The sequence below is a fragment of the Aotus nancymaae genome, unplaced genomic scaffold, assembly GCF_030222135.1.
Source record: "Aotus nancymaae isolate 86718 unplaced genomic scaffold, 86718_ANA_hifiasm-v0.15.2.pri h1tg000010l, whole genome shotgun sequence".
Taxonomy (NCBI): domain Eukaryota; kingdom Metazoa; phylum Chordata; class Mammalia; order Primates; family Aotidae; genus Aotus; species Aotus nancymaae.
This window is the reverse complement of record NW_026988421.1, coordinates 5,417,648-5,561,826: the sequence shown is the minus strand read 5'-3', so window position 1 is coordinate 5,561,826 and position 144,179 is coordinate 5,417,648. Positions and strand designations below refer to the sequence as shown.

General features: G+C 43.5%; 1 protein-coding gene across 2 annotated transcripts; it reads right to left on the bottom strand.

The window, feature by feature from the left end:
* Positions 1-35,156: 35,156 nt before the first annotated feature.
* On the bottom strand, positions 35,157-128,098 carry TEX36 (testis expressed 36). 2 transcript variants are annotated; one of them, XM_012453482.3, is made up of 4 exons: positions 127,905-128,098; positions 109,394-109,525; positions 108,579-108,659; positions 35,157-35,509 (listed from the first exon to the last, which is right to left on the bottom strand). In XM_012453482.3, the coding sequence occupies exons 1-4, from the start codon at positions 127,953-127,955 to the stop codon at positions 35,384-35,386; spliced, it is 390 nt and encodes a 129-aa protein (XP_012308905.1). In that variant the 5' UTR covers positions 127,956-128,098; the 3' UTR covers positions 35,157-35,383. The 2 variants fall into 2 exon arrangements, with proteins under 2 accessions (XP_012308905.1, XP_012308904.1); XM_012453481.2 differs by lacking the exon at positions 35,157-35,509 and adding an exon at positions 102,803-103,297.
* Positions 128,099-144,179: the final 16,081 nt, after the last annotated feature.

Below are 144,179 nucleotides of genomic sequence, written 5' to 3'. Positions count from 1 at the left end.
GAGACCATTATTTGAAGTGAAGTAACTCAGGAATGGAAAACAAAACATCGTATATTCTCACTTACAAGTGGGAGCTAAGCTATGAGGACATAAAGACATAAGAATGATACTGGACCTTGGGGACTTAGGGGAAGGGTGGGAAGGAGGTGAGGGATAGAGGACTAAATACACATTGGGTACAGTGTACACTGCTCAGGTGATGGATGCTCCGAAATCTCACAAATCACCGTGAAAGAACTTGTCCATGTAATCAAACACCACCTAGTCCCCCAAAACTATTGAAATAATAAATCAATAAATGCTTTTGCCTTCGTTTTTTTTTTCTCTCCAATTTTTACACAATCCCTACAGGAGTTCTCAAATTCTAAACACTTCACTCTCAACATTCTGCCCCCGAGAGTCCCAGAAGCCCTAGTCCGTGCGCCTTTTGAGTCTCTCCCCTGCTTCCCTCCTCTCCCTCGCCTCCCCAACCCTGTCTCTGTCCACTCAGTCTTCCAGTTTTGTGTCTCAAAATTCTGGAAAGCGTGTAGGAAAAGACAGAACTCTCTCTCAGGGGACAGCAGAAGAAGAGATGGGCCAAGGAGAGACGGGGCCTGGGGGTGGCAGGTGACAGCACGGGAATATCACACTGGAGTGTCCCATTCCCATCCCCTGCCTGCGGACCAGCAAAGCTCCCAGCATGTGCTGCTCAGGAAAGCCAAGATGATGGAGCAGAAACAGGACTTGGCGTTCTCCTGGTATTTCCCTAATGGTATTTCTCTAGGGAATCGCAGGCAAGGGTCCTGTGTGCATAGCAGGGTTTCAGGGAGATCACTGGGACTGCAGAGATAGACACAAATTCTTTTAAATCCCTTCCTTTTGGATAAAAGTACTAGGTGATTTTAAAAAGATCTGTGTTACCAGGAATACATTTTGTAAATTTCTCTAAGATTTAGATACTAGGTTTCCATCCCAAAGACATTTTTGTATATCCCTGAATAGAATAAAGTTAAATCGAGGCTTATGCTATTCCAGGCCATAAGGAAGCCTCTCATCTCCTGGATGACTCGTCATCTCACCTGGTTCTATGCCATGTACTTGACAACATCAGTGCCTTTCCAAACCGTTGCCTTCAGCTTGATTTTACCGCCTTGCATTGTTGCACTTGGTGTCACTGAACTCGGCTGCAAGAACAGAAAGAACAGTGGCTTGTAACGTCCCTGCGCTTCCATTCAGCTTAATGGTCAATGAGCCTAGAGATGAGGGATTCCTTCTGAAGGGCAGGAGGATACTATGGGCACTACTGAATATTTTTAGAATTTCTTTTTTTTTTGGAATGCGGACTTTTTGATACAGGCTGAGCATCCCAAATCTGAAATCTGCAATGCTCCAAAATCTGAAACTTTTTGAGCACCGACATCACACTCAAAGGAAATGCTCATTGGAGCATTTTGGGTTTCAGGTCTCAGGATTTGGTATGTTCAACCAATAAGTATAATGCAAATATCCCAAAATTGGGAAACATTCAAATTCCAAAACACTTCTGGTTCCAAGCATTTCAGAAAAGGAATATTCTGCCTGTACTAACTATGCTACGTAAGTAACATTGTATATTAAGTGTGTGCGCATGAATGTGAGTGCATGTGCACGCACGTGTGTGTGTGCGTGTTTCAATTGGCTGGAAGAACGAGGTTGGGAAGCCAGGCTTCTAAGCTCCCCAGGTTGCTGTTTCATCAGCAACACAGTTATTACTAGCAGTGACATCTTCCATTGTTAGGGCACTTTGTTTTAAACAGCTTGACCTGCATTACCCTATTTGCTTTCCACAAAAGCCCTGAGGTCTTTCTGCTGATGTTTTCCTTTACAGAAGTTGCTGTGTTTAACGTCATGAGCTGTACCTCACGGTCCAGGCACATGTGCCCTCAAAAGTTCCAAGCAAGCTACCAACTTTTCCTGCCAGAAGGGGTGTGTTACACTGTGGCACTGCCATATCCCGGCCAGGCAGCTGCTTCCACCCTGAACTGTCCCTAGTCCCTCTGCCCTGTCTCTTCCCTGAGAATTGTTGGTTTTGAACTAGATCCTTGAGTGTCACAGCCACAAGTGACTTTAAGGCTGACTCAATCCAAAGCCCAAGAGATCACGTGACTTGCCCAAAGTCACGCTGAGGGTCGGTGACAAGGCTGGGACTGGACCCCGGGCATCCTGGTTCCTACTGCCCTGGGTGTCTTCATGACCTCAACACAGAAGGCACCTTTTCTTTTTTTTTTTTTTGGAGATGGCGTTTCACTCTTGCCGCCCAGGCTGGAGTGCAATGGCATGATCTCTGCTCACTGCAACCTCCACCTCCCAGGTTCAAATGATTCTCCTGCCTCAGCCTCCCAAATAGCTGGAATTACAGGCATGTGCCACCATGCCCAGCTAATTTTGTATTTTTAGTAGAGACGGGGTTTCACCTTCTAGGCCAGGCTGGTCTCGAACTCCTGACCTCAGGTGATCCACCGCCTCGGCCTCCCAAAGTGCTGGGATTACAGGCATGAGCCACCGTGCTCAGCTGAAGGCACCTTTTCAAAGGCACAAATTCGCACACCTCTGGAAATGCAAACATTGCCCTTTCCCAGGGGTCCCCACCTCGGCACTGGAGACATTGTGCTTTCTAAAAATGATGCAGTTTTAAGTACTGACTCTGGAGAGTGTGTGTTGCAGGGAGGGTGTTTCCTCTTTGTAACTGTTCCCCCCAAAATCGGCCTGGCCAAGCTAACAGAAAACCTCAGCTTATAACACCCTGTGCCCCTCCTGCCCCTCGGAGCTCCAGGACAGTTCACACCAGAGAGATGCCAGCTGTCTTCAGCTCCCAGGGCCTCGCTGTGCCCCTCCTGACGTGGATGGCCTCATCCCCAGCAGGGCTGCATCCAGGAGGTAGAGAGGGAGCTGTGTGCCAGGGTTCTCTCATCCTGAACAGCCCTGTTCTGATGGCAGAAGAGCCATCGTGAGAGCACCACGATCTCTTCTGGCTGCTATTTCCTAAACATCTTCACATCTGTCCAGTTCCCCGCCCCCAGCCTGGAAACCTGGAATTCTGCAGAGCGGTGTCTGGTCCCCACTTCTCCCCATGGCAATCCGCAGCCACAGGGCTCTTGCTAGTCACATTCCTCCCCTGCTAACGGCCCATTCATAGAATCAGCTGCAAACCTGAGGGCTCCCTACACTCGGTGGGGTCTTGGCTCCTCCTCGCACCTTGCCCCCAGCTGCTCCCTCTCACAGGTATGAGGGTTTCCTTCTGAAAGGCAGTAGTAGGATATTACTGGTATGAATACAGGAGTACCGTGCCACCTGCATTGCTCAAGCCAGACTGGGCCTTCCTAGGACATTCCATGACATGCTGTCCCCTATGGCTAGGACACTGTTCCCTCACCTTTCTTCACCCGGCCACAGCCGATGCAGCTCAGGTACGAGCTCCTCCGGGAAGCCTGCCTGACCGCTCTCATCCCATCCCTGCCCCACGTTGTCCACCCAGGGAACCCCTCCTTTGTGCTTTTCTTCATTTGGCAAACACCCGTTGGCTGTCTCCCATGTGCTGGGCCTGTGTCGGGTCCCAGGGATGCAAAGGCACAGAAGACATAGTCCCTGCCTTCAGGGAGCATACAGTCTACTGCCCAGGAGCCAGAGATGGGAGAAAACAGAGCAGTCCTGCTTCCAGAACCTTCTGTGCCTGTGCTGTTCCTGTGTTGTTTTTTTTATCTCCCCCACTGTGCACGTGTGGCACCCTGGGGAGGGTCTGAGCTCGGTTTGTATCCTTACACCAAGCCCCGTTTCTAGCATAAATCACCCCATGCCCTCGATGAACGCACAAGGGCTGAATCAACAAACGGGCTTAGCTGTGGGTTCCCTGCAGGTTAGTGTCACCACCGTCCTCTTGAAGAGGTTGCTGATGTACCTGTCATGCATGTGTGTTAAAAGGAAAAATCCCTTATTTGGAGTTCCCTGAGGAAACCCTCCAGGGAAAAACCAAGGGGGTCTCTCTTCTGAACAGATGCTGTTGAAATACGCGCTTTCTTCTAGCCAGCACTTTTCACGCAAACTTGAGTCTTAGGTTCGGCTCCTCCAAGGCAAGAATTCCCGTGCAAGAGATTTGTGAAGGAAGTGCTCCTGGGACACGGGTGGGAGTGGGGGCAGGGAAAGGGAGGAAGCCACGCCAGGGTGCAATTTCAGGAAAGCTCCTGGCCTCAGCCTGCTCCTGTGGAAGCCTGAATTGTTAGTTACACCTCAGCCTTGAGGCTAGCAGTGGTGTCACTGCCCTGCGCTGTCGTTGGCTCTGAGCCCTGGGGGAACACAATCTCTCAGGCCTTTCGGGCTCTTGGACACGTGGGCAAAAAGATTTTAGTAGCCCTTGGACAGGCCTCCGAAGGGGCGGCAGGTGCAGGAGTGGGCAGGAGAGACACAGCTGGGGGCCTGAGAGGGTACAACAGTGTCCTCTACAGCTTATGGGGACAAAGCTGAAGGGTCCTGGGGGTGAGGGAGCCCCCTTTTCTATTTTTACTTCAGGATCTGTGTTTAACTGACAAATGCACTCTGCAGGAGCCTGGTCTGTGACCCGTCCTCCTGCTTGGACATGCGAAGCAATGCCCCGGGCACGGCCTAAGCCAAAGATGGGGCTCTTTTGTCCAGCGCTAAGAGAGACTCAGCTCTTGGCTTCAGGTTCTCTGCTGAGGTGAACGTTATTTGTTACGCTGTATTGAGTGGGAATAGATGGTAACCCTGTACCTCATTCAGAAGAACAGAGACAGATCTTTCTCAAGATGAAAGCATGTCCCTCAGATGTCTGGCAAATGAGTGGAGATTATAAATGAGAAGGTAGCCAGCTGGGCGCGGTGGCTCACGCCTGTAATCCCAGCACTTTGGAAGGCTGAGGCAGGTGGACCACAGAGATCAGGAGTTCGAGACCAGCCTGACAAACATGGTGAAACCCCATCTCTACTAAAAACAGCAAAAATACAAATAATACTAAAAATTTTAAAAAGGTGGCGTGCACCTGCACTCCCAGCTACTCAAGAGGCTGAGGCAGGAGAATCCCTTGAACCCAGGAGCTGGAGGTTGCAGTGAGCGGAGATTGCACCATTGCACTCCAGCCTGGGCAACAGAGCAAGACTTGTCTCAAAAAAAAAAAAAAAAAAAAAGCCAAGAATGCCTCAGGGGCTGAGCACAGAGCGATCAGAACGTGTATTCCATCTTTGTCATGAGTTTATTTCTAGAAAAGATTATTTTTTAAAACAATCATTAAAAGCTTTCATAGATGCCATGACCAAAATATTTTAGTAAGACTTACTGTTACCACCTCACTGCCTACTGCCTCCAACTCTTAGGAATATAAATATATATATATATATATATATTTTTTTTTTCAGAGAAATGAAGACTAATGTTAGAAAGAAGCACTTGGGAAATTATACCACTTAACTGATTTCATAAGTGTTTACAGCAGACACAGCCTTGGTGGAAACTTTGGCAGGGAAAAGGCAGCCTCCCAAAGTCTCTATGAAAGGTAGCAGTGCCCCGTGACACGGAGCGGAAGGGGAACCACAATTAAGAGCGTCAAACTCGAGAGGAAGAAAGGGTGGCTGGAGAGGGTGAGGGGAGGCAGAGAATGCATGAAAAGATATTATTCCCTCTACTGCTGATTACAGAGATCAACCAAATCCTCCCACGCTGGAAAGAACAAAGCACTCATTTTTAACAACCCAAGAACAGAAGAAGGGGATATTGGTGGAACCTCTTCATATTAAAGACCAATTAAATTATTAGGAAATTTCAGAGAAGTTCGAACAGAACAGAGGCTTTCTCTTACACTGCAAAATACCTCTGAGCCCTGTATGAAATCAGAAGACACAACACAGTTGTGTTACTCGTTATTTCTTTGGTCGTCACATTCACTCATTCCTCCCACAAATATTTAGCAAGTGACCTCTATGTGCCAGTCGTGGAAAACTATCTGATGGACACAAAATCCTACAGAAGAAAGACTCTAAGATCTGGTGTTAGAAAACCTCGATTTGAGTCACCACTTTGCTGCACATGGGATTTTTAACACGCCACTTAAACGCCAGTTTCTGGGTCTTAGTTTTGTCGTCTGTAAAACGATGATCAGATACTGCTTCACACAGTATGGGAAACATCTCTGTAAATGCTACAGTCCTTTACAAAGGTCAATTGCTGTTATTTTTGTGAGTTTCCTAGCAGGATGGGGTGACCCCACTCCTGGTTTACCTACAACAGTCTCGGTTGCACCTACTCTCCCAGCCCCTTTTTATTCTTACAGGAGTCCAAGTTCGGCAAATAATTGGTGTGATCCCCTACTGATAGGGTCATCTGTGTAGGAGAAAAGCACATGAGAAGGACCGAGTTCCAATGCTATTGTTCAGTTGCAGTCAATTTCCATCTCTTACTCTCTGTTCACGGAAGTTTCTCGCTGCCTAACAATACTTTGTTTGCTCTTTTTGAAGGTGCAGCCAACTCGGCTGTGAAAATTCAGCGTGTGCACAGAAGTGGGTACTCTGCTGCGCATTTGCACAGAGGTTCCACATAAAAAGAAACAATTTGTGGAGCACCTGTCGTGAATGCAGAATTGGGGCATAAAGAAATGTTCTCCTGCATAGTGGTATTCTTCAATTCAGAAACGCAAATGCTATATTTCAAGGCAACAGTGTTGTGGGCCTTAATAATAAGCACAAAGCACTATCCCAGTCTGGCAATAACTGAAAACCGGGGGAGATTTTGGTCTTACCAAGCAGAATTGGGCTGCTAAATTGTGGCTGAGTGGGTGACACCGGCCGTGGGTTGGATTTTGAACTTCAAGAGCCCTGTTCCCAGAGCCCTGGGCTGTGTTTCTCGATCTCAGCTGGCTCTGTTTCCTGATGGGGGGGGCAGGTATGACTCTTGTACCTGCCTCCTGGTGCTGCTTTGAGGGTTACAAGCTGATGCATAGAGTATTTAGCACCAGATTGTCTGTAAGTTGTAGAAAGGCTTATCATTCTCTGCTGTGCTGCTCCCAACAGGGCACTCTGCAATAGTTAACTTGAGGGGCCCAGCCCCTGCTACGCCCTTGTTTCCAAATACTTGTAGGAGGTGTCCAGACCAAAGACTTTCAAATGTGGGCAGTGAGTTGCAGCCCTGTCTGTATCAGTTAGCCATTGCCACAGTGATGCTGGGTAACAAACTACCCCCGAAACTTGGTGGTTTAAAACAACAATGATCCATTCTCACCAATGTGTGGGGCAACTGGTATCCATTAATCCAGGCTGAGCTCTACTCCAAAGTGCTCTGGTTGGCGAAATTTTGGCAGCAGCTCTACCAGTACCTGGCTGTCATCTTGCTCCTGCAACCAGGGGCCTCTCCAGGGCATGTGCTTCCGATGACGATAGCGGGAAGCATTGGAGGGCCCGTGGAAACCCTCCAGGTCGCCTAAGGTATAGGCTCAAATCCAGCCACTGCCACTTCTGCCCAGATATATCATTAACCAGAGCAGGACATGTGGCCAACCCCAAGGCCAAAGACGCCAGCCCTCCCTTAAAAGGGTCACGGCAAGGGTGTGCTGGTAGAGAGGTGGGAAGAACTAGGACCAATAATTCAGCCAACTGCACACTCTATCTCATCTTTCACAGAAAAAGGATGGAGTAAATTTGGGGCACCTACTGTGGGCCAGGACTCATTTAAGCTTTAAGAATCCTATGAGGCAGGCAATTTCTCTCCATCTTACAGGTGAAAAGACTGAGGGTGAATGCTGAATTGGTTCACTTTTGCTACATAACAAAGTCCTCCCAGAGTGTCGTAAGGTCAGCATTTCTTTCACTCGCAGTGCTATAGGTAAGCAGTTTGGGCTGGACTCAGGTGGACGTCCTTCTGATGATCTCAGCGAGACGCTACCCACTCCTGGTCAGCTAGGAATGGAGTGGAGGCTGACTGGTCTCACCCACCTGTCTGGTAGTTGTTGGCTGTGGGCAACACGAATGGCTGGGCCATGTGCTCTCATTAGCCCGGGTTTCCAGGGCAGCAAGAGAGCCAGCTCCAATGTGTGAACGCTTTTTCAAGCCTTTGGTGGCTTGTTTGCTAATGTCCCAGTAGCCATGTAATACATAAGGCCAGTTCGGGGCCCTGTGGGAGGGGACTATCGAAGGGGGCAGATAGAGGAAGTTAAACAAATTATGGCCGTTTTTGTAATCTGCAACAAGAACCCTGCTCAAGGCGCACACTAAATGCATGGCGGGGCCTCCTCTTTGATCCTCTGAGCTGACAGGCATGTGGTGGGCGCAGCCTCATGTGTCCCTAATGTGTTCCAGACACACTTAGCACTGCCCACAATGGCCATGTAAACCGCCCAGTCCTCGTTGAACTTTCCGCTCCTACTGATCTCAAGAGGCTTATGTCTCCGGAGTTAACTAAAAATGAACAGATAAATGTATTTACACCACCTTTGGAAAAACAATGCGAATGTCTTAGAAGCAAGATTTATTTTCAGAGGAAGAAATCTTGTTTATGTGATTCTAGATGAATTCTCAGAAAGCGTTTTTATAATGGAAGCAGGGAATTCTATAGGTCTCTGGCCTCACGCCCATGGCAGTGCTTCAAGCTCTCAGGGCATTGCTGGGCTTGGGTTCCAGAGAAGTGCCAAGGAGCCACTGAGGGTGACCAGGTCTTAGTAAGTGAGCTTTGACTCTGTAGCTGTGTTTAAACAAATTCGCCCATTTTGTAGCATATATCTGGAAAAGGGCAAAATCATTTTCCAAATTGGAGAGGATGGAGAAGAGGGGAAATGTGTTCGGTGTTATTGCAATTAGTCACGCTTTGGAATATCCTGGGGAAAGTCGACCCTCGAGTTATTATTGACATAGTGAAGTGGAGGAGGTTAAAAAGAAGTCTGCAGGCACCATTAATTAACCTCACCATTATTTTTATTTCCCTGTGCATTTTTCTGATGGACAGAAGATCAAGGGGTCAAACCCTGTTAGAGCTTCAGGCATCCCGGCATTCACAAAGCCCAAGCCTCTTGCTTTCCAGAGATGAGAGGAATTGTTGGCATTCTTCACAATCACAGCAGGCTTTCAGGTGGGCACAGATCCTGGGCCCACAGGATTTGCGAGGCGGGTCCCCTCCTCCACATTCTACCATTTCTCCAAAGCCTGCTCATACATTGCTAATCCTCCTTCAGGAAGCCTTCCTGGATGGATTTCTACTCCCTCTGTAAACCTCAGCCTTTCTTGATGCCTCCTTGTAGTGGATTCTGGGATACTCTGCCAAGTTCCCCTCTTTAGGCCAAAGCATACATCCCCCAGCTGTTCCCAGCTGTAGCCCTCACTGGCAATTGCATTTAGCCACAGGGAATAACCCAGCCCAAGGCTATGGCTCTTACAGGAGCAGCCTACTGCCGGTGACTGACTGAAGCAGCGAGACCGAGCCCAGGCCATGTCCCTCAATCTGGGGACAATGCTGAAGGGCCACCCTGGCTTGGGAGCTCCCATCGGAGCAGCTGAGCCTCTGCTGTGTCTGTGTTGGAGATGCACTTCTCCTTCTGCCCAATCCTTACTGCCGTATGGGTCCATCACTCAAAAAACCTGCATGTGGCCATCCACCTCAGAATCCGTTCCAGGGATCTCAGCCTGGGACACTCCCTCATGGCATTCCACGTCTCATTTTATGTTTGCTAACTGGATGCTCTGACACTGGGCTCACCCCGATATATATATTTAAAACCGTTGATGACTCTAAAGGAGGGAAACTGCAATTGTAACGTTGCCCACAATTTGCTCCTTCGCTTTAGGTGGAGGCCAATTTTGTCTCTGGGGAACGACAGCACCCCTGTCTGTTGGAGGGTAGGAAGGACACTTCAATGTCCTTGTGCTCATGCAGAGAAGACCCCAAGCCTGCACTGGCATAGAGAGGATGAGGCCACAGTGCAATCCGTCGAGCACTGTGTATTGATGCCCAAGGTTGTCTGCACCAGGCAAGCGGTTCCTTCTCAGCCGAGATCACCATGATGCTAATGGGAAATCAGTCATGGGGGAAATGTGGGTTTCTTTATGCCTCTGAGCTGAATCCACTGGGAGTTAGAAGAATATGATGAAAGCTGTCCCCTCATTCCTGTGGGAACCTGGCCAGCCCTGTTGAGAGTGGTGTCTGGGATGGACACCTAAGGAGAGCCAAAAGGGGAGCCCATGAAGGCCACGACCAGTACCCTCTAGATGTTGGTTCAAGAGGTAAAGAGGTGATTTAAAAATTGCCTTCAACTGCACTGTAAACACCGATGCTACCCCAAGACCCCCATGGCCATCAGCATGGTTTGGTCTTTGCTAAACTTTGCGGAATTAAGTTTAAGTGCCTATGTTCACACTTGGGATGTATAAGGAGAGTTCTGGCAGCCTAGATCACAACTGTGGCCTGAAGGAGTGGACACACATAGCCGACGTGCTCAGCTTCAGTTCAGCTGGGCTCAGCGAGCCAGTGTATTTCTCAGAGACTTTCAGAAACTCTTGGAGTGGGATGAGGGTTCTGACAAAAACAGACATCCTGAGTTGCAAGACGGCCTGGGACTTGCTGGCTGGGTACTGAAGGGAAACCGCATCCTGGAAACAGAGGGTCTTTTGGACTCTGGTTAGTAGGGCTGTTTCCTTGCTTGAGCGTGTAAGCTCCCTGCAAGCAGGAACCACGCCTCATTCCTTTCTTGGGTTGTCTACAGTGCCTAGATGGTCTGGTACTTGCTGGCTGGGTACTGAAGGGAAACTGCATCCTGGAAACGGTGGGTCTTTTGGACTCTGGTTAGTTGGGCTGTTTCCTTGCTTGAGTGTGTAAGCTCCCTGCAAGCAGGAACAACGCCTCATTCCTTTCTTGTGTTGTCTATAGTGCCTAGTACAGTGTTTGCACGTTGTGGGACCTGAAGCAATCTTCAATTTTGGACCCCAAACCTGTTAATGGAGAGCACAGTGATGCCTCAGAGAGAATGTGGCCTGTCAGGGTCCCAGAGCAAGTGAGTGGCTGGATCCTCAGCCTCCAAGGGCCATGCTGTCTCCAGCCACCTCTTACTCCTCAGGAAGGATGGATGCCCTGAGTAGAACTAGAGTCAGCTTCAACTTCCTGGGAGGAAGGATTTAGTGTGTTCCTTCCAACCAAGGATCCCCTGCTGAGCGCCTAAGAGCCAGCAATTCCAAGCCCATGATCTCTGTAGTGGGCAGAGTTCTAAGATGGCCCTCAGTCTTGTGTAAGTCCCTCTCATGTGTGTATGATAGCACACCTCTGATTATGTTACATGATGTGGCAAAGGGATTTTGCAGCTGTAATTAAGGTTGCTAATCAGTTAACCCTAAGATGGAGATATTATCTGCATGGGTGTAACACAACCAGAGAGTTTTCTCCACTGGTGGTAGAAAGGGAAATCTGTGAGGGTTAAGAACACACACACACACACACACACAATCAACACACTGTTGCTGACTTTGAAGATGCAGGGAGCCACATGTAAAAGCTGGAGAGCAGACTGCAGGAGTTGAGAACACACTTCATCCAACAGTCAGTAAAGTCGGGGGGACCTCGGTCTTACCACCCCAAGGAACTGATTTCTGCAACGACCTGGATAAGCTCGGAAGCTGATTCTCCCCCGTGGCTTCCAGATAAAAGCCCAGCAGCTGGTACTTTGATTTCAGTCTTGTGAGATCCTAAGCAGAGCCCAGTGGATTTCTGACCTATAGAATTGTGAGGTGACACATGGGTGTTGTTTTAAGTCACCGCAATTGTGAAAATGTGTTGCCTAGCAATAGAATGCTGACGCAGTCCTTGAAAGGTCTTCACAGAATGGAGCATGGACTAGGTTTGAATTCCTACTACACTGCTCATTAGTTGCACAACCCCCGAATCTCAGTGTTCTCATCTATCAAGTGACAGAACACCCACATCTCATGGTTGTCCCAGCGACTGCAGTCTGAGGACTTGAAGTTCAAGGACTTCCTTCTTCCCAAGGTGGCTGCACTTGGGATAGTCACTTCTGCACCTTAGACATCTCCTCTGTGAAATGGGTCACATGAACCGTCATCTTCTTGTTGTTCTAAAGATTGCATCAAATGAGATAACAGATGTATAAGGCATGACACCAACGTTTATTATTTACACCCCCAGTCTGAGCACAAGCCGCAGACGTCCTACACCCAAGAACAGGCCATAAACGACCATTTTCTGCAAGCCTGCCATCAAGCACCACCATTTTTATATAGTTCAGAGCCCTCTCATTATTTATTTAATGTTTAAGGAAAATTGCCTAAATACCGTGTTAACCCTTTGAAGAGTGTTGTTGCATCTTATGCAATATTTTATTTGCTCAAAAAATAAGACATCATGGCGCTCAGAGGACGTCCTGAGCTTTGAGCTCACTCTCAGGAGTGAGCATGACTGACTTGGTTATTTTGACAGGAAAGAAGCTTCTCCAAAGAACTGTGTGCGCCAAAAAACTTTTTGCTGTAAGAAGTTGTCAAACCATAAACTATGTTGTCATTCATCCTTTCATGCAGATCCCCTCCCGCATTGCCCCACAAGGAAAGCTCCCGATTAAGATGCACGGGCTGTAAATCGCCGGTGCGTTCTGCATGAGGGAGCCAGATGGCCGGCTGCGTGGACTGCTGGGGATGTGACCATCGCCCACTCACTGCGCCATATCTGAGTGCCCGCATCCTCTACGGTGATTCGTGGACACCCCTAGCACAGGCCCCATGTTATCTAATAGATTTCTGAAGTTTTCCACCAAGCATTTTATTTTAAATGACAGTTATTTCTATTAATGGGTGGGCTCTGTCAGTCTCCTGGCCCCGGTCGGGAAGGATGTCTTTCTGTTCAAATGGCAGTCATCATTTCTGTGAAGCCATGCATGTAAAGGAGGCAGCCAGAGCAAGGCACCTCGCACGGGGCTGTCACTCAAGTTGACATCTCCATGTTGGAGCATTTTCGCAAAGTTTTCTCCATGTGACCTGCAAGTTAAAGATCAGGGGGCTCCCTTCATCCAAGCCATCCATGTGCCAATCATCCTTACCTAAAAATGAAAGTTACAAATAAGCCAGCACTGCTATTTATACCCTCCTGCCTGGCCCATCTTCCTCCTGTCAATCTCGGTCTTTCATTATGGATACATACGCAGCACCTCTTCTCCATCGAGATCACAGATTAGCTGCTCCCACTTCTCCACTGTTTGTCTGCTCTTACCTTTTGTGATGTTTTATAAAATAACCATGTTCTCCTGCCATTCAGGGTTTTTTTCTATTAATAGAAGCGGAATTTTTCCCTCTCCTCTGTCCTTCCTTCCTTCCCTTTCTTTTCTTCCTCCCTTCATTATTTCCTACCTTCCATCTTCTTTTGACTGTCTTTCCTCTCTTGCCCATCCTACATTTCTTCCTTCCTTCCTTCCCTCCCTCCCTCCTTCCTTCCTTCCCTCCTTCCTTCCTTCCCTCCTTCCCCCCTCCCTCCTTCCTTCCTTCCCTCCTTCCTTCCTTCCCCCCTCCCTCCTTCCTTCCTTCCCTCCCTCCCTCCTTCCATCCTTCCTTCCTTCCTTCTTCTGTGTCCTCCTCGTCCTCTTTCCCTTTCACTCCTTCTCGGTCCTCTTCCTTTTTCTGTGTTCCTCCTCTATTCCTCCCTTTCTCCGATGTCTTCAAGCAGGAAGTTGGGAGATGGCCTGCCCTTCCCCAGCCCCTTCCTGTAGACCTGCTTGCTGCCAGCCCTACGTGGAAGGCCCTGTCTCCCAACATGTGCCATCCCGAGCCTCTCGCCCAGCTGCCAGTCCGAATCCTGGGCCCAACTGACACCGTTCCACTCACCCTTGACTGAGCCACCCACTTCTGATGGATTCATTTCCCTGACTGGGCTTTCTCTGCTTCTCCCCTCGGGTCCCCGTCCCCTCTCTACCTTGGAGCCTTTGCTTCAGCACCACAGGGGATCTTTCCTAGCTCATCCAATAGAAACCACCCTGCATAAATACCTTGTTTATTCACTCAACCAGTATTCACTGAGCACCTTCTACATGCCAGGCTCTGCAGAGGCACTGTGGAGAGTCAGGCAGTCACAGATCCTACTCACAAGAAGCGTGATGTTTCCTAGGGAAGATAGGCAGTAAGCAAATATCTACCCAGACTTATTTAATTACAACTGCAATGCATGTCACAGAGGGAGAGTCTATCGTCAATCATACATGTCCTTGTGTGCCCCGTTCCCCACATGGTCATTAGAGCTGCCTGTCCTTGAAAAATGTACTCTGTGGGGTACATGGAGGGAAGGTTTAAGACCTCTTTTATGGGACCCCTCCACTGTGCCCAGACGTCTTCCGAGTGCTGATCAGGATGCCAGGAGACAGAATGGAAAAGATCCGCTGTACCCGTGTGGTCCTTCCCGGGGAGCTCAGGCCTGTTTACTGGCCACGTCTGAAGTGTTTTGTACAGTCTCAAGTGTATTCTCAAGTGTGTTGTTCTGAAGTGAAGCGTGAGTGCATTTTCTCAAACTCCCCCTCCACGCGGGGACCGCTGCTTGCCGCACACGCTCACCAGCCATTTGCACTCACATGGGGCAAAGCTTAACTATGGGTTTTTATACAAGAATGTGAGTGCTGAGCTGTGAGAGCCCAGAGGTGCCTGTACAACTACAGAAAGGAGAAGAAGAAAAAAACGAGAGTTTTAAAAAGCACAAACGCAGCGGGAAATAAATTCATGTATTAACTTCATCAACCTCAGTGCTTCCATGTGCAAAATGGGGGTGATGATTGCACAAGAGATACTTTTAAAGCATTGCACATATCGTGTGCCCCACCAAATGTCAGTCTTGTTTCCCTGATATTTGCAGTTAAAAATCCCGATGGGGAATGTGGCTGTAACTGTAGGAACTGTACAGAAAGTCTCAGCATTCGTTGGGAAGGGCTCTGGAGGTCACCACTGCTAAGGAAATCTGTAAAAAGATCCTCAACATTCAAGCAGGACAGAGAGAAGGTCAAGGGAGCATGTATACATTCCTTTTTCTATTTCATCCTCTACTCGGTGGCTGTCACGGTGAAAGGAGGTGCATGGGGGTAAACTGAGGAAGTCGGGCACTGTGGGAAGCTGGGTTTGCACTTTGTGAGCCAGTCTTGATGTCTTCCACACAGGTAACGGCAAACCGAGATGCACAACAACCTTCTGGACTTTTCTGTGAGGGGTTTCTCCTCATAACGACAGAAATTTACTGTCTGTGCAAAACTGAGCGGAGGCAGGGGTTGCTAACCTAATTGATGCGAGGTCATGAGGAAATCACAACACTTTACCTGGAGGACTGGTTCCAAAAACTGAAGAGTTAAAAAGCAGAAAGAAAAAGGGAAGCTACGATTATCTTTTAAACTCAAACAGCAACCAAAAGTCAGACAATTAAATGGGGAAGCCATGCACAAACGTCACACACAGAGGAGGAGATCAAAGGAAACGGCCATCCCCGATAAAGATCAAGAAGGACAACTTGGGCTTTTACAGCATCTGCCGACAAATGGCTCAAGTGGAAAAAACACCCGGTAGCTTGATTTCTCAATCTACTGCAGAACGGCCTGTGATTCCACAGAGATCAAAGGCTAGCCTCGGAAACAAAATGCCACAAGAAATGGCACACTCTTTGTTTTTTATTATTATTTTGAGGGGGCACTTTGTATTTCTGACCCATGACTCAAGGAGTTGGAAATTTATGAGCCAGTGTGGAGAGAGGTCAGTGAGCTGACTGAATGGCAAGGAATAAAAATTATGCACTTAGAAATTCGTTCCATTCCTTCTCAGCTTACCCCTCTGGAATAAAGAAGGTGATAAAAGACCTTTGTAAATTACATGGCATCTCCATTAAACCTTCACAGGTCTGAGGCAACACTGTGTTTTCAGAGTGTGATACCGTGTAACCGTGTGTGCACGTGCCAGCTGGTCCATCATTGCTATTCCTGGCATTTGATTCTCTCCTAATGTCCCTATCCCCTGGATTTTCTCCCTCCAAGTTTATCTTCAATATCATCTTTTTCATCATCTGAATCTGGTCTTCTTTGAATTGCTCATAATGACATCTGTGTCCACAGCACTGAAATCCATCCATCTCCCTGATCTGTCCAAACGTGTAGACATTTGGCAGCAGGTAAATAAAAGACCCAGATGTGCAACTCCTTTGGTTTTCATCTGGAATTCTGGCATAATGTAAGATACCCTGAATGAAAGCTAGCCTGTACTCTTTTGATTTTCCACATGTGGTTATTGTTATATTATTATTTATTGTGATTTTTGTATAATTTACCAATCATCCAGGTAGCCATCAACAGGCATAATAATATGGTTAGTATTTGTACAAACAATTATTCTTCAAATGTAAGTTAGTAAATGGATTACAAATGAATCCAAGAATATTTTGGCAAATATCCCTGGGAAGCTGTTTTGGGATTTAAGCCATGTAAAGCACAGGCTTCTGGCTGGGGGATTGATGATGTGTTTGAAGAGCTTAATAAAACATTAAGATGGCTGATGTTGTGGATTCCGGGAAGGCAGGTAGAGAAGTTTGATCAGCTATCAGGTGACATAGAGAATATAAATGAAATCTATCAGAAATGTATTTAGTAAATTTGCATCTCAACAATGGAAAATTACGACACAGAATAATGCTCTGATTTTTGTAGCATGTCAGAGGAATCTGAGAAAAAGAAACGGTGCTATCTACTATTGCAGACGATGTTCCCAACAGTTGTGGTCTGGAGTCTGGCAGGCAGCACAGAGCTGTCCTCTTCCTCTGCAATGCCAGAAGTGGCCCCTGTGCAAATGTGCATTTCAGTCCAAGTTCAACTTGAGTTTTTGGGTGCTTCAGAAATCTAGACCCTTGCTGGCTGAATCTTTCTCAATGTGGATTCAGTTAAAAAGAATTGCGTTCTCTTAGTTACTTTTACTTTTTTGAGATAGAGTCTCACTTTGTTACTCAGTCTGGAGTGCAGTGGCATGATCTCAGCTCACTGCAACCTCTGCCTCCTTGGCTCAAGCAATCCTCCCACCTTAGCGCCCCGAGTGGCTGGGACTATAGGCTGCACCATCATGCCAGGCTAATTTTTGTATTTTTTGTAGAGACAGGGTTTCACCATGTTGCCCAGGCTGGTCTCGATCTTGGACTCAAGTGATCCACCTGCCTTGGCCTCCCAAAGTGCTGGGATTACTGTCGTGAGCCACCATGCCTGGCTCTTAATTGCTTTTTATTACAGAAATTTTCAAGCATACATTTTACTGAGTTTGGTAAATTCTAAATTTATTTACAGGCACACCTTGTTTTATTGCACTATTTTATCACCCTTCTCAGATTTTGCATATTTTTACCAATTGAAGGTCTGTGGCAACCCTGTGTTGAGTGACTCTATCAGCACCATTTTTCCAATAGCATGTGCTCACTTTGTCACATTTTGGTAATTCTTGAAACTTTTTATTTATTATTATACAGCAATCTATGATTAGTGATCTTTGCTGTTATTATTGTAATTTTTAGGGGGCCCTGTGAACCACACCTATATAAGACAGTAAACTTAACAGAAAAATGTTGTGTGTGTTCTGACTACTCCATCCACCAGCCATTCCTTTGTCTCTCTCCCTCTTCTTCGGCCTCCCCATTGCCTGAGACACAACAGTATTGAAATTAGGCCAATTAATAATCATACAGTAGCCTCTTGAGTGTTCAGACGAAAGGAAAAGCCAAATGTCTCTCACTTCAAATCAAAAGCTAGAAATGAATTAGCTTGGTCAGGGAATGCATGAGAAAAGCAGAGCCAGGCTGAAAGCTAGGCCTCTTACCCCAAACAGGCAGCCAAGTTGTGAATGCAAAGGAGACATTCTTGAGGGAACTAAAGTGCTTCTCCAGTGACCACATGAATGATACAAACACGAAACAGCTTTATTGCTGAGATGGAGATGTTAGTGATCTGGATAAAAGAGCCAACCAGCCATAACATTCCCTTAATCCAAAGCCTAATCCAGAGCAAGGCCCTAACTCTCTTCCGTTCTTTGAAGGCTGAGAGAGGTGAGGAAACTGCGAAAGAAAAGTTTCAAGCTGGCAGATGTTGCTTCATGAGGTCCAAGGAAAGTTGCCTTCATAACATAAAAGTCCAAGATGAAGCAGTGAGTGCTGATGGAGAAGTTGCAGTAAGTTATCCAGAAGATCTTGCTGAGACCATTGATGAAGGTGGTGATGCTAAACAATAGATTTTCAATGTAGATTAATTAGCCTTCTACTGGAAGAAGATACCATCTATGACTCCCATAGCTAGACAGAAGAAGTCAATGTCTGACTTCAAAGCTTCAAAGAACAGGCTGCCTTTCTTGTTAGGGACTAATATAGCTGTTGACTTTAAGTTGAAGCCAATGCTCATTCACCGCTCTGAAAATCCTAGGGCTCTAAAGAATTAGAGCAAATTGGCTCTGCCTGTGCTCTGTAAATGGAACAACAAAGCCTGGATGGCAGCACATCTGTTTATAGCATGGTTTACTGAATATTTTAAGCCCACTGTTGAGACCTACCTCTTAGAAAAAAATATTCCTTTCAAAATCTTACTGCTCACTGGCAATGAATCTGGCCACGCTAAAGCTGTATGGAGATGCACAAGGAGATAAATGTTGTTTTCATTCCTACTAACACAACATGCATTCTGTAGCCCATGGATCAAGGAGTAATTTCAACTGTCAAGTCTTACGATTTAAGAAATACATTTCAAAAGGCCATAGCTGCCATAGATAGTGATTCTTCTGATGGAGCTGGGCAAAATAAATTGAAAACCTTCTGGAAAGGATTTACTATTGTAGATGCCATTAAAAACATTTGCAATTCATTGGAGGAAATAAAAATATCATCATCAACAGGAGTTTGGAAGAAGTTGATTCCAATTTTCATGAATGACTTTGAGGGGTTCAAGACTTCAGTGTTGGAGATAGCTGCAGATGTAGGGGAAATAGCAATCAAACTAGATTAGAAGTGGAGCATAAATACATGACTGAATTGCTGCAATTTCGTGATAAACCTTGAATGGCTGAGAAGTTATTTTGTATGGGTGAGCAAAGAAAGTGGTTTCTTGAAGTGGAATCTACTCCTGGTAAAGATGCCATGAACATTGTAGAAATGAAAACAAAGGACTTAGAACACCCATAAACTTAGTTGATAATACAATGGCAGGGCTTGAGGGATTGACCTCAATGCTGAAAAAGGTTCTAACGTTGATAAAATGCTACAAAACAGCATGCTACAGAGAAATCGTTTGTGAGAATAAGAGTCAGTGGAGTGGCAAACTTTGTTGTTGCTCTATTTTAAGAAAGTGTTGGCTGGATGCGGGGGCTCAAGCCTGTAATCCCAGCACTTTGGAAGGCAGAGGTGGGCAGATTGCCTGAGCTCAAGAGTTTGAAACCAGCGTAGGCAACATGGTGATACCCCATCTCTACTAAAAATACAAAAAATTAGCCAAGCGTGGTGGTGGATGCCTGTAATCCCAGTTACTTGGGAGGCTGAGGCAGGAGAATCACTTGAACCCAGGAGGCAGAGGTTGCAGTGAACCAAGACCCCATCTCCACTAAAAATACAAAAAATTAGCCAGGCGTGGTGGTGGATGCCTGTAATTCCAGTTATTCGGGGGGCTGAAGCAGGAGAATCACTTGAACCCAGGAGGCGGAGGTTGCCCTGAGCCGAGATCATGCCACTGCACTCCAAGCTGGGTGACAGAGCAAGACTCTGCAAAAGAAAGAGAAAGAAAAGAAAAGAAAAGAAAAGAAAAGAAAGGAAGGAAGGAAGGAAGGAAGGAAAGGAGAAGGAGAGAGAGAGAAAGAGAGAAATAAAGAAAGAAAAGAGAAATTGCCAAGAAAGAAAGAAATTGCCACAGCCACCCCAACCTTCAGCAAGCATCACCCTAAACAGTCAGCAGCTATCCACACTGAGGCAAGACCCTCCACCAGCAAAAAGATCATGAATCATTAAAGGCTCAGATGATTGTTAGCATTTATTAGTATTTTAAATTAACATATGTACTTTTTTTAGAGATAATACTATTGCACATTTAACAGACTACAGTATAGTGTAAATGTAACTTTTATACTCACTGGGAAACCAAGAAATTTGTGTGATTCACTTTATTGTGATATTTGTTTATTGCAGTGATTGGAACCAAATCCACAATATCTCTGAAGTGTTCCTATACCAAATTTATTCTAAATAAATTTTAGAGAATTCTATGCTATAAAAATAGAGAGAGCAGAATAACGAACTTCAGTGTACTCATCACTCAGCTTCAACATTTCACATTATACCAATCATAGAGCTGATTTCTTCTCTTTTGTATGTTAAAAAATATGACATAAAATTTACTGTCTTCACCATTTTTAAGTGCTACACTTTGGTAGTGTTAAGCATATTCACACAGTGTAGAAGAGATCTTCAGAAGTTTTTCATCTTGCAAATCTGAAACTCTGTACCCATTAAACACTAACTCCTCATTCCCTTCTCCCACCTGCCCCTAGCAAACACCATTTGATTTTCTGTTAATTTGACTCCTATCTAAATGAGTCAAATTCTTGTGCCAGTAGAATCTTACATATTTATCTTTCTGTGACTGCTTGTTTCACTTAGCATAGTGTCCTCAAGGTCCATTCATGTCGTAGCATGAGGTAGGATTTCCTTCCTTTTCAGGGCCGAATAACATTCCATTATATGGTTAGGCCACCTTTTGTTAATTTATTCATCCCTGGGTGGATAGGTCACTTCCACCTCTTGACTATTGTGAACAGCCAAGAACATGGGTGTACAAATATCTCTTTGAGACCCTGATATCAATTCTTTTGCATACATACCCAGAGCTGGGATTGCTGGATTATATGCGAGTTCTACTTTTAATTCTTTGAGGTATGTCCACACTGTTTTCCACAGTGTTTGCATCATTTTACACTGTTACATCCTACCAACAGTGCAAAGGGGTTCTAATTCTCATTCTTTTCTAGGTTGTTTTTATAGTAGCCATCCAGCAGGTATGAGGTTTGGATTTGCATTTATCTCCTGCTTAGGGATTAAGCGTCTTTTCCTATGCTTGTTGGCCATTTGGCATATCTTTGAAGAAGTGTCTATTTAAGTCTTTTACTCACTTTTAAATTGTTATTTGATTTTTTCTTATTAAATTGTGATTTTTTTCTTCTGTAGAGATGTAAAGATTTTCTGTATCGTTTTGCATTTAACCCCAAAAATTGAAAAAGAAAAAGAATGACTAGATGGCTGTAATGGAGATCCAGATACTTACACAGATGTGATTTCCAATATAAGCCAGATAGAATTAATGGGTGAATTTGAACTATCAACACAGCCACTGTGAATCATCATTCAGACAACGAACATTTCCTGGCAACTTTCTCAGGCAGCCCTCCTGAAGGCCCTGGGATATGAATGTGGAAAAGGCGAGGCCTCTACCTTCAAGGAGCTCACAACAATTCAGAAGAAAGGCAGGGGTTTTTGTCTGATTTTTAAAAACCACCTTTATTGAGACATACTTCACATACCATACAATCCATCCATTTAAAATATACAATTCAATAGGTTTTGTATATTACATTTTTAATTTTTAAATTTATGGTAAAACATAAATAGCATAACATTTACCATTTTAACCATTTTAAAGTGTTGTTTGTTTAATCTTTTAATCAAAGGATTGTTTTGCTGCGTCAGGGTGCCTGCTGCCTACTAAGCCTATGGAGTCTTCTAAGAGAAGCTTCCCTCTGCCGATGGGATGATGGCTGGATGTAGTCAGATGGCCACGTGATGACCACACAACCCAATCTTGTCCTGTCCACTTCATTCAAAGCCATACACAGGTGCCGCAGCTAGGGAGAGCTGTGGAGCACAAGACTTTTGGGTGTGCTCATTGACAGTTGGCCAGCAGTCTTCAAGGTGGTTGAGTTCTTCCTGCCGCACCAGCTGGACAGTCAAGTGCTACTCTTGGGTGGCTCCTGAGAAAAGGTAAATGCATTAGCCCTTATTCCCGCCTCACCTGTTCCCTTCAGTTAAAGGATAAATACTAGAAGGAAGCTGGTAGGGTATCTGAACATGCCCCTCCATCATTTAGTCACTAATCACCAATTACTTTTTTAAATTAAATAATTATTTGGGTTATTGGTCAAATTACTCATTCACATGAATGAGTTTATTTGTTCAAGCATCAAAAAATCCCAAAAAGCACCCAGTGGAAAGCCTTCTTCCCATTCCTAACTCCTATCTGCCAACTCCCCATCCCTCTCAGCTGGGCACCAGGGTTATTAGATTTCTCTTTTGCTTTTATTACTTTTTCCTTTCAGACATTTTAAAGCCTTTACAAGCCAATACAAATGTATATTCTTCTCCTCTCTTCTTTTATCATAAATGGTACCATAATATATACATTCTTCCGCATCTTGCATTTTTCACTTAATATATTTGGAGTGCTTTCATCCTACTGTTTTATTATCACAAGTAACAAGAAATCAAGACTATGGGAAGAATTTCTGCAAAGTATTTAATTAGTACCTTATATCTAATATGTGAGTTTTTTAAAATCAGTGTCTACAGAGTACACCAAAATTTATACCTTGGTAATTTACAGCCTAAATTACCTAGGTCATTTAAATGGAAAAAGACCGCATTTCTACCTGAATTATCTAGGCAATTGTGGTTGATTAGAGTGGATTAAAAAATACATGAATCTTCCCCATTTCCCATCAACAACAAACTCTGGGTCTTGATTCAAACTTCTCTTCAAAGTCAGCATAGCTGGATTGTGGCTTGAATTGATTTGCCAATGTTCCAAATGTAAGGCAATGCTCAGAAAGATGAGAAATGGCTCAGTGGGAACCATTTTGTATCCTAGAGCACCAGCAGAACACTGAAGAGTAAATAAAGAGCCCCTGAAATTGAAAAACATTCACTGGAATTCAAGGTTGTGGCAGATTCTGAATTAGTAGATCAGCTCCCCAAGAAAAACCACATCATTAATCAAAAATGAAAAAAAAATTCTCCTTTCAAGAGTAATATATATTGCAAGAAACTGGACTCAACTTGAAAATTCATCTAGTCACTGCATCTGGGCTATTCTGAGCAAAGCTCTTGATGACCACCCAGCTAGTGCCCAAGACACACCATGAAGATGAATGGAATTAATTGCATCTGAGGAAACAATGGGGATACAGAGATGAGTTATTGAGAATTAAAATGGACTAAATTTAATACACCTCAACTGATAATTCTTTCCTTTTGACCTTATGTGGGAAAATAAAATGAGGTGAGAAAATGGGAAAATTGCATTTTGGTGAAAATATCTCATGTATAGCAGCAGTCCCCAACCTTTTTGGCACTAGAGACCAGTTTCATGGAAGACAACTTTTCTACAGACTGGGGAGGGGGATGGTTTTTGGATAATTATACAACTCACCATCATGTAGAATCAGTGGGAGCCTGAGCTTGTTTGCCTGCAACTAAATGGTCCCATCTGGGGGTGATGGGAGACAGTGAGAGATCATCAGGCATTAGATTCTCTTAAGGAGTGTGCCACCAGATCCCTCCCATGCACAGTTCACAATAGGGTTCATGCTTCCATGAGAATCTAATGTCACCGCTGATCTGACAGGAAGTGGAGCTCAGTGGGTAATGTGAGCAATGGGAGTTCATTGGGTAATGTGAGCTCAGTGGGTAATGTGAGTAAATACAGATGAAGCTTCACTGGCTCACCTGCTGCTCAACTCCTGCTGTGCACCCAGTTCCTACCGGGCTAAGGATCTATACTGGTCCATGGCCTGGGGGTTGGGGACTCCTGATGTACAGGTCTCTGTGATGACATTCATCATCACTCTGTTAAATCTTCCCCTCCTTATTAAATTATCACCCATGGCAGTCCACCAGCTGTTTCATCCCACCCTCCCTCACTTGGTCATTGCATCTCAACCCTCAATCCTTTGAAAATGGATACTCACTTTAGTGCTAGTGAAACAAACAGGCTGTGCACAGGCGAGTACCTCCTAGTCCAGCCCAGATTCCACCCCCGACGATGATGAATGGAGCCTGCTACCTTGGACTTCAGGCTCTGGCATGCTCGAGAATTCACAGAACTTTAATATTTTTCCCAGATGTCTCATAATTATGCCAATTTAGTGTTTTAAAAATAATCTATATTTTATTTCCTTAATCCCTTTAACAGATTTATGACTTAACATTTCGTCAATAGCACGAACTCGTGGGGTTTTTGCCAGAAAAAGCAACTTTAATCACTGGAAGTTGTCTGTTGCAACATTTATTCTTAAACCTCAAGTAAGCGGGACTGGTTGAGAGATTTCATGTGTGCCTGGGGAGGAATTCATTTGTGCCACCTGCCCCAAAGCCATGTCACAGCCCAGCAAGGAGAACACTAGGGTTTGTGAGCACATTGTTTTTGGAGAAGGATAACGTGGCAGGAGTTTGTTATCTAATAACCAGTTGCCTTCTGAGCTGGAGAGTTAATCACTACCATTAAGTACTGATCACTCCAGGTGAGAAGATGAGAACAGCTTTACATTTGCAAAAGTTTGGAAGTCAAAAGGCTAATAGGCTAATGCCATCGAAACTTGACAAGAATGCTGTTTTCTCTTCGATTGCATTTGAGCTCCATTACCCTGCTTTTGCATTATGTTCTTTTTCTCTAAATGGAAATGAAAATAAAACAACTAGATCCTGGGGGACTGCCCCTTTCCAGATTTTATCTGTGTATCATGTTTGAAAATTTTCACAATAAGCCCATATAATTTTTGTAATTAGAAAAAGCAATTGATATTCCTTATAACAAAAGAAAACTGTTTTTTTCATTCTTGTTTTTGTCTGGCTCAGCCTTCTGTGGCTCACAGGAATAGCTCGGGGTTTAAGGGTGTTTATTCAATTGTGGTAAACAACAGCAGATTCTGGTTTGTGCTTTCTGACTCTGTGAAAGACGAGATACATGAAGGCTGTGTCCAAGTAAGACAGCAAAACTAAAAGCAACGAAGAAGGTGGAGAGGAAGCGGTCATTTCTATCCTACTAGGTGTTTGTCTTCAGTTTTTGGCTTTCAGTTCCTCAAAGCCATTCTGCACACTCTGCCAGGAATCAGCTTTGGCATTAAAAGCCAGAGAATGTAATGTACAGGGGTAGGAGTGGTGTGGCTTACAGAGGGATAAATTCAGCTGACACTGATTCTGTGACACTGCCACTCAACCTTGCAGGCAATTTTAGTCGCCTGGGGAGCTTTACAAAACACTGATGTCTGTGTCCACCCCCAGAGATTTGGATGCCATTGCCCTGGATGTGGGCCAGGTGATTCTATTGTGTAGTCAAAGTCAAGAATCTGCACCAGTGTCCTCCCCTTTCTATCCTCTGCTGTTGCCAAAGCCCTCCTTTTTAACATGTGATCTGTCCAGGGACTCACAGCACCAGCAACACCCGGGAGCTTGATAGAAATGTAGAATTTCAGACTTTGACCCAGAACTTCTAAATCAGAATCTACATTTTAACAAGATCCCCAAGTTTACTGTGCACACATTAAACTTTAAGAAGCACTAATCCAGGACTTCATAGCTCTTGCCCAGACTCATCCAGTCTCCAGAGGGATCTTCTGTTCTCTATTCTCTCCCATTTCAAAACAATCTCCATATTGAAGTGATCCAGAATAAGCTATTGTGGCATAAAAGTTATTTTGAGCTGAAGGCATTTGAGTTTCCAAAATTCCCTTATCTACCTAAAAGAAGAGCTTCCACAAAACCCAAAACACTAAATTGTCATAAATTTCCTCCTCAGGAGCAACTCAAATCCCTACTCCCTGTGAACCAAAAAGTACCTGAGACATGTCTCAATCAATTTAGTAACTTTATTTTGCCAAGAGTAGGACACCCGAGACAGCCTCAGGAGGTCCTGCCGACACGTGCCTAAGATGGTCGGGGTACAGCTTGCCTTTATGCCTGTCAGGGAGACATGAGACATCAATCAGTACATGTATGGTTTACATTGGTTTGATATGGAAGGGCAGGACAACTCAAAGGGCAGCCAGGCACTTCCGGGTCATATGGAGATTTCAATATATTCTGATTGGCGATTGGTTGAAAGAGTTACTGTCAGTAGAAGGGAATGTCTGGGTTAAGATAAAGAATTGTGGAGATGAAGGTTTTATTGTGCTGATGAAGCCTCCAGGTTTCAGAGAGAATAGATTGTAAATGTTTCTTATCAGCCTTAAGGTCTGCATTGATGGTAATGCTGGAGGGGTACAGTTAAGCATGTTCAGCCCCCAGTTCCCATCAAGGCCTGAACTGGGGGGTAGGGAGGCCCCAGTTTTATTTTTGGTTTACATCCCAAACAAACATCCAAACCCATCATATCTCTCATCTGTTCTCCTAAGGGCACATTTATTTTTCCAAAAAGACATTTGTTTTTCCATAAGTGACCTTTCTCCCCTTCCTCTAAGAAGTCATAAGTGCCCTTTCCCTGTTAAGATGATACCTAAGCCCCAAATTCTAACTGCCTCCTCGAGTCACATTTCTCTGTGAACTCCCACACATACATATGTAATTAAATCGGAGAGATTTTTTTCTCTCACTATTTTGTCTTTTTTCAGTTTAATTTTCAGGCCCTCAGTACAAAACCTAAGACAGCAGAGGAAAAAAAAATTCTCCCTGAAACTGTGCACATGATTATATCACACGCATGCTGATAGAAACAGGAGGTAGAAGGGCAGTTCCCCGGCAAAGTCCCCACCCTCAAGCCTGGAAACCCACGACCCTAAATGGGAACAGGCATTCCTGTTTTCATGCTCAAATGTTGCCCTTTCCAAGACCACTCTGGTCCATCACACCCCTATCGAGTGCCCATATAAACCCCAAGTTCCATGAGCAGAAAAAAAGAAGAGCAGAAGAATGGCAGAGCGGTGTGGCAGAGGAGAGAAGAGAATGAGTGTCTGAATATTGAGAGGAGTTTGGCTGGGGATGTTTAGAGAGGAGATTGACTAAGGGAAGGCCTGATTCCAGGGAAAGATAATCTTCCCATCCATCCCCTTTCCAGCTCCCCATCCATCCTGCTGAGAGCCACCTCCATTACTCAATAAAAGCCCCACATTCACCATCCTTCAAATCCAAGTCACTTGATTCTTCCTGGATGCCGGACAAGGACCCGGGTACCAAGAGGGCAGGGTATAAAAGGCTGTCACCCTGACTCTCCACTGAGCTGGTTTAACACTTAGCCATTTGTGGACTGCAACTGCTGAAAGAGCATTAACTGTAACACATCCCTAGATGCTGCTGTGGGGCCAGAGCTTAAAAGTGCTCACCCTGGCTCCTGCACCTGCCTGTCCATCTGCTCCCTCTCCCAAAAAGGGTTTGCGCACACAGCGGGCCAAGCAAATGAGCCACAGCCCTGTTGCAAGTCTTGCAAGGGGGTCAGGGAACTCTCTCATTTCAATGCCTATAGGATAGATTATAAACTCCTTAACATGGCAACAAGGCCACTCAAAACTAGGCTCCAACACACCTCTCTAGACATATGGTGTGTTCTTGGCTCCTTGAAACTTTGTCCATCAAACACGTCCAAATCTAGACATTAAAGCCCTTCCATGAATCTGCGCCTTTGCACAGACTGTTCCCTCTAGTCTGTTTTTCTCTGTCTTCTACTGTGGTGATCGTTGACTCTTCAAGACCAGCTTTAATGTTTTCCCATCCAGTATAGCTTTATCTATTTTCTTCTACAAAAGGGTTCTCAATGCCCCTAGTCTGTGACCTAGCACCTAGCATAGTACCTAGTACATAGGAGATACTAAAAAAAAAAAAATGTATTTGAATAAATGGATGGATGGATAGATGGACCAAAACCCTAGTTTCCCAAATCTCTTCATCCACAATATTCAAAAATATTTAAACGTTGGTTCTACCCTTAGTTCTAAACAAGAGGAGCCTCTGTCCTGGGTTCTGAAATTCCGAGGGCTCTGCATATCGCAAATACACACAATGAATGCTTTAAAAAAATATGCAGGTGGGCTGTGCATGGTGGCTCACGCCTGTAATCCCAGCACTTTGGGAGGCCGAGGTGGGCAGATCACGAGGTCAGGAGTTTGAGACCAGCCTGGCCAATATGGTGAAACCCTGTCTCTACTAAAAATGCAAAAATTAGCCAGGCATGATGGCACACCCCAGTGTGTCCTAGGCCCTAGGTCCTCAGCCCTAGGGAGGCTGAGGCAGAATAGTTTGAACCCTGTTGCAGTGAGCCGAGATTGCACCACTGCACTCCAGCCTGGGTGACAGAGCAAGATCCCGTCTCAAAAAAAAAAAAGAAGAACAAAAAAACCAAAAAACAAAAAATACACAGGTGCCTCTGTCCCTTGGGATTTGACAGGTAGTGCTGGCATAGTGCTGTGTGCCACCTGCCACCTTAAACGTTTACTCAGGCAACTAACATAGCTCAGGTCCCAGGGAAACATTTCTCTACATCTTTTGCCCTATTCCTTGAAGCAAAAAGTAACTGAGCTTGGTGCAGGTTGTACCTGCACATATCAGAAACAGACACTGCTTCAGAATCAGGGAGGACTTCAGCAGAGGAAGTGCTTAGGTAAGATAAATGACGAATTAATTACCTTGTCAACTCCATCTTCTGAAATAAGGCAAACATAATGAAGCATTCTTTCTCTTTAGTGCTGAGAGTCCATTTTCTTCTGTCTCTTCATATTCTAATTTGCGGCCCAGAAGTCCTAAAGAATTAGTGCATAATTTGCAACCGTTGTATCTAATGTCTGAAGAATATTTTTCAAAAGTTAAATAATTCATATTACTCTTAAATTTGCATGTATGTGAATCTAGCTATGACATACATGAAGCCTGGTACCAACTCCTACGTGCATAACTAGACGACCATTGAACACTAGAATTGAAAGTAGTCCTATTGTTGTAAACTATTTAATAAGATATGGCTAAGTTTTCAAAATTAAATTAAAAATTTTATTTTTAAAAAATGATTCTTTTCTATATTTCTTAATGATGCTATTTTTCCTTTAATTTTAATATTTAACATCTCTTAAAAGTAGCATTTAAACGTATAAAACCATTTTTGCCACATTTGCTTTCATTAGCTTTTTAATACAAATATATTTAAATTGTTTTTTCTTAAAAGACAATTACATTCTATCTTTAGTCGTTAAATGGCTGAGAATAAATGTAAGGCAAGATCATGACAGGAACAAAAGTTGACAATAGAACTCAAAAAGAAAAAAACTAAAAGAAAAGAAAAGCCTGGAATACCTTGAAAGAAATGGTTTGCTTAAATTTTGTAAAGTGGAAATAATAAAAGTGAAGAGTCTTCTACAAAAGCGTGAGACACATAAAATTTGCTAGTAAGACATTACAACTGCTACACTTAATAAAGTTTTAATTATGGATCAAAACAAGATAAATGAGCAAGAAAATGATTCTCATCAAATCCACAACTTCAAGAGGTCGATGAAATCCCTGGAACCTCACATTCTCCAGTACTTGAAGATTTAATCAGTGCTCAAAGCAATGAGAATGGAAAAGAAGATTGTTCATAACAAATTCACAACTCAGGAGTGCAACTCCGGCCTGTCCATTAGAAGGTGAAGTAATATCCACCCGTGAAGGCAGCAACCTGGATGAGAAAGATAAAGTCTCCCAAGCAACACTCATTTAGGTCGATCCTAAAAATGACGCTCATCCCCCTGACAGCATGAGAATATTTCTAGCAAAACACAATCTGATTCAAATTAGCAAACACAATTTTTCACTGGGTGAGCATGGCAGGAAACTCAGTATTTCATTTTATACCAACATTCTTTCAAATGGAAAAAGAACCTCTAGAGACAGGTTTTCATATTTCAAAGTGAAACACAAACCTTTTGGTTATATGGGTTACATGATTCACACCAATTTTCAAGATGAGTTTTGGCCAAAGAAGTTATTTTTGACCAGAAACATTTGAATTTGTAATTAAAATAACATGAAATGTCATTCACACACATTAAAAAAAAATACACGTGCAAATATTAGAAATTTTAAAATAGGCCAAACCACCAATAATATTCAACAATGATAAATGCTCACCAGTTTAGAACATTGTTGTGATGGTCTGAAAAAATACATTAGGGGTCCAATATGTAGTCAAAGGTAATAATGCTTTTCACAGTGTTAGCAAGCCCCGTATTCACAGAAACAATACAAGAATTCGAGATTTAATAGAAATGACTCCAATTTTTATGCTAGAATAGCCAAAAATGTAAGACAAAAGTAATAAAATAATCACTATCTAGGATGAATAATTCAAAATGAGATTACTAATTTAGCAGGTAATAGAGAAAATAAATCATACATAACACACAAACATAGTAAAAATTACTCAATGCAACTAGCTAGATGGTAGCAGGGACAAAGGTCATGTTGAACAACAAACATTTATGATATGTATTGTTGAAGAATAAAACAAGAACATATTACATTGTCTTCACACCTCAAAGTACAGGTTTTGATTTAAATGAGGAACTGGAAAGATAACTTGCAATTTTAGGAATGAAGTTAAAAGATTGTTGAGGCTAAGTCTCTGAAAATTGCATGAACATACTTGGTAAAGCAAAAGGTGTATGAGCCAGAATATTGGTCGACAATTCAGCAGCATCCGCTGTAAAGTCCATAATATAAATTTGTTGCATAGTATAAATCTCAGTATAAACAACGTGGTCTCAACTTGACCTATGGTGATGCCACCTTCAGAACAATCAACCAAGTCTGAAGGATAGTTTCTGGACCCAACCAAAGAGGGAACATCTTCATGAAACATATATCCGATTTGACCTTACAAGCTCTCTCAGCATATGATGGGAAGGCCAACTAAATGTTGTTCAAGCAATTAGATTTCATTTAAACAAGACAGGAGAAGAGTTAGGCAAAGCAACAGAAGAGCTTCGAAAAAGGGACGTGAGTAAAAATCAAACTTATTTCGGATTTGAGCTGTCCATAATCTTTTGGTGTATATTGTTGCTCGCTCTCAATTATCAGAAGCTTTCAAAAGAAAAAAGAATTCAAGTGTGGCTATCTCACTTTTTAAATATTAAAATGTATTTTTTGAAATTTTAAAGTTTTCTAAATCAAAAGAGAATACATGTAAAATGTGTGACGTTCCAATAAAAGGTAAAGAAATTAGAACAAGGAAACAAAAAACAATTGAGTAACTGTGAAGAAGAGCTACATAAAAATAATTCCCAAAGGAATTTTCCTTAGATAATATTTTGGGGGTACTGTGGATCAAGGAAGAGTCTTAGTTGAGACATGAAAAAATTGAACAATTTATTGACATTTTCAGCTTTCTTCATAATATCCCAGCATCGAAAATTTTGAAAGAAGAAACTGAGAAATGTTAAATCAATCTAGACACTACTTTAAGAGATGGCTAAAATTGCTAAATACATGATTGTTGTGTATATGATAAATTATAATATTTTATAACATTTTCTGCAATAATTTATCATATGTTATTCTACTATCATATGCGAATGTGATATGTAAAATTCATGGTCTCTTTTGGCGTCTAAGTATTACTGGGAGAAGTTTATTGATGACTCCGTCAGCTACCGCTTCAATTTGAAGTTAATAAACAGCTAAGAACTATGATAAAAATGTTGTCTAATTTGGCATTATTCCATGTGACATGTAAATTATATGGAAATCTTTATTATAACAAGATAATTAGTGATTTCACTGAAATAAAAACAAGAAATACAAATTTTATGGAATAAGTATATAATTTATGAGTCACACATCTCGATTTTATTACCAATCCATCACCGACCCATCGGTAAAATGCTTAAACATACACAATAATAATTAAATTTAGTCGTCTTTGAAATTTTGCCAACCTTCTGTCATGTACAAACTACAAACACATTTTCAACACATTTAACACATTTGTTGTTAGTACGCACTCACGTGCTGGGTCCCGCCAACGTCAGGAGTTGGCCTTCTTGTGCCCAGTGACAGACATGTCACCCCAGGCTCAAGCACTGTCACTCCTGGAACTTCAGCAACACTTTGCTTTCTCTTCATCTTCTGGTTTTAACTCAGCAGCCGGAAAGAGGAAGTGGGGGTCAGGGGGGCACCCAGCATTGAACTTCCCTGCAGAGCCCCGGAGACTGGGGCTGCTGAGGGGCTTCTCAGCACCTGCTCTGGCCCCTCTGCTACCCTCCTGTCTGTTGATGACTCCGTCAGATGCTTTGTTGGAGCAGGATGTGGTTGGGAGTATGGCCACCACCACCACCTACCTCCCACGTGGCCTGCTTGTGCCACCCGAGAGGGCCTGCCTCCCTCTGCAGCCTCAGTTCAGCAATCCCAGGGGCCCCAGGTGTACCTCCAGAAGTGTGGCCGCATGCTCCAAGCCTGGTGACTGACAGCTCCCCCAAATGCCATGGCTGCGTGGGGTAGGAGCAGTTCCCCATAGCTTCCCCGAGGTAGCCCCTGCAGCCAGCGTTCAGCCGTGGTGTCTTACCCTGGCTTTCCACATCTAAGGATTTGGGACCTTCTCTTCTTATTGATTTTCTGTCGCTGCTGTAACAGATGCCCCCATCTTGGTGACTTAAAACAACACAAATGTATCATCTCACAGTTCCAGCGGGTGGAAGTCCCCCTGAGCGCGGGTCAAGGTATTGGCAGGACTCAGGATGCATCCATGTTCTTGGCGTTTCAGGCTTCCTAGAAACTGCTTCATTCCTTGGCAATGACCCCTCCCTGGATCTTCAAAGCCAGGAATAGCGGGTTGAATCGCTCCCACGTTGCCTGACTGTAGCTCTTTCCTGCCTTCCTCTTCTACTCATGGGGACCCCTGTGATGACTCTGGGAGCACCTAGATGATTCAGGAAACTCTCCCCATCTCAGGGAATGGTTGGCAACTGTAATTCCATCTGCAGCCTTCACTGTCCTGTGTCATGCATAGCATATTCACAGGATCTAGGGATTAGGTTGTGACATCTTCAAGGGGCCAGATTCCACCTCCCACACCTTCCTTCACCCAACCCTGTCTGTGCTGGCCCTGAACAAGAGGAGGAGCTTCCACTTCCTTCACCTGGCAAAGGAACCTCCATAGCCCAAGAATAGTAACATTTACTGGGGGCCAGGCATGGGCTTTACGTGTTTTATGTAACTCATTCCTCCCAACAAACGTATGAGGTAAGTACAATAATTCCCACCGTCGTACAGGTGAGGAAAGGGAGACACGGAAGGTCTGGGTAGCGAGACTAAAGCCCCAGAGCTAGGAATGGACAGTGCTGAGATTTAAGGCAGACTGTGTATTCCTACAGGTTGATTCACAAGGCCATTCATTGGGGAATGGATGTTGATTGCCCACCTCCTAGTGCCAGGTATAGTGCCCAGCTGGGGACACAGAACAGGGAGCGGCACTGATATGGCCTTTGCTTCTCTGTAGGGAGGATTTCTCCTGCACGAAGAACTCGGTTCTAGAATTGGACAGGGTCGAGGGCGATGGTGGGCAGAAAGGGAGGAACAGGGTAGGCAAACTTCCGCCCTGCAGTCTCCCCTCCACCATTTTGTTTTGTATGTAGCAGCCAGCGTTGTTCTTAAACCCAGAACTGACAATCTCTGCTGAAAAACCTTTCACGTCACTCCACTGCTCCCACAGCAGAGACCACACTCAGGCCAGGCACAGTGGCTCCCGCCTGAAATCCCAGCACTTTGGAAGGTGGAGGCGGGAGGATTGCCTGAACCCAGAAGTTCAAGACCACCCTGGGCAACGCAATGAGATCTCATCTCAATTAAAAAAAAAAAATTAGCCAGGCATGTGGTGCATGCTTGCAGTCCTAACTATGTGGGAGGATTGGTTGAGCCCAGGAGTTTGAGGCTGCAGCAAGCTCTGATTGTGCCACTGCACTCTAGCCTGGACAACTGAGCGAGATCTTGTCCCAAAAAAAAAAACAAAAAAAAAGCACCCTCTTAAACTCTTAAACCTAGCTTACAAGCCTTTGAACATGGGGCCTGCCCACTTCCCCCAACCCATTCTCTCATCTTTCAAGACTTCTTCGCCCACACCCTATGCCCCAGCAATCCCGAAACCCCTTTCTTCCACGTCTTGTCTCTAGTCCTTTGAACACCCTCAACCAGGGATGCCTTCCCTGCTTCCCCCACCTCTCACTGCATTCACCGTCTCCTCCCCTACTTCTTGCTTCCCAGGACTTGGCTCAGAGCCATTCCCACCTAACTCCCTCAATGGGCGGCAACCCTCTAGAGACTTGTCTTCCTACTGCACACTTGCTGCTTGCTCATCTTCGGTTGTGACTGGACTGCAAGTTCCTTGAGGTCAGGAGCTACCTGTCTAATTCAGTGTTGGACTGTCAGCGCCTGACATGGTGCCTGGCTTATGATGCTCAGAATATTTTTGTGGGTGGATAGATGGATAAATGGATGGGTGAATGAATGGACAGACTGGTGCCTCCAATTTTCCTGCTTTTACCCATTAGCCCACTGCTACATCAGAGCCAGTCCTGCACCCCAGCCTTCAACATGAGAAGATCCTGTTCTCTGTAGCTCCAGCACCAGCCTGGACCCATTTCTCAGAGCCACAATGCTAACACAGTCCCTGAGTCTTGAATGACTACGTGAGTACCTCCACCATCTCCATGGCTCACCCATCTTTCATGCAACCGGTGCCTGCCCACCTCCTCCTTGGGCCAGCCATCATACTACACCAGTGTCCCCAGTTCCTGAGTCCCTCTGGGTCCTTCCTGCTCTCTTGACTCCTGGATGGCTCTTCCTGAAGGACGGTCAGGACAATGCAAAGTTCAGACATGCTCTCTCTGCATGGGATGGGCCCTGCATGTGTAAAGAGCTGTGCTTTTTTCAGAAGAGGACTCACAGTGTCCACACGGGGCAGTTTCTGTTTGCACGACATTGAGTAAGCTTCGCATCCATCAGGGGCAGTTACCCTTTGGGATTTCTGATGAAGGTATACCTTTTGAGATGCTCTCAAACAACTCCAAAAGATGCACTGTCAGGGGCAGAGTGGTCTTATCTGACTTTCAGGGTTTATCCATTTACTCTGAGAGTGAAACAACAGGACAGACGTCATCTCACTGGCTTAAGAGAGCAAACAAAAAAGACCATTAGACAGATCGTTCTTCCAGCCAGGGAGACAGTCCTATTAACACCTGCGCCCACACAGGCAAGCGGAATAAGAGGATTTCTCCATAGCTGGGAATTTATTTTCCCAGGAATACTGAATAAATGCTGGTGGTTACTAACCAGCCAGGCCAAGACAAAAGGACCTTTTCTTCCCAACTAATACACGTTCTATTAGTCAGGACTCTGGGGAATGGGTGACAGAAACCTGACCCCAAAGAGCTCACACTACAAGGAGGGGTGCATTAGTTCTCAGGCCGGGACGAGGAACTGACTGGGTCTTCACCGGCTCATAGGACTCCTGTCTCTTGTCTGATTCTCCCTGTGGGTCTGTTGTTATCATTCTTTCCTGTGAGGAAGAGGGAGGAAGAATAACCATGAGTAGTGTGTGCTTAAATCCTCATAGTTCAGCAATCAGAGAGGAAAGGCGTCCTTATTCTCCCTGCCTAAGCTTTAAAAACACCCCAGAGAAGGATTTAGTGAGGCTTAGCCTGAGCCCAAGGCCCATTGCTGAACTGGGGCAAGGGAATAGGGTGCCATTACTGGCTCAGTTGAGTTCCCTCTGGTTGGAAGAATGGAGTGCAATGAGGAGCAGCTCTCAGCAGAAGCACAGGGTTGAAACCAGAAAGGAAGGTTTCCAGAAGGTCTCAGATGCTCTTCTGCATGGACAAAACAGTAACTATCAGACCGGGTGCAGTGGCTCACGCCTGTAATCCCAGCACTTTGGGAGGCCGAGGCAGGAGGATTGCTTGAGCCCAGGAGTTGGAGACCAGCCTGAGCAACACGGCAAAACCCTGTCTTTCCTAAAAATACAAAAAATTAGCCAGGCGTGGTGGCATGCACCTGTAATCCTAGCTGCTCAGGAGGCTTGAGGTGGGAGCTTCAGTTTAGCCCAGGAGGCAGAGGTTGAAGTGAGCTGAGATTGTGCCACTGCACTCCAGCCTGGGGTACAGAGTGAGACTCTGTCTCAAAAAAAAATACCAAAAATAAAAATTGAATATAAGTATTCATTATTTTAAATCATAAAAAAAAATTTTAAATGTGGAGTGAAAACATCACCCATAATCCTGTCATCTCCAAACAACTGTAATTAACACGATGGAGTATTTCCTCCAAGTCTTTTTTCTCCAGGCACAAGTACGTGTTTAATATAGTCCTGCCATATTGTATAGACAATTTTGCATCCTGCTCTTTTTACTTAAAATTATAACAGAAGGATTTTCTCATGTTATTTCCTTTGACTCTGTTCCCTGCACAATCTACTTCCTTTCCTACTCAGCTCTTTGGCAGAAAAAGTTTGTAGACTGCACAAATAACTGGAAGGAGCACTGACTTTCTTTGGTTTCCAGGGGAATGTGAGCAAAGAGAGGAAAAAGAAAGATTAAAAAGGGCAGGTCTTGGTGACCCTCACAGGGCTGCTGAAATAAACAAACGTCATAGTCTATGTGAGCGTGCCTTGAAATGGCTATATTTATTAGTGTTATGGTCATTAATCACTAAATTTATTTTTCCTCATTTTTAAAATAACTGAGTCCACTCTACAGTCTTGAACACCAGTGGAGGGTGGTGCTCTCCTGCCATAGCCCACTGCAGTGAAAGGAGTAATTTCCCTGAGAATCTATGGATTTACTGTGGGTCATGGGCGATAACAGGGTTTTCCAAAAGCACTTTCTGCTTCAGGTGAGGAGAGGATGCTGTTCTGAGAGCTGCTGATAATACGTGGAGCCAAACCCACAGGCTTGAGCTATTTAATTGAAATTCACATCAAAATGGAATTCTGGTTTAGCTCAACTTGACTACTATGGATGATGAAAATAAATCCCTGGGTCACACAAGGATAGTGATTGAGTAGGGCTTGTTTGCTAGAACAGAAATGACATTTCAACTGGAATTAAATTGTCGTCAGTTAACAGAACCGAATTTTCTGTCATTCTTTGACTTGAATTTTCCTTTTTCCCAAGATAACATGGACAGGACCCAGGTATTTTCAAAGACTCAGAAAATAGTTCATTTGGCTACAGGCTTACCCAGCTTCAAGCAGGCTCTGCTGTCCCTGAAGAACAGAGCCAAGGGAAGGTGGGGTGCCTTGTTGTCCCTCCTCCTCTCATTTCCCATCCTGTCTATCCAGTCCATAAACATTCTGTGGCTCTACCTCTAGAATCTCCTCTGCTACACCCATGGCCAGACCACCCCATCTCATGCCTAGACTACTGTGGTCCCCTCAGCCATTATCCCCACAGGAGTGAGAGCAACCTTTCGAAAAACAAACCCACCTGTGCCAATCCCCTGCTCGCAACCCTCAATGGCTTCTTGTTGCCCTGAGACCAAAACCCCCATTCATAGCCCTACTCATGGACTCCCTTTCTGACCCACTTCTACCTTTCCCCACATGCTGTGCCCTGGTCACCCATGCCTCCTTCCTAGTTCCTGAACCTCCCAAACTGGTTTCTGCTTTAGGACCTTGGCAAATGCTCATGCCTCTATCTATCTCCTCCCCAAGTCATTACACAAAGGACTCCTGATTATTCAGATCTTGACTCAAAAGTGCCTTCCTTGGTGAGGTTTCCCTGAATAGCTTCTGCTTTACTTCATTTCTGGCACACTCATTCTTGGAAAGAAGCTTGCTGTATTAGTCCATTCTCATGCTGCTATAAATAACTGCCCGAGACTGGGTAATTTATAAAGAAAAGAAGTTTAATTGACTCACAGTTCATGACTGCGGAGGCGTCAGGAAACTTACAATCATGGTGGAAGAAGAAGCAGCAAACACATCCTTCTGCACAAGGCAGCGGGAAGGAGAAGTGCAGTGTCAAGGGGGCAACGCCCCTTATAAAACCATCAGATCTCACGAGAATTCACTCACTATCATGAGAACAGCATGAGGGACCTGCCACCATGATCTAATCAGCTCCCGTGAAGACCCTCCCTCAGTGGGTAGGGATTACAATTTGGATTACAATTCAAGATGAGATTTTGGGTGGGGACACAGCCAAATCACATCACTTGCATTCTCACTCCTGCATGCCCATCTTCTTTCTCTGATAGGGTTTGGATTTGTGTCCCTGTCCAAATTTCATGTTGAATTGTAAGTCCCATTGTTGGAGGAGGGGCATGGTGGGAGATGACTGGATCATAGGGGTGGATTTCCTCCTTGCTGTTCTCATAATAGTGAGTGAATTATCATGAGACCTGGTTGTTTAAAAATGTGTGGCATCTTCTCCTTTGCTCTCTTCCTCCCTCTCTGGCCATGTAAGACATGCCTGCTTCCCCTTCACCTTCTACCATGATTGTAAGTTTCCTGAGGCCTCCCCAGCCATGCTTCCTGCACAGCCTGGGGAACTGTGAGTAAATTAAACCTCCCTTCTTTATAAATTATCCAGTCTGAGGCAGTTCTTTAGCACAATATGAGAATGGACTAATACATTCTCCCCAATTTGAAGTAACCTTTTTGAAAAGAGGAATTTTGTTGGATCTTGGTCAACATGATTTAGAAAGTACCTGTTGGGTACTTACTATTAGTTGAATGAAAGAATGAATGAACATCCAATTCTGAAAAGACATGGTCTGTATTATCAGACATGGAGGAGGATATTTTGGAGTTTCAGCTTCCTTCCAACCAATGGCTGCTTGGTTTTTATCACTAGTTTCTTGCACATTGGACCTGTCTTTAAGCCATGAAAGGATCCCTTTAACATTCATTAAGGTCAGGCAAGTGAAAGTTTTATTTCTAGTACAGGAAAGCAAAAGCCTGAATCTAACTAAAATGTCAAGTGTCCTAAGGTGTGAAAAATATTTAAAAACTCTCCATTTGCTCTTTTGAGGTAGTACCCTTTGTCAAAACCTTATCTCCAATTTTATGCATGCTTGATAAATGGAAGAGGAGAGTTTTCCCAGAATGCCATAAAACACACCCAGCTAAACAGGGCTATGAGATTTCAGTAGCTTCCTCCTGTCCCAGTGCCTGGAGGGGTAAAGGAGAGGAAAGAAACCTTTGAGCTTGAAGACTGCAAGAGGGAAGAAAAGAGAAAACATAAACTTAGAGCCCAGAAGCTTCTGAAAGGGAAGGGATCAGACCCCAAATCCTCCTTACCAAGGGCCCATATTACTGAAGCCCACTTCAGTAATATGGGCTGGGTGGCCCTGGTCATATAGGTGGGCTGGGGGGTCCTGGTCAAAATCCAATGGCCAGAAAGAGTGCAAGCTTCAACTGGCCTCAGCCTCCCACTTCCAGTTACAGGTCCCATCCCTCTGACAAGGGGTGAGGAAATGACTCATCCTGGCCCAGTCATAATCTTCCATCACCCTGACTACCATGATTGGCATGAGGATGGTCACATGACCCAACCAGGCCAATCAGAGTCCTTCCTTGGGACTTTCCTGCCTGGAGCTTTCATGTCTCTATAATCTGTAAGGACCTCAGCCCAGAGTTGCCTGAGATGGAGTACCCTGAAGAAATCCCACTTGCTGTCAGAGAGAGTGAAACAACCAGCAGAGACAGGCAAAGGAGTCTAAAGGACATTTGTGCTCAGAGCAGAAGGTGCTGGTGCCCACTCCACAGTCCTGGCCCACCTGAGGTCTCTAGCAGCAGCAGCCTAGGGACAGCTGCCCTCCCACCTCAAGTCCCCACATTTTTCCTCTCTGCCTGAGGCCTTTCTCCAGCCTCGTTCTGGCTCTGATACAACCAGGCACACACCAAACAGTGAGACTTCAGTTCCCAGGGACACCCCTCAGTAAGGGAAGGGAGTTGATTGACAAACACCCCCAGCTACCCCACCCAGTATCAAGAAGATTCTGAGGCTGGTGCAGTGGCTTCTGAAAGGGTCCCTGCTAGAAAGGCCCTGTTGCCCCCAGCATAACTCACCGCTCAGGCACATCCTCCTGGGTATTCTCCATTTCTTGTCCCACTTTTCCCCTATGTCCTTACAAGGACTTTCTGGAACGCCTTTTAAGTAAACTACCTGCACTGACCTACTTGTCTGGGACTCAGCTTCTGGGGAACACAAACTAACCAGGAATGGCCTGTGTGTGGGTCATCCCTAAAGCCAGTTCAGTCTCTGCTTTTTTCTCCCTTAAGGTTGTGTGATTGAACTTGATCTTGTCATCCTCAAAGAATCATGAAACAGAGCAGGTGGGTAAGTCACTCAACCCTGGGATTTTGAGAGAAGTGGTCACTGGGGGATGTAGAGTGGTGGTCTCCCAACTTCATCTGAGCGCACACATCCCAATCCATGGAAATGAGTGACGCCCAGGCACCACAAGCTGGGCATATCCTTGTAGAGGGTAGGTAACTGTGTCATCCCACCCAAAGGAGCCTGCAGCTGAGCAGAGTTTGGCTTCAGCCATAAAGGCAGCAGCAAGAAGAGGAGTCTGAGCTTCACTCAGACAAGGCCACAGTGACACATGGTCTTCAGGAGTAAGTAGGGATCTCACCAGATCTCAACGCAGCCAGCTGGAGGAAGTGACTGTGAGTGCCTTCCCATGGCAGGGGCAAGGGAGTGAGAAAGCCAAGGCACGTGCTCAGAAAGATGGCCACCAGCATCCTGCAGGGATGGGGTGGAATGGTGCCCCCAGGGAGGGCTGGCAGCTTGTATCCTAACTGCTGCATCATCCCTAAAAAGAATGATGACTTTCACCTCGGTGATGTCTAGCTGTAAAGCACTTTCACTCCCACAATTTTTTTTTTTTTGAGATGGCGTCTCACTCTTTTGCCCAGGCTAGAGTGCAGTGACACAATCTCGGCTCACTGTAGCCTCCACCTCCTGGGTTCAAGCAATTTTCCTGCCTCAGCCTCCCAAGTAACTGGGATTACAGGCACCCACCATTATACCTGGCTAATTTTTGTATCTTTAGTAGAGATGGGGTTTCACCATGTTGGCCAGGCTGGTCTCGAACTCCTGACCTCAGGTGATCCACCCACCTCAGCCTCTCGAAGTGCAGGGATTACAGGCATGAGCCACTGTGCCTGGACACTCCTATCATTTATCTGTATCTTCTTATCCTCAAATTCTAGACCACAAATTTTGTTCACATTTCACAGAGGAGGAAGTTCAGGCTCTGGGAGGTGAGGTGGCTGTCAGCTTCACAGGGCCACAGTGCATCCACAAAAAGACACAGCAACATCTCTAGTCTCAAGAGCATGGCCACGTCTTTCAAATGTACATGCGTAACTTTAAGTTTGGTTCTTCCTTTCTGCTGCGTGTATACTTACAGATCCAAAATGGTGGCCAGGTGCACTGGATTTTGTAATTTATTTGAGTGAACTTGACTACTTAATTAGCTGCTTGGAAGTTTACTTTAGAGAGTGATTCAGCGGCATACACCTATAGGCACCAATTCATCATTTGTTCATTCAGACAATCAACAAATAAACCTCAGGAATTTACATGGATTAAGAGCCCAAAGTCTTCTTGAAGTGGCATTTTTCAGTGCTTATTTCACTTGGGGTTGCTAGGAGATAAATTGGTTTTTTTAAAAAAGCAATTTGCATAAAGACCAGGAAAGCATTTTAATAATGTCAATATATAGCCAAATGGACTAAAGTGCTAAAGTGACAATTTTTCACTAGATAATTAAGCCTCCAAATTTAAATGTTATAAAAGAGATATAGTTGTATTCCATGGAGATCTATTCCACTTAGGTAGCTAATTATTTCTCAAGAACAACACTGAGTCATGTTAGACATTTTCTTGCTAATCTAATAATATTAAGCTACTGGGAGATGGTCCTATCCTACCACACAATCAGGAATGGAAAAGTGGTGGGATTTTAATTGCAGAATTGTGGGAAATTTATTCTTCTAATCACTAGCACAAATCTGACAATCTGTCCAGCAGCCAGGAACTAAATTGAAGTTTACTTTCCCTGATACATATGCTGTAAATTTCACTAATTCAAGTGGGTGAGGAGGAAGATTGTCTTAGTTCAGTTGTGCTGCCATAACGGAATCCCCGAGACTGGGTAATTTATTAGCAACAGATTTATTTCTCACAATTCTGGAGGCTGGAAGTCCAAGATTCAGTTGCCCGCAGGTTCAATGTCTGGTAAAGGCATGGTCTCTGTTTTCAGGATGGTGCCTGTTGCTGTGTCCTCTTCCAGAGGGAATGAACACTGTGTTTTTGCATAGCAGAAGTGGTGGAAGAACAAAAGGTTCTTTTTGTTTTGAATGCTGCATGGATCGTCTTTTGTAAGGCATTAATCTCATTCATGAGGGCAGAGTCTTCATGACAATCATTCCTAAAGGCAGAACCTCTCAATACTATCATAGCGGCAATTGAATTTCAACATGTGAATTGTAGGAAGCACATTCAGACCATAGCAAAGAGCCCATCTATTTTGGTTGAAAATATCAGCAGTAGGACTTATGTAATACTTTTAAAATGTTTTCTTTGAAATCCAAATAGAATCTTGAGTCTGGCACAAAATAATTATATAAGTGTTAGCCATTATTATTGCCTCAATATAGATACAGAGCCTGGAAGAAATTTTTAAAAATTCTTTGAGGTGGTACAGTAGATCATTTGCAGAGTCTGATCATTTTTCCCATCCTTGTACTCCATACTTTTCATCACACACATATACACAAATGTATTCTTCCTGTTATAACTCTAACAAGTAACAGTTCTTCTGTGCCCTGCTTTTGTTCATTTTGCAGTGTATCTTGGAGATTATCCCATATTAGCCCTTAAAGATTTCTTTTCTTTTTTTTAACTAGATTCTCTGTCTTAGTATGGATACCATAATCTATGTAATCATTCCACTGGTGACTGGCATCTAGAATGTTTCTAATCTTTTGCTATGCAATAATTTGTAAATATATTACTTCATGCACATGTGAGTATATACAAATTACATTTGTAATTTGGATAGAGCTCTCCATAGGGGTTGTACCAATTTACATTCCAAAAGAGTTGTATACAAGAGAGTTCCTCACCCTCATCTCAGCGTGGTACTGACCTTCTCTATCTTTGCAGGTGTGATTGGTTAAAAGTAGTATCTCAATGTTGTCATCTGATTTCACTTACCTGTGAATATGCGTTAGTCCATGTTTGCATTGCTTTAAAGAAATACCTGAGGCTGGGTAATTTATAAGGAGGGTGAATTGGCTCACAGTTCTGCAGGCTGTACAGGAAACAGTGTGCTGGCATCTGCTTCTAGTGAGGAACTCAGGTAGCTTCCACTCATGGTGAAAGGTGAAAGGGGAAGCAATACAGCACGTGGGGTGAGCAGGAGAAAGAGGGAGAGAAGTGGGAGGCCCAGGCTGTTTTTTTTTTTGGAGTCTCACTCTGTCGCCCAGGCTGGGGTGCAGTGGTACAAACTCGTCTCACTGCAACCTCCGCCTCCCGGGTTCAAGCGATTCTCCTGCCTCAGCCTTCTGAGTAGCTGGGAAGGCTGCCACTATGCCCCGCTAATTTTTGTATTTTTAGTAGAGAGGGGGTTTCACCATGTTGATCAGGCTGATCTTGAAGTCCTGACCTCAAGTGATCTGCCGCCTTGGCCTCCCAAAATGCTGGGTTTAAAGGTGTGAGCCACCGCACCCAACAACCCGATCTCACGTGAACTCATAGAACAAGAGGCCACTCATCACCAAGGGCTGGTGCTAAGCCAGCCCTTGAGGGATCCGCCTCATGCTTGAAACACCTCCCACTCAGCCGCACCTCCAACACTGGGGATTACATTTCAACATGAGATTTGGAGACATCAAACAATAGCAGAATGATTTTCAGCATCTTCCCATAAGTTTACAAACTATCTGTATTTCTTTTTTCTGAGAAGCACCCATTTATGTTCTTTGCCTATTTCCTTTAGATTGTATATTGTACGGATTTGTTAAAAACAGCAAACTCACTGGATTCTCTTTTTCTTTCTAATAGTTTGTCAGTTGGTCTTGGATTTTTCAGATGAACAGCTAAAACACCTGCAAATAATTACCACTGTATCTTCTTTCTAACATTCCTATCTTTTTTCTCTGTGTGTATTTTTACACTGATTTAGAATTTCCAGAAAAGCATTGAAAAATAGGGGTGGTAGTGGCCACCACTGTCTTATACCTGACTTTAATGAGAAAGCTTCTAGCATTTCCATAACAGGTGTGATATTGGTTGATACACTGAGATGGATACTCCTTACTATTTTAAAGGAGTGTCTTTCTGTTCCCAGTTTACTGAGATACCATTAGTGCTTTATAAATTTGATCAGTATTGGATATTGAGTTTTATTAAAATATTTTCAGAATATATTGAAAGAATCTTATTATTTCCTTGTCTTATAATATGATAAATTACATTAATAGATTCCCTAATCCTAAACTATCTTTGCATTCCTGGGATAGTGCAAGATTCAATTATCTAGTATTGTATTTAGGATTTCTGCATCTCTTATGTATGCAGAAGTCATATGAAAAGTTATAGTATAATTTTCATTTGGTAAGAAATTCACCATATGACCTTGAGCTGTTATCAGAATAATATTGTCTGATGAAGAAATATGATTCAGTGTACTCTTATCTTTTGAATTGATGTGGTTTGTAAAGTCTCGGTATCAGAATTGGTTAGACTGTTCTTGGACAATCTTCATCTTTGAGAATCATTTTACTCTTCCAAATCTGCATAATTAAGTTGCAGGTCTCCCTTTTCACGACTGCGATCACCCGTCTGTAAGGCGTCTGCAGGAAATCCACTTATTAGCATTATACCACCTTGGACAAGTCTGTTAATATCTCTCAACCTCATTCGCTCCCTTTTTTTTGTTTTACTTTGAGACAGGCTGTTGCTCTGTCGCACAGGCTGGAGTGCAGTGGCACCATCTTGGATCACTGCGGTCTCCGCCACCTGGGCTCAAGCAGTTCTCCCACTTTGTCCTGTGTCTGGGACTACAGGCGCGCGGCACCACATCCAGCTAATTAAAACAATATATTTTTTGTAGAGATAAGGTCTCATTATGTTGCCCAGGCTGATCTCAAACTCCTGGCCCAAGTGATCCTCCCACCTCGACCTCCCAAGTGCTGGGATTACAGGTGTGAACCACCATGCCTGGCCCTCTTTCTCTTTTATTTTTTTTTAAAGGTGGGGCGGTAATAATAGTACTATCTTCAAGGTGGCAGTATTTTATAAAGATTAATAAAATTTTACAAAAGCCTTTAGCACAACGTTATAGAGTAAGAGCTCAAAATGTGGCAGCTATTATTATTACTATTATTACTAGGCTAAAAAGCCTGTCCTGACAACCAGTCCCATCAATGGGAGTCCGTGGCAATCATACACTGACTTAGTGAGCGCTTGCTCAGTGCTCAGATAAGATGATGTTTATGAAAATGCACTGGGAAAAAGCACTATACAGAAGTCAGCTATAATGAGAATAACAGTGTCCGATGAAGAAATATGATTTACTTTGTGTTGACCCTTTGGATTGGTGTGGTTTACACAAACATATCATGGCACTACAGAGAGATTCTCTATACAGATATAGATATATTAATACATGTACATATTATGCAATCAGGAGTTATAAAAGGGCTCCAGAAGTTGTTCTGTTGCACAGTATGTATGTTTCTCTTCGGTGTGTTCACATGAGTAATGTTGATGGGTTACATTTTTTCCCCACATACGGGCCAAAGGTAAATCGTCCCACAACAGGCCTGGCCTGCGCTGTACTCTGCCTGGACAGCACAGCCCAGTGATGAGGGTGGATCTGAGTTCCTTCCTTCCACCCAACTATGAGGCCACATGTAAGTGATTATCTTTCTCTGTGTCTCAGAATGACAATGACAGAAATCCATTTCATCTGGAATCTGAGAATCAAAAAATGAGTTACTAAAGGTAAACCATTTAAAATAGTGTCTGGCCTATCAGGGAAGCATTCAATGACCATTTGATGTCATCCATACTATTTTAATTACTGCAGTCTCCTCTCAACTATCAACAGGAGGGAAGATTTGTGGGTGGATGGTGAAAGTTAAGATTCGATATAGTCCTCAAATCCCCCAAAACCCTTGCCATTTGGCTCTACCCTTAATAACTGGGAGCCACCAAGGCCCAGAGGTGATGGCCCCCAGGCTGCATGGATTTGTGGGAAGCCAACAGCTGGCAGGATCCGTACACTGTCCTCCCGGAGTGTCCTGTGGTATTCTACAACTGACTCAGCTTCACCATCTGCGTGTACACGCGCTGGGAAACCGCGCTGATCAATACCCTTGTGTCTGCCATGGTTCTCTCTACACTGAATTTACTTGAATCAATAGGAAATCAGTGTTCCTGTATTACAGCAAATCTTCGTCTTAGCCTTGAAAGCGTAGCTATAATACACACGCATGTTCATGAAGCTGCCCCATTAAAGGGAAATATCCCTCAGACTCAGAGGATCAATTAGCAGAAGGGTTCATGACAGACTTGTTTACTCTGCTGTTGTCAACATTTCTTTGTTGAAACTGACCTTCCCTGCTTTTATGAGAATTATTAGTGCCGAACAGGAAAGACACGCCTTTCCGTTTCACAAGTCTGAGAGCGTTCACTTCTGAGCAGGGCCCAGGCTCAACAATATTTTCACAGTGACAGTCATAATCAAGTCCTAACAAATGACTGTCCTGCACAATAGAACTGCAAATAAAACTCTACATGTTGAATGCGCTTATTGTTCCTTCTTGTTTGCAAACATGTACACAGTGAGATCTTGATTATTTCAGAGCTTGGAAAAACAAAATTGTCTTCCAGTCTGTTTGAGCACTGGTTTATTTTTCTGGCTCCTGGAGAAATGCCCAACTTTTTTGGAAGAGCGCATCTTGTGCATCCTAAACCCTCCCACTGGGAGAAAACCTTCAGTAAAGACAGCAGGCACGAGGAAAGCAAGGCTGGGGGTGGCAAGTGGAGACCATCCCCACACAGCCAGACATGCATTAGGCCACCAGGGCCACCAGCCACCGTCTCCCTTTGATGAGCTTCCCGTGGGTTCTGACCTCTGTGTAAAGACTCTTGTCTAACTACACACTCACAAAACAAACATAATTTTTTCTTTGCTTGTGTAGAATGTAGCTACTTGAATTTTATGTTTAGATTTCTGTAGAAGATATAGGAGAAAGCAGTATTTTTCCTGCTCTCTTACACAGTCACTCAACACAATGGTTCTGACACCAGATATGCAGGGTCTCTTCCCTGCACACCCAGCAATTCTCTAGCAGACACCAACTGAATATCCCATAATTCCACTCAACTCTGGCATTATCCACCTAGAGATCACATCAGATCCCGCAGGGTGAGGGCTCAGTCCCACAGCACGGCTCTCACTTCAGATGCCGGTCCCAAGCTCCAGGTTGTGACGCATACTTCCAACCACCCGGCTGTAAATCAGGATTCCCACAACCCCTTCCCCACGTTTGATTACGTTGTTAGAGCAGCTCACGGAATTCAGGGAACACTTTACTTAGGTCCACCCATTTCTTGTAAAGGATGCTACAAAGGATACAGCACAACAGCTAGATGGAAGAGATGCCTAGAGTGAGGTATGGAGGAAGGGGCAAGGAGCTTCCATAACGTTTCTGGGGCAACACCCTCCAGGAACCTCTATGGGTTCAGCAACCTGGAAGCTCTTCAAACGCTGCCTGTTTGAGTTTTCATGAAGGCTTCATTGCATAGGCATGATGGATTACCTCACTGACCACTGGGGATGAAATTAACCTTTGCCTCTCCCTGCTCCACTGAGGGTGGGAGGTGGGGCTAAAAGTTCCAACCTTCCAATCACAGAGTTGATTCTTCTGGCAACCACCCCCCCATCCTGGGACTGTCCAGGGGCCCCAGCCACCAGTCATCTCATTAGCATGACACTTGCCACTTTAGGGATTCCAAAGGTTTTAGGAGTTGTGTGCCAGGAACCAGAGGCAAAAACCAAATGTATGTTTCTAATTATATCATAACATCACAAGATTCAAGAGGAAAGAAATCATCCCCAACTCCTGAGAAGTTGGCATACTCTAGAAAGAATAATGGAATTTGCAGACCTGGGCTTCTCATCTGCTTCTGCCACTTGTTTTGTGACTTTAGACAACGTGAGTAGCTTCTCTAGACTTCAGAGTCCCATTAGGGTAATAAAGTCTGTGGTGCTTGACTTAAAGGATTGTTAAGAGATTCAAACAGGCTAATACATTAGAAAATTCTTTGAAGGTGCAAATCATAAAGGAAGGTATTGTTCTTTACAGAGGCACGTAAGGTTAGCTCCTATTAAATGGTCGATGAGGAAACAAAATAAAATTTTAAAAATGAACAGATATGCAAAAGGGCAACTATTGTATGCTTCCACTACAAATAGGCAAATTCACAGAGACAGAAAGTAGAAGAGAGTTTACCTGGGCATGAGGGGAAGAGAGAACAGGGAATTCGTGTTTGATGGACACAGAGTTTCTGTTTACGATGATGGAAAGTTTCTGGAGATGGTTGGTGGTGATGATTGCACAATCATGTGAATGTACTTAATGCCAATAAATTATACAGTTAAAAATGGTTAATTTTATGTTATGTAAATTTTACCTGAATTTTAAAAGAGAAAAGAACAGATGTGAGTCTTCAAAGTGGAGGTAACACAGGGATGTTTTGGTAGAGGAACACTGGGTAGCGCAGGGGACAGGTGAGCACGCTGGCCTCTCTGGAGCTGAGAGGAGCTGTCTGAGGCTAGAGTCACAAGCTACCTCTCTCCTTAGAGGGAGGAGGACCCAGCTGCCATCTGGATTTTATTTTGGGGAAGAGGGACTACACCTTACTTTAGTCCACGAGAACTTACATTTTAAACCTCTGGTTTCTACAGTATAGTAGCCAACCGTCTTCTCAAATAAGTAGAGAAATGGAAGAAGATTTACTAGATATATATGTAAATAAGCAAAGGTTGAAAGTAAAAGTACTTTTAAATGTCCCAGCTAAGTGAAAACAAAAAATAAAGCAGACGTAGTAAAATTAATACCAGAAAAAAACTCATTCATGGTGATATTCAAAGAGACAACAGGGCTCCTTTACACTGATGAAAAGTGTATGCTTGAGCTTCATCTCCTCAGCAGCAACGCAGCTTCAAGATAGGGGAAGGAGCTGAAGGATCAGATGGGATTGAAAAGCCTCCATTAGAGTTTAGCATGTCTCTCTCAGAAGCTAATCAAGTATATTTAAAAATGTTTCCTTCAAACGGGCCCTCAAACCTACATTTTTAGAAATTTAAACACACAATTCTATATAAACACGGGTCAAAGAAGCAATTATGCTGGCATTTTTGAAATATTAAAGAGTGAATGACAAAGAAAGTTCAGAATATCAAAATCTATGTTTTTGCTAAACCATTAGGGAGAGAGTCACAACATATGTTTGGGAACAAAATGATTAAAATTGTTAAAAACTGTCTGCACAAGTTAGAAAAAGAACAGCAGCATAATTACAAAGAAAGCAGAAGGCAAGTATAAAACTACCGAGAAACAAACAGAATAACAGAATAGACTCCACAGAACCGACATTCATTTTGTAAACTTAACTAGACAAACACCTGACAAGATTGATTGAAGACGATCTAGAAGGAGAAAAAGAGAAGTCACGATAAAAACTATTAGGCATATAAAGGGGAATAAAACTATAGTCACAATTAAGATTTTAAAAATTAGAAGAATGCTTTGATGTAAGACAATATTCTTTACACTAAAGTATTTGAAAATTTAAGTGAAAATAAATCATTTTGTAGATATACACATTACAAATGGAGAATTTAGAAAATCAGAATGGATCTCTTAAATAAATGGAATCCAAGTCAAAAAGTCTTCTCATTCCAAAGGCTCTGACCCAGCCAACTTGACAGGTGAGCTTCACCAGGCCTGCAAATAATAAATTTATTTTTCATTTCCTCCCTCGTATAAATAACCCCCACACCAAAATCAATAAATATTAATAAATGAAAAGTTCCCCAACTTGTCTGAAGTTAGCATCACATTGACATCAAAACCAGACAAGAACATTCAGAAAAAGGAAAATCATTGACCAGTCTTTGCAGTATACACCTAGCTAATCTTTCTGTTGCCATTCTTGCCCACTTAGGGTTTCTCCTCTTTGTGGCCCAGGGTGATCTATTTAAAGTATAAGTCAGATACATCACTGACATGCTCAGCGGCCCCTCCTGCTCAGTATGTCCTGCCTTCCCTCTGTGCTCTTCCCCAGCCTATCTGTCTTGCCCTCTACTGCTGACTGTATACCTACTTGCCGCTCCCCAAGCAGGCTGAGTACTACTGCCTCAGGGCCTTTGCATGGGCTGTTCCACTGACACTCACATGGCTCACTCCCACCTTTCTTGAGCCTCAACTCAAATGCCCCCTCCTCAGAGCATCCTGTCCTGACCACTTTGTCTAGGATGGCAGTCACTCTCCACCTCCTTCCCCTGTTTTCTTCTCTGCCTGGTACATAGCATTACCTAGTTTCTGTCTCCCCCTCTAGAATGTAAACTCCACAAGGCAGGGACTTTTTCTGTTTTATTCCCTGATGAATCCCAAAGTCCTGGAACCATGCCTGACACATTTCTGATGCTCCAAAGTGTTTGTTAAACAAAGAAATAAATCTCACTGGTAAAGTTAGGTGCCAGGTATCTGATGATGATATTAGCAATCTGAATCCAGAAACTGTTTTAAAATATTAACAAAGCAGCATCACGACTAGGCGAGTATTTACCTCAGGAATGCAAGGATGGCTTAACATGAGAAATGTCCTCATGTAACTGTGGTGGACTCAACAACGACCCCCCAACATGTCTGTGAATACGTTGCCTTATACTCCAAAAGGGACTTTGCTGATGTGATTGTTAAAGATGTTGACATCTGGACGTTATCCCGGATTATCCAAATGTGCCCATAAAATCACAAAGATCCTTGTAAGAGGAGAGAAATGAGCAGAGTGAGAGAAGGAGATATAAGGCTAGAAACAGGTGAGGGGGTTAGAAGGAAAGGGAGGAGGAGGCAGAGCAAGGGAGAGGCAGAGATTCAAAGATAAAGCAAAACTGTTGGCTTTGAAAATGGAGGAAGGAACCATGAACCAAGAAATACCAGTGGTACGTAGAGGCTGCAAAAGGTGAGAAAATAGATTCTTTCCTGGAGCCTCCAGAGGAAACACAGCCAAGCTGAGACCTCGATTTTAAGATTTTTGACCTCCAGAACTGTAAGATAATAAATATGTGTTGTTTATTTTCTTATTGTTGTTTTAAGCCATTACATTTGTGGCAATTTATTACAGCAGCAATAGGAAATTAACACAACAATTTACCACATTAACAGATTATAGAAAAGGAAATCATCTAGCTGCTGAGAGAGCATTCAGCCACCTGCATGAGAAATCGGCAGATAGGCCCTACAGTCCCACTGGCAAGGATCAAGCCAGCCATTCTTTATGGAGTACTGGTCCAAGCACAGCTCGACGTAACAGATAACCTGGGACTCTGGATTCGGAGATTCATGGCTGGGAATCTGGATTAAAATGCAGTTGTGTAATTTTGTAATCTCTCCTGTTAACTTTCCTCATTCATAAAATGGGTTAAAAAATATTACCTACTTCCGAAAGCCATTATGGGATGACATGAGATGCCCCTTGCAACACTGCTAGACCAGCTAGCGCCTGTGAGCTAACTGCCCCAACAACAGTGATCAAAACGTGGCTGAGTCCTGCAGGTGAGCACACGCAGTTTTAGGGGCGTGACTGCTGACTTCACCATCACTTAGAACTGCAAAGTTCTTACACTGCCCAATGTTGTACTCCATCTGTCTTCTCTATCCACTGCAGGTGTGTTTGCACCTGAGCTTGGACTTCACATCAGACTCCACTTGTGTTCACCATGTGAAGTCCATTCTTTGTCCCACCCAATGAGGTTCCTCCAGAGCCCAACCAATGTTACCAAACCAAACTTGAGTCTGCTCACCCAGTGCACAGAAAAAAAAAAGAAAAAAACACTGACGTGGAGATTTGCAGCAAGAGAAAGTGAGACATTTATTACAGGGCACTGAGCAAAGAGAACCTTGTAGCTAAGGCTTAATACCCAAACTGCCCAATAGCTTACAAGCAAGAGTTTCTAATGGTAGGGGTACATTTCAGGAAAGCAGAAGTTATGGGAAAAACCATAAATCAATACGTGGAGGTTTTATGATGGTTCGGCCCAAAAAAGCAGGATATCTTAAAATAAGCACTTAAAGGTTATGGGTGGATTCAGAGATTCCTTGATTCGCAATTGGTCTCTATATGTGTGTAGAGAGTTTTCAGTAACAGTAATTTCTTCTCGAAATTTTACTATAAAACAGTAATGTTATTATTCTAATAATAATTTCTAGAAATTACTATTCTAATAGTAAATTTTACTACAAATATATAAATACTATAAATAGTAAAATCTTCTAGAAATATCCTCTAGAAATAGTAATCCTAGAAATATTTCTTGTAGAAATAGCAGCCAAGGAGGCAAGGCTTTGTCTAAAAGCTGGGGGTCTGAATAAAGAAGACTCCAGCTCTGGCCTAGGGGACTCGCTCCAGGCCCCACAGGAAGAAATTTAGAAGAAAGAACAGCAGTCAGGGTTCAGTCCTTAGTTCCCCCTTGTCTGAGATCTACATGACGTGGTTGGGGTTTTCCATTTGGTGGGATCTGGATTTCCAAAACACAACTCAGGAACATATGCCAAGATGTTATCTTTTAGATTCTGTAGGGATCCCAAACTCCTGTGACTCCAGCTCACTTGGGTGACTGTTGGGGAAGTTATTATTACCTTCTTGTTTAGTAGGTTATTTATTTACTTTCCTAATTGCTGATTATAGAGCTAGCTAGGTGCCTGGAATTTCCCTTGAAGGGACTCAGAATTTGTCCTTTATCTCCATGCCAGGGCTGAGGAGGATAGGGGTTGCAGGCCCCTAAGAAGGGTCCCTGGTAGGTCTCATCACCTCTTCAGTCTGTGGGCCATCTGCAAATATGATTCTAGCCTTATGTCAGCGGGATACACAGGTTTCCCAAGCCTCCAGTGTGTGGTTGTTTGCCATGTTCTCTGGCCTGCCTTTGAAGATACAGTGCCAATATAATGCACATTTGTTGAGGTCGTAGTCTAGGCTGGACCCTGCCCAGCTATTATGTGTAAGCTCACAACACTACTTCAGGGTAGCAGCAGTGGAGGAAACAGAATTGCAAAACCAGGGTTAGTTTTTTGGTGAGTGGTGGTAACCCCGTCTGGGTGACACTGAGGCCAGCACTCCTCCTGCCTGTGCCCTGAGCTGGTCTAGTCCTGCAGGCAGCTCAGCAGCCAGCTCACTCTAATCTCTAGGAAGAGGATTCTTGGGAAAGCTGTCCTTTAGGACCTTGACAAGGCCACTTTTCCCCAAACCCACAAAGCCCGGTGCCAATCATCCATCGCCGAGCTGGCCCAATTTTCGTGCAAGGAAAATGAATCCAGAACGTGCATTCCTAGCATTCTCAACATCTCTTCTGACACTATATTTCGCTAATCAGTAGATTTTACTGATTTTTGATTGGAGGTTTTTAGAGACCCAGCAAATTCACTATAGGAAATCAAACTCATTCAGCAAATGGGCAAGTCCTGTTTAATCATTGGCCAGGCTTAAAATTGCCTCACCAATAACTCACTTTACCTGAGTTAAATTGTACCTTTTCTGGAAAAGAAATGCCTAGCATTGAGTTGCCTCTTGAGAATTCCCTACCATTGTTGGAACCCCCAATCCAAACATTTATATTTGGTCCTGCTGATTAACCACTAACAAATCGGCTACATGTGGAGTTGAGCATATCAACCCTATTTTTCCATAAACTGGAAATTTCCTGTGGAATCTCATCTTTCTTAACCATGACCTTGCCTGCCCCCTTCCATGCCCCCTGCCTTCTTCTACCTGAAGAGTCACTCACTGAAAGATGAAAAGGTACTCATCTTGGATTTTTCTTCTTAAAATAATAGGAAAAAATCTTTTTATTACAAGATATAAATGCATTAAAGAAGATTTGGAAAACGGAAGAAGAAAAAGAAAAACCCACCTATAATCCTAGCAAACTGCAACCACTAATAGTTTATGGCAGAAGTCCACATTGTGGCCCTTAAGATGTTAAAACCGAAATCCATCTCAGTGCGTAACTATGGAGACGCATGTCCTGGGCTCTCGGAACCCGCAGAGGACCAGCTGACACCAGTGCCAGGCCACCACACCTGCCCTGGGGGCAGCGTCCTGGTCTGTGTGTGCATGTGTGTGTGTATGTGTTTCCTCCTGACTTCACGCTCTTTTGACGCTCATTCCTTTCATTTTCCATTTTTGGTTTTGTTTTTCTGCATTTCCTTCCTTCCTAAGGGGAGTCTTTCATTATCATGTTCTCAAATTCCATGCATGCAGGAGGACCTGGATAAAAAGCAAATGGAAATTGCCCATCTGCTTAGGGAAAGATGGTGCACGAGAGCACCAAGGTTCACCCAATGCTAGGCTCACACACCTCGCTGGAATTAGTAACGTTTTCACTGCCTCAAACAACTGGCTAAAAAATATGTGGTGATATCTCCAAGCAGCATGGATCTCACAGGAAGAGTGACAAAGGTTGGGAAGCCACGTGGTCACTCCCAGGACACCTTTCCACTTCTCTTTGCATCTGTCTGCTCAGATCTCTTCCCTCCCCAGGTCCCCAGTCTCTACTCTCACCTCAGCCCACGCATGACCCAGCACAACCTTCCTGGGCCCCTCTACATCAACTTGTGATCCATTCCCGCAGCCAATTCTTCCGACGTCTTAGTTTTCTCATGAAGACTTTCTGAGGAAGTAATTGGATTGGCCCAGCTCATCTTATTAAGAAGATGACACAAGTCATAAGTTACCCACCAGCCTGCAGACTGGCTCCTCTGCTCTAGGCAGGGATTCATTTGTGTTTGCTGCCTAAATAAATTTGATCCAGGGCCAGTTTCCTGAACTGGGCTAGAGACGTTAGGGCTGAATCAGAGGCCAATCCTGGAACGAAGGGCTGAAGGCTTCTAATTCCCACCTGTCTCAGGACAGCATGGATCCTGGAGTCTAGGGCAGGGCTGAGTCGGGGAATGGAGGTCTCACAGGCACAGCTTCCATTGAGGAGGCTTGGGGTGGCCCAGAAGCCAGGGAAGGTCCACCTGAGGGGCCTCACATTTACAGATGGGTAAACTGAGACTCAGGGATTTACGTTTTTGAAGCCTCAGACCATTGTCCATCCAGAAATATTGGGCCACAAAGTAGTATTTGCACAAATACAACACAAAGGGTATTATATTCAGAGAGACTCCTGAGCCTGTTGTACTTCTGGTAGACCTTCCTTTACTTAAGCTCATGTGAGTGAGTTTCTATTTCTATTTGAATTACTTAAAATCAGAAAAGAGAAAGCCCTCGGATCTAGCCCCACGTGCTACATTTGTGGAAAGTGAGGACCACCACAGTCAAGTCACTTGCTCAGGACACCCAGTGATACCCCAGGGTCCCAATCACAACCCTCCACGCAATGGTCTTTGAGTTACAGAGCTCAAGAGGACAACCATCCCATCTTTAAGCTAATCACAAATCACTCTGTTTCTAAATATAACCCCATGGAATGACCTGAAAGTCTCTCGGCATCTCATTAGTGTTTCAAGGGTACGTGAAACCCTGTCTATGAGAGAGCACAAAGATTTGATTTTGCAAATGTGAGATGCAGAATACCATGGCCCATTTCTATTTGGATCCTACCTGGAACTACATTAATCCCAAGAGCCTCACTGATGACCTTAGCAAGCAAGAGCAATTGCTAAAGAATACAGTATATTTGCTGAGTCCAAAAGCAATTTTGTTTTAGCTTCCTCATTTGGCCAGAGGAGTTGGCATGCATAAGTGTTGATTCAATTTGGCTCTCTGGTTGAAATAGAAGACTCAGGAAAATTAAACATGTTTGTGAAATCTAAGCATACTTTTATCTATAAATGCCCACATCCTGATATTTTTGTTTAATTTTCAGTGAATCATAACAGCTGACATTTATGGTATGTTTACTCTGTTAGAGGAACTTTTAATCAATAATCACATTTAATCTTCACAATAACAATAACCTTATACGACAAGTATATTATTAAAGAAACTATTATAATTATGGTATGGATGGGACCTCCCTATAACTTGCCTAAGAGACATAGCCAGGAAGTGGCAACGCCAGGCCCCCGTCTCAGAGGCCCACTCTCTCCCAACCTTTCAGCCATATAGACCCAAAGGGGGTTAGCTAAAGAAACAGATGATTGCTTGTTTGTTTGAGTTACAGACAGAGAAGATAATTCAGGAATTTGTAATTGCTCATCCCTGCTGGGGGATATTAGCTAGACGTTAGCTGTAGCATGTGAATCATGACACTTGTTCCTGGCTGAGTTATTACCTATGCACAATGGTGTTCTCCAGCTTGCCAGCTTGGTTTAGAAAATTTGGGGAAAAGATGGTGCACACTGCGTCCAGTTGCTCCCCACTGCTAATGGCTCAACCAGGGATCCAGGGCCCCCACCCACCCTCAATTGTTAGCAGGCAGTCCCTGGCTTCAGTTTTACATCCAGAGGGTGAATTGTGACCCTGGGACAATTTGGGGGATGCTGATGTATCACAGCCCATAAACTCTTCAGACACCCTTTGAGAACACTGAGCTGCTAACCAGTTGGAGGGAGTGGTAAACACTCTGCAAGCTTCCTTGCATTGTACACTGGGGTCCTCGCTGTGGACGGTGTCCAGAGGCAGCACCTGTGTGCGGGAAATCTTCCTTGTCCCTGCTCTTGCTGCTCTGCCAAAGAGGCAGGACACACATCAAAGGACCATCGCCACACCCCAGTAGGGAGGCGAACAGATTTGTAGCAAGATCCAGGAGAGAAAGGGAGAAAGGGAGGTCTGCCTGGGCTCTGCCCCTATCTGCTGAGCAAGCCACCACCCCTCTCTGTGCCTCAGCTTTGCCTGTCAAAAAGAAAGGGAAGGAGTGTCCTGGGGAGAAGAAGAGAGCTCAGCTGTGACTTAGCAAGGCAGAGATGCTGCCTGGTTTACTCGGAATATGGGGCTGGCCCAGCACCCATCTCCTGGCAGGTACATCTCAGGATACACAGGGCCTTCATTTTCACCATGAAATTTGAAGTGAATATTGTCATTCTTGTGCTTAAAGACATAGGTGGGAAAGTGCTTTACATCTATTAAAAAAAATTCTCAGCTCCCATGTCATCCCTCCACCACCCTGTATTCAAGCCAGGGAGGATTTCATCGCTCCCCAAGCCCCTCTGGGCACTTTCCACCATGTCTCGTGCTGTTCTCCTCTATCCATCCTTCTGGGGTCAAGCCCCATCTGATTCTCTCCACTGGAATTTGTCTCTCCTCCTCATGCTCCCCAGCAGCTGTATTACTCTAACTTGGGTTTGATTCATTCATTCATTCATTTTCATTTATTCATTCATCATACATTCATTCATCATTCACTCAACAAACTCACTGTGAGTGCCTGTCTCAGGTGATCTGCCTGTCTCAGTCTCCCAAAGTGCCTCAGCCACTGTGCCCAGACAGATTTATCTATTTTTAGATTCTAGTTACAGGGAATCTATTCACCTTTCATCTTATTTATTAAAACCAACTTTGTGGACTAAAATCAATGATGCACTTAAGTCATTCATCTACCAAGCTTTTATTTAGCACCTACTATGTACTTTTTGTATTTGGGAGTTTACCAGCCTGGAGGGAACTTTGTATCTGGAAACATCAGACTGTGGAGTTGTGTTCTAAAAAATCAATTCCTAGAATCCCAGCAGTCATGTAAGTAGAAAAAGGGAAATTGACAGTCCTTCTAATTAAGCACGCTTGTAGGACTCATTTTTTCCCTTTAATGAAATGTATTCAAGAACGACAAGACATCAATAGATTCCTAAGTTTTCAAACATATCTATGAAAATCCAAACCCTAGACCACATCTTCCTGTCTGTCCAAACAGGTAATTATACTTTGTGTATTAAAGTCTTATAGCTTTGACCTATCCAGTGCACAAAAAACAGTTTAACCTTTAAACCAAGTCATGTACACCATTTTACTCCTAGAAAGTTGAATTTATGTTATTCTGTCAAATCAGTATCAACCTGACCTTTAAACACATCAGTGTTTCTTGGAAAAAATATTATGGCTGGGATGCCTACCACGGTAAACAATATTAGCTGCTCCTACCCAATGCTGAGCCGTGCTGTGCTGTAGCTTATCAAATCAGGGGGTGGAAGTCGGCAGGGACCAGAGTTCTCCTGACAAACTCTACAGGATATGAAGAACAATGTAAATGCACCAGAGTTGGCAGATATATTTTTACATTACTGTTCCGGAGATAACAGCTAAGGTGAATCATTTCCTACCACCTACCTTTCCAAATTATTTCAGATTCTGAAGGGACTCTATTTATTTCATTGGTAGCTAGCAATTTACTTAGCTGAAGATCATTATATTTATGTGTCTGTGAAATTCTCACCATAATTACACATTTGAGCCGTCTCAGATGTGCTATACGTATTCTCATTAGTCGTATACTTGCAAGGATATCATCACATTTTTTGTAGCGACCTTCACAACGCACACATAAAGCGCCCAACTGGATGTGAACTTTGATTCTCATGGTTTTCCTACGTAACCGATTTATCAAACAGCAGGAAGCTTTCATTCACATGCAAATGCTTACAGAAAGCTGGAAAATTGTCTTAATTTCTCTTCTCTAGATCACTTTGGTGCTGCAGCCCTGGAAGATATTGTATCGGGCAGCAGGGAGAGCAAACCTAGCTGAGATCTAAAATTACTTTAGGAGCTTACCAAAAAGTTCCATAATGGGAAATATTTATAAGACAGTACACTTCCTTCCAAAGCGTAAAGTCATCAAAGGATAAGTGTAAGACATTTGTAATTTCCAGTGCTGTCAAGCAAATGTCCCCAGGTTGAATCCTGGACAATATTTGTGAGTCTGATTGGTTTATCTGAAAGGTCTATTCGATCATTTTAAAGTCAGAGATTATGAAAGGGAACAGACTGCCTGGTGCTTTTGCCCATGTCTGCCCTCCCCACCTTTACTTCAGAAGCTACTGTTAGTATAAACATGGTGATTCTCAGAACATCTCTAACCCTGACAGCAAATTTGAACGATTCTCCCTCCTGAGCGGTGATTCCAAGAAAACGTGGCAATTCATTCAGGTGCCAAAGAGTATTGTAGAACCACTGAGCTCAGGACAGAGAGACATACTCATTTGTCATAGCGTCTCAGAACATGTGTGTGTTCATTGGGTTTACGTGTGACTCCCCTACTAGCTGGTAGGCCCAGGGAGCATCAGCACTCCGTCTGCTCGTGTCCGGCTTTGCATCCCCAGCATCTAGTACAGTGTCCAGCCCTTAGTCAGTGCTCAAGAAATATTTACTGGATAAGCAAATGACTGAGGCAATGAGCTGAACTGGCTCCATGCCAGAAGCCTTTTCATGGGAACTATAACCCCATCTCACATTTGAACTATCTGAGGCTAAGTCACATGACTTTCCCACAGAAGATTTAAGCCAAAATGAGAATTCAAGTCTCCAGACCCGGCAGGTATCATCACCTTCTTCCGTGCATGGAATGATGATTTCATGAGTACCTGCTATGAACCCAGAGCTGTGCCAGGCATAGGAGCAGCCATGGTAAACGAGTCACGAAGATCTGGCTCTCGCAGAGCTTGGAGGCTGATGAGGAAACAGGTTTAGAAGGGTTCACAGGAAAGGAGATTCCAGAGCGGGAAAACAGTCACTAAACAAGGACACTGTTCACAAGAAACGCAAAGGAGGCTGTGGTTCCTGTGAGTGTTGCTGTATATGAAACCACCCCAAAGCTCGGGTCTTAGAGGGGAGTTTGTGGGTGGTGGAAATGTTCTATAGATTGGTTATGATGATGGTTTTGTGACCATACATTTGTCATGAAAACTCATTGAACTGTATACTGAAAAGGGATGCCTTTTACTAAATATAAATTGTACTTTAATAAACTGACTTTCATAATTAAACAAAAAACCTTAAAGAATGAAAACAACAGTCGTGGATTATGCTCACAGATCCTTTGGGTTGGGAATCTGGATGGACACCATGGAAAAAGTCGTCTCTCCTCCATGAATCCTGGGATCTCAGCGGGGAAGACTCATAAGCTGGAAATGACCACGTGGCTGAGGGCTGGAGGGACCAGGAGGTCCCCACGTGTCTGGTGTCTGGACTGTGGGCTGGAGTGACTGGAAGACTAGAATGCCCCTGAAGCACCCCTATTTCAGCCTCTCCACTCAGCACATCCTTGTTGAGGGCCTACTGTGTGCCAGCATTAGGGATAGAGAAGTTAACACCATAGACAAATAGCCCCTCCCTGTTGGAGTTGACAGTCTAGAGAGGGAAGGCAGACAGGAAACAACATTATATGTAAGTAAACAAATGGCCTGTTAGAGGTAATACATGCATGGAATAAAAATTTTAAACAGCAGCGCCAGGTGTGGTGGCTCATGCCTATAATCCCAGCCCTTTGGGAGATTGAGGTCAGCGGATCACTTGAGGTCAGGAGTTTGAGACCAGCCTGGCTGTTAAAAAAAAAAAATAGCCTCGTGTGGTGGCATGCACTTGTAATTCTATCTACTGGGTAGGCTGAGGCATAAGAATCACTTGAACCTGGGAGGCGGAGGTTGCAGTGAGCCAAGATCATGCCACTGCACTCCAGCATGGGCAACAGAGAGAGACTGTCTCAAAAAAAAAAAAAAAAAAAAAAAAAAAAAAAAAATTTTAAACGGGAAGGGGGATGGAGAGGTGAGAGACGGAACATTCTGTGTGGAGCTGTGTGGTTGGTTGATGGCCCTATACTTTGTTTTGCCAATTCAATGGTGCAAAATGGAATCACATTATGGTTTTAATTGCCTGAGTTCAGTGTCTTCAGATGTGTGGCAGACACTGCTAGCTGGCCATCCAGCATGGTTCCTCTTTCCTTTGGGCACAAATTCTGTTTCCCAACCTCAACTGTATTCAGCTGTGGCCGTGAATGGAGATCTAACTAACAGAATATGAGCAGCAATCCCCTACCATCTCCAGGTCCAGCCCAGGAAAACCTTCCACGTGGGATCCTTCTCCCTCTTTTCTTTTTCCAGCTGCCCAATTCCTACGGCAACTTTGGAACTACCATATTGAAGATAGCAGAACCTCCCGCAGCCTGGAACTCTGTGAGCTGTGAAGAGAGAACTTTGCCCCTCCCTTCACTAGCCTGGAACATTTGCTCTGTTTATTTGAGCAAGAAAGAAACTTCTGTTGTGGGGGCACACGTTGCAGTAGCAACCCCATCCTAACTCACACCACGTGTTTATCGGTCATTTGGTTTCTCTCTTCTGAGAATTACCTGCTTAAACCCTTCACCACATTTAGGATGGGATTATATTCTTTTATTTGTCTGTAGTGAGATAGGAGTTTGGCAGGACTGGTTTCACAAGATACAGGTCACAAAGACCTTGCTGATAAAACAGGAAGCAGTCAGGAAGCTGGACAAAACCTGACAAAACCAAGATGGCAATGAAAGCAACCTCTAGTCATCCTTGCTGCTCGTTTTGTGTTTATTGTAATACATGAGCATACTAAAGGAAACTCCCACCAGCGCCATGACAGTTTAAAATGCCATGGCAATAACTGGAAGTTATCCTATATGGTCTGAAAGACTGGGAAACCCTCAGAATTCCCTGCCTCTTCCTGGAAAACTCATGAATAATCCAGCCCTCATTTAGCATACTATCAAGAAATAACCATAGGAGTAGCCACGCTTTCATTCCTTTACTTTCTTAATAAACTTGCTTTCACTTTACTCTGGTGGCTCACTCTTGAATTCCTTCCTGCACGAAGCCAAGAACCCAGATGGCCTCCCAAGCTGAACCCCAATTTTGGGGTTCACCCTGTGACAGCAGGAGTCCTGTACATCCTGCTATTTTCAAAGTGTGGTCTTTGGACCAGAGCATAAACTGCACCTGAAATCTTGTTAGAAATGCAGAGTCTCAGGCACCACCCAAACCTGCTGAATCGGAACCTGCATTTCGAAAGATCTCCTGGTGACTCCCATGCATATTAAAATTGAAGAAGCTTTGCTTCAAATGTTCTGAGATGATTTGTTCTCTTTTATATGCGTTGAATTCATCTTCTGCCAGTCTGTAGTGGCTTTTGCATTTCAGGGATCTATCTTTTCATGTACAGATTTTTTTTTTAAAGTTGACTCTTGTAGTATTTACCAATATTTTATGTTATAGTTTGTTTGCCCTCTTTGTCACTTAAGAAATCCTTCTCTTCCTGGCCGGGCATGGTGGCTCAAGCCCCAGCACTTTGGGAGGGTGAGGCGGGCGGATCACGAGGTCAGGAGATCAAGACCATCCTGGCTAACACAGTGAAACCCCGTCTCCACTAAAAATACAAAAAATTAGCTGGGTGTGGTGTCACTCGCCTGTGGTCCCAGCTACTTGGGAGGCGGAGGCAGGAGAATTGCATGATCCCAGGAAGCGGAGGTTGCAGTGAGCCCAGATCACACCACTGCACTCCAGCTTGGCAACAGAGCAAGACTCTGTCTCAAAAACAAAAAAAGAAAAAGAAAAAGAAATCCTTATCTTCCTGAGATCATACAGATATGAGGCAATATTTTCTTCTAAATATTTTAGTTTTTCTTTTCACAGATTGTTCTTTCATCTGGAATTTACATTTGCCTGTAGTGTGCCATAATGCTCTCGTGTCATTCATTGACTTATCCACCCATTCCCTCCTGACCGGTAGCGTGACACCAGTCGTAGGTGCTACCGCACCTTTCCATGGATGTGTGGTTCTTGTGTCTGGCCTATTTGAATTCTTCAGTTGTGTAACCTGCCTTTTTTTCATTTAACCATATATTATGAACATTTTTCTGCAACTTAGATGTTCCTGCACAATGCAAATTTTAATGGCTGCCTGGTATTCTGCCACACTTTATTTTGTTAGACAGCTATGTTGTTTTCGGTTCTACTCTATTGTAAATAACGCTAGGGTTAATATCCTTCACACAGTCTTTGCACACATGCATATTGATTTCCTTAAGATAAATTCTTTGAGTGAAATTACCAAGTAGGCGTATTTTTAAAGTACTTGATAGATACTGCCAAATTGCCCTCCGAAAAAATTGCACCAATTTATATTCCCACCTGTTTCCCGCCACTTTCCTCAACATTTTAATACCTCAGCATTCAAATCCCTGCCAATTTCACACGCTGAATAAGTAAAAAGATGTGCTATTGTTGAATCCATGTACCTTTGATGACAACAGAAGGCAAATATTTTTTAGATGTTTATTGGCCTTCTGTATTTACTTGTTTTAATGTATATGTGAGATTGTCCACTTCTAAGCCCATTTTTTTTTGTAGGTGCATGTATCTTTTTCTTATTGATGGATAAAGCTCTTTATATATGAAAAATTCAACTCTTGCCTAGGCTTATTGCAAGCCTTTTTTTGCAATTTGCACTTTGCCTCTTACTTTTGCATATGGTGTTTTTTTTTTCAATGAGCAGAAGCTTCAAATGTTGACAGGGTCAAATGTTGCTGTTTTTCCTTAGTATCATGCTAAAAGAAAAATATAAGCCCTACCTCCAAATTATCCCTCCGTGTTTTCTTTCTGTTCTTTTAGGTTTTATTTTAAATGTTCTACTGTTAAAAGTAAATTATCCCTCAGGTCTCTGCGTGTGTTTTTTCTGATTTCCCCAGCCAGGTAACATGCCTCCTGAACACGAGATACCTGCTCTGTTAGGACTTTGCACAATGGCAGTATTTTCTGCGTGTGTGAGTCTTTGATTAGTGTTTGTGTCCTACTATAGCATGCAAGCCTCGTGAAGCGGGCAGCACTGTCTCTTTTCCACTCTCTTCTTTTTTTCCTTTTAAATTTTTTGAGACACAGTCTCACTCTGTCATCCAGGCTGGAGTGCAGTGGCGATCTCAGCTCATTGCAACCTCCGCCTCCCAGGTTCAAACAATTCTCCAGCCTCAGCCTCCCCCAAGTAACTGGAATTATAGGTGCCAGCCACCACACGCGGCTAATTTTTGTGTTTTTAGTAGAGATAGGATTTCACCATATTGGTCAGGCTGGTCTCGAACTCCTGACCTCAGGTGGTCTGCCCGCCTTGGCCTTCCAAATTGCTGGGATTACAGGCATGAGCTACCACTCCCCAGCACCCATCAAACTGCCAAGCACCTGCATCTGCTCTTGTTACCACTCAGAGCACCTGAGGCTTTCTGTGTCTTTCTATCAGCCCCACCTGTTCTATTTAGCTCAGCTAATATACATATACACATATTTACATATGCACAAATACATATGTATATAGCTTTATAGCTAAACAGTTATATCTTGTCCAGCCTTTTGGTGAGTTTGCAGCCAGAGGACTGCCTTGGCACATTGGTCAACTGTCCTTTTCTTCCCTGCAGTAGCTCTTAGTAATCCCCTTGGGCTTTATAACCAGGCAAACATAATACCTAAAAGTAATTGAGTTTATCTTACTTTTACTGGCTACAAAGTGCACCTTTGATTTGTTTATCGCATCCACTAAAACTTCCGGAACATGTGGTTTTTTTTACAAACAGGAAAACCAAAATAGAAGGAAATGGCTAGATTTCATTTGGGTTGTAATTTTTTTCCATTATAACTTTTAAAAGATATCTGGATGGTCTCCTGATGTGCGCATAAAGATAATTTCCACCATTCTTATATCAATACTAAAGGCAGCCACCAGCCGCCCCCACCAGAAGCCTGCTCTGGTCTCTTTGCACCACTGCGATGAGTCTAGTGTTCCAGCTGGAAGAAAAGTCCTGCCAGCTCCAGCCAAGAGACTGAGAGCAGAACAGTAGCAGAGTGTTGTGTTGAGGTGTCCTGCCCGGCTGTCAGGAAAGCTAGGGGCAGTCCCAGCTCTGCCCCTGGGCTGGCACCCTGTCTTGGACAAGACTGGCCTTCTATAGGTCTCATTTCCCCACTTCCTGAGGGAGGTGCCTGCCTCCCAGCCCCACAGCCTAGGCTCCTAATGCAATGGCCTTCAGGTAGGGCAGGTCCTGCACATCTGCCAGATCTTGATCTCCAAGAAAGATTGTCTTTGCCAGAATAGATGCAAGCCACGTGAGGACTTAAATACTGACTTGCAAGCCCGCTGCCGTGACGGTGTTAAAGAGGTAAGCCTTGGAGAATATCTGTTATTGGTTGAGTTCGGCCAAGATAGATCATGGAGAAAATAAACCCTAAAGCACTGTAAACCTGTCACAGAAACAGAGCATCCGAGACAAGCAATGGCGGGGAGGAACAAAGTCAGCAGCAGGCACCATCGCCAAGTTCAGGGGAAGCAGAGACAAGGGCTCAAATCATCCAAAGCCATGAGGCACCACCTCTACAGGGACCCATCCTTGGTCCCCATCCCAGCCACCACCACCCCACATTCCCCTCCCCTCTACCACTGTGCCGTCTGCTCCTGGCGAACAGGGACTGTACCTCATCATTTTCTGTCTCCAAGCACTTTTAAGATGTTCAGATGGTGAAGTATTTTTTTTTACTATATATATATATATGCGTATATATAGTAAATATGTTTATATATCATATATATGATATATATGTGAAATCATAAGTGGAATCATACAGCATGTGAGGCTGTTTTATTTTATTTAATGTAATATCCTCAAGATTTACCCATGTTATAGTGTGTATCAGAATTTCTTTCCTTTTTTAAAGCTAAATACTATTTCGTTGCATGGAATATTATGTATATATATTTACTATATATATATTTAACCTATGTGCATATATCATTGTAAAATTTTTTCACATCCTTAAATATTCCTGTGAAATATGATTTCTTACCAGCTGCATAATGTTGCATCTTGCACCTACGCGTTCTCTATTTTGCCAGGTATTTAGCTTTGCTCTTTGAGCGGTTATAAGTAACTCTGTAACGTGAATCTTTGCCCCTAAATCTTTGTCTGAGTATCTTGTCAGTCCCCTAGGATTTGTCCTTCTTGGGTCAAAAGCTATGGACTTTATAGGGCTGCTGATGTATACTGCTACATTCCTTCTAGAGATATACCAGTACTATCTGAAATTACCCATCTCAACAAATCCTTGCCAGAACTAGGTATTTACATTATTATAATAAATATCTTTGCTCATTTGGTAGAGAGAAATGGAAACTCGCCATTGCTTTAAAGGCCTTTTCTTTGATTACTGGTGAAGCTGAACATTTCCTCATTTGGCGACTGTCCATTCGTAGTTGATCTTTTGTGAGTTTTCTGTTCATTCCTTCTTCCCTTCCTCTCTGTCTCCCTCTTTTCCTCTGACATTCAGTGAAGATGTGCTGGGCATCGATTTGTCAGACCATGGCAGACAGGGATCAGGAAGATACAGTCAAGGACTCATAGCACACCTCAGGCCGGAACATGACCTGGAGCCAGTCACAGCTGCTGCCAGGAGGCAGTCACAAGTCATTTCTTTTTTAATTGTGGTAAAATGCACCTACGAGAAAATGTACCATCTTAACCATTTTTAAATATATACTTCAGTCGTCTTAAGCTTATTTACATTGCTATGCAACCCATCTTCAGAACATTTTCATCTTGCAAAATTGAAAATCTGTACCCATTAAGCCATAACTCCTCAGACTTCCCTCCCCCTAGAACCTGGCAACCACCTTTGCAGTTTCCATTTCTGAATTTGACTACTCTGGAAATCTCAATTAAGTAGAAGCAGAGAGCATGTGTCTTTTTATGGCCAGTTTATTTTACTTAATATAATATACTCAAGATTTATCCATATTGTAGCATATGTCAAAATTTCTTTACTTTTTTAAAGCTAATAATATTCCATTGTATGGATAGACCACATTTTGTGTATTCATTCATCCATCAATGGACACTTGTTTCTATGTTTCAGCTGTTGTGAATTGTGCTGCTGTGAAAATGGGTATAGTATCCCCAAATACCTGCAAATATCTTCTGGGTATACATCCAAAGTATTATTTGGGGATATATACACTCCTGGGTATATAGAATATATAGAACAGATATCCAAAGAATGTTTCGGATATATACCCAGGAGTAGAATTGCTGAGTCAGGTGGTGATTCTATTTTTAATTTTTTGAGGAACCAACATGTGTAAGCAGTTGCACCATTTGACATGCCCACCAGCAGAGCACAGGGGCTCCAGTTTCTCCACAGCCTCACCAACACTTGGCATTTTCTGTTGTTGCTTGTTTTAATAGTAGTCACCCTGACAGATGAGAGGTGATATCTCATTGTGGTTTTGATGTGCATGTCCCTAATGATTAGTGATGTTGAACGTCTTTTCGTGTGCTGTTGTGGTGTATACCTTCCCAATGTGTAATTTTTGACATTCCCTTTACCACTTATATTAGTCAGGGCTCTTTAGAGGGACAGAAGTAACAGGATATATGTATATATAAAAGACAGTTTATTAGGGAGAATTGGCTCACAGGATCACAAAGCGAAGTCCCATGATCGACCATTTGCAACCTGAAAAGAGAAAAGCTGGCATGGCTCAGTCCAAGTCTGAAAACCTCAAAACCAGGGAAGCCGATAGCGTCGCCTTCCGTCTGTGGCCAAAGGTTCAAGAGTGCCCGGGAAGTCACTGGTACAAGTCCCAGAGTGCAAAGGCCGAAGAACCTGGGGTCTGATGTTCAAGGACAGGAGTGGGAGGAAGCACCCAGCATGGAAAAACAAGGAGGCCAAAAGACCCAGCAAGCCAGGTCATCCCACCTTCTTCTGCCTGCCTTGTTCCAGCCTCACTGGCAGCAGATGCGATGCTATCACCACACTGAGGGTGGGTCTTCCTCTCCCACTCCACCGACTCAAATGTCAATCTCCTCTGGCAACGCCCTCACAGACACACCCAGAAACAATACTTCACTAGCCAGACAGGCATCCTTTAATCCAATCAAGTTGACACCTAATATTAACAAGTCCACTCATTGTCAACTTGGCATCCATACACAGCTCCTGAAATCATACTTAATCTCCAAATAAAGACAATAATAAGGTCATAATTATGCCTAGCATAATACAGCTATCCTTTGTACACCCAGAAGCCACGAATCCTTAACCTAAATGCTGTTACATAAAGCAAGCAACACTTAAGTGCTGATATGAAGTCAATAAATCTTATGTTACATGATAAAGGAAAAAGATAGGAAATAAAATGAAGATATTTTCTTAGTACAGGTGTATACATGCACAAACATATATGTGTGTGTGTGTATATATATATATATTTTTTTTTTTTTGAGACAAAGTCTTGCTCTGTTTCCCAGGCTGGAGTGCAGTGGTGCAATCTCAACTCACTGTAATCTCCACCTCCAGGTTCAAGCAATTCTCCTGCCTCAGCCTCCCGAGTAGCTGGGACTACAGGAGCACACCACCACGCCCAGCTAATTTTTGTATTTTTAGTAGAGACAGGGTTTCACCATATTGGCTGGTCTCAAACTCCTGACCTTGTGATCTGCCCACCTCAGCCTCCCAAAGTGCTGGGTTTACAGGCATGAGCCACGGCACCTGGCCACACAAACACATTCTTAACAAAATAAGGTGGAAGTACTCATGACAATTACAGTCCTCATTTCTACAACTGGTCACGTGGTCATAGCTGTTATTGATGACTACCTTCTTCTACCCATTCTGTACTCCCTTTGCCTTCAGCAAGTACCCTGGGTGGTCATGGTTTTTCACCTGGTAGAGTGACGCAAACTTTCATTCCTGAAAGTCTGGGTCATTTGTTCCTGCCTGCATTGGATTGTACTTTCCCATTGACCTTAGCTTCCGATCAGACAAGATGGGGCGTGTTCAGGGTGGTATGGCCATAGATCCACTGACCTTAATCACAGGGCATGGTAATACTAAGAGGGATCTCATGTATTCCACACACACTCTGCCTTACCTTCATCGTGAGGTAGTAGTCTGATTTCATCTTGATAGTCTGGGTCAGTCATCCCAGCCAACACTATAACTCCCTTCTTAACCTGTTGACTTTGAGGCAGGAGGAACCCAGAGTGGCCAGGTGGCATCTTAACTTCCAGTTCAATTGAATCATTGTTGTGTATCCTGGTGGCAGCGTTCCTCCCTCTGGAACTAAGACCTCTAGGCCTGCAGAACATGTCACAGTAACAGGAAGCAAGTTTTGCTAGTGGATCACTAGGGGTTATGGCGAGTGGTGCCACTTCCACTTTCACCCCTTGATTCCTGGATCCATGAATCCTGGCTGTGAGAGAAAGAGTACCATCTGTTGGACGCTGACTCAGAGTATACACAGCCTTCTGGAGACCTTTGCCCCAGCCCTGCCGACTATTGACATCTAGTCGATGTTGTAATTTGACTTCAAAAGGCCATTCCACCATTCTATCAATCCAACTGCTTCAGGATAATGGAGAACATGGTAAGACTAGTGAATTCCATGAGCGTGAACCCACCGTTGCACTGGCAGCTGATGGGATACTGCCCACCCTTCCTACTCCGCCGACTCAAATGTCAGTCTCCTCTGGGAACACCCTCCCAGACACACCCAGAAACAATAGTTTACGAGCCATCTAGGCACTCTTCAATCCAGTCAAATTGACACCTCATATTAACCATCACACCACCATTGCATTTAGCACAGCGATACTGGGAGAGATATGCCTTTTTGCATTAGCTCATGACTTTTTAGCAATATCTATAACATGAAACTGACTCGAAAATATCTCCTGGATTGGCTGGTTTCAAAATGAAAGAAAAGGTTCCTGTCAGTCCCTGATCAATAAAACCCTGCTCAGCCCCGAGACAGGAAGGTGTGAGGCCCGTAGCGGGGACTGAGGGCAGGTCTGAAGTGACTCTGTAAGCGCAAGAAAGGCATTTCATGTTCATTCTGGCTCTTCAAATTCTCGCTGTGATGTTGTATCAGCAAATATGTACCCAGGGGTTTAATAACACATTAAAGAAAGAATTGGATATAAATTATTTTGAATGGCTGTCTATGCAGTTTGAATCTATAAATAATCAGTCACCTCTTTGCTTTGGCTCTGGAAAGAGGGCATGGGACATATGAACAGGGATCATCTTATCCTCACCTCAGAGTGGACACATGTGTGAGAGTTGGTAAGATTAACCCGTGTGGACACGCTGGAAGTTTTTCTAAGATGTTGATTTCTTTCCCCCTCTTGGTCTCGTTAATTCTCTATGTCTCTGCTTTTAGATTTATCTGCAGTTACTTTTTGATTTTAAGCTGGACAAACTCTGTAGTCCTGAATCCCTTCTCCCAGTTGTGAATTGTTACAGGCTCAGAAAGGCAGGTGAATTTCAGTGTTTGTGGAAGCAAAACACATTCTGGTTGCTGAATCTCTCGATCTCCTCCTAAGACCTCCCTGCCATTCACTGTCCCTCTAAGAAATTCCCAAATGATGGTGACAGATGACAATGCTCATGTATTTTGTCAGGATTCTCCTTCCCCTGAGCTGGGGGCAGGTGTGGCTCAGCACAGGTGAGTGTTGGAGGCAGTCAATGACCAGAGAACAAAGTGGGGAAACCCAGGGGCAGGCAGCCTCTTGTCCTCCAGTCCTGAGCCTGTTTGGGCTCTGAACCAAACCAAAGGATTTGATTCGCAGCCTGTCCTGCAAAACAGACCAGAGGGGCCCGAGGAAGAGTTGCAATGGGTCATGACTGGTGGGGCTGGTCACAGCCAGTCAGAGATGCCACGCAGTCCCCGAGGACTCCATACACTCCCCACCAAGCTTGTTCTGGTGAGCTCATCTTCACTGGATGTGGGGAATACCCTTCTCAGGATGACCAAGTACGAGATGTATAGTTCTGAAGAAAAAAAAAAAAAGGCCTGAAAGCAGCGGCAGAAACAGAAGCCATATGAATTTTAAGGGAGTGTTGCCCAGCGCGCTTAGGGAAGCGGCACAGAGGGTTTTGTGAGAGGAGGCTCCGGGGCAAATCCCAGGCAAAGTGATTGTCCTTTCCACAAGCAAGTACAGCGATCTAAGAGCAAGCCACCTTCTTGCATAGAGAGGTAAAGAAGGGGTATAAACGGAGGCACAGATGTACAAAGGCAAGAGCCGTCGGCACAGGAGCCTTAACTGCGGAGGTGGCCAAGGTCACCTTGGCCTCTGGAGAACAAACACAAGCAAAACAAAGTTTCCAGGAGACGTGCCAATTTAGATAGCAATCTCTCCAGATCTGGCAAGGACAGCACCTTCCAGAAAGCCCATGCTGACCCCTGTACCTCCCCAGCACTCCAGGTGGCACCTGGCTCAGCCATTACTCAGCTTTTCACAGGACACACTGTCGATATGTGTACATCCTAATCTCCCACCAGACACATGCCTCTCCTGGGCAGGACAGGCTTTTTCAGCCCCGGGTTTCAGCTCAGAGCCAAATGCCGGGCCCAGCACACAGTAGATGTTCAATTAAACTTTGGTGACAGGAACTGTTTTACTTTGCGGGTGTGCATGTGTGACATGGGAGGCCATGAAGGGGTTTGAGGAGAGGATGGAGAGTCACCCAAAGTGAAAGTAAAAGTCAGGTTTGATCCAAAGCTTTTTGATGTTCTGGATCAGTTCAGTTTAGTGTAAAAATGTTTGTTTCCATCTGGGGGTTGGCAGAATTGTGTGCAGTAAAACCCCAGTGACTTGTTCCTTTCAAAAGGAGAAATAAGAGGCAGCCTGGAAGGGGGAACATGAAGCAGTTGTTACAAATTTTTAAACTAATTTTAACAACTTTATTGAGACGTAATTTACATAATGTAGATGGAGAACTGTAAATATGTCATATGTATTCAACGAGACGCAACCTCACACACAGAGCAAGGAACAGAACATTGCCAGCACCCCAGAGGCCCTGCCCTGGACCCTTCAGTCTTGGCACCTGACCCAGTACAGGGCCACTTTCATGGCAAAGACTTCCTATGTATCCACCAGGCTATGTTTCTCGAACTGATGTCGCCTCTGCCATGGGTGAAGGATTTCCTCAGCTCTGAGCATGCTCCCTCTGGTCAAGGGTTCTGTCGGAGATGGTGCAGTGGACACCGAGATGTGCTGTCCAGCCCCCCACCTTCCATGAAGGAGGCATTACCCATCACCTGCTCTCATAGACACCTCCAGGGACCACAGCTGCAGAGAACCACCTCCACCTTACCCAAGGTTACACCCCTTCCTGGATGAGCCACATCACAGATCAGTCCAGAGGATAAAGGTTCTTAGTCCAGTTTAGCCATCTTAGCCCAACTCAGGACAACTCTGAAGGGCCACTCTAGCTCAGAGCACCCCTGGGGTCAGCCAAGAAGCCCCGTTTCTGCCGCTGCCCAGTCTCGCTCCCTTCCACAGGTTCGGTCCCACCAGCCCTCCCTGGCAAACACCCTGCATACTGAACTCTACCTCAGACTCTGCTTCCTGCGGCCCAACCTGCAACAATCGGCTCCCCATTCAGCCTTCCTGCCTTCACCCAGGGGGTGCTGAGTGCCCCCTATGTCCTGGGCCAGGCATGGAGACTGGCCAGAGTTGACAGAATAGTCATTAACGTTCACGTGCCTGCGGTGGCATCGTGCTGTGTACAGAGCACTTTCATGCCTTTCTTGGTCTGTGCATTCATTGATTTACTCCTTACCTGACAGACAGTGAGTGCCTGCTCCATGCAAGAGTGAAGACAGAATGAAGAAAAAGAGCTTTCCTTCCCCTGGAGAACTCACAGTCAAGTGCATAAGGCTGATGTCAAACCAGAGAATTCTCCCAGGCAATAAAGCCATGATGCAGAAGACACAAAGGCCATGAAGTGGGGAGAAGGAGGGCAATCAGGGAGGGCTTCCTGGGGAGGTGGGAACTCGGAACCAGCAGCTGGAACCAATGTGATCCACTGGAGCACTAAATCCAATACCAAACACCACAGTCGGTCCCAGCAGTGCAAGAAACCTGCACACAAACCAAGCTACTCAGGGGTTTCTATTGGTCTAACCCAGGATGGCAGGAAGTTAGAGACGTCTAATTGCCTCACGCTTCCCTCCAGCGCGACCTCCAGGAGGCTTCTTCCCATTGGGGCCTAGGAAATAGAAGAGAAGAGACTGGGAAGGAGGGAGTTTTAGGAGCCAGCTGGTGTGATGGCAAATGAAGGAATAACAGGAGCTTGGAAAGCTGCCCCAGGCCCCACCTCAAGCACTGGATGAATTTAAATCCTTCTTTGCCACTTTCCAGAGTCAGCAGGATTTGCTAAATTTTGTGTCTCCAGCAGGAGAAGAACCTTGAGAGGGCAAGATTTTTTAAAGACATGTAAGTGAGATGTTCTCGCTAATCTGATTTTGGGGTATATTGACACTTGGAAAATATTTAAATGCTTAATTGTGCTGTCAGACACACTACTTCAGAACGTATCTGGATAGAAGAACAATGAACATTAGATTATGCTTTTAGATGTTACAGAGATGAAAATATATCTTGGCTATTTATCAAATTAATCACCCTATAATCTAAAGACAAATGGGATTCCTAGGGCAGTATTCAGCCAGTAATTTAATACCTAAGTTTTTCTGATCAATAAACCATTGGCCTGTTAGAATACTTAAGTCATGCTTAAAGTCATTCAGAAAAAAAAAATCTATTAACTTAAGTTCTTGAAAGCATGTCTTTAATTTAAAATGTCTTTTTCTATTTGAGCATTGCATTTTACATTATTCTAAAACAACCCTGATCTTTTCAATCTTAATTTTAATAAAAAGAGTGAAACAAATATTTTGAATCAGAACTATGTCATAATGTATATCTTTTGTCCAACAAATACACTATATGCCACCACATTGTACAGCTCCAGGGGACAGCATTCCTGTTTTGCCCTCAAGAAACGTCCAGGTCTGCATGAGTCCTTGGGCCACCAAGGGATAACACAGAGTTCTGGGAGCTGCAGGTGCCAGCACAGGGCACTGAAGAGCCCAAAGGTACCAGTCTCACTGGGGGATTTGAGAAGGTGCCCAGGTGGTAACTCCTCGAATGTCAAAGCCATAAGAGACTCTTCAAAGATTATTCAAATGAGTCATTCAAAGACTTGTTCAGGTTAACCCAAGTGGCTTTAAGACTAGAGTCACATTTTACTGCCTGTCCAAATTTAGCATGCTTACACTCATGGGTTAAAGGTTATGCAATTTACTGGTGCCTTTAAAAAAAACTATTAATAAAATGTATTTGAGACCATGTAATGATAAGAAACATTTGGCATTTAAAGGAAAAAAATGCAAGTGTGCTGTTGTAGAATTCTCTCCTATAAAAACATCTGGCTTTGTGTGCTTGAACTGGAAGGGAGCAAAGCTTTAAAGAATTCCATTTGGAGTCACTGCATTAGCTGGGCCTACTTAATGCTAACAGGCTGCAAAGCAGCACATGTTCTGTCGAAAATGGGCTCCACCTCAGCACCTTGGGCACAGAAGCACAGTTAATGTCCCACTATATCTTATTTGCTATTGTGACCTCTGGTGTGGGCTTGTGGCTGCTGTGCAAAGTCTTCCTGGAATCATATTGCAATGAACCCTCAGAGAGGAGAACAGAAAAAAAAGAAGCTGCTTTCAAAGATGCTTTCTTTTGGAATAGATGTTCATATCAGTCTCTAATACCACTGACCAGGAAAGGCTTCATTTGTCTTGACTTCTTTCTTTTGATGATGATAATTAGATTTCCAGACACAGGAAGGAACCGTGGAACAGAGCATCATTTTGGAGGAATCTTTTACAAGTGCTTCTAGAGGTCTCGTGCGTGAGTAGCTAGAAAAGAAGATGCAGCGTTCATCTACCGTCTCTCTTTTCAAAATCATTTCTAAAGAGTTTTATAAAACAAAAGGCTGGGGAGTAGAAAGTAATAGTAGTTAACTGTCTAGGGAATGCCTGCTGCTTCCCTGACATTGTCACAGACATCCTGCAGGTGATGCTTGATCGCAGGGAGATCTGTGGCTGTGGTGGGGGAACGGAAGTTACTGAGCACTGATGACACGTGTGCCAGGCACAGAGTTTCATGCTTTTTTTTTTTTTGATGGAGTCTCACTCTGTTGCCAGGTTGGAGTGCAGTGGCATGATCTCTGCTCACTGCAACCTCCGCCTACCAGGTTCAAGTGGTTCTCCTGCCTCAGCCTCCCGAGAAGGTGGGATCACAGGTATGCATCACCAAGACCAGCTAATTTTTGTATTTTTAGTGGAGACTGTGTTTCACCATGTTGACCTGAATGGTCTCAAACTCCTGACCTCGTGATCCGCCCACCTCAGCCTCCCAAAGTGCTGGGATTACAGGCGTGAGCCACCGCACCCGGGCAAGTTTCATGCTTTATATCCATTATCTTTATCTATTCTGCACAACATCCTCTTGAGGAAATAGACGTGTGATCTCCATTTGACAGGTGGGAAAGCTAAGGTTAAGAAAAGCTATTTCATTGCCCAGACTCTCAGTCACACACCTCTGTGGCCTCTCCTCTGTAGTTCAGAATTTGTGCAGTTCAGAAATTGCATGTAAGCCATCAGAGGCTGATATTTCAGCCCAATCTACACCATAACTGCAATTAAGCTGGACTGCAGAGACGAGCACTGCTCATGCACAAAAAAGGACTGACTGTGTGCTGTGCAAGGAGTACCCTGTGATGGAGATGATCTGAAGTTCATAAGAGATATTTGAAAAAACAATTCGTAACCAGAAAACCCCAGGTTCTGAGAAGCCTGTTTCCTCATCTTTCCTGAAGAAATTGAGGCGACTTCAAATTTACCCAACAAATTAGTGTATTTGAATGTCAGAATGCATGGGGGGAGGTTCTGAAGTGAAAGAAAAATCAGTGTAATTGCTTCTTTTTTTCAAAATCACCTATTACTTTGTTCATTATGAAATAATGAAGCATTATTTAATCCCATTATGAAAAAAGTGAGAATCAGTAAATAGCACATCTTCATTCTTTCGGTGATAGAAAGTCAGGATATGTTTATCCCACTGACATTTAAAAACAGCAGCTCGATTTTTTTTAGTAATGAAATTGTAGGTGTTTTCATCACAAAAATATATTTTATAATAAATACAAATATGGCATTGTGAGATTAACTGTTAGGGAATGTCTACTCCTGAAGGCCTTCCCAGCTGGTTGGGTTTTGAAATGGAGATTCGCTTCTTCAAAACCGAACTTTATCCATCACTGCGATCAATATAAAACAAAATCATCGATGAAATTTTTTTTCTAAGTCAATGTAAGCAACTATGGTTAGGTCCACGAGGCCCTGTTCCAGGATGTACACCTGCCCTCTTGTGGTATGCATCTGTATGATCACGTACCACGCATTTTTAAGACCATAAGAAATGCAATATTCCAAGTGGCTATCTATAAGCCTAGCCATAGATCTCAGTCCTCAAATAGTTCTGATTCTTTACAACAAGTGTTTACACGAGACGCCTCCTCTGCTAGGCATTAAAAACCTCAGTGCGCTCATATTTAATGATGGCAGTACTAAAATGAAATTCTTTTATTGGCATTTTATTATTTATTTTGTTTCAGCTACTAGGGGTGCATAAAAAATTACCCCAGAACTTCATGGTATGAAATGTCCATTCTGTGAGTCCGGAATTCAGACAGGGTATGGATTGTCTAGGGTCTCAGGAAGAAGACTCAAAGGCTGGGGGCTGGATACACTTGAAGGTTTGTTTACTCCAGCGCTGGATGAGACTGGCTATAGGTGGGAGCCTGGGTTTTTCTCAGTGCACGTGGGCTCTTCACGTGGGCTTTTATGGGACACAGTAGCTGTGTTGCAAGCGTGAATGTCCTGAGAGAGAGAATACTAGGCAGAAGCTCTATTCATTTTTATGACCTCAGAAATTAAACATGGTCACCTCTGCCTTATTCTACTGGACACAAAGGGTCAGTTCTCATTTGGTGTGGGAGGGGACTGCCTAAGGACACAAATAGGGGGAAGTGCGGGTCCTTCGGGCATCTGGAAGGCTGACTGCCACGCATGTCAATGGGAAGCTAGTGTCTGTTAGGGGGATGGCACTGGTCCCAATGTACTCTCCATCCGGCCAGTGCCAAGGGTTGACGTCCCCGCCACTTCCCACTCGAATGTCTCCAGGAAGATGATCAAGGGAGAAGTCCTAATGGAGGAAATTACCCCAGGGAAGAGACCCAGTCTTCCAGGATGTAGCTCTGGAGTTAAAAAGGGAGGGCAGAGGCAGGGCTGTAGCACAGATGGGCGGGAGGGGTCAGGCTCCAGGGAAGGGTGGGAATGGGACTTCTCCCTGTGCGCCTCTGCAAGGTCCCCTTCCCCATCCCCACTGCTGCCTGCTTCTTTATAAAATCCCATCAAGGACTTCTGGGAGAAATATGAATGACTAATAAACATTTTTGAAAAATCTTCAATCTCACCAGTAACCCTGGAAACAGACACTGAAGCAACAAATCAGGCACCCTGAAAGGATTTGATCAGGCAGGAGAGGTATGGTCAGAGTGCTTTCTCCAATGGCTACAACTGCATTGGGTCAGAACATTGGCTGCTGCCTATAATTATCTGAGCACATCTCAAGTCTTAATTCAGATTTTTTTTTAATGAGTGTTTTGACTCCTAAAAAATAGCTGGTATTTAGGAACACCAGCTGCTGACATTGTGATCGCTACTCACGAGCTATTTCAGGAGCCGGCTGTGTAGCCCCGCGCCCTCAGGGTGGGGCTCCGCTGTGTGACGGAGGAGAGCTCCGTCCTGATCTTGAACATTCTGTGTCATCGCTGGAATGACAGAAAAGTGCATTTTCTGAATATGTTCTTTTAGAGGCAGGAATGATCCATCGTAGAAGCCAGAAGAGGGTGCAACTCATTCTCCCTGGGTTTGGAGGTATTTAATAAAACGGAGTGACCAGGGGCAGCACTGGGATGTGTGAGGATCCAGAGAAGATGCACTGCAGCTGGGTCTTGAAGGACAGGTGAATAGGATTTTTTTCTAGGACCTCTCTTCTGGCGGGGTATGGGAAGAAGCAGTCTAGATGGCCGAGGCCCAGCGATGGCAGCAAGTGCTGTATGTGTGGGAAGTGGCAGGCGCCCAGAGCCCTGGTTGGTGACACAGAAAGTGAGTGTTTGGAAGCAAGTGAGGCCGCATGTGGAGGCTGGTACAGAGTGGCAGGGGTCATGCAGGGAGGATGAACTTGATCCACTGACCGGGAGCCTGGCATGGTCTTTTAAGCAGGAACACCATGCAGTTGGGTGTGTGTTTTAGGAGAAGCCCTCAGCTTGGTGGCGTGTGAAGGAGTGAGAGGATAGGACAGAAGATGGCAGCAGAAAGCTGGAAGTGAGGGGGATCTGGGGCAGTGTGTGTGGGAGTGGAAAGAAGGAAATGACAAAAGAGACTGTCCCCAGGCTGAATGGCAGGGTGTGGGCTAGGGGCATCTATGAGGACTCCCAGGCTTGGGGCTGTGGTGACTACGTAGACGGCGGTGTCTTTAACCAAAATGTGGACTCCGAGGAGGAGAAGAGTGGTCTGGGGGAGAGCCAGCACTCACATTTGGACAGGCTGAGTTGATGTGTCATGAGATGTCCAAGGAGCAAGTCCAGCAGAAACCAGCCTGGTTCTGCCTCGGGACATTTGTCTGGTGAAATCCTCTTGGCTTGTCTGTGTGTCTTCTATCCACCGAGACGCACAGTCCTAATGGAAGAAACACTCCTTCTTTGTCCCACGTCTCCTGTGCCTAGTACAAGGCCTGGCACGACAGAGGGTTCAGCAGGCTTTGCTGGATAAACGGCTGTCTACGTAAAGGACTGACCCACAAGCGCACGCAGGAAGAGGAAGGGAAGGGAGGGAAGAGGGCCGAGAGCGCAACTCTGAGGACCACCTTTTGAGGAATATTTACAAGAGAAGCCGGTAAAAGTGATGGGAAAGAAGAGAAAGGAGGGAGCGGGAGAGCCAGCCCAGCGGGTATATCTGTCACCAGCTGCATGAGCTGCTCAGTTAGAGTCCCTGTCCCACCTGGCAGTGTGGGCTGGGGTGGGCCAGAACTGGGTCTGTCTACTTTTGTGCAGGATCCTCTGCCAGTGGACAGCCCAGGTGAATAAGCCCACTCATGTCTCTTGAGCCATCTTCTTACCAGAGATCAGAATTACATGCACAGTGGCCGGGCGTGCGGGCTCACGCCTGTCAACTCAGCACTTTGAGAGGCCAAGGTGGGTGGATCATCTGAGGTCAGGAGTTCGAGACCAGCCTGGCCAACATGTGAAACCCCGTCTCTACTAAAAATACAAAATTTAACCGGACAGTAGTGTTGCATGCCTGCAATCCCAGCTACTCCGGAGGTTGAGGCAGGAGAATCACCTTAGCCTGGGAGGCAGAGGTTGAGGTGAGCTGAGATTGTGCCACTGCTCTCCATTCTGGGTGACAGAATGAGACCCTGTCTCAAAAAACAAACAAACAAAAAATGTGCACACTTCATCGCCTCATCCTTCCACTTTGTCTCTCCAGAGGGAAAATTCCCTAAAGACTGTTAATTACCTGAAGGAATTCAATAGGTGGAAAGAGCTGATGAGAAATGATTTTTTGCTAATGGTGGCAACTTTGGAAATCCGTAGGGGTCAATATCTCTCCAGATGAAAGCTAAGAAACCCAGTCCGGTGATATTTGGTTGAATTTCTTGGATTATAGCCGATTTGCTTGACATTGGACGCCTCCTGTAATGCTTTCATTCTGAGTAATGGCATCTGCTAAATAATTAACTAATTGTTTTACCAATCGATTTTTAAAAAACATTCTGTTGTAAAACCAGTATAGCAGGAGAAAATTTAGAAAACAGAGGGAAAATGATCTGCCTAAATCCTGCCCCGACACAAAGGTTCCGAGAGCAATTGTGCACTTCCGGTCCCTCCCCATAAGCAGACGGCTTTTCCGTTGTAAACACCATGTACCTTGTATCCTGCTTTTTTCCCACCGAACATTATCTGATTCTTTTTTATGAGCAATGAAATTTGATACGAGGTGTTGCTCACGTGCTATTTGGAAAAGGCCATTGTTGGAAGGATCAGTGAGGACTTTCTAGGCCCCATCAACTTCAGGGAATCAGGAAATTAAACTTTTTATTTATTGGTCTTTGACTTTCTCATAAATGGACACAGTTCTACGTTGTTTGACTGCGTTGTAAAAGCAGACGCCTGGCGAACAAAGGCAGGCCGTTGAGTAATTAGGCTTCAGTTGAGAGGCAGGGGGCACTTTATGGGGCCCCTAGTACCCACCCCGCTGCCTCTAGGGTTCGAGTCTACTCCTCAGCGTTGGATACCTTTAGTTTCTCGGATTTAAAAAAAAAAAAAAAAACACCTTTTTTTTGGAGTAGGGAAGTTGTTTCTGGCTTTTTTTGGTTTTGTCCAAATGTTTAAAAACAATGAGCTGACCTTTGTGTATTCACTTAAGGGAGAGCATGAAGGATGTTTGTTACATAAACGATTTTTTTAAAAACCCTATTGTCTGAATCTGATTAATCTTGCATAGCGCTTGAGTGATTGGGGACTTAAAACAGAGAGAGTGTGATTCCTTCTGCAGAGCTGGCGGAAGCCAGGTCCCAACTTTGCAACATCTCTCTTTGATGCCAAGGAGAGGAGTTGATCTGGCCTCCCTTACCTCCACACATTTGATGTCATCCCAGAGAGGGTGCGTTGTTACGACTAGTTCCTCTGTGAGCCCACTGGGGTTGTTAGTCTTGATCCGAGGACTGATGGGGGAGCAGATTTTGCTCCGGGCACTTTTCCTTGTGAAATACATCTCTTCATCTGCTTAGTCCAGAGCAAACCTCTTATCTTTTCTCCCTGTGATCACAACTATTAAATAAATACCAAAAGAGAATCTATCGTCTCAGAAGAAAAACTGAAGCGTTCTTTTCTACTTTGGGAAAATGTTGTCATCTCTGCAGACACGCCTTTGCTTGCATGCTGCAACTTTGTGAAGCAAAATGGTAGTTGCTGCTTGCTAGAATGGATAGCATCCATTTTGTTAAAAATCAGAAGGTTAAAAAATGCCCAGATCTGCAAACAATGGTTTAGTGGTTGGCTGTGTTGGAACCATCCCCCAGTTCATTAGTGCAATACGTCATCACTGAGGGTAGAGTGAAGTACCTGTGACAAGCTAAATGTGAAACGAGGATGGTGAGCCCCTGTCCCCAAAGCATGTGCAACTTAGGAGGAAGATGGAGCTGTAACAAGACACCTAACACACAAGCGGGCTGTGCTCGGGGCTGTGAGGGAGCTCAGAGGAGGAGGTAACATTTCCTCCAGCTGGGGCCAGGATGGAATGACGAGGTCTTCCCTTAAGCAAGGCAGGGAAAAGGATTAAGGCCACAGCAGACCCACTGCCAACCTAACATTCCTTGGTTTTCTGGGAACTAGCAGAATCCACCGATGGTGCATGAGAAAGAAGTGTAAGTAGGGTCTTGATTTCGTGAAAATGTAACAGCCAAGAGTGTTGCCGAGAAGTGGACACCACCACATTGCTCCATGGTTTAGGAGAAGGGATCCAGCAGGCCATCGGGCGGGCCTTACCCGCGAGCCACTGGAATCTTCTAGGTAGCTGGAGCTCTTACCCTGCATTTAGCACTTTGAAAAACATTGGGCATTCATTTTCTCATGAACTGTACAAGGTAGGTCCTATCATTAGCCCCAGTGTAAGGATATGAAAAGTAAGACTTGGAAGTAACTTGCCCAAAGTCATGAAGATCGCGAGTAAGAGAGCTGGGCACCAAGAACGCTTCAGTTTTTCTTCTGAGAAGATACATTCCCTTTCGTTATTTATTTAATAGCTGTAATCACAGGGAGAAAAGATAAGAAGTTTGCCCTGGACTAAGCAGATGAAGAGGTGCATTTCACAGGAAAAGTGCCCAATGCTCTCCTCTCAACCAGTAGGCAAGACCAGCCTTGCCAACCGGCCATGGCAAAGGCATTTCAAAATACTCTTTGCTAGTTCCCTGACAACAATGCTCTGCCTATCAGGCCGGGCATCGCGTGCTGGGGTACGAAGGTACAGCGGATGGGGGAAGTGCACCATCTTTCTCTCGTCCCCCAGCACTGCCATCCTCCTGGCCTGGGAACCCAGCAACGTCACAGTGTCCACCCATGGCCTTGGGGCCCTGCCTGCTTTCTTACAATTTCTCCTGTTCTCCATCCAGTCCAGCCAGTGCCCAGTTCATGGCATAAATGAGCTTCTGGGATGGTGGGTTCCACTCCCAGCCAAGACTGGATCCCAGCCGTCCAGGGCTCTTTCTACCCCTCTGCTTGGTGATTGGGCAGCCTGAATTTCTAGAATTTTTTTTTTTGAGATAAGGTCAAGCTCTGTCACCCAACCTGGAGTGCAGTGCACAATCATGGCTCACTGCAGCCTCAACTTCCTGGACTCAAGCAATCCTCCCACCTCAGCCTCCTGAGTAGCTGGGACTACAGGTACACACTACGATGCCTGGCTAGTTTTTAAAAATTTACTGTAGAGATGAAATCTCACCATGTTGCCCAGGCTTGTCTGGAACTCCTGGACTCAAGTAATCCACCTGCCTCAGCCTCCCAAACTGCTGGGATTACAGGTGTGCGTCACCACACGTGGCCTTCAAATGTTTACACGTTGTGTTTGCTGAACTATTTTATATGGATGACTCATTAAATGAATAACCAAATGAGATTCAATTTTGATACCTTCATAAAAGTTCCAAATGAGTTCACAAATATGACCTTTTAAACCCATGTTCCAATTCTGTAGATCTGCCCCACACACAGGGACTCACCGTCATTTCAGTGGCAGTCCCTCAACCCGCTCAGCGCCCGCCCCTGTCCCTACTCAGGCCAGTTCTCACTTTCTCTGGTCACGTGTCTCTCACCCTCAGTTCCCTGCTGGAGTACTTGTGTGTGGGTGAGCTAAGAACACTCCTCATGAGATGTGTCCTCTTCCATGTTAAGTGTGTAATACGTTACTGTTGACTGGGGGTGCAGTGTTGTAGAGTAGATTTCTAGAGCTTATTCGTTGTACTGAAATGAACCCTTGTACCCATTGATTAATAACTCCCCATTTCTCCCTCCCCCAGGCCGCAGGTCACCCCATTCCCATCTTTGATTTTATGAATTTAACTGTTTTAAATACCTCAGAGAAGTAGAATTATAGGCCAAGTGCAGTGGCTCACGCCAGTAACCCCAGCATCTTGGGAGGCAGAGAGGGGCAAATCGCTTGAGCCCAGAAGTTTGAGACCGCCCTAGGCAACATGGCAAGACCCTGTCTCTACAAAAAATGAAAAACTAAAAAATTAGCCAGGCATAGTGGTGGACACCTGTGGTCTCAACTGCCTGGGAGGCTGAGGTGGGAGGGTCACCTGAGCCTGAAAAGTCGAGGCTGCAATGAGCTGTGATCACACCACCACACTCCAGCCTGAGTGACAGGGCGAGACTCTGTCTCAAAAGAAAAAAAAGTATAACTATGCAGTGTGTGTTCTTATGTGTTTTACATTTCACTTAACATAAGATTTTCAAAGTCTGTTCATGTCGCAGATTGCAGAGTTTCCTTCCTTTTTAAGACTGGATGGGATCCCATTGTACGTATCTACCACATTTTTCTTTATCCATTCACCTGCTGACTGGGTGACCACCTCAGTTTCACATCTTAGCCCTACCAGCAGCTGTCAGCCCTGGCTGACCCTAGAATCACTTAGGGAGCTTTTTAAAAATGCTGAGGCTGACCCCACCCCCAGGGACCTGACTCAGCTGGTCCTGTGGGACCCCTGTGGTGGGCTCCCAGGAGACTTGCCAGGCAGCGGCCTCAAGAACCTTGCCCCAGTCCAGCTCATGGTCTCCTTGCTTTTCCCCGAAGGAACGATTTTCACTTCACGTTCTTTGTTTTCTCCTGTCCCACTCCTGAGCTGCTGAGTCCTGTTGGAAAAATCCCACATCGAGACCACAAACCCTCTATAAATCCAGACCACCTCCCTGCTGCCACCCCCACCCCCCAGCTTCCTCTTAGTTAAGGCCTTCCCTTGAAATGGGGTGCCAACAGCCTGTCCCTCTTCTTCCAGTGCCTCATCTCAGGTGCCTCATTCTCAGCTGAAGACTCATCTCCACCTCCCTCAGTCACTCCAGAGAAATTCCCCAACTGCCTCCCTCCCCACTCTCAAGTTTCTCTCATCTCTTCCCATCCACTTGAGTCATGTGACAACTCCCCCTCCCCCCACCACCACGTACTGCCAGAGGTGGGTCTCCCTTCCAGCTTCAGGCCCTCCTTCCAGGTGCAGACCCCTCCCTGTGCTGGCCCTGCTTCCCTTCCCTCCTTCCCCATCCTCAGGCAGCTTCAGCCTAGCCACTCCCATTCTTTGCCTTGGTCTGTAAGTACCACTCATTCCTCTGTTAAAAAATAAATAAATAAAATCCTAAAACAGAAAGAGAGAGAGAGAAGAGGAGAGGGAGTCAGAGGACAGAACCAGAGATAGCAGTGAGGGAAGGTCTCAGCTCCACGCTGCTGTCTTGGAAGACACCGGGCAGCCGCACACCAGGGCAGCCTGCAGAAGCTGGAGAGAGAAAAGAAATGGACTCCCCCGAACCCCACAGAAGGGAAACCAGCCCTACACCTTGATTTTTGTTCAGTGAGATCCACTGTGAACTTTGAACCCCAGAATTATCAGATAATAAATTTACATTGTTGTAAACAACAATCACAAAAAATTTGCTATTTCTCCACCAAGCTGTCACCACATCACCTCCCTATGTGCCTAGTCCTGAGCTAAGCCACCGTGCCCAGCTGTCCGAGAGATTTCCCTCTGCCTGCCCTGGCACCTTGAACTGAGCTGGTCTGCAGCCACACTCACCTTCTACCCCAACCTACTCCCTGTTCTGGGCCCGCGTGCAGGTCACTGCACTCCAGCAGGGCTACATGAAACCGAACATGACCCGTAGGCATCACTGAGACTTCATGTTCCCAACTCTAAGGTGGAAATGCATCAAGCCTCCTTCCATCTGCCAAATAAACCCATCTTCCCTCTCTGTTACACTATTAGTTCTTCATTTTACCTATCATTAGGCTTTCAGTAAATAAGCAAATGAAGTCAAAACAACTGCCTTTATCCATAAGTAATCAAAATGTGTTTAGTGCTTTAGTAAGTAGTTTGTTTTTCTAATTTTCCTTTAATTAGCAGAGAAAGAATTCAAATCAATTCCTTATCTGGCAGATAAAAAATTAGACTCAGCTTTTGCTCTTACACACACATCCAAATTTTAATGTACACAAATTTATAATTGTTCTGTAATATAATATGCATCCAATACTAAACACATTTCTATATTTATCTTCTTGCTCTCGTCACAGCTTAATAAAATTATAATGATGACCTTTTAAAGTATCGTTGCCTGATCCACCTTTACACGTATCCCTAGCTCCAAATCTTGGCTATTGCGAGGGGCCTGCTGCATCTCACTGCCTGACAGTCTACGTTGGATGCACTACAGGCAGCAGTGGGGTCTATTAGAGCTCATGTAAGCTGTAAAGCACCCAGAAGCCAGCTCAGTGCTTAACACAGAGTTAGGGCTGTGATGAAAGATTGTCATCGAATGATGAGTAAATACATAAGGTCTCTGGGCATGTCTTACATTGTGTTCATACCAATGCATGTGATACTGTCGCTACATCACCTGTCCCAAAGGGAATGGGGCAATGGGGGAGGGGGTGTGTCATGAGGCTGAGGGTAGGAGGGGCCAGGACCATATTAAGGAATGAGCTGTAAATCAGCCCAGATTCAGTTGGCAAACCTGATTGCTTTAACCCAAACTATCCTGGTTGATTAAAGATATTCAGCAGAGTCAAATCCTTTCTCTAACCATCTAGAATGTCACAAATATTAGACATTGCTTTCAATACAAAATATTCTTTGAAGGAACAATAAGATTTCCCCTGTGGGACTATGCGGAGACTTCTCGATCGTCTTTGGGAACCATAATGGCAGATGTTGGAGAAGGACTGGATACGCCACTCATGGCTGATACCAGTCATGGAATCTTAGACAAAGGCTACAAACAGCAGAGGATGTTTAAAATGACTTCAGTGATTCTCCTTCAGGCTGAAGGAATTACAACCGTGTGTTCTCAGCAGAGAAGGTGTAGTATTCCACTGTGGTCACTTATTATCCTGTCAGTAGTTACGTGGAACGTGGATAATGAGCAAAGTCGTTCTTGCCGTTTAGAACCGGGATTGTCCCCTGCAGATGATGCAACCAGATCCAGTGCTCAGGTGAGGTAGAAATCATTGTTCTTGGACTGAACATTCTGATGCTAGCTCCTATTTGGCAAGAGGAGAGGCAGAACGGAAGAAAATAGGATTTGTGTTCTTGTGCCTGTATTACCCAATTTGGGAACTTACAGATCTGCTTAATTTTGATTGGGAAAAAGAATAAAGCATTTGAGGTTATTTCGGTTACTCTCTGCGGAAATCACACGCTACACCTCACAGATTAACAATTTCATAGAGCCGTAGTCAAGCGCGTGAGTTACAGTTTTATTCATTCCATTTATTCAGTGAGTCAGGCTCTGACAGGGGGTTGATTTGTTGTTTAATATTTGGGGGGATTATTTTGGTGTAGCTGTAACATGTTTACTTAAATACCGTGTGTTAAATGAGATGTTTTGGTTTGTTTTGATGGGTACTTATAAAGGCAATATACAGCGTTTCACACTTAGCATTTTCCCATTCTCAACATGGCACCAGGATTAGCGCAATGACTGCCCTGTGTATTTGGGAAGTGCCAGGTTTATTTCACCCAGAGAAAGGCAGGACTAGAAGACAAGGTTACTGCCAAGGCAGAGCTGAGCTGAGGGGATCTTCCCAAAACACTGGGTCCTGGTGCCATGCTAGGACCAAAGACTGTGGGTGGCAGCAAAGAGCCCGAAGGAAAAAATTGATTCTTCTTGCTTGTTTTGTGGTTCTTAGGGTGTTACCATAACAGCATGGATTCTTCCCTGTACTCAGCAGAACATATGGGAAGACTATAGTTAGCTCATCATTTCAACCCTTCCTCCCCCACACCCATCTCTCCCCCCTCCCCTGGGAATCTTCAATATGGGACCAATTTTTCTGTCGGTGAAAAAAAAAAAAGTTTAATTGGGATGAAATGTCCTTTTCTCCTGAACTGTAGACCAGCTGTGATACTTCCTGAACTTGATTGGAGTTGCAATTGACCACTCAACTGCAACGTAGACATTGTTCCTAGAAAGGCTGTGGAATTAGCCATGGTAGGAGAAACACCATCACAACATCCGATCCCCTGCATGTCCATCCAAACAGAAATAGCTTTGGCCAAAGGCAGGTGCAAGATACTCTAACAAAAAGAAGACACAAGGCAACCTTAAGCCATGGTCGGTCCTAAACACTAAAGCAGACCAAATGAGAATGTACTTCTCTAAAAACAGGCAGTATTTAGAAGCTGGTTTCGTAGAGGAAATTATCACTTTGCCCTTCTAACCGTCGTGTCAGGGCTTTAGCTCTGATCTTTGCAAATATCAATTAGATACTCAATAGCTATGTAGATGCCTGCTACAGGCGCCATAAGTAACTGAAGATTCCTAGTACTTCAGTACTAGGAATACTAGTACTGAGTGGGTCTAGAATGGGTACTAGACAGCCTCACTCAGAAATGTTTTTACCCTCAGGTGTTCTTTTAGTGTCTAAGTCTTTTCTCAGATGACACAAATCCAACTCTAATGCATTAAAACAGAAGAAATCTATAAATACCTGCATATATTTGGTAAGTTGGGGTTTCTTTAACTGGCTGTTTATTCCTCTGTTCAGAACAACACATTAAAACATGGAACCATCAAAAGCCAGTCACTGATGTTGTGCCAAGGTATTAAAGACTTTTATTTTTGTAAAGTGGGCTGTTGTACTGGTGGCATCTATGCTGGAGTCCCCAGGACCTACCCCTCCATTCCTTTGCAGTATCCTTTTGTTTTTGGCTCACTGGATTGAGAATTACGAGGTGGTTGGACAGTGTTCTTTCTTTTGTAGGAAACTATTAAGAAAGACTGGTTTTAAGGGGAAGTTATCAAATTTGTGGTCCCATAAGTGGTTCCCTCCCACTCATTAATCTCTGTGTCCCTCCACAGAACTGCAAATTTGGTTCTATATGTCTTTGGGGCAATTTTTTGAATTTCACTTCCCATAGAATTATGTGTCACTCCTGTTAGAGGCTGTTGTTCAGGCAGAGAGAGGGGAGAAGAGGCAAAAGGTTCTGCAAGCCAGGATTTTGTGAGGACTCCCTGGGAGAAGAAAAGGAAATACGCCTGATGGAGATGATGGAGAACAGAAGTCCTGCATGTAGAAGGCAAAGACAGAGTCTTGCAGAGAACTCACCACAGGCAGAGATAAAGCCGTGTAACCCTGTGCATCAGACATAAGCTTGAGAGTTACGCACACTGCAATCCTCTGATGTCACAAACCCGCCTGTTAAATGGCATTCTGTTAAAAACAAACCACAACAAAAACAGCGTCTCTTTGAAACAGAGGATGAGAGAGAACAGCTACCTGGTTTCCCTCAGAAAAAGGAATGAAACATGGAAACTACGATGCTTACTCATTTAAGATACATGAAATGTCATTTGATATTCTCTTTACTTGTGTCATTTTTTAAGATTTCATTTTACTGAACATAAAATCCCTTAGTCTGTATGGATTTCCTAGAGTGTAGGAGGGAGTCTAGGTGGCTGCCAGGTGCAACATTAAATAATATTGACTTACATGTTAAGGAAGTTTTTTTTTTTTTTCCTATTCTATTTCAAACCTTCTGTTTAGGCTGAGGAGAAAACCTTGGGTTTGGTGATAATATGTCCAACACCTCTCTAATATCTACTAATTTCCTATTTCAACAAAGCGAGACCAGGCCTCAGATGAGAGGTCTTCAGGAGGCAACAATGTCCAGCTGGAATTTAATCGCACTGGTTGGCTGGTTGGCTGGTTGGTTTTTCCATTGTATTTACTTTTAGATTGCCTTCTCTCTATGACAAGTGATCCCAATTTTCTAAGTAATGGAAGATAGACAGGATCAAATTGGGCACAGGTCAGGTTGGCTACAGATATATCAACTACTCCAGGAGTGCTGGCATGGAGACAGTAAATTTGGGAAGAAGCAGGGCCCAGGGCATTTGATGGGTTATTCATAGAGGTTCTATGCCAGGGCTGGTCCTCAGCACATTCTCTGTGCCAAGTGATAAACTAGAATCGTGTCAGTGACAAAGTGGATGAATAGAGAGTTATGACTGGGTCAGGGGGGCAGGGCAGTATCCCAGAAAGGTGGCAATAGATGGGCTGGGAGCCCCTATCCAGAAGAGGACCCAGTGGCCACTCCTGGGGCAGTCTTTCCTGCCTCTCGCCCCACCTCGTGCAGATAGTGTGAGGAGAACATATAGACCACTCACAGGTGAGCCATCAAGGATCCTCAGAAACCAACTGTAATCCCAGCACTTCGGGAGGTCAAGGTGGGCAGATCATTTGAGCTCAGGAGTTTGAGACCAGCCTGGCCAACATGGCGAAACCCCATCGCTACTAAAAATACAAAAATTAGCTGAGCATGTGGTGCACGCCTGTAATCTCAGATACTCTGGAGGCTGAGGCAGGAAAATTGCCTGAACCCAGGAGGCAGAGATTGCAGTGAGCCCAGATCGTGCCACTGCACTTCCAGCTTGGATGACAGAGCAAGACTCAATCTGAAAAAAGAAAAGAAAAGAAAAACCAACATGAACATAAAATGTTTGTACCATGCAATAAAGGCAAAGAGACATAACAATACCCTAGGAAGCCAAATGAGTGGAGAAAAATAAAAGTAAAATCATTATCAGGCAGAATTAAATATTACATCCGCAAACAAAAACCAAATAGAGACCTTGGAAATTAAAACGTTGTTTGGTTACAGGAAAACCTCAATAGATTGGCTAAATAGCAGAATGGATCATCGAAGAGTCACTCAGTAAGCTGGAAGATGAAGTTTGGGGATCTCCCAGAAACCAGTGCAAATAGGGAGTAGATGAAAGATATAAAGGAATACTTGAGAGCCGAGGAATACAGAGCCAGGTATTAAAATAGCCATCTAAGAAGCATTCTCGAAGAAAATAGAGGAGAGAAAATAATCAGAGATGTAATTGAAAAAAAACTCTATAGCTAAAAGAAAATTAAAAATAAAGAGACAATAGGGAAAAAAAATACCTAATTCCCAAGTGTGCATATTATGTAAATGTCAGATTTGATTAGCTAATTAAGAAGCTAGATGTAATCTAATTTTATAGCCAGCAAAACACACACACACACAAAATTGTGAAAATCTGAATAAGCCTGTGGATTATAGCAATATTAATTTCCTGGTTATGATATTTGTGGCAAGCAGAATTCTAAGATTATCTTCAATGAACCTCACTCTTGAATAATCCCCTGCCCTTGAGTGTGGCAGCACCTGTGAACATGATGCCATATCAATCCCATGATTATGTTATCTTATATGGCAAAAGAGATTTTTCCGATGAATTAAGGTCTCAGCTCAGCCTTAAAATATGCAGATTATTCTGGATGGGTCAAGCCCAATCAGGTGATCCCCTTAAAAAGGGGACTGAACTCTTCCTGGTGAAAGAGATTGCAAAACGTGAGAGGCACTCCACTGGAGCAGGTTTTCCATTGCTGGCATTGGCGATGGAGGGGGCCGTGTAGCAAGGAATGCAGCAGCTTGAGAGCTGAGAAGGCCCCTGGCTGACGGCAAGTGTGGAAGCAGGGAATCTCAGTCCTCCAACCACAGGGAACTGAGTTGTGCCACAACCACATAGGCATGAAAAAGAACCCCCGGCCTCTGATGAATGCACCTCCATTTTAGCCTGTGAGGCCTTGAGCAGAAGCCCTCACCACATGCACCCAGAGTTCTGGCCTGCAGAGCTGTGTGATAAATGGTGTTGTTATAAGCCACTAAGTCTGTAGTCACTTGTTACACAGTACTATGGGTTTAATATTTTTCCCTCCAAAATTTATGTATCACTTAATCTCCAATGTGACAGCATTGAGAGGTGGGACTTTTAAGAGGCGATTGGTTCATAAGGGTTCTGTTCTTACAAATGGATTAACCCATTCATGGATTTATGGTTAACAGATTAATAGGTTATCATGGAAGGGGGACTGGTGCCTTGATAAGAAGAGAAAGACCTGACAGAGCACAATGGTGTGCTCAGCCTCCTCTCAGTGGGATATCTCCATTTCACCCTAGGGACTCTGCAGAGAGTCCCTCACCAGATGCAGCCCCTTCACTTTGGACTTCTCAGCCTCCATAAATGTAAGAAATAAATTCCTTTTCCTTATACACTAAAGTTGTAGTTTATAACTTTAAATTATCATTCCAGATAGCCTATCCTAAGCAACAGAAAATGGACTGATACACACAGCAATCGAAAATGAATATTCTATTTTACCACAGTTATGCCAGATATTAGCATTGGAGAAAACTCGGTAAAAAAAAAAAAAGGCAGAGTCTTTCTGTAGATTTTTTTTTTTTTTTTTTGCAGCTTTCTGTGGCCTTATAATTATTCCCTCTAAAAAAAGAGTTCGTAAAAGGGAGATTGTGTATTCTTGTCAAATACATGTAAAACGGTGACAGAAATTGACCATGTGTTAAGCCTCAAGAACATTTTTAAATGTTCAGTAAGCAGAAATCATACAAATCTTAATCACTGACCACAATGCGGAAGTTACTTAATAAAATATTGGTAATGAAAAACAACAACAAAAGAAAAAGAGTACACTTCTTAATAATTATTGAATTCAGAATGAAAACAGACCAGGAACAGAGGCTCACATGGATAATTCCAGCATTTGAGGATGCCCGGGTGGAAGAATCACTTGAGCTTGGAAGCTTGTGACGATCTGAACAACATGGTGAAACCCTGTCTTTACAAAAAAATACAAAATTAGCCAGGCATGGTGGTGTGCATCTGTAGTTCCAGCTACTCGGGAGGCTGAGGCAGGAGGATCACTTGCCCCGGAGGTCAAGGCTGCAGAGAGACATGATCACGCTATTGCACTCCAGCCTGGGCAACAGAGCAAGACCCTGTCTCAAGATCAACAAAACAAAACAAAGCAAAAAAGAAAAAGAAAAAAAACAATTGCAAACTATTTTAAAATTAACGATAACAAGAACACCATGATATGTCTGTGCACGGTGGCGTTCTGAAGGAGTAGCCTTCACTACGTTCACAAGAAAATAGGAAAGACTAGAAATAATTGAGTGATGTTTCCACCTTGAGAAGCTAGAAAAAGAAAAATAAAATAAGCTCAAGAAAGGAATTAGTAAACATGCAAGCATACATTAATGAGATCAAAAGCAGACAACAGCAACAAAAATGTAGAGTTGGTAAACAGAGCAAAGGCATGTAAGCATTCAAAATGTCAAAGGACAGGATGTCACTTTAAGAGCCTTAAAAAAGAGAACTGTATTAAAACACCAAAATTTTACAAACCCATATGAAACAAATGGTTTCCTCTAAAAATAAAAATGACCAAAATTAGAAAAAAAAAAAATGGAAGTACCATAGAGACCAATCTCCACAAAAATAAGTGGAAAAGACATGCCAAGATTTGCACCTGAAAACAGCTCCAGGTCCAGGAACTTTCCTGGCAAATTCTACAGGTATTTGCAATTTACATAGGCAGTGTCAGAGGATACAAAAGGAGAGAAAGCTGCCTTCAACTGAAAGTTAAAATAGCAATTGCAAAAGTTTAAAAACTAAAAGACCGCAATTAAGCTAGTTGCATATTGAATTCGGAGTGTATCAAAGGCATAATACCTCATAACAACTAGAGTTTCTCCCAAGAATGCTAGAATGGCTAAAGTGTAGAAAATCCATTGACACGCCTTATTATATTAACAGATTAATATAGAAAAATATAAGATTATCTCAATAAACACCAGAACATCGTTTGCTATAATGTCACTCCATACATACAACCATAGCACAGATTCTTAGAATTATTTGATAATCTCAAGCAAAGGAAGTCCTAAGCAAGACATGAAATCCTGAAGCCATTAAATAAAAAATTCGTTCATTTTACCTGTGTTAAAAAAAAATGCAGAGCTTTCATATGATGTGTACCTTACCAAAGCAAGATGTTAACAGTAGAGGAAACTGGAGATTTTGAGGGGAGAGAGGGAATACAGGAACTCTGAACTTTCCATTCCATTTTTCAGTAAACCTAAAACTGCTCTAAGAAATAAAGTTTATAAGCAACGAGGAACAAAAAACAAAAAATTAGATAAAACACTTGAAATATATTTGAGACAAAGGCTTAACACCTTAATATATAAAGAAATCAGTGTTGAAAAATGCCTACTTTGAATGAAGAAACCTTCCAAACAGGATTTGTGTGAGCGACATGGCTGTTTATTCACCTGGGTGCAGGTGGGCTAAGGCCGAAAAGGGCATTAGCAAAGGGCAGTGGGATAGGAGTTGGTTTTATAGGTTTGGGTAGTTTTTTCGGGGGCGGGGGTGTTGCAGAGTAAGTTCTGTTATGGTGGTGGGATTGGGTGAGAGGTATTTACATTATTATAAGAACAGTTAAGATGGCAGGGTTGGGTGAGGGGCTTGTCCGGGGAAGTTCCGCTGGGTGATCAGGGGCAATGGCAAACCCAGGCAGGGGTGGGAGACTTCAGCTGAGGCAAGCAGGACTTCAGACTTTCAGGCTCCAGGCTTGCATATGGAAACCTGACAATCAGAACCAGGCACAGTGGCTCATGCCTGTAATCCCAACACAGGAGGAACACTTGAGACCAGGAGTTTGAGGCTGCAGTGAGCTATGATGGCATCACTGCACTCCAGCCTAGGCAACAGAGCTAGATCTTGTCTCTTAAAAAGAAAAGAAAAAGACCGGGCACAGAGGCTCATGCCTGTAATCCCAGCACTTTGGGAGGCCAAGGCAGGCAGATCACGAGGTCAAGCAATTGAGACCATCCTGGCCAACATGGTGAAACCCTGTCTCTACTAAAAATACAGCAACTCGTAGGAGCTGAGAAGGCCCCTGGTTGACAGCAAATGAGGAAGCAGGGAATCTCAGTCCTCCAACCACAAGGAACTGAATTGTGTCACAACCACATGGGCATGCAAGAGAACTCCTGGCTTTTGATGAGAGTCCACCTAGATTTTAGCCTGTGAGATCTTGAGCAGAAGCCCTCACCACATGCACCCAGACTTCTGGCCTGCAGAGCTGTATGTTAAATGGTGTTATAAGCCACTAAGTCTGTAGTCTTTTTTTTTTTTTTTTTTTGGCAGATAAAAGAAAATGTTTATATCCTTTTCGTGGAAATTAGTACAACTTCTATGGAAAGCAGTATGGAGATTCTTTTTTTTTTATTATTGCATTTTATGTTTTGGGGTACATGTGAAAAACGTGCAAGATTGTTGCATAGGTGCATACGTGGCAGTGTGATTTGCTGCCTTCCTCCCCTTCACCTATATGTGGCATTTCTCCCCATGCTATCTCTCCCCAACTCCCTACCCGCCACTGTCCCCACCACTCCCCGCCAACAGACCCCAGTGTATAGTGCTCCCCTCCCTGTGTCCATGTGTTCCCATTGTTCAACACCCGTCTATGAGTGAGAACATGTGATGTTTGATTTTGTGTTGTGTCAGTTTGCTGAGAATGATGGTTTCCAGGTTCATCCATGTCCCTTCAAAGGATGCAAACTCATCGTTTTTGATGGCTGCATAATATTCCATGGTGTATATGTGCCACATTTTTCCTGTCCAGTCTATCATCGATGGGCATTTGGGTTGGTTCCAGGTCTTTGCTATTGTAAACTATGCTGCAATGAACATTCGTGTGCATGTGTCCTTGTAGTAGAACGATTTATAATCCTTTGGATATATACCCAGTAATGGGATTGCTGGGTCAAATGGAATTTCTATTTCTAGGTCCTTGAGGAATTGCCACACTGTCTTCCACAATGGTTGAACTAATTTACACTCCCACCAACAGTGTAAAAGTGTTCCTATTTCTCCACATCCTCTCCAGCATCTGTTGTCTCCAGATTTTTTAATGATTGCCGTTCAAACTGGCATGAGATGGTATCTCAATGTAGTTTTGATTTGCATTTCCCTAATGACCAGTGATGATAAGCATTTTTTCATATGCTTGTTGGCCTCATGTTTGTCTTCTTTTGTAAAGTATCTGTTCATATCCTTCGCCCATTTTTGAATGGGCTTGTTTGTTTTTTTCTTGTAAATCTGTTTTAGTTCATTGTAAATTCTGGATATCAGCCCTTTGTCAGATGGGTAGGCTGCAAAATTTTTTTCCCATTCTGTTGGTTGCCGATTCACTCTATTGACTGTTTCTTTTGCCATGCAGAAGCTGTGGAGTTTGATTAGGTCCCATTTGACTATTTTGGCTTTTGTTGCCAATGCTTTTGGTGTTTTGGTCATGAAGTCCTTGCATACGCCTATGTCCTGAATGGTTTTGCCTAGGTTTTCTTCTAGGGTTTTTATGGTGTTAGGTCTTATGTTTAAGTCTTTAATCCATCTGGAGTTAATTTTAGTGTAAGGTGTCAGGAAGGGGTCCAGTTTCTGCTTTCTGCATATGGCTAGCCAGTTTTCCCAACACCACTTATTAAACAGGGAATCCTTTCCCCATTGCTTGTTTTTATCAGGTTTGTCAAAGATCCGATGGTTGGAGATATGTTGTGTGGCCTTCGACGCCTCTGTTCTGTTCCATTGGTCTATATCTCTGTTTTGGTACCAGTACCATGCTGTTTTGATTACTGTAGCCTTGTAGTATAGTTTGATGTCCGGTAGTGTGATGCCTCCCGCTTTGTTCCTTTTGCTTAGAATTGACTTGGCTATGTGGGCTCTCTTTTGGTTCCATATGAAGTTTAAGGTGGTTTTTTCCAGTTCTGTGAAGAAGGTCATTGGTAGCTTGATGGGGATAGCGTTGAATCTGTAAATTACTTTGGGCAGTATGGCCATTTTCATGATATTGATTCTTCCTAACCATGAACATGGAATGTTTCTCCATCTGTTTGTGTCCTCTCTTATTTTGTTGAGCAGTGGTTTGTAGTTCTCCTTGAAGAGGTCCTTTACGTTCCTTGTTAGTTGTATTCCTAGGTATTTTATTCTCTTTGTAGCAATTGTGAATGGCAGTTCACTCTTGATTTGGTTCTCTTTAAGTCTGTTATTGGTGTATAGGAATGCTTGTGATTTTTGCACATTGATTTTGTATCCTGAGACTTTGCTGAAGTTGCTTATCAGTTTCAGGAGATTTTGGGCTCAGATGATGGGGTCTTCTAGATATACAATCATGTCGTCTGCAAATAGAGACAATTTGACTTCCTCCTTTCCTATTTGAATACCCTTTATTTCTTTTTCTTGCCTGATTGCTCTGGCTAGAACTTCCAGTACTATATTGAATAGGAGTGGTGAGAGAGAGCATCCTTGTCTAGTGCCAGATTTCAAAGGGAATGCTTCCAGTTTTTGCCCATTCAGTATGATATTGGCTGTTGGCTTGTCGTAAATAGCTTTTATTATTTTGAGATACGTTCCATTGATACCTAGTTTATTGAGGGTTTTTAGCATAAAGGGCTGTTGAATTTTGTCAAAGGCCTTCTTTGCATCAATTGAGATAATCATGTGGTTTTTGTCTTTGGTTCTGTTTATGTGGTGAATTACATTTATAGACTTGCGTATATTGAACCAGCCTTGCATCCCCAGGATGAATCCTACTTTATCATGGTGGATAAGCTTTTTGATGTGCTGTTGTAATTGGCTTGCCAGTATTTTATTGAAGATTTTTGCATCTATGTTCATCATGGATATTGGCCTGTAGTTTTCTTTTCTTGTTGAGTCTCTGCCGGGTTTTGGTATCAGGATGATGTTGGTCTCATAAAATGATTTGGGAAGGATTCCCTCTTTTTGGATTATTTGGAATAGTTTCAGAAGGAATGGTACCAGCTCTTCTTTGTATGTATGGTAGAATTCGGCTGTGAACCCATCTGGACCTGGGCTTTTTTTGGGTGGTAGGTTTTAATTGCTGCCTCGACTTCAGACCTTGTTATTGGTCTATTCAGGGTTTCGACTTCTTCCTGGTTGAGGCTTGGGAGGAGGCAACTGTCCAGGAATTTATCCATTTCTTCCAGGTTTTCTAGTTTATGTGAGTAGAGTTGTTTGTAATAATCTCTGATGATGGTTTGAATTTCTGTGGAATCTGTGGTGATATCCCCTTTATCATTTTTTATTGCATCTATTTGGTTATTCTCTCTTTTCTTTTTTATTAATCTGGCTAGTGGTCTGTCTATTTTGTTGATCATTTCAAAAAACCAGCTCCTGGATTTATTGATTTTTTTGAAGGGTTTTTCGTGTCTCTATCTCCTTCAATTCTGCTTTGATCTTAGTTATTTCTTGTCTTCTGCTAGGTTTTCAGTTTTTTTTGATCTTGCTCCTCTAGCTCTTTCAATTTTGATGATAGGGTGTCAATTTTAGATCTCTCCTTTCTTCTCATGTGGGCACTTATTGCTACATATTTTCCTCTAGAGACTGCTTTAAATGTGTCCCAGAGATTCTGGTATGTGGTGTCTTCATTCTTGTTGGTTTTGAAGAACATCTTTATTTCTGCCTTCACTTAATTGCTTATCCAGTCAACATTCAGGAGAAAGTTGTTCAGTTTCCATGAAGCTGTGTGGTTCTGGGTTGGTTTCTGAATTCTGAGTTCTAATTTGATTGCACTGTGGTCTGAGAGACTGTTTGTTATGGTTTCTGTTCTTTTACATTTGCTGAGGAGTGATTTACTTCCAATTATGTGGTCAATTTTAGAGTAGGTGTGATGTGGTGCTGAGAAGAATGTATATTCTGTGGATTTTGGGTGGAGAGTTCTGTAAATGTCTATTAGGTTTGCTTGTTCCAGGTCTGAGTTCAAGTCCTGGATATCCTTGTTAATTTTCTGTCTCATTGATCTGTCTAATATTGACAATGGTGTGTCTAATATTGACAATAGTCTCCCACTATTATTCTTTGGGAGTCTAAGTCTCTTTGTAAGTTATTAAGAACTTGCCTTATGTATCTGGGTGCTCCTGTATTAGGTGCATATATATTTAGGATCATTAGCTCTTCTTGTTGCATTGATCCTTTTACCATTATGTAATGTCCTTCTTTGTCTCATTTGATCTTTGTTGCTTTAAAGTCTATTTTATTAGAGATGAGAATTGCAACTCCTGCTTTTTTTTGCTCTCCATTTGCTTGGTAAATCTTCCTCCATCCCTTTATTTTGAGCCTTTGTGTATCCTTGCATGTGAGATGGGTTTCCTGGATACAGCACACTGATGGGTTTTGGCTTTTTATCCAATTTGCCAGTCTGTGTCTTTTGATTGGGGCATTTAGTCCATTTACATTTAGGGTTAATATTGTTATGTGTGAATTTGATCCTGCCATTTTGATGCTAGCCGGCTGTTTTGCCCATTGGTTGATGCAGATTCTGCATTGTGTTGATGCTCTTTACCATTTTGTGTGTTTTTGGAGTGGCTGGTACTGGTTGTTCTTTTCTATGTGTAGTGCCTCTTTCAGGAGCTCTTGTAAAGCCGGTCTGGTGGTGATGAAATCTCTGAGTACTTGCTTGTTCACAAAGGGTTTTATTTTTCCTTCACTTATGAAGCTTAGTTTGGCTGGATATGAAATTCTGGGTTGAACGTTCTTTTCTTTAAGGATATTGAATATCGGCCCCCACTCTCTTCTGGCTTGCAGGGTTTCTGCTGAGAGATCTGCTGTGAGTCTGATGGGCTTCCCTTTGTGGGTAACCCGACCTTTCTCTCTGGCTGCCCTTAGCATTTTCTCCTTCATTTCAACCTTGGTAAATCTAACGATTATGTGTCTTGGGGTTGCTCTTCTAGAGGAATATCTTTGTGGTGTTCTCTGTATTTCCTGGACTTGAATATTGACCTGCCTTGCTAGGTTGGGGAAGTTTTCCTGGATAATATCCCGAAGAGTATTTTCCAGCTTGGATGCATTCTCTTCATCACTTTCAGGTACACCTATCAAACGTAGATTAGGTCTTTTCATATAGTCCCATATTGCTTGTTGATTTTGTTCATTCCTTTTTACCCTGTTTTCTCTAATCTTGCCTTCTCGTTTTATTTCATTGAGTTGATCTTCGACCTCTGATACCCTTTCTTCTGCTTGGTCAATTCGGCTGTTGAAACTTGCGCATGTTTCACGAAGTTCTCGTGTTGTGTTTTTCAGTTCCATCAATTCACTCATATTCCTCTCTAAGTTGTCCATTCTCGTTAGCATTTTGTCAAGTCTTTTTTCAAGGTTCTTAGTTTCTTTGCATTGGGTTAGAACATGTTCTTTTAGCCCACAGAAGTTTCTTATTATCCACTTTCTGAAGGCTGATTCTGTCATTTCATCACACTCATTCTCCATCCAGTCTTGTTCCCTTGCTGGTGAGGAGTTGTGATCCCTTGTAGGAGGAGAGGTGTTCTGGTTTCGAGTGTTTTCATCCTTTTTGTGCTGGTTTCTTCCCATCTTTGTGGATTTATCCACCTGTCGACTTTGTAGTTGTTGACTTTCTGATTTTGGTAAGTTTAAGTCTGCAGCAGCAGAACTCATAAACCCCTTTTTTATATTTTCCCCAGATGTTCTGTCCCAGGGAGTTAGGGCTTTATGAGTTTCCGCTGTGCTGCTGCAGTTTTCCTTGCCCACAAGGAGGCAGCCTAGTCACTCTCTGCCTGCAGAGGCTTCGCTGAGCTGCTGTGGGCTCTGCCCCACTGCCATGTGAACTTCCCTGCAGTCCTGTTTATATGGGTGTTGTTAGAACTGCTTCCGCTATGTTGGCCTGCCTCTGTAGTGATGTACTCTCTCTGTAATGGCGGGTTGCCTTGACGACGGCAGGTTGCCCAGCAACTGCAGGCTGCCTCCGTAATGGTGGACGCTCCTCCTCCACAGAGCTGGACCATCCCGGGTTCAGTTGTGCTTGCTGTGAAAGTCTCAACCCAAAGCCTTTCCAATTGCTGTTTTTTTGTTTTTCTGGGGGTGGGACCAGCTGGGCCTGGTTGCCTGGCTCCCTGTCTCAGAGCCTTTTGTTTTTTAGTTGAACGGTCAGTTCTCTACCAGGTGACCTGGTCGCCTGTTGAATAGGCGCTGGGATCTGTGTGATTTCCCGTGCAGCGACCCACTGCACTGGCTGAAACTGTGGCTCTGAGATTCATGGTGCTTTTTTGCCCAGGAATCTCCTGGCCTGGCTCCCCGTTTCAGCTCCCCTTGCTGGCTAAGAGGGGACTCATTCTCATTTACTCTGTCCTGGGAACCGCTGCGCCAGGGCGCAGGCCCAACAGCCGCACTGGTGACCTGTGGGGCTCCTCCGCCTGTGAATCTCCTGGTCTGTGGGCAGTAAAAATCCGTCTGGAAATGTGGCGTCCACTCACCCTTTGCACTTTCACTCAGACCTGCAATCCTGAGCTCCTCCTAACCGGCCATCTTGGATCACCTCCCTGTAGTCACTTGTTACACAGCACTATGGGTTTAATATTTTCCCCTCCAAAATTTGTGTTAACACTTAATGTCCAATGTGACAGCATTGAGAGGTGGGACTTTTAAGAGGCGATTGGTTCATAAGGGTTCTGTTCTTCCAAATGGATTAACCCATTCATGGATTCATGGTTAATAGATTAATAGGTTATCATGGAAGGGGGACTGGTGCCTTGATAAGAAGAGAAAGACCTGAGAGAGCACACTGGCATGCTCAGCCCCCTCTCCATGGGATATCCTGTTCAAAAATTAGCTGGGTGTGATGGTATGCACCTGCAGTCCCAGTTACTCAGGAAATTGAGTCAGGAGAATTGCTTGAACCTGGGAAACGGAGGTTGTAGTGAGCCAAGATCATGCCATTGTACTCCAGCCTGGTGACAGAGCAATACTCTGTCTCAAAAAAAAGAAAAGAAAAGAAAAAGAAAATAAGGATATATACTATCTGTAACAATATTCCAATTGTACCTGAGGTTCTATCCAATGCAATCAGATGGGAAAAATATAAATGTTGGAAATGACATAAAAGAATTATCACTTTTACGAATGATGTAATTTTCCATTTAGAAAAATCCAGAAGAGAATCAACTGAAGCATTATTAGAACTTTCTTTTTATTTTATTAGAATATTTATTTACTTATTATTAGAAGTTTAGCCAGGTTGCCAAGTAGAAGATTCATATACATAAATCAATAGTTTTCCCATGCAACTGCCAAAACCAATCTAAAAGTGCAACTAAAACATTCAAAATAGCCACAGACTTTCAAAATATACAGGAATAAACATGGAACAGAAACACATCAAACCCATGTGAGGAAAATTATAAACTTTGCTGAGGGACACAAAGTAAATTCGAACAAAGGGGAAGATGCAGCATAAAGGTGTTGGTTTTCCCATAAATTAAAAGCTAAATTAGGGGAAATGCCTATCACGTTGGCAAAGTTATTTTCATTGTTGTTTGTTTGTTTACTTTACAAGATTATTCTAAAATTCATATACAGAAAACATATCCAAGATAAACAAGAGCATGTTGGTATGGAGTGATGGGGCCATTGCTCAGTCTAGAGAAAGGAAACAGAGGAGGCCACTGCATGGGAAAAGATACTCAACTTCACTAATAATTAGAGAAATACAAAATAAGAAAATAACAAGGTACCGTTTTTCCCCCTTAAATATTCTGAAATATTTAAGTGATAATATGAGAGGGGAAAAAAACAGAAATTCACAGGTACTGTTGGTAGGAGTTCAACTGGTCCAGGCTTTTTCAAAGGCAATGGCAGTATTTCTCAACACTTGACGCATGACTGTCAACCAAGCACCAACGAAGCAACTTTTCAGAGTCTACCTACCCCAGAGGTGCAAGCAAACATCTATCCAGAGAGGCTGATCAAGCATGTTCATGTGCCATTGTGTCTAACAGGAAAAAAATGATTCAAATGTCTATTAAGATAATTATTTAAAACAGAGTGAATTTGTATTTGGGAATATAGGCAGTGATTTTTTAAAATATCAGCCTATTCATACTGACACTACAAGAATTCCAACACACATTATTAAGTATCAAAAGAAAGCTGTAGAAGGCCAGGTGCAGTGGTTCATGCCTGTAATCCCAGGACTTTGTGAGGCTAAGGTGGGCGGATCTGGTCAGGAGTTCAAGACCAGCCTAGCCAACAAGGTGACAATTCATCTCTACTAAAAATATAAAAATTAGCCTGACGTGGTGGTGCACGCCTGTAATCTCAGATACTGGGGAGGCTGAGGCAGGAGACTTGCTTAACCCAGGAGGTAGAGGTCGCAATGAACCGAGATCGTGCCACTGCGCTCCAGCCTGGGAGACAGAGTGAGACTCTGTCTCAAAAAAAAAAAAGAAAAGTTGTAGAATATTTTGCACTGTGTAACATAGTAATGTTCAAAATTTTATGGTTTATGCACATGTATATGATTGTAAATGCAGATTAAAAACAAGTGGTTAACTTACTTCTGAGGACATACAAGATTGGAGATTTGATGAAATCAAGGAGGACTTTTGTTTCCTCTGTATTGTTTGAAATTTCAAAATGAAAATGTGACCATATATTAAGGATGTACTTTTAAAAATTAACCAAAAGTAAATGTGGCAATCTGAAAAGTTTATTTACACATGTGTGTGTCATCATATATTTATTTCATAATGATATGTTTTTTAACCTTATAAAAATCATAAAAGTACTCAAAAAATTAAATAGTAGTGTTGGATCAGAAAACATATACTTTTAGGATGTCTGATGAAATACCAATATTACAAAATTCATCAAGAATCTTCTGGAAGGATTAGGACTCCAGGGAAGAAACAACCTTTTTGTCAATAGCGAACCTTACTTTGGGTTTTTCAAAAACTCTGTATAGCTTCGCTCAGGAAGAAACATAAACGTGTTCCACATCTCTTTATAGCATCGTGGAAAGCGTCTGAAACTTGAGACCACCACGGCTTCTTTATACACATATGATATTTGGTTATGTGAAAAGCCATCAAGATAAGATGGAACATAGTCACATGCCCAGAGATTAAAATTTCTTGAAAAGTGTTGCCTTTTATCTGGAGAGATCTTCTTACGTCCCAGGCCCTGGAGAAGAATTGAAGAATTACAAGATTAGAAGGAAAATATTCAAGATCACATAGTTTTGTTTTTTTGTTTTCTGAGATGGAGCCTCGCTGTGTCACCCAGGCCAGAGTTAAGTGGTGCGATCTCAGCTTACTGCAACCTCTGCCTCCCAAGTTCAAGCAATTCTCATGCCCCAGCCTCCTCAGTAGCTGGGACTACAGGTATATGTTACCACGCCTAGCTAAGTTTTTGTATTTTCAGTAGAGACAGCGTTTTGCCATGTTGCCCAGGTTGGTCTTAAACTCCTAAGCTCAGGCAATCTGTTCGCCTCAGCCTCCCAAAGTGCTAGGATTACAAGCATGAGCCACTGTGCCCAGCCTCAAGGTCACATAGTTCTGCGGTCTTTCTGAAAATCAGTTACATGACACGTATATGTTTAAATGCACCCTAGCATGACTGTCTCGAGGTCTCCTTTACCAGCCTGTTGAAGGCTGTGCTTTGACACTCATGACACCCTGATGGGGTTCTGTTATTGTCCTCACAGTCTTCCAGTGCCACCAAGGGGCCTGGGCTTTTAGAGACATGGAGGGCAGAACCAGAGGGAATGCAGCCAGAAACAGCCTGTAGGCCAGCCTCAAACCTACAGACCAACATAGGTTCCTACACCCCAGCACCCCAACCTTCCCCACTCCCCAGCATTGAGCTTCCTCCCCAGCACTCAGTGGGACTGAGGATGACTCTTTCTCTGAAAAGTCTGAGGAGGCCAAATTCTTTCCCAACCCTGAGGGCTCCCCTGAAGGACCCAGCACCTTTGGATCCTGACCCACAGGCTTCCTCATTCACTCTCAGCACCCTCCGTGTAAACCTGAGAATTTCTGCGTACTCAAAATTGTAAATTCGGTTTGATCACAACTAAGTGAAAACTAAGAAAGAAAACACTATACTGATGTGAGTGACTGAAAGGAAATGGACATTACATTACATAGACGTCATCAGTAAAGTGAGGTTGTCTGTGACGAAGGTCGGTGTCAGCTTCACAGCAGGAGACACAAAGCACATTCCAATTAGAGTAATTGGAAAACAGTCTATAAAGAGACTATCTATATTTGTGTGGGTATGTGTAGGGACACCCCAAGGGGCTGTGCAATGGTTCCAGGACTGAGGGGACTGGGGAGGAACGCAGTCCATGTAGACCAGCCCTCAGAACCAGAGTGGGGAGAATAGGAGGGGCGTGGCACTGGAGGGACAGGTGTATGATGCGGGGCACAGTGTCCAAGTCAGCTTCTAAAGAATTTCTTGGCCAGGCGCAGTGGCTCACGCCTGTAATCCCAGCACTTTGTGAGGCCAAAGCGGACAAATTACCTGAGGTCAGGAGTTCAAGATCAGCCTGGCCAACATGGTAAAACCCTGTCTCTACTAAAAAAATACAAAAATTAGCTGGGCGTGGTGGTGAGTGCCTGTAATCCCAGCTACTCGGGAGGCTGAGGCAGGAGAATCGCTTGAACCCGGGAAGTAGAGGTTGCAGTGAGCCAAGACTGCACCACTGCACTCCAGCCTGGGAGACGAGAATTAAAACTGTCTCAAAAAAAAAAATTACTTGAGGATACTCCAGCAAAAATAAAAAACAAGTAAAAGAAAGGGATGATGAAAATTGGGGAAAGAGCTGCCAGGAAAGTAGCAAGTAACATTTATGATGAAGTCTAAATGCTTGCTAATAATGTGACTATGAAACGTATTGAACTGTATAAATTCACAAAAAGGATAGGAAGGAAGGAGGGAAACAGAAAGAAAAGAATCTGCAGCTGAAACTCCAGGATTTCAACTTGATTCGGGAAATCAGGGCAACATCTTTGAGCTCCCAGTGGAAGTCCAACAATGGCAGCAACAGGAGTTGTGGGAAAACAACCCGGCCAGCAGCACAGCAGCCCCGGAACAGGAAACGAGTGAGATAAGGCACGCTGGAAGACTTACCTTATTCTTGGGGAAAAGCTATAGTTATTAATTTTTATACATAGAGTCATATAGTATTAATATAATTATCAAATATTTATACTTGAGAGTAAGTACTCGTAAAATAACAGAAGTCAGAGTGAGCAAATAAATTCAATCAATCTAGCAAAGTCAGGAGAGGAAGGAAAAAGAAACAAAATATAAGCATAATAAATGGGAAACATAGAAGTGAGATGGCAGAAATAAAACCAAAACCATAAATTGTCATAATAATGTGAATAGGCTAAATTCTCATATAAAGAAATAGATTCTTGGATTTTTTTAAACTCTGCTGTATTCTATTTATAACAGAAAACAAATGCAAATCAAAATGACTATAAATTATGGAGACAAAGGAATGGACCATAATGCAAAGAACAAACATTAGCAAAAAGAGAGTTTAGTGGCAATGCTACTATCATAATGTAGATAGAATTTATGGCTAAAGGCATCACGCATATAAAGAGAAACACTTCATACCGACAAATGGCAAAAACCACCATGGAAATAAAACAACAAAATTTTTTTATGCAGAAAGATATGGTATTAAACTATACAAAGCAAAAAAGAAATTTAGAAGCTCAAGAATAATCTTAGAGGCAGAAATTGACAGATCAGTACAAAAATTTAAAAAAGGATATGAAAGATTTAAACATAATTACAGTCCTAAATTAATAAGTATAAAGAACTTTGTAACCAATGGGGGGAATACATATTATCTGTAAACAGCCATGACACACTTGTTAAAGTTAATCACATACAAGACAACGAAGAACATCTCATAATTCAAAATGTGAAAGTCTTAGATAATATTCTTTAAAATTTACCATAACCCATACAGCTAGATATTAGCAGTGAATAGATTATTTCTAAAATTTTTAACCATATAGATAATTCAAAACAGTCTTCTAATTTTTCTTAGAAAAAGGGAAATTAAAAATTAAATCATAGGCTATTTGAAAGCAAATAATGAGATCTTAACTGGAAAAACCTTTGGGATGTAGCCAAGCCAATAATCTAAAGACTATTTATAGTTTTAATAAATTATTAACAAAAACAATTGCAAATATGCGGTCTAAACATTCAACTGAAAAACATTTTAAAGGAACAGCAGAATAAGCCTACTTTGAGAGATGTTATGCCAGTAAAATTGAAATGAATTAGATGAATTTTAGGCAAATACATATCAGCAAAATCTACCCAAGAAGAGGAGGAAAGTTTGAATAGAATAATAATCAAGAGAGAAAGAAAAGGTAATAAAAAACTTACTCTAAAAAAACGCATCAAACTCAAGTTATTTCATAGGCAAATTCTGTCTAACCTTCATAAACTGAAAATCCAAATGTGATATAAGCTATTCCAGAACATAGAGAAAGTTGGAAAGCTTCCAGGGCTTTCTAGAAGACTATCATAACCCTGGCAAAATACAATGTGGTACAATCCTGTTTATATCATTAGCAGATACACATCTATGTGTGTATGTTTGAGTGTGAATTGGAAAAATTCTCAAATTTTACCCACAAAATCATTACGAGCAGTGAATCATCAAGGTCAGCTTGTGAGGAAGGAAAGTAAGGCTGTGAATTTATTTTTAATTTTATACAATTCTATACTATTTCAGTTTTTTAAAGGACATATGTTGCTTTGGTTATTTAAAAAACAATATTAAGCTCTCCATTTACAGAGGCAGGCGAAGTGGATATTCTGGTTCTGTTTTCAACATTCTGCCAGAAGAAAACCAGATTTTGGGGGTTAAAGCATTTCTATTTAGTTAAGACATTGCAGTCTAGAGGAACGAGGGATTTGGGGCAAGTTGTTCAACTTTACTGGATCTCGATTTGCTCATCTCTAAATTGGGATGCTGAGTGTAATTGGCCTGTAGGATTGTTGTGAGGATTGAATACAATAATATGAGATGTTGGTATATGGCAGAAGCTTTACAAATGGTGGGCCATTTATGTAAAAGTGTAAAATACAAACTGGATTTTAAAGAATTGGTTCGAAAGAAGGAATGTAAAATATCTCATTAAATGTTTATATTGATTACATGTTGAGTGGATCATTTGGAGAATTATTGGGCTAAATAAATTATTTTTGTTTGTTTGAGATAGAATCTCACTGTGACACTCAGGCTGGAGTGCAGTGTTCATGATCATAGCTTACTGCAGCCTTGAACTCCTGGGCTCAAGTGAACCTCCCACCTCAGTCTTCTGAGTAGCTGGGACAACAGGCATGCACCACCACACCTGGCTAATTTTTTAATGTTTTGTAGACACAGGGTCTTACTATGTTGCCCAGGCTGGGTCTCAAGCTCCTGGCCTCAAGTGATCCTCCCATCTCAGCCTCCCAAAGTGCTGGGATTACAGGTGTGAGCCACTGCTCCCAGCCACTAAAATATATTATTAAAGTCAATTTCACCTGTTTCTTTGTACTTAATGTGACTACTAAAAGAATTAAAATTATGCACACAGTTTATACCACATTTCTATCACATAATGCTGTGTTAACCACCATTGTGGCAAACTTTGTGTTCTCCAGTGACGGGGAACTCACCACCTGTAGAGAAAAGGCAACTCCAGTTATGAGGAAACCCTTCCTTATATTATGTAAGCTCCTCCTCCTTCTGATCATTCCGCATGGATCCTGGCTCTGCCATCCTGAGATACGTATAGCAGTCCCTCCAAGTGTAACATAATGTGGTTGGGTCAGAGGCTGGACATTCAGCGCTCCTGAGTCCAGCCTCAGTTCTTTCCTGTCTCCTAGGAGAGCCTGATGCGAGAGACTCAACATTCCCAAGCCTCAGTTTCCCTATCTGTAAAATGGGAATAATACCAACCTGATATGGTAGCTTTGATACAAAGAGAAAATATATACAATCCAATAGTGTGAATAGGCTGCAAATATTTTTGCTTGAATAGCAATCACATTTTCATTAACCATTCGTCCATTGACGAACACTTAGATTGATTCTGTAGCTTTGCTATTGTGAATAGCAAATACGTATACGGCCAAATACATATACAAAAGATCTTCACAGGAAAGCTCGCAAAAGACAATTTATTCGAAGGCACTTGGAGAAGGATGAAGCGCACATAGCCCTAGGCAGAGCACTGGTGCAGGTCGTGAAAGCTGCGTGGAACTCTGAGAGCTTCCAGCATTTTTTTTAATCTGTTAGGAGGCTCACTTAAGACCTCCCTTTGTTTTGCCCTTGTTCCAGTTTTGAGGTCAGTCCTCTATCTTCAACACACCTCCAAAAATCAAGATCCCTTTTCTTGCTCCCTGTTTTATTAATAATTCGGAAAGAAATACTCACGGAGTCAAAGTAGGATCCATAGTTCTCCAAACTGTGCCGATTGTCATGCGCGGAGAAGGGGAAGTGGTTATTCACTGCTTGCTGGAAAAGGGGGATGGGAGAGAGAAAAGGCACACGTCAGAATCCTGCGTGCTTTCAAAACTGGGATAGGGTGATGTGGGAGGAAGATGGATGAGGCAAAGAGACCATTAAACCTGGCCCCAGAGATGGAAAAGACACACAGGGTGGGGAGGATGTCCGTGTGCCTGTCAGCACAGGGCTTTGAACCCGGACCTTATTTCCAGCTTTCCAGAAGTCATAAAAATTCTCTTTCAAAACACCTTACTTGGAGGCAACGATGGAAAAGTGTACAGACTCATGGAGCCAAAAGCTGGGAAAGACTTCTGAGGCCGTGTAGCCCACCTCTGTCATCTGACCATTAAGGGTCCCAGGAGACCAGAGCCCTGGCCCAAGGCCTTGGGGTGACCCTGGCAGGCATGGAATGGGACCCTGGCTTCTCCTTCATGCCACTTCAGGGACTTGAAGTTGCTCAGGAATCAGCCGGGGAGGCAGGAGGTGCATGTTAGTGAGCTGTGGGCTGGAAGGGGAGGTTGCTTCTTGTTTGTGGAAGAGCTAACTTGATTGTCTGTAGCAGGAGGTAATTCCTTCTGGAGAGCACCAAGGTACGGGTGGGGAGAATACCAGCCCTTAGGAGTCCAGGGATAGTACATGCACAGTCTCTTACAAGGAAGAATTGTTTGGCCAAACCTGCCAGCGGCGCTGCCCCCTCGGAGATCCACAGGAGCACGTGGCTGTGGTCAGTGATCAGGACTCACCTTCTCCCGAACTTTGTATATGGGCGGCAGCTTCCCCTCCACTTGCCGAGACAAGTGCGGACGATGGGGCTCTTTTAACGCAGCACTGGTGATGGATTCTGGTGTCTTTTGCGTTAGCCCGATGTGAGGGAACTGGAAGAACAGCACACGCCTTGATTAAAACCAGACACATCTGAATCCACAAGCCAAGTATCAGGGCTTCCTCTCCACAGTGATTAAAATGCAATTTGGGTGCTTCTGGCATGCAATGGAAATGGCATAATTTTTGTAATTTTCAAGTATTCTTTCCAAGACAAAAAACATTGTGATGGCCCAGAGCCATCACTGCCGGTTGTTTCAAGTTACAGAGGCCACCCCTGCTGTGCTGGCACCTGGAAATGCTTCCAGAGCCTGGGAAGGAGGGTGTGGTCCTCAGAGAGTGAGCAGACGCGTTCTGAGAAGACAGAAATGTGTTATTCGAGATCCTTCCTGCGGTCAGAGAGCTCCCGGTACTGGGGGCCTAGGAGCCAACCCACGTTCATGGCAGTGAGCCAGCCTCCAGCAATGTAGGCATGAGATGGCCCTAAGACAAGGGAAAGGAGAGGAACAGAGTCCCCAGTGGTTCTCCGCTGGTTATGTGGGATGATAGAGGGGAGGTAACGTCTAGGAGGGAAAAAGAGGGGGTAGAAGGGTGTTAAGCAAGAAAAGTGAGGACAGTGAGGATTATATTTTTTTATTTATTTTTTTTTATTATTATTTTTTAAAGCCTACAGCACGCAGTATTCCCAAGTGGTCTCCCATCCAAGTACTAAGCAGGCCTGATCCTGCTTAGCTTCTGGGATCAGATGCATTCAGGGTGGTACGGCCATAAACAGTGAGGGTTGTCTAGAATGTGTCCTTTTGATCTCCCAACAAAAGCCTGGGAAGGAAACAGGACTGGACAGAGGGAGGTAGTCCCAACAAGGGCCTCTGTTGACCCAGCTGGGAGCTCTGGACATGGGGTGGCCCCTCAGAGTTGGGGAGAGGAGACCCAGTCTCTGTACACCCTAAGCAATGAGGCATTGGACTGATTTCCTGGGCTACCCCTCAGAAGAGGGAGTGACCCCAGGAAGGCAGCTCTCTTCAGCCAGCAGATCCCTAGGGGTGGGCAGTCAGGGTCACACTCCCAGCAGCCGGAGTGATGAGTCTTTCATTCCTGAAGGGGAATGTGGCTGGCTCTTGATGGCTAGAGAAACTCACCCCAATTTTATTTGAATGGCACCTCTTTAAAGCCACCCTAACAAAGTGAGCTCTGATGCAGGACTCTAGGAGGAAATAAATGGAAATAAAAGACAAAACCCAATTCAATGAAAATTCCCACAAAGGGAGAAGGAAGCTTAATGTGGTTGGGTCAGAGGCTCCTGAGTACAGCCCCAGCTCTCTCCTATCTCCTAGGAGAGCCTGACGCAAGAGACTAAAGTTGCGTCAAGCCTCAGTTGCCCTATCTGTAAAATGGAAATAATACCTACCTGATATGGTAGCTTTGATACAAAGAGAAAAGGTATACAGTCCAATAGTGCGGATAGTTTGCAAATATTCTTGCCTGAATGGCAATCACATTTTCATTAACCACGCGTCCACTGACGAACACTTAGATTGACTCCGTAGCTCTGCTATTGTGAATAGTACTGCAATAAACATGCAAGTGCAGGTATCCCTCTGATACATATTTTTTTATTTTTATTTTTTATTGTGCTTTTTCTGGGGTACATATGCAGAATATGCAGGTTTGTTACATAGGTATACACGTGCCATGGTGGTTTGCTGCACCCATCAACCTGTCATCTACATTAGGTATTTCTCCTAATGCTATTTCTCCCCTAGCCCCTACACCCCAGCAGTTCCCGGTGTGATGTTCCCCTCTCTGTGTTCACGTGTTCTCATTGTTCGACTCCCACTTATGAGTGAGAATATGGGTGTTTGCTTTTCTGTTCTTGTCTTAGTTTGCTGAGAATTATGGTTTCTGGTTTTATTCATGTCCCTACAAAGGACATGAACTCATCCTTTTTCATAGCTACATAGTATTCCATGGTGTATATGTACCGCATTTTTTTAATCCAGTCTATCTTTAATGGGCATTTGGGTTGGTTCCAAGTCTTTGCTATTGTGAACAGTGCCATAATAAACATACATGTGCATGTGTCTTTATGGTAGAATAATATCTAATCCTTTGCACATATACCCAACAATGGGATTGCTGTATGATTTATTTTTTAAGTAGATACTTAGTAGTAGGATTGCTGGATCAAATGGTAATTTCTCTTTTTAGTGTTCCAAGAAATCTCCATACTATTTTCCATAGTGGCTCTACTAGTTTACATTTCCACCAAAAGTGTATAGGAGTTCCCTTTTCTCCCCATCCTCGCCAACATCTGCTATGTTTTGTGTTTTTAGTGATAGCGATTATGACTGGGATAAGACGATATCTCATTGTGGTTTTTACTCGCATTCCCCTGATGATTACTGATATTCAGCATGTTTTCATACACCTGTTGGCCATTTGTATGTCGTCTTCTTTTTAAATTTTTAAAAATTTTTATGTGTACATAGTAGATGTATACAATAGATTATTATTGACTGTAGTCACCCTGTTGTGCTATCAAATACTAGATCTTATTCATTCTAACTACATTTTTGTACCATTTTCCATCCCCACTTCCCCCACCAATACCCTTCCTAGCCTTTGATAACCATCATTCTACTCTCCACGAGTTCAACTGTTTTAATATTCAGCTTCCACAAGGGAGAGAGAACATGTGAAAAGTTGGTCTTTCTGCACCTGGCTTATTTCACTTAACATCATGTTCTCCGGTTCCATCTACATTGTTGCAAATGACAGAATCTCATTTGTTTTTACGGCTGAATAGTACTTCATTATGTATATGTACCACATTTTCTTTCCATTCATCTATTGACGGATGCTTAGATATCTTCCAAATCTTGGCTATTGTGAACAGTGCTGCAATAAACATGAGAGTGCAGATATCTCTTCAGTATAATGATTTCCTTTCTTTTGGGCATATACCGAGCAGTGGGATTGATGGATCGTATGGTAGTCCTATTTTTAGTTTTTGAAGAACCTCCACACTCTTCTCCGTAGTGGCCAGTATGGTCTGGCTCTGTGTCCCCACACAAAACTCACCCTGAGTTACGATCCCCAAATGTCAGAAGACGCACCTGGTGGGAGGTGACTGGATAATAGGAGTGGATTTTCCCCTTGCTGTTCTCATGGTACTGAGTGAGTTCTGATGAGATCCGATGGTTTAAAAGTGTGGCACATCCCGCTTTACTCACTGTCTCTCCTGCTGCTGTGTAAGATGTGCCTTGCTTCCCTTTCACTTTCCACCATTATTGTAAGTTTCCTGAGGCCTCCCCAGCCATGCAGAACCGTGAATCAATTAAACCTGTTTTCTTTATAAATTACCCAGTCTCAGGTAGTTCTTCATAGCAGTGTGAAAACAGACTAATACAGAGGCTATACTAATTTATGTGTCCACCAGCAGTGCACATGTGTTCCCTTTTCTTGACATCCCCACCAGCATTCGTGATTGTCTGTCTTTAGGAAAAAAGCCATTTTAACTGGGGTGAGATGATATCTCACTGTAGCTTGGATTTACATTTCTCTGATGATCAATGATGTTGAGCACCTTTTCATATACCTGTTTGCCATTTGCATGTCTTCTTTTGAGAAATGTCTATTCATGTCCTTTGCCCACTTTTTAAAGGGATTTTTTTTGTTGTTTTTTTGTTTGTTTGTTTTTGTTTTTGTTTAACTGTTGAGTTGTTTGAGTTCCCTGTGTATTCTGGATATCAGTTCCCTGTCAGATGAATAGTTTGCAAATATTTTCTCCCATTCAACAGATTGCCCATTTACTCATTTGATTGTTTCCTTTGCCGTGCAGAAGCTTTTTCATTTAATATAGTTCCTTTTGTCTATTTTTATTTTTGTTATATGTGCTTCTGAGATCTTAGTCACAAATTCTTTGCCTAAACCAAGGTTCAGGAGAGTTTCCCCTAGGTTTTCTTCTAGTGTTTTTTACAGTTTCAGGTCTTATATTTAAGTCTTTAATTCATTTTGAGTTGACTTTTGTATCTGGTGAGAGATGGGGTCCAGTTTCATTCTTCTACATGTGACTATCCAGTTCTTTCAGCATCATTTATTGAAGAGGGTGCTGCTTCCCTGATGTAAGTTCATATTGGCTTTGTCAAAGATTGGTTTTCTGGGTTCTTTATTCTGTTCTATTGGTCTGTGGGTCTAATTTTATGCTAAATACCATGCTGTTTTGGTTACTATGGCCTTGTAATATAGTTTGAAGTCAGGTAATGTGATGCCTCTAGCTTTATTCATTTTGCTCAGGATTTCTTTGGCTATTCCACCTCTTTTTTAATTCCATATAAATTTTAAGATTGCTTTTTCTAATTCTGTGAAAAAAATGGCATTGGTATTTTGATAGAGGTTGCATTGAACTTGTAGATTGCTTTGAGCAATGTGGTCATTTCAATGATATGTCTTCTGACCCAGGAGCATGGGATATTTTTCCATTTGTTTGTGTCATCTTTAATTTCTTTAATCAGTGTTTTATAGTTTTTCTTATAGAGATATTTTGTCTCCTTGGCTAAATTTATTCTTAGATATTTTTGTAGCTATTACAAATGAAATTCCTTCTTGGCTAAATCATTACTCGTATATATAAAAACTACTGTTTTTTGTATGTTGATTTTGTATCCTGCAACTTTACTGAATATATTTATCAAATATAAGAGGGTCTTTTTTGGTAGAGTCTTTAGGTTTTTCTAGATATAATATCATATCATCAGCAAATTGAGACAATTTCACTTCTTTTCCAATTTGGATGCCTTTTATTTCCTTCTCTTGATTGACTGCTCTGGCTAGGACTTCTAGTACTATGTTGAATAGGAGTGGTGAGCATCCTTGTCTTGTTCCAGTTCTTAGAGCAAAGGCTTTCAACTTTACCCCATTGAGTGTGATGTTAGTTGTGGGTTGGCTGTATATGGTCTTATTATTTTGAGTTATGTTCCTTCTATGCCTAGTTTGTTGAGAGTACTTATCATAAAGGGATGTTGAATTTTATCAAATGCTTTTCTGTATCTATTGAGACAATCCTATGGTTTTTGTCCTTCATTTTGTTGGTGTGATGTGTCATGTTTATTGATTTGTGTATGTTGAAGCATCCTTGCATCCCTGGTATAAATCCCATTTGATCACTGTATATTGCCTTATTGATGTGCTGTTGCATTTGTTTTGCTGGTATTTTGTTGATAAATTTTGTATTTACGTTCTTCAGGGGTATTGGCTGTAGTTTTGTTGTGTCCATCTGTGGTTTTGATATCAGAGTGATGCTGGCCAGCCTCATAGAATGAGTTAGTGAGAATCCCCTCCTCTTTAATATTTTGGAATAGTTTCAAGACAATTGGCATTTGGTTTTTGTTTGATAAAAATTCAGCTGTGGGCCAGGTGCAGTGGCTCATGCCTGTAATCCCAGCACTTTGGGAGACCAAGGCAGGTGGATCATGAGGTCAGGAGTTCAAGACCAACTTGGCCAAGATGGTGAAACCCAATCTTTACTAAAATTACAAAAAAAATTTAGCTGGGTGCAGTGGCGAGTGCCTGTTATCCCAGCTACTCGGGAGTCTGAGGCAGGAAAATCTCTTGAACCTGGGAGGCAGAGGTTGCAGTGAGCCGAGATCAAGCTACTCTGACTCTAGCGACGGAGCAAGACCATGTCTCAAAACAAAACAAAAAATATTCAGCTGTGAATCCATCCAGTCCTGGACTTTTCTTTGTTGGGAGATTTTTTTTTTTTTTAATTACTGATTCAGTCTAATTATTCGGTATTGCTCTGTTCAGATTTTCATTCCACCCTGATTCAATCTTGGTAGGTTGTATGTTTTCAGGAATTTATTTATTTATTCTGGGTTTTGCAGTTTGTCAGCATATTGTTGTTCACAATAGTTTCCATGATCTTTTGTATTTTTGTGGTCTTACTTGTAATGTCTTTGCAATGTCTCCTTTTTCATTTCTGATTTTGTTTATTTGGGTTTTCTCTTTTGTGGCTAGACTAGCAAGGAGTTTATCAATTTTGTTTATCTTTTTAAAGAATTGACTTTTAATTTCATTGATCCTTTGTATTTTCTTTTAGTCTCTATTTCATTTAGTTCTGGCTCTGGTCTTTATTTTCTTCTCCTAATGTTGGGTTTGGTTTATTCTTGCCTTTCTGGTTCCTTGGGGTGCATTGTTAGGTAGTTAATATATGTACTCTTTCTACCTTTTATGATGTAGACGTTTCTTGCTATAAATTTCCCTCTGCTTTTGCTGTATCCCAAAGGTTTGGATTTGTAGAGTTTCCATTTTCATTTGTTTTAAGACATTTTTTAATTTTTATCTTTTTAAAATTTATTTAATCTTATTTTAAGTTCCGGGATACAAGTGTGGGACACACAGGCTTGTTACATAGGTAAACATGTGCCATGGTGGTTTGCTGCACCTATCAACCCATCACCTAGGTATTAAGCCCTGCATGCATTAGCTATTCTTCCTCATGCTCTCCCTTCCCTTGCCCCCATAATAGGCCCCAGTGTGTGTTGCTTCCTTCCCTGTATCCATGTGTTCTCATTGTTCAGCTCCCATTTATAAGTGAGAACATGTAGTGTTCGGTTTTCTGTTCCTGTGTTAGTTTGCTGAGGATAATGGCCTCCAGCTCCATCCAGGTCCCTGCAAAGGACATGATCTCATTCCTTTTTATGGCTGCATAATAGTCCATGGTGTACATGAACATTTTCTTTATCCAGTCTATCACTGATGAACATTTGGGTTGACTCCATGTCTTTGCTATTGTGAATAGTGCTGCAAGAACATATGCATGCATGTATCTTTATAACAGAATGATTTCTATTCCTTTGGGTATATACTCAGTAATGGGATTGCTGGGTCAAATGGTATTTCTGGTTCTGAGTCTTTGAGGAATCACTCACCGTCTTCCACAATGGTTGAACTAACTTACATTTCCATCAACAATGTAAAAGCATTTCTATTTCTCCACAGCCTCACTAGCATCTACTGTTTCTTGACTTTTTTATTTTTTATTTATTTATTTTTTTGAGACAGTCTCTCTCTGTTACCAGGCTGGAGTGCAGTGGCACCATCTTGGCTCACCGCAACCTCCACCTTCTGGGTTCAAGCAATTCTCCTGCCTCAGTTTCTCGAGTAGCTGGGATTACAGGTGTCCCCCACCACGCCTGGCTAATTTTTGCATTTTTAGTAGAGACAGGGTTTCACAATATTGGCCATGCTGGTCTTGAACTCCTGACCTTGTGATATACCCACCTTGGCCTCCCAAAGTGCTGGGATTACAGGCATGAGCCACCATGCCCAGACTTGACTTTCTAATTATCGCCATTTCTGACTGGCATCGGACAGTATCTCATTGTGGTTTTGATTTGAATTTCTCTAATAATCAGTGATGTTGAGCTTTTTTCATGTTTGTTGGCCACATAAATGTCTTCTTTTGAGAAGTACTGTTGATGTCCTTTGCCCACTTTTAAATGGCATTGTTTTTTTCTTGTAAATTTGTTGAAGTTCCTTGCAGATTCTGGTTGTTAGACCTTTGTCAGATGGATAGATTGTAAAAATTTTCTCTCATTCTGTAGGTTGCCTGTTCATTCTGATGATTTATTTTGCTGTCCAGAAACTCTTTAGTTTAATTAGATCCCATCTGTCAATTTTTGCTTTCATTGCAATTGCTTTTGACATTTTAACCATGTAATCTTTGCCTCTTATTATGTCCTGACTGGTATTGCCTAGATTTTCTTCTAGGGTTTTTATAGTTTTGGATTTTACATTTAAGTCTTTAATCCATCTTGAGTTAATTTTTGCATAAAGTGTAAGTAAGGGACCCAGTTTCAATTTTCTCCATATTGCTAGCCAGTTCTCCCAGCAGCATTTAAATCCTTTTCCCATTTCTTGTTGAAGATCAGATGCTTGTAGATGTGCAGTCTTATTTCTGAGTTAGCTTTTTGTTCCACTGATCTATGTGTCTGGTTTTATACCTGTATCATGCCATTTTTGTTACTGTAGCCTTCAGTATAGTTTGAAGTCGGGTAGTGTGATGCCTCCAGTTTTGTTCTGAGATGATGGGGTTTTCTAGATATAGGATTATGTCATCTGTAAACAGACAGTTTGACTTCCTCTCTTCCTATTTGAATACAGTTTATTTCTTTCTCTTGCCTGATTGCCCTGTCCAGAACTTCCAAATACTATGTTGAATAGGAATGATGAGAGGGGCTGTCCTTGTCTTGTACTGGTTTTCAAGGGGAGTGCTTCCAGCTTTTGCCCGTCCAGTATGACATTCACTGTGGGTTTGTCATAAATGGCTCTCACTGTTTTGAGGTATGCTCCATCAATACCTAGTTTATTGAGTTTTAACATGAAGGGATGTTGAATTTTATTAAAGGTCTTTTCTGTGTTTATTGAGATAATCATGTGGTTTTTGTCTTTAGTTCTGTTTATGTGATGAATTACATTTATTGATTTGTGTACATTGAACCAGCCTTGCATCCTGGGGATGAAGTTGACTTGATTGTGGTGGATAAGCTTTTTGATGGGCTGCTAGATTCAGTTTGCCAGTATTTTATTGAGCATTTTTGCATCAATATTCATCAGGGATATTGGCCTGAAGTTTGCTTTTTTTGTTGTATCTCTGCCAGGTTTTGGTATCAGGATGATGCTGGCTTCATAAAATGAATTAGCAAGAAGTTCCTCTTTTTTAAGTCATTGGAATCGTTTCTGAAGAAATGGTACCAGCTCCTTTTTGTACCTCTGGTAGAATTCGGCTATAAATCCATCTAGTCCTGGTCTTTGTTTGGTTGGTAAATATTAATTACTGCCTCAATTTCAGAACTGTTATTGGTCTATTCAGGGATTCAACTTCTTCCTGATTCAGTGTTGGGAGAGTAGATGTGCCCATTTCTTCTAGATTTTCTAGTTTATTTGCATAGAGGTGTTTCGAATATCCTCTGATGGTTGTATTTCTTGGGATCAGTGGTGATATCCCCTTTATCATTTTTCATTGTGTCTATTTGAGTCTTCTCTCTTTTCTTCTTTATTAGTCTAGCTAGTGGTCTATCTATTTTATTAATTTTTACCAGCTCCTGATCATTGATTTTTTAAAACATTTTTTGTATCTGTATCTCCTTCAGTTCCACTCTGATCTTGGTTATTTCTATGCTTCTGCTAGCTTTTGGGTTTGTTTGCTCTTAGTTCTCTAATTCTTTTAGTTACAATGTTAGAGTGTCCATTTGAGATCTTTCTAGCTTTTTGATGTGGGTATTTGGTGCTGTAAATTTCCTTCTTAACATTGCTTTAGCTGTGTCCCAGAGATTGTGGTATGTTGTCTCTTTGTTCTCATTGATTTCAAAGAATTCCTTGATTTCTGCCTTAATTTCATTATTTTCCCAGGAGTCATTCAAGATCAGATTGTTCAATTTCCATGTAGTTTTGTGGTTTTGAGTGAGTTTCTTAATCTTGGGTTATAATTTGATTGCACTGTGGCCTGAGAGACTGTTTGTTATTATTTCAGTTCTTTTGCATTTGCCAAGAAGTGTTACTTCCAATTATGTGTTTGGTTTTAGAGTAAATGCCATGTGGCACCAAGAAGAATGTATATTCTGTTGTTTTTAGGGGGAGACTTCTGTAGATATCTATCAGGTCCCCTTGATCCAGAGCTGAGTTTGAGTCTTTAATATTCTTGTTAATTTTCTGTCTCAATGATCTGTCTAATATTGACAATGGGGTGTTAAAGTCTCCCAGTATTATTGTGTGGGAGTCTAAGTCTCTTTGTACGTCTCTAAAAACTTGTTTTATGAATCTGGGTGCTCCTGTATTGGGTGTATATATGTTTAGAATAGTTAGCTCTTCTTGTTGAGTTGATCCCTTTACCATTATTTAATGCCCTACTTTGTCTTTGCTGATCTTTTTGGTTTAAAGTCTGTTTTGTCAGAAACTAGGATCACAACCACTGCTTCTTTCTGATTTCCATTTGTTTGGTAAATTTTCCTTCATCGCTTTATTTTGAGCCTATGTGTGTCTTTGCATATGAGATGGGTCTTTTGAATACAGCACACCAATGTGTCTTGACTCTTTATCCAGCTTGCCATTCTGTCTTTTAATTGGGGCATTTAGCCCATTTACATTTAAGGTTAATATTGTTATGTATTAATTTGATCCTGTCATCATGATGCTAGCTAGTTATTTTCACAGATTTATTGATGTAGCTGCTTCATAGTGTCATTGGTATTTGTACTTCGGTGTGTTTTTCCAGTGGCTGGTAATGGTTTTTCCTTTCCATGTTTAGTGCTTCCTTCAGGAGCTCTTGCAAGGCAGGCCTGGTGGTGGCAAATTCCCTCAGCATTTGCTTGTCTGAAAAGGATTTTATTTTTCCTTCACTTATGAAGCTTAGTTTAGCCAGATATTAAATTATGGGTTGGAAATTCTTTGCTTTAAGAATGTTGAGGCTGGACACAGTGGCTCATGCGTGTAATCCCAGCACTTTGGGAGCCTAAGATGGGCAGATCACCTGAGGTTAGGATTTCAAGACCAGCCTGAGCCAACATGGTGAAACCCCAACTCTATTAAAAATACAAAAATTAGCTGAGCGTGGCGGCAGGTACCTGTAATCCCAGCTACTCAGGAGACTGAGGCAGGAGAATCAATTGAACCCAGGAGGGAGAGGATGCAGTGAGCCAATATCACAGCATTGCACTCCAGCCTGGGTGACAAGAGCAATACTCTGTCTTAAAAAAGAAGTAAGGAAAGAAAGAGAGAGAGAGAAGGAAGGAAGGAAGGAAGGAAGGAAGGAAGGAAGGAAGGAAGGAAGGAAGGAAGGAGAAAGAAAAAGAAAGAGAAAGGAAAGAGAAAAGAAAGAAAAAGAAAGAAGAGGAAAGAAAGCAAGAAAGAAAGAAAGAAAGAGGCAAGGAAAGAAAAAATGTTGACCTCCCCCAGTTTCTTCTGGCTTATAGGGTTTCTGCTGAGAGGTCTGCTGTTAGTCTGATGGACTTCCAATTGTAGGTGACTTGGCCTTTCTTTCTGGCTGCCCTTAACATTTTTTCCTTCCTTGGAGAATCTGATGATTATGTGTCTTGGGTTGATCTCTTGGAGTATGTTACTGGGGCCCTCTGGGTTTCCTGAATTTGAATGTTGTCCTGTCTTTTTAGGTTGGGGAAGTTTTGGATGATATCCTGAAGTGTTTGTCAACTTGATTCTGTTCTCCCTGTCAGGTACCCCAATCAGTCATAGGCTTGGTCTTTTTACATAATCCCATATTTCTCACAGGTTTTATTCACTCTTTTTTATTTTTTTTTTCTCTGTTCTTGTCTCCCTGTCTTATTTTGTTTTCCATTTGCATGGAATATCTTTCTATCATGACTTTATTTTCAGTCTATCTATATGTCTTTACTGGTAGGTGAGTTTCTTATAAGCAGCATATAGTTGGATTTTTTTTAATTCCATTCAGACAGTCATTCGATAACTTTTAAATGGATAATTTAATGTTTAAGTTCAAAGTTATTATTGATATGTGAGGCTTTCTTCCTATCATATTATTAAATTGTTTTCTTGTTGTTTATATATTCTTTGTTCCCTTCTTTTTGTCTTACTGATTGTCATTGTGATTTGGTGGATTTCTGTAGTGATACAATTTGAATCCTTTCTCTTCTTCCTTTATGTGATTGCTTTACAAGTGAGTTTTATACTTTTGTATATTTTCATGATGATAAATATTGTCCTTTCACTTCCAGGGATTCCTTGAGCATTTCTCAAAAGGTCAGTCTAGTGGTAACAAAGTCTCTCCCTCAGCATTTGCTTGTCTGGGAAAGACTGTATTTCTCCTTCAGTTGTAAAGGATAATTTTGCTGGAAATAGTATTCTTGACTGGCAGCTTTTTCTTTCAGCATTGTGAACATACCATCCCATTGTCTTATGACCTGTAAGGTTTCTGCTGAGAAACCTACTGTTAGTCTGATGGAGTTTCCTTTATTGATGACTAATGCTTTTCCCTTGCTGCTCTTAGAATTTGTTCTTTATCTTTGACTTTAGATAGTCTGATTATAATATGTCATGGAGCAGACTTTTGTATTGCATCTGTCTGGGGACTGTTGAACTTCTTGTACCAGAATGTCTAAATCTCTTTCTAGATGTAGGAAATTTTTTTCTATTATTGTGTTAAATAGGTTTTCTAATCCTTTCTTTGTCTCTTTCCTCTGGAGGATACTGATAACTTAAATGTTTGATCGCTTTATGTTGTCCAAAATGTAACAAAGACTTTGCTCATACTTTTCAATTCTTCTTTTTTTACTTTGTCTGACTGGATTATTTCAAAAGACCTGTCTTCAAGTTCTGAGAGTCTTCTGCCTGATCAATTCTATTGTTGAAGTTTTCAAATGCATTTTGTATTTCTTTCCATGAGTTCTTCAGTTTCAGAATTTCTATTTGGTTCTTTTTTTTTTTTTTTTCCTAAATATCTACTTCCTTGGCAAATTTCTCATTTATATCCTGAATTATTTTTCTGATTTCTTTGTATTATTCTTCAGAATTCTCTTGTATCTCACTGAGCTTTTTTAAAATGAATTTTTTTGTTGTTGTTGTTGTTTTTTGTGTTTTTGAGACAGAGTCTCACTCTGTTATCCAGCCTGAAGTGCAGTGGTGCAATCTAAGCTCACTACAACCTCCACCACCCAGGCTCAATTGATCCTCCTGCCTCAGCCTCCCGAGTATCTGGGATTACAGGCATGCACCACCATGCCCAGCTAATTTTTGTATTGTTAGTAGAGATGGGATTTTGCCATGTTGGCCAGGCTGGTCTTGAACTCTTGACCTCAAGTGATCTGCCCACCTCGGCCTCCCAAAGTGCTGGGATTACAGGCATGAGCCACTGTACCTAGCCCCTAAAATGGATATTTTCAATTCTTTATCTGGGATTTGGAAATTTTCTTTTTGATTAAGATCTATTGCTGGGAAGCTGGGTGAGATGGCTCACACCTATAATCCTAACACTTTGGGAGGTCGAGGTGGGTGGATTGCCTGAGCTCAGGAGTTCCAGACCAGCCTGGGGAACATGGTGAAACCCCATCTCTACTAAAATACAAAAACTTAGCCGGGTATGGCAGCATGCACCTGTAGTCCTCGCTACTTAGGAGGCTGAGGCAGGAAAATTTCTTGAAACTGGAAGGTGGAGGTTGCAGTGAGATGAGATTACCCCACTGCACTCCAGCCTGGTAACAGAGCAAGACTCCATCTTAAAAAAAAAAAAAATTATTGCTGGTGAATTATTTTGTCTCTTTGGAAGTGTATTTCCTTGCTTTTTCATGTTTCTTGTTTCCTTATATTGCTATCTGCACATCTGGTGTAACAGCCTCTTCTTCCTGTTTTTAAATTTACTTTCATAAGGGAGGACATTTTCCTAAAGATGTTTCTATGGTGTCAGTTGGATAGGGTACTTTGGCTTTAATTCTGCATGGATGCAGTCATGCAGGCTGTATATGATTTCTTTGTCCGTAACCACAATTAGTGATATATACGATTTCCTCAGTGGGTTAGGGTGTGGTTAACAGTAGAGGCTGTGAAGAAGCTGTGCTGGGGACTAGGATGCCAGGTAGGTCCATCTTCAGGCCCCAGTGGTGGCAACAGTTGGCTGATCCTGTCTATCTTTGTGCCTCAGAGTGGTATAAGCTGGCACCTGTTTTGGCAATTCCTAGTGGGCCAATTCTTGGGCCTCCAGGTGGCTTGCTTGGATACCAGTAGTGGCAGCAGTGAACCAGGCAGGTGGGTGGGTTCTCAGGCCCCTAGGCAGCTGGTGTGGCATGGGTGATGGCAGTAGCAGTGGCAGGACGATTTTTGGGGTCCTGAGTGGTGTGCATTGATGCTGGCAGTGCTTGCGATGGGCTGGGCAGGCCAGTCTCTAGGACTGCAGGTGGTGCTTGCACAGAGGGACCAGCTGAGATGGTAGTGGCCAGGAGTTTAGGCGCAATCTGAGTTCCCTGGGAGGAGCATACTCAAGGTGCTGGATGGGTTGGGCAAGCCCAAGGACCCTAGGCTATGTGCTCTGCCATGGAAGAGGAGCCAAAGCCAGGGCTTATGCTCAGGCCCCCAAATTATGACAGCAGGCACCAGCCATCGTGAGCAGGAGCAGGCTCGAGGTGGAGTGCTCAGCTGAGAAGTGGTAGCAGCTGTGCTGAGGCCCTGTCCCTGGAGGGAGGGTTTGTCTTTGGTGGCCACAGCCTGGGCTGGTGCATGGGGAACACATGTCCCTCTCATGCTCCAGTCCTGGCAGGGCTTGCTCCCCAACCTTGGCAGCAGTAGCCCACGCCTAGCTCACCCTCCTTGCCTCTGGTTACAGGGGCACCCCCCGGCTGACAGCTAAGTCCCAGTGTCAATTTGTGCCCCGCTCACATCCCAGCCTCCTGGCAGTGCTCACTTCCCAGCACCAGCAGCTGCAGCTGCAGCCTGTGCCTCACTTTCTTCTTAGCCTCAACTGTGGAAGTGCTCTCAGCTCACTCCTCAGTCCCGGTAGCAACAGCGCAAGTTTCCATAATGCCCCAATCTAGACACTGCTGGGCCCAGGACAGCGTGCAGTCTACCAAAAGCTAGATTTGAAAATAGTACCTTGCTATAGCAGCTTGGGTCTCAGAAAGGAACCCCTCACAACCTTCCTCACTGGAGCAGTTCCATCCCACACTCTCCAGGAGTCTCTCTACGTTAGTTTCAGGGATGAAAGGGTTGAGAAGTTCTCCATGACCAGAATTGCACATTTCTATTTTTCTTTTATTTTTTTTTTTGAGACAGAGTCTTGCTCTGTCACCCAGGCTAGAGTGTAGTGGCACAATCTTGGCTCACCGCAACTTCCACCTCCTGGGTTCAAGCAATTCTCCTGCCTCAGCCTCCCAAGTAGCTGGAACTATAGGCATGCACCACGGAGCCTGGCTAATTTTTGTATTTTTGGTAGAGCCGGGGTTTCACCATCTTGGCCAGGCTGGTCTCAAATTCCTGACCTCAGGTGATCCACCCACCTCAGCCTCCCAAACTGCTGAGATTACAGGCATGAGCCACCACATCCAGCCAGAATTATACATTTCTACAATGGGCATGTGGGCTACCGGAAGTCTCTCACTTACCCTTTCCCCATGCTGGGAAGTCACTCCTGGCTCCCAGCCAATCCTGGCCAGGCAGGCTGCCTTTTTCCTTTCTCTTTCCTCACTTGCGGTGTTTCCTGTCAATTCTCTGTTGAATTCCAGCATTCTCTCTTGGATAACGTACTCAAAGTGTGATTGCCTGTACACTATTTTGGTTCTTATAAGTGGGGGAGGCAGGCGTGCAAAGCTTCTACTCAGCCATCTTGACCCCCCCCTCCCCTGCCTTGTTATTTCACAGTAGCTTTTGGTTGCTTTCTTCTTTGCTTCCTGTCATACCTCCCAACCCCAGATAACAATATTAACAACCAGGCACTCGTAGGATCACATATAAACACCTGTACCTGTGAGAGGACTTACACTGCTTTACAAAAATCAGATTATATCATACATACTGCTTTGCACCTTGCTTTCCTCTCTTAACAATATATTCTAGAAATGTGTTCAAAGTCAACCTACAGATTTCTCATTCATTCTCCTATTTTTAAAATATCTTCCATAGAAATATTTTGAGAGGTAAATATAAATAATACAAAGGGCCTTTGGGCTCTGAACCTTTTCCTCTACCCTTCCTCCAGTCTGACTGAGTCAACACTTCTCTCTGGGAAACTGCGGAAAATCAGGCTCAGGGCTGGGGGGAGGCTGTTCTAACATCAAGAATGATGGCTCTTACCAGTTAAATGACAACTGACTTGGGTTCATTTGTATTCAGCAAGTCTGTAGACTAAATCACTGTAAAAAAAAAAAGGCTCTAGCATTTTAATTTCACTCTTTTAAAATATATATTTAATGGCTATAACATGATAGCTGTGAAATAAACCCTTCTGTTAGATATTGTAACCGTGAAATATAGCTTTTTAACTAGTCGGCGGTGAAATTTTTGCTGCGTTCAATCACTCGATGACTGAAATATTAAACAGGAAGGGGAAAGTGTGTGGAAAAGGTCTTTCCTACCTGGCAATAGCTACATTACAACCAGCAAGGTCAACTGCAAAATGACTGTCACCTCTAATGTGGAAATTACTGTCCTCCCAAATGGGCTACTGCTGACTCAAAGCCAACAATTTCTTTAATTTTTCCCTCCTCATCTACAAGTTACTTTGGGAAACTTCATGATCAGCACTATTCTTTTTATACTCTTAGGTGCTGACAGCAGAAAGGATTTGTGCCAAAGGCTCAAGCCAAGCTTTGGGGAACAGTGCCTTTCTCCCTAAAACCCAGGGACTAGGCTACGTTTCCAGGCTCTTGACAGAAGGACAAAATAAAATTTCTACCTATGAAATGTTGAGTCTCACTTTCTCCCTTACTACAGAACTCCTGTTCTTTGTTCAGAGTGGCAATGTAGCTGGTTAGAAAAACACCTCCCCAGACTCCCTTGCAGCTAAATTGACCATGTGACTCGGTGAGATGGAAGCAGAGGTCTAGGGGGCAGGCTCCTGGGAAAGCAGAAAAATATTGTTTTCCTGATAAAAAGGGGCAGACTTAGGTTACAGGTGCCTTCCATCTTTTTGTCCTTTGACCTTCCCCTTATCTTTCTGCCTGAGCTGTGAACTCACTGCCTGGAGCTGGAATCACCCCACACTAAGGATGGCGAAACAGGACACTGAAAAGGGAGCTGCTGCTGACTCCCTTGAGCAGCTGTACCAGCCTGGGATGGCTGACTTCTAGATTTCATTGTTATTTTAGAAATATAAATCCCTATTTGGTTAAGACACTGTAGTCACTTTAGTCAGCCTTTCATAAAATTCAGTCTAACGAGCCTAACTGATACATAGGTAATAGCTAGAGGGAAAGCTACTTAGTCTGAGCGACTTACACGTTTCTCTTCATGGGCACTTAGCTTTATGGAGTTGCCATTAGCTCCCATTTTGCTTTGGCTGCCAGGGTACTCAGAGTCAAATGTGGTGGCCAAATATCTACCATATAATCCTAGATATATACCTAATGTTATATCTATGATATATATGTTCTCAGACTCAGCCTCTTCTTCCAAAGTATTTATAAAACTGATTATAACTTTCTATTTGATTTATACTGTATTATTTTATTGTATACATTTTCCATGCTTTCAATTTTTGTGGAATCAAACAAGGTATACATTTGTGTGTACACATATATGTAGACACATATACAAAAGCGTATATATGTTAAGTGGTTTCTATGTGCTCACTCATTGAACAAAGCACTTGTGAATTAATCATGAATCCCCCGCAATGGTCTTCTACCCTTGGTACCTTATTCTCCCATTTTACAGATAAAGAAACTGAGACTTAGAAAGACTAAGCTACTGAGCCAAGTTATATCCAAGTGAGTAAGTCAGTTTTTGAAAGCCTTCAGGACCCAGATTTGCTGAAGTCTTTTCTGTTTTTCTTTTAAACAAACAAAAATTTTAATAACTTTTTACCTATTGCTGCCCTAAAAGAAGTTGACACCAGGTTTTTCTCTGATTGTGTCAATTTCTCTCATTGTGAGTCTACTGTTGTGATTTCCCCTTCACATTCTTTTTGTGAATGAATTGTAGAAATTAGAAATGGGAAAGACTTGTCAGCCATGAAATATACATGTCCAAGAGCAAAGGAGAGAAGTGCTTGGCCGACGAGGCTAAGACCTCGCACTTAGGAGTGACCCAAATGTTTCTTAAAGATGGTAGAAGAGCGATAAATCCTTCAGGCTCTGTAAGTGACATCAGAAGAGCAAGGGCTGGGGCAGAGCGTGTAGCTGGAAACGGAAAGTTTTCAAGTGATGAAGACGAGTGAATGATGCGTTCCTGGACGCTTCTTATTTCATAGGCTGGAGGGGCTAAGGAATCGGATTGGGAGCCAACAGGAATTTGTTTAGAGGTTTCTAGTACAATATAATTGCTTCAGCAAATATTGATTGAGTGCCTCCTATGCTCCAGATCCTGTTCTAAGCACTGGGGATACATCAGTGAATAAAATAGACAAGAATGCCAGCTCCATGGAGCTTACATTCTAGCAAAGGGAGACAATGCACATAAGAGAATCAGTTCTGTGGCATGTTAGAAGATAGATGTTACAGAAGAAAGAAAAAGTAGAGTAGGAATTACTGCTTAGTAGACATTCACAAGTTTCTAGTGTGCTGAGCATTTTACATGCATTATTTCATTCAGTTCTCCCAAGAATGTTCAGGGATTCCCTTTTCACAAATGAAGAAACTGAGGTGGAATAAAGTGAAGTGATTTGTCAAAGGTCATGCTGCAGTAATAGCAGAAGCAGGATCTAAGACCACACCCACGTGGCATGAGGAAGGTATCAGGGGCCACTGTCTTCCTTACCCATCTCCCATCCTTGTCTAAAGGTGGGTTGAAGCACCGCCCTTTGGCCATTCTCTCCAGGAAGCTGAATGTGGCTGAGGTTGGCTCCTTCACCTCTCCATGGCTTCAGAAGCACCACACATCTGGAAAGGCACTCCTCCTCCTTGTTCCTGATTCTTACTTCTCAGCCTCTACCAGGAGGGGAAGGTGCAGGTGCCCATTGTTGTCATGGAATGGAGCTCACCCATCACAATGGGTAGAGGAGTCTTCTAAGCCCTCTGAGGATTCCTGCCACCAGTTCCTTGCAGCTGTGACTCCCCAGGTTAAGAGGCAAAGAGCCACCAGTTCCCAGCTGAGGAAGCCCTGTGATCAGCTCAGACAGGTGAGGACAAGATGATTTGGGGGTAATGGCAAACATTTTGTACCCTCTCAATTCTTGAACCAATAATATTTGAGTTGTATGTCCACCATGGCAGTCATATATGTTCCAACCTGTTAGTTTTCAGTGAAATAAGTTGCATCCCAGGCTGGGTGTGACCTTGTCTGCATCAGTGGCACTGCTGCGCCCAGGACCCATGCTTCCTACCATCTCCTGTGGCAGCCTCTGTGTCTCAGCTCAGGCCCAACCTCAGGATTCACTCACAGCCACTCTTACCTGCCTGGCACAGCATTGAGGCCACGAGGAAGTAACACCCATGAATAATTGCTATATGCTAAGTGCTGTGCTAAACTAAACAGTCACCTGTTTTTATTTTTTCTCCGTGACAACCTTCAACATTTACAAATAGGAAACAAGGATCATACAGCAATGGATGGGACACCAGAAGTCCCAGCAAGGTCATGGGACAGCTCCAGAGCTCACAAGCCTTGCCAAGGACCACCTGGCCTCCCCAGGGCTGCAAAGGCTGCTCCTGAAATCTGGCATTTCTCTCAGGGCCTTGACACACATGTCCTGCCTCCCTTCTACTCAGTAAGGTATTTTATGCTTTTCTTTCTTTCTCCTTTTTTTAAATGTTGTGTCTTGCCAATTCTCTTGGCTATTCCGTGTGAATACAAGAGTAAACATGTACAGGACAACCTGCCCAGCTGCTCTCTCGCTCAGAAACTGTGTCCTGCACGCTCTCCTCTCCTCCAATAAGAGTTGCCGTAGTAGTGATACGAGATCATATCCGCTGCCAGCACCAAAGAGCCAGAGGTGTGTCCCCAGATGTGACGCCAGAGATGCATAGGTCCTCTTACACTGTGATGCCAAAAGCCACCTGGTAGAGAGAGAGGAGGAAGAGATGGTGGGCTGCATCTGTTGGTGTTGCGGAGCTGCTGCACCAGGCAATCCTGTTATGTGTGTAGTAAACCCTTCCAGGATTTTGGCTACCTGCTGACAAACCCGGTGCAATGGACACGGTGTATTTACCAGGCATTGCCCACTGCTCTCCAAAGCCCAGGTGTAAAGAAATACTCCCAGCAGCAGCAGTGCAAGGGAGCCTGCCATCTCACAGCCTTGCCAAGATGCACTATATTGAATAGGATCAAATTTGACTGGGACAGGAAACCCCAACTAACAGGGGCTTCAACACGTTAGACATTTATTCTCTCTGCATAAATGAAGTCCAGAGAGAGGTTGTCCAGGCTCAATATGGCGGCTCTGCTGTTTGGGATTCTCAGAGATGAGGATCCCTCCCACCTACCACTGCTCACCAGCCCCAGGGGCAGCTGTCATCTAGTGGCACCAGATGGCATCTACGTTCCAGGCAGCAGAATGCAGGAAGGGAAGTAGATGGGAAAGGGCGTGACCCCATGGATCATATTGGGCCAACCCCAGTTGGCTCAGCTGCTTCCTCCTAAGGAAGTCTCCTGGTGGCTGCCACACAACACTTCCTCTCGTGGCCCGGGACTTCAACCACATGGTCAGACCTTACTGTAAAGGGGGCTGCAAAGTAGGCTTTGTCCTGGTGGGTTGATTGCCCAGTCAAAAGTTTAATCACCATGGAAGAGACAGAGAAGCAAAATCAAAGGACAGCCTGAAGCCTCTGCCACCCCAGCGGGTGTTCTTTCATCTTTGATTTGATCATTTAATTCCCCAAATTCTTACAAGAATAAGCCTAACTTCATTCCAATTAGCCTGGGGAGCGGGGGGGCAGAAGAGGATACATAGTGCTGTCTACTTCTCAGCGTTGTGCTCCTATACCATCTTATAAACACTCCATAAACTCTAACATACTTTGCAAAACTAAGGAAGAACACATGAAAGGCACTTCAATGTTTACTAAGTCCTTATATATTCATTGTTTTCTATAACTTTCATGACAACCTTAAGACATGTGCTGGTTACTTTTCTTCTGTGTATACCCCTCGCCCATTCATTCTTTATTCAGTCCCTATTCTGAAGCCTGGAGTCTAACCTGTAAAGGCTGTAACCCCTGGTCCCCTATGCTTTGGCTGTTTTATTTCTTTTTAATTAATTTTTTTTTGAGATGGAGTTTTGCTCTTGTTGCCCAGGCTGGAGTGCAGTGGCATGGTCTTGGCTCACTCTCTCCTGCGTTTAAGCGATTCTCCTGCCACAGCCTCCCAAGGAGCTGGGATTACAGGTGCCAACCACCACACCTGGCTAGTTTTTGCATTTTTAGTAGAGACAGGGCCTCACCATGTTGGCCAGGCTGGTCTCAAACTCCTGACCTCAGGTGATCCGCCCGCCTCAGCCTCCCAAAGTGCTGGGGTTACAGGCATGAGCCACCACGCCCAGCCCATTCTTTGGCTCTGGTTGGATTCATCCCATAGGAAGTAGCAATGGGAATCAGAAGGGCAGAAGGAGATAGACAGTGGTGTACCCCTAAATGGTTCACAACCAGCCCTTCAGAGAAAAAGCAGCCTGATTTGTAGTGGCATCTGCCAATTTCCATGCATCAGGACTTCCACTATGGTGGATTTCAAGCTACTGACATCACTGAACATGGTGTTGGGAAGAGATGTACATAACATATTCTGATATATCACATGTTCAAAGTATTGGCCCCGCAGGCTCTATTCCTACCAGGCCATAATTTGGAAGGGGCTGTGTTTGTCTGCTTATGTCCATAGCTCCTGCTGGGCAGCCTGTTCCCCACAGCCACAGTTCTCCCCTTCACAGTTCCCTGTCCCTACCCCTTCGGGCCAAGGCTTCCTGCGCTTGCTGGTCCCAGGAAGCTGCACCATTCTTTGTCAGTTCCTGTAACCCTGCCCTCATCTCTGAGAGGAGACCCTTCGTTACAGTCTCTTCTGTCATGGAGTGTGTCACTGGTTTCACTGCAGGGATGCAGACTGCAACTGAAGCAGGTGTTCACAATTATCTCACCTACCGACGAGGAAACTGAGCCTCCATGAGGTGAAGTGACTCACCCACAGTCACACAGCTAATATAGGGCAGAGCCCACACCAGAAGCCACATGTACTGAAGCCAAGTTCAATGCCAGCATAAATCAGTTTTCGTTTTAATGCTCTTGCTTGACGTTGTTAAATTATTGAGCAGTGATTTTATAAGAGGATTCCTTTTCATTCCCTTTCCTTAACCTGCAGAAAACAAGGCTTGTTGAAATGCCTACCGCTTAGCCAGTCCCTCTTCAAGGTGAGCTCTTGTAGGCCAGGGGCCAAATGACGGACACCATGTGCCACCAATGCCACACAGAGGAAGGTGACGGGCCAGGGCAGAGTTCTGGTTCTCCTGCACCCTAAGATGAAAGGAAAAGTCAGAGAGGAGGGAGGAAGCCAATGACAACATTTAAAACCTAAAAACAGTGGCCATGTCCAACTCAGTATTTCACATGCATTCACTTTGTCTCCACCAATGGAGCAGAAAATCTCTTAGAACTGAAAGTTCATTTTAAAATATATTTAAAATGAAGCATCACCTCTGTATTTAGTCTTATCCTCTGTTAAACACAGTATATGACTGCTGGTTAAAACACATTCTAATTTTCTCCTTTTGAATGATTGTTTAAAATTCTAACAAATTTGTCCAAGAAAATCAAAACTGAGCACAGAAACCTGGCCAGAAAAAATGAAATTCCACTTCTCTTCAGCTAGGATTTCCCAGCCACAAGTTAGAGTAGGGCTCTTCATTGTGGCTGTTATTATTTTCAGAGGTTTAAATTACTGGGCTGTACTTTGTGACCCACCATTCTGAAAATAAGTCCTGTAGCACTAAGGGTACTCAGACCACCAGGGCCGAGAACGCCGGAGGGTCAAGTTCGGTCCTGTCTCGTGCCTTTGCACATGCTCACACGTGGTGGTCCAAAACCGCCAGCTAGGGACTGTCTGCAAAGACAACACTGAGCCAATCACTCATTCAACAAATATCACTGCACATTTGCCATGTGTCACCGCTGTTTTTGGACGGCATTAAGGCAATCAGTTCTTTATAAATAGCAAATCACGAATTTAACAATACAGTCAATGACCAGTACCTCTAAACTATTGATTAACCAAAAATTATTTTCACTGGACTACCTACAACTTTTACAGCAAATTGTTTTGTCCAGTGTATTTTCTGACATGACAGTTTTTGTGTACTTTGAACTTAAAGTCTTTTCTTAAAGGTAGTGCAGGGTGAATGCGTTTGTATCTTCCACGCATTTCCAGGGCAACGTGCCATTCGTCATTTTAATTAAGAATGTGCTGTCTTTTGCAGGAGAGGAAGTGGTAGAATTAGGGGGACTTTGCAGGAATGTTCTCACATGTGTGTCTGCACATGCCTACCCACAAGTGCACCCCCAAACACTCAGCTCCTACATATGCAGTCATGTGACGGTTTGTCGTTCTACCAAATGAAAGATTCATTTTCATGTTAATGTCCGCAAATCCTGGACAATTAAACATACATTTGGGGAAGGCCAATCCATTTGTCCGTAAAATATTAACCATCTGAGAAATACTCAGGTATCTTAACTATAAAGCACATTTTGGGTTCACCCTGTAAGGATGAATCTGGATTCTTTCTGCAAATAGCAACCAAATTGAAGTGACTCAGTGGCATTTATTTATTATGATACATGATCCACATGGTACTAATAGAAATTGTTGTGAATATACAGCACATTCGTATGCCATCTTGAAAAGTACTCAGGCATCTGTAACATAAAGCACATTTCTTGTTTTACCCTGTGTTGCAAACTATCTGGAAAATTAACTGTTCTCTCTCCCTCATACTCAAGGGAACAATTCCTGGATCAACACAAGAAAGACAAAACCAATTGAAAGATAAGAAAGATAAGTTGGCCAACTAGAACTTTTTTTTGTTTTTGAGATGGAGGTTCACTCTTGTTGCCCAGGCTGGAGTACAATGGCGTGATCTTGGCTCACTGCAACCTCTGCCTGTCAGGTACGAGCGATTCTCCTGTCTCAGCCTCCCAAGTAGCTCAGATTACAGGCATGCATCACACCACACCTGCATATATATTTTTTTCTTTTTTGTATTTAGTAGAGACGGGGTTTCACCATGTTAGTCAGGCTGGTCTCAAACTCCTGACCTCAAGTGATTCACCCACCTTGGCCTCCCAAAGTGCTGGGATTACAGGCATGAGCCACTGCACCCAGCTCGAACGTTAATTAAATTGAAAGGTAGAAACTAACTGTAATAGTTAGAAGACCACTGATGCTCGTGACACCCCAAATTCAAATTTCCTAAGACATTGTCATTGTAATAACTGAATTCTTGACATCCTTGCTGAAACAGGAATTGCTATAACTGTCCAAATCATTTAGAAAAGCTTTTGGTTAATTGATAACTTGGAGAATTGGTCACCCAAAGAAGTGCTGTGATCTAGGAAGTTGTACTGGATCCAGTGACAGACACAGTAAATACAGTCACTGACCTCATGAAGCTGAGGGGAGGGAAATAGACATCATTACACAAATAATCGTTATGACTGTGAGAGGTCCAGGGTGCTCCATGAGCCTGTGACAGCGGGGCCTAAATGAATGGGAAAGGTGATGAAGAAATGAAGAATGATGTCAGCAAACCAAGGAAGATGGAGAGTGTCCCAGGCAGATGGACTGACTGCTGCAGCCCTGATGTTGGGAGGAGCTTGGCTCACTCAAGAACCCAAGAGGAGGCTGGAGCGGGGCTTTGATGCCATTGAGAAGGGCATGGGCGAGAGCAGAAGCTGGAGGAAGGAGCAGGGAGGCAGATCATTCAGGCAGCCCAAGAAATGTGGACAGGCGCCATGTCCTCTGTGATCTGGACCAGCTGACAATGTCAGTGGGAGGCAGAAACTCGGGGAATGGCCAACAACAGCAAAACCAGTTGGGAGCTTTGGCCTTTTGCAAAAAAGCACCTTAGAAATAAGACTCACCCTAAAATGTAGCAGGTGCGTTGAGCGTATTTGTTCTTTCGCTAAATGCTGAGAAAGAAAGGTAGAAAGATTTAGTTGGATTTCTGTTTCTCTGCTTGTTGGGAGTGTTATTCCTATTTCCACTCCTGTGTTTCAATGTTTGTTGAGGTTTACGTGAAGACTTTATGCTATCGTTTTCACCCCCTGGAAAGACAGCTGCTTTTGTCCTCTCGCAGTTTGAGCGGGCCAGTCCTCCGAAAACACAGACTAAAAGACAGCCGTAATTACATGTGTGGTTCAAAATGAAGAGCCCTAAAATGGAAAATGCCAGCCTCTGGAATCGTCAAGCAAAATGGCAAAATAAATATCTATTTTTCAACTGAAGAGAAAATGAACAGTGTCTTAGAACATGACAGAAAGTTGATCCGTACCCCACACAGGGACAGAATTAGAGCAGGCGGGGTTCCTAAACGGAGAAGAGATCCTCAGGCCTTTTAAAACCCTCTCTTATCCTCTTATTTTGTATGAGAAAACATAATGGAGATTTCATCAACTTGGCAGGAAATCGCAAGCTCATAAAAGAGCCTTGTTACAAAGATAATAAGAAGACAAAGTCATAAAAGACAGACTTGGGCTGCGTGCTGGCTTTAGGCTTCACTTTCTCCAGCTCTACAGGGATCTAGGGTTCATCAACTCAGTTAATCGCGTGGATGGCCACCAGTACAACGTGTCCTTTCTTGATCTTGCTCTTTGTTCACATTCCGGGGCATTTTTGCGAATGGGGTGTGCCTCGGAAAGGCGAACAAGAAACAAACACTACGTTGAGCCTTACCATGTTGCCTTCTGCACACTCCGCTCAGTAAACAGTACCGTAATGGAGAGCCGATAGGGCTGCCATCAAACCATCTCTGGACACTTCCCTTCACTCCAGAGATGACTGGCTGGCTCTTTGTGACCATCAGCCTCCCCTCTGGCTTCCAATGCATCTTGTCACCAAAACATCAGCTGTCTTTTTCTCTTCCTATCCCTCTCCCGTTTGCTTTGGCTGTAAGGTAGGGGAACCCTCCCACTAGGACCTCGCTGCTTCAGGTGTGGACCTGGGACCAGCAGCATCGGCATCACCTGGGAGTCTATTAGAAATGCAGACTCTCAGGTCCCAGCCAGACCTACTAAATCACAATCTGTGTTTTAACAAGATCCTCCAGGTGATTCATGTGCTCATTAAAGTTTGAGAAGCGCCTCCTTACAGAATCAGGAGACACACCTGGGCCGTGGTTATGTCACTGCCACCTCAGTTCTTCTAAGGGAAGGACAACGGATTGCCAGTGCCCCTGGGCATTTGACCTTGCACCTGCAGATAAGCACTAAAGCCTTGTCTCAACCTGCTACCTTTAACTGCACAGCGGTTACTGTACTGCTAGACTTTTAAAGATTCAGAAGCCAAAGTCGGAGGCTAAAGGAGTGAGTTTGCATTGTGTTTGCCTAGGTTTTCCCTCGGGAGCTCAAAACCTTTCTAGACTGTACCATAACTACCTTCCTGTGTGCCTGATATGCAAGTAGGGAAGCGGATGATGTTTTCCCCTGGAGGATCCTGAGACACATGCTGTTTCTTTGCATAGTTACATAAACATGTTGCAGTGTGGCTGTCTTAATGTTTAATTTCGATTGCTGCCCCATTGATTCAACTGTGGCTCAGGCACATGAGAGTAAGCCAAATTCATGGTTTTGCCGTGCCACGGTCCAGTCGTTTTGACTGTACAAGAATGACCACAGAAGGGCTGTGCGCCTAATTAAGCACTTAGTCAATAACCCACTCCCTCTGGACTGAGTCATTTGCTTTATCCATTGCGGAAACGAGATCAAGCTGGGCAGTGAATGTGGGTAATTCATGCAGGAAGAACACATTTAAGGTGAGGGTGGATTGATTGGAATTAGTTATTTCAGACAGCAGAGAGAGAGCGAGAGAGAGAGAAGATGAGAAAGAGAGCGAGAGCGTGTGTGTGTGTGTGCGTGTACGTGTGCGTTCCCTTCCCAGGTGATTCCAATATTCCTTTACAAACAGCAAGGCAAGGTCAAGTCCAGCCTCCAAGCGTGCAAGTGTGTGTGGGAACTGTTTAGTGCCAGCATCCCAATATGGAGGTGTTGATGCCACTGTGCTAAGTCCAGAGATTTGGGGACAGACTCTGTCATTGGTATGCACACAGCTCACTACTGTATGATTTTTTAAAGTAATTTGATGCATCTAATTGTTCTGCGGTGAGATAAGAACATTCCATTTTATCTGAAGTCACAAGACAGCTTATTGACCGCACTGTCTTACTGGTACAGCACATAATAGCATTGTTAGGGGAAATGTCAGCGAAGTCACTGAAGGGTGGAAAAACATGAAATCAAATTTCTCACATGACAATGGCCCAAATATTCACTGGGCTCTTGCTTCTGCCTAATGTGGTTGAGGCTTCTTTTCAGGCTGATTTGTTTCGCCGTGGTACAGTGTCCACCCAGCCAACCCAACCAGCAGCCACACATTTCAGCAAGTCCTCCACGCTTCCTCCTCCCAGGAAGAGGTCTGCACATTCTTCCCTACGCTTTACCAGTCTCTTCGCAGAGAATTCATTTTCATAACATCCCGAGCGTCCTAAGACTTCATGTGTATTCTTTCATCAGCCATCTGCTAGGGGAGACGCATCCATAAGACATCTTCCTTCGCTGGCATAATTAAAAGAGATTCTCTCCCTTCGAATGTTGTGTTACATTTACATTCAAAGTTATTTTGCTCTCTCTTTGCCCTTGCCCTCAAGGAATTGTGGGAATTCAAGTTAATAGGCTTTTAATGGTTCTGTGATAACTGTGATTATAAACTGTGAATCAGATCAGGGGGAGCATCCAAGTTCAGCTGCATCTCACGCAAAAAGACGCCACCATTGCTTTTGATCCTCAGTGGAGATTTGGTTTTCAATGTTCAGACATCACCATCCTTGGGGAAAAAAAAAAGAAGAAGAAGAAAGGTACCTCATTTGCTTTGCAATTGCTTTGATAACAATGTTAAAGCCTTTAACTACACATTCTCCTTTTGATATGTTAGTGGTATTTAGAAACACATCCTGTTGCTAAAAATTAAATTTCAAAGTCTACGATTGTATTTCCTGCTTCCTTTTAGAGGAGAAGATGCTGGGTTTATTTAAAACACATGCAACATGTTGGACACACACACACACACACACACACACCGCCTTCAACCTTGCACTGCCAAATATTTAGAAATAAATTTTTACTGTGTTCTCTGAACATATAATTACTGCTTTGAGGCTAGTTAATGAAAATATACTTTGCTTTGAAACATGTTGGCTTTACTAAACGAGCCTGTCCTTGTGAGTCCATAGATGAATCAATTGTAAGCCTTCTTGAAAAAAAAGGCATTCTGATCATTGTTGCCAGATGTCTCAAGAAAGCCTGCCAGGCTGGGGCTAGAAACGCAGCCTTAAAATAGTAGGCACGTAATTGCACCATCAGCCAATTAGGGCCCTAAGAGCAAATTAGCACTCACTCCCATTGGCCAGAATAGCTATGACTTTTTCATGGCTGGCCCAGGGACATTCTGGCAAACATCTCCTACTTTGGCCAATTGTTGCTGGCATCTGAAAAGGCCACTATAAATGATCAGCCCTCAGTTTTAAAAAGCTGCTTTGCTGAAACACCTCAGCTCAATTCCCAGGAAAATCCTTATGGCCATTTCTAGAGACCAAGCTATTGTCTGGACAAGTTAACCTGTGCAGTTGGGATACATAGTTCTGAATGGCAAGGCCCTTGCTAACATTGACCTTTGGAGAAAAGGTCTTGCTCTTGGGTAGGGAAGTCCTTACCTACAGACCCTCCTTCAGGGATTGCCCAGTAGAAAACCCATAAGATTGAAAGCCAAGTAATTGAGTGACAAGATGCACTCCTTCTTGAATAAGCACTGTCTCAAATTGGAGATTGCATTCACCCCAATTTAAAGAGACATTTGAATGAGAAGCAATGGGAAGGAATAGACCCTCAAAGACCAGTTCGTCTGTAAAGAACGAAGAGCCACTGCAGCAGGAAGTCTCACCCACAGAGGTTGGCTCTCACTCTAGGCAGTTTCACTGGAGCTGCCAGGCCTGCCATTAGGACCAAGAATTAAGAAATTACCATTGGCTGCAAAAAGAAATTGGGTAGCAATGGCTCCAAAAAAGCCTTAAAAAGTCCGTATTTTATGATCCAGCAATTCCACTCCTGAGAATTTACCCCAAGAAAATATCCATGTATTTGCACAAAGATTTATTCCCAAGTATGCTCATTACAGCATCTGTTAGGGAATGGAAATAATTTACAGTAGTCCTCCCCTTATCTGAGGGAGAGACGCTCCAAGACCCCAGTGGATGCCTGAAACCGCGGCAGGTTCAGACAGTCCCACCGTAGAGTGATTCCACTTGTGAGTTTTCAGCTTTACAATGGTGCAAGAGTGATACTCAGAGAACACGCTCCTGGACTTATGATGGTGTTCAACCTAAGACATGTTAAATTTACAATAAGTTTCTCAAGATGTTACCCCATTGTAAGTCGAGGATCATCTGTTTATACTATTTTCTTTTCTATACATACATACTATACATTCTATACATACATAGGATAAAATTTAACTTACTAGACACAGTAAGAGATTAAAAACAACTAATAATAAAACGAAACAATTATAACAATATACCATAGTAAAAATCACATGAATGTGTTTTCTATCTCTCTGTCAAAATGCTGTAATATTTTTGGACCTCAATTGACCTTGGGTAACTAAAACTGCAGAATTAAAAAGAAAGGTAAATATATAAATAGAATAATCCTTTTTTGGAAACATATATCCACATATTACGGGAAAACTGCAGATTACACGAATATTTAGAATGATTTGTTTTTCTTCATTGAGTGTTCCCAAATTTCCATATGGAACATATATTCGTATTGTGGTCAGAAACAAAATTCAATAATTTTTTGAAAAGAAGGTATGGCAAACCAGGTAATGTATGATCAATGTCTTGCAGCAATTCAAGACCCAGACAATTAGAAAGATGTTTAAGCTACAAAATACAGAGTATTGGTGATGGTCTGCAAAGAACAGAGACGGCTAACGGTCAAATCATAGATTTGCATGTGTTCCAGAAAAGTGTTCTACAGGCAATCCTCCAAACTGCATCAGGTGCTTAAGATACTACAGTGCATAATGGGTGATCCCTATTCAAGGGCCTAAAGCCTGGCCGAGGAATGCATCCACATTCCCACAGAAGCACTGTCATTCCACCCTGTGGCAGGCAGAGAAGTTCTCCTGTCAGCTCCTATGGAATCCACTTTAATAAGCCTTGCATTATGGAAAGTGAAATCATATAAAGCTTAAAGACTGCTGAGACATGATGCTTGGCCTTACCCCAGACTCTTAAGAGGGAAGCCTTACAGTCAAACAATGAGTAATAATAAAGCTCCAAGTTCCAGTAAAATCCCTGATAAGATCTTTAAGCAGGAAGGCCGCGACCAGCTGAAGTGTCTTTATGGGTTCCTCTAAACACAGTCATGAAATTTTCAAAGCTTCCATCCTCAGGAATCAGACCCAAAAGAAATAAAGTGCCTGTGGGGGGTGTGTGTGTGTGTGTTTGTGTGTGTGTGTGTTACATATAAATCCTCTCCATTATTGAGAGCTTTTGCGTGATTTCTTCAGTATCCAGTGCTAATTTTTATAGTAAATAGACCACCTGGAAGATTCTTCCCTAAGGGTTTAGGGCAGGCACCATGGGCACTGGCCAAGTGACCCAAACCAGGATTGGGTTGCAGGGGCCAGATGTGAACTTTCAGGGCAGTCATGGGGGACTTGGAGGCAGGAGGAACTGGCGGCATGGAGGTCATGGAGGCCATTTGGGGCTCGCCTCTCCAGCTTCCAGCATCTCTCTTTTCCCAATGATAACTCCCTTTCCATCTCCCTCGTTGTCATTCCAGAAGGCTTAGGTGGAGCTGATTCTGCCCTTGCTCCAATACAACCGATCAGAGCAGCTCACTCCCCTGGCAGTAATGTTTGCTTCTGCAGTGGGTACACTACCCAAATCAGAGCAATTTAAACTCCATTCCAGACTCTTATTTGGGCAGAGAATCTCAATCTTTCCTGACAGATTTGAATCTAAAAGCACATGAGCTGGCATTTCTGCTGTCACCTTCCCACATCCATGCCTCGAGAATGAGGCCAACTCTTAGAGAAGGCTGTGGGAGGAGCTGAGGGGTCTCGGGTCCTGCCACCTCGAGCTGAACCTACACCTGAACCCAGCAGTACCCCTGAACCTTTCTGCACATGAACCGATAAAGTTTCCTTCTTGCTGTCAAGAGGGAATGAAGATTGAGGGAGAAGCTAGGAAAGAAAGAAGGGTTGGCCTCCCAGGCTGAGCTGGAGAGGACACTATGGAGATGTGCCGTACTGGGCAAGTTTCTTTCCAGTGGGAAAGAAAAAGATGGGGCCACTGGAGGGTAGAGGGAAAGAGAAAAACAGGCTCCGCTCTCCCAGGATCAGAGATTCCTACCAGAGTCTGCGCTAAAGCCTCCAAAGCCCGGGACCACATGCCTCTCTCCCACCCATGTTTCTGACCCATCCCCTGCTGTCCAACAATGCTGAGCACTCTCAGCCCTCTACGGCTTAGCCTCTGCAAGGCAGGGTCTCCTGGTATTGACTGTCCCCAGGAGAGCAGGAAGGAATCTGAACCCCGATGTGGGTGGGGAGAGGAGAGGGGGAATTCCAACTCCCTGGTCCCTGCGGACCCTCCAACCCCATCCCACCCACTTCTGGTTTGATCTCACCCCAAAGCACCATCTGCTCCTCCTGGAAAAGGACTTCTTTTGGAAAATCCTGGGGCCTTCACGACAGCCCCACCACTCGTCCTATAATTTTGACTTTCCATCCACCTGGCACAGGGCAGATGCACACCGCAAGGACCAAGCGACCCCTTCTTGTCCTGAGTGTAGCTTCCTTTTTGTTGACAAGACCAGCTCATCTGTTACCCACGGGGCCCAGGTTCTCACTTTAGGGTCTGACAGTCATGGTAAAGAAGTTATGAAAACTTTGAAACAGCAAAAGGCAAAGGCCCCACCAATTCAACTTCATGGAATAAAATTGAGAAGTTCCATATTCAACATATTCCCTTAATCATCCCCATATCAGTATCCGTCATAAACAATTGTTTATTTTTCTGTTAAAAATCAGCATCCTCACCTTGCATCTTTCTTGACCATGTTTTCTGGATTTCAGTGCACTCAGGCTCTTTGGTCTGAAAAAGTCACTAACCTCTGTTTTAACTCAATCTCCTGTGCAGTAAAACGATTTTAAAAAGCACATACAGAAATAATTTGTCGTTATTATATAATAAATCATACTTGAAAACAAAACCCACCTGGATGCTAATGCCTCACTATTTCTGTGGACAGCAGGAAAACTTCCCAACACTTAGAAAGTAAGCAGCAGGCTGGGCGTGGTGGCTCACACCTGTAATCTCAGCACTTTGGGAGGCCAAGGTGGGCAGATCACATAGGCCAGGAGTTCAAGACCCGCTTGGCCAACATGGTGAAACCCCGTCTCTACTAAAAGTAAAAAATTAGCCGGCTGTAGTGGTGCATGTCTGTAATCCCAGCTACTCAGGAGGCTGAGGCACAAGAAGCATTTGAACCTGGGAGGTAGACGTTGCAGTGAGCCGAGATCATGCCACTGCACTCCAGCCTGGGCAACAGAGGGAGACTTGGAAAATAAAGAAGAAAGGGAAGGGAGGAAGAGGGGAGGGGAGGGGAGGAGGGAAGGAGGGAGAAAGGGAGGGAGGGAGGGAGGAAGGAAGGAAGGCAGGTAGGAAGGAAGGGAGGGAGGGAGGAAGGAAGGGACAGAGGGAGGGAAAGAAGGAAAGGAAGGAAGGAAGGACAGAAGAAAGAAAGTAGGTAAGGAGGGAGGGAGGGAGGAAGAAAGGAAGGGAGAGAAAGAGGAAGGAAGGAAGAAGGAACGAAGGAAGAGCGGGCAGGTAAGCAGCAAAAGCCCTGAGGAACCCATGGAGGGATGGCCTGGGGGCAGAGGTACCCTCAGGTAAGAGCACAAGCTGTGGCGGTGGCCAGCCTGGTTTTGCACCCTAGCACTGCCGCTTAGATGCGCCACACTGGGCAAGTCCCTTAACCTTTTCATGCATCAGCTTCTCACCTATAAACAATAGTGCCTATGTGGGAATGCAGTGGTGGCTGGGGAGAGAAGGAGAAACGGGCCTAGGACATAAGAAATGGGTGGGACTAGAGCTAGGGGTGGGTGCAGCTCAGAGGCTCTGGAAGTGAGTCCTGGAGTCAGGGCTTTGCGGCATGAGAGGAGGCTATGGCAGAGGACATGGTCTCTGTGCAAATCCAAGGAGCCCACCAGGAAGACCCCTAAGTCCCATCAATGGCATATCCCCAGACTCCCGCAGGTCCTGACCTTGGAGTCTGCCTCTCGCTCTCATTTTCTTTTCTGCTCAGACCACTGCAGCTGTGTTGGTAGCTGTCCTTCTAATCATTTGGGGGTGTGGGAGTACGGCCAGGAGGCATGTAGCTGGGATGATGGTAGCGGGGGTGCTCTGGAGAAGGGGTCTCAAGTACTAAATTGAAGCCTGGAAGGCTCAAAGGCAAATATGGATTCTCTACAACTCTGGTGGAAAAGCCTTGCTGCAATCTGAATTCTGATCTTCCAAGAAAAATCACAAGCAATGACAGGCTCTTTAATATGGGTGCCAGCCACAGGCCAGAGATCAAACGTTGCTGAACCAGAGTGAGGAAAAGAATGGCAGGCAGACGTCTTCTTTTTCTGCACACAGACTGTAATCAGCTCTCCACAAGGTCATCCTGGAACACCAAGGACAGTAGATACCTCCTGGCTCTCCACAGTAATGGACGGAAGCAGTGGTGCAGATAATCTTCCCAAATGGCGGGTAATCCAAATGCCATTTCTATTTGGCCTTGGGAGAAGCTTCCGTGCTCGTTCTGAGTGCGGGTGTGTGTGAGCCTCCCTGCCAGGTCCATGTGCACAGGGAGGCTGCTCTCAGGGAAGGGGTCCTCCTGCCGGCAGCAGGGGCCATGGGCGCTGGCAGGGAGTTGGCGATGGAGAGGGCAGTTCAGGAAAGGAAGGGTGCAGGTGGGCTCCATTTGGCCTCCTTCCTTGGTCCATTCTCACCTCCCGGGCCCTGCGGACGCATGGCCTGGGTGCCTTTGCCCTCTGGCTTTCAAGTTGGTTTGAACTATAGGAGACAGAGCAGAGAAAGGAGGGGAAAGCCAGGATCTTTCTTCCCTGCTTCCTTTTGGCTCTGGCACCGGGCACAGTCTCGCTCATCATCTCTGCTTCCCTCTGCTTCTCCCCCGGCTCAAGGAACACCATCTCCTCCCTGGTCCCCTCTGTCCCAGGGAAGGTAAGAGCACCTTGACTTCCATGAAATAGAGAAAACACTGATTTTTTAACCAAAGCTATGTGGGAGTGGGGAGGAGGAGTGTGAATATAGAAGGCAAGGAGTTGATCATGATTAAGTCCTTGTCTATCTAATTCACCATGCCTAGAAGTAAAAAGATAATGTAAGAACAGATACGTCAAAAAGATAGCTTCCCTAAAACAAAGACTTGAACAGATATTTATACACCTATGTTCATAGCAGCATTATTCACATCACCACAGGCAGAAGAAAACCAAATGTCCATCGACAGACGAACAGAAACAAAACGTTACATACACAAACAGTAGAATATTATTCAACCTTACGAAGGAATGAAACTCTGTACAATGTAGATGAGCCTTGAGGACACTATGCTAAATGAAACAAGCCAGTCTCAAAAGGATAAATATGGTATGATTCCACTTACATGAAATACCTAAAATAGGCAAATTTGTAGCGACAAAAAGTGGAGTAATGGTTCCCAGGCACTGCTGAGAAAGGGGAAAGGGGAGTTATTGGTTAATGTG

Excerpts from the sequence above, each read along its gene's own strand:
- TEX36 (XM_012453481.2), bottom strand. The coding sequence starts at position 127,955 with ATGGCCAAAGGGCGGTGCTTCAACCCACCTTTAGACAAGGATGGGAGA. Across the intron at positions 109,526-127,904 it reads TAGACAAGGATGGGAGATGG|TTCCCTCACATCGGGCTAAC; the intron begins GTAAGGAAGACA and ends CTGTTCTTCCAG. Across the intron at positions 108,660-109,393 it reads TATACAAAGTTCGGGAGAAG|CAAGCAGTGAATAACCACTT; the intron begins GTGAGTCCTGAT and ends CCCCTTTTCCAG.